Source organism: Leucopleurus acutus (assembly GCF_964270905.1).
Source record: "Leucopleurus acutus genome assembly, chromosome: 3".
Classification (NCBI taxonomy): domain Eukaryota; kingdom Metazoa; phylum Chordata; class Mammalia; order Artiodactyla; family Delphinidae; genus Leucopleurus; species Leucopleurus acutus.
This window is the reverse complement of record NC_139145.1, coordinates 128,743,835-128,888,013: the sequence shown is the minus strand read 5'-3', so window position 1 is coordinate 128,888,013 and position 144,179 is coordinate 128,743,835. Positions and strand designations below refer to the sequence as shown.

The 144,179-nt window shown below is 39.1% G+C and overlaps 2 protein-coding genes across 4 annotated transcripts; both read right to left on the bottom strand.

Moving 5' to 3' along the window:
• Positions 1 to 30,948: 30,948 nt before the first annotated feature.
• On the bottom strand, positions 30,949 to 125,855 carry DEPDC1B (DEP domain containing 1B; the record flags this gene model as incomplete). Of its 3 annotated transcripts, XM_082837502.1 has the most annotated exons (11): positions 30,949 to 31,110; positions 36,238 to 36,423; positions 46,652 to 46,828; positions 49,269 to 49,435; positions 65,648 to 65,788; positions 70,957 to 71,004; positions 73,758 to 73,888; positions 75,447 to 75,574; positions 79,231 to 79,366; positions 115,896 to 116,161; positions 125,808 to 125,855. In XM_082837502.1, 11 exons carry the CDS (start codon positions 125,853 to 125,855, stop codon positions 30,949 to 30,951), a joined length of 1,590 nt encoding a protein of 529 aa, XP_082693628.1. The 3 variants fall into 3 exon arrangements, with proteins under 3 accessions (XP_082693628.1, XP_082693629.1, XP_082693630.1); XM_082837503.1 differs by lacking the exon at positions 36,238 to 36,423; XM_082837504.1 differs by lacking the exons at positions 75,447 to 75,574; positions 79,231 to 79,366.
• A 13,066-nt stretch (positions 125,856 to 138,921) lies between these two features.
• Positions 138,922 to 140,417, bottom strand: LOC309960318 (tyrosine-protein kinase RYK-like). Its single transcript, XM_082837005.1, is given in 3 exon segments — positions 138,922 to 139,446; positions 139,449 to 140,099; positions 140,102 to 140,417. Coding segments are annotated over 3 exon segments (1,431 nt in total). The 5' UTR covers positions 140,382 to 140,417; the 3' UTR covers positions 138,922 to 138,946.
• Between the last annotated feature and the right edge of the window lie 3,762 nt (positions 140,418 to 144,179).

Sequence of the window (144,179 nt, the reverse complement as noted above, 5' to 3'; positions counted from 1 at the left end):
AAAAAGGAGGCCCCAAACACAGTAAGTTAAGCAAAACGAGAAGACAGAGAAACACACAGCAGATGAAGGAGCAAGGTAAAAACCCACCAGACCAAACAAATGAAGAGGAAATAGGCAGTCTACCTGAAAAAGAATTCAGACTAATGATCGTAAAGATGATCCAAAATCCTGGAAATAGAATGGAAAAAAATACAAGAAACATTTAACAAGGACCTAGAAGAACTAAAGAGCAAACAAACAATGATGAACAACACAATAATGAAATTAAAAATACTCTAGAAGGAATCAGTAGCAGAATACTGAAGCAGAAAGAATGGATGAGTGGGCTGGAGGATAAAATAGTGGAAATAACTGCCACAGAGCAGAATAAGGAAAAAAGAATGAAAAGAACTAAGGACAATCTCAGAGACCTTAATTGATATTTATAGGACATACCGTCCAAAAACAACAGAAAACACTTTCTGCTCAAGTGCTCATGGAACTTTCTCCAGGACAGATGATGTCTTGGGTCACAAATCAAGCTTTGGTAAATTTAAGAAAATTGAAATTGTATCAAGTATCTTTTCCAACCACAACGCTATGAGACTAGATATCAATTACAGGAAAAATTCTGTAAAAAGTACAAACACATGGAGGCTAAACAATACACTACTTAATAACCAAGAGATCACTGAAGAAATCAAAGAGGAAATCAAAAAATACCTAGAAACAAATGACAATAAAAACACGATGACCCACAACCTATGGGATGCAGCAAAAGCAGTTCTAAGAGGGAAGTTTATAGCAATACAATTCTACCTCAAGAAACAAGAAACATCTCAAATAAACAACGTAACTGGACACCTAAAGCAATTAGAGACATAAGAACAAAAAAAAACCCCTAAGTTAGTAGAACGAAAGAAGTCATAAAGATGAGATCAGAAATACATGAAAAAGAAATGAAGGAAACGATAGCAAAGATCAATAAAACTAAAAGCTGGTTCTTTGAGAAGATAAACAAAATTGATAAACCATTAGCCAGACTCATCAAGAAAAAAGGGAGAAGACTCAAATCAATGGAATAACAAATGAAAAAGGAGAAATAACAACTGACACTGCAGAAATATAAAGGATTATAAGAGACTACTGCAAACAACTATATGCCAATAAAATGGACAACCTGGAAGAAATGGACAAATTCTTAGAAAAGCATAACCTTCTGAGACTGAACCAGGAAGAAACAGAAAATATAAACTACCAATCACAAGCACTAAAATTGAGACTCTATTTAAAAATCTTCCAACAAACAAAAGCCCAGGACCAGATGGCTTCACAGGCAAATTCTACCAAACATTTAGAGAAGAGCTAACACCTATGCTTCTCAAACTCTTCCAAAAAATTGCAGAGGAAGGAACACTCCCAAACTCACTCTATGAGGCCACCATCACCCTGATACCAAAACCAGACAAAGACGTCACAAAGAAAGAAAATTATAGGCCAATATCACTGATGAACATAGATGCAAAAAACCTCAACAAAATACTAGCAAACAGAATTCAACAGCACATTAAAAGGATCATACACCATGATCAAGTGGGATTTATCCCAGGAATGCAAGGATTCTTCAATATACACAAAGCAATCAATGTGATACACCATATTAAAAAACTGAAGAATAAAAACCATATGATCATCTCAATAGATGCAGAAAAAGCTTTCAACAGGGCTTCCCTGCTGGCGCAGTGGTTGAGAGTCCGCCTGCCAATGCAGGGGACACGGGTTCATGCCCCGGTCTGGGAAGATCCCACATGCCGCGGAGCAGCTGGGTCCGTGAGCCATGGCCGCTAAGCCTGCGCGTCCAGAGCCTGTGCTCTGCAACGGAAGAGGCCACAACAGTGAGAGGCCCGCGTACCGCAAAAAAATAAAAAATAAAATAAAATAAAATAAAAAGCTTTCGACAAAATTCAACACCCATTTATGATAAAAACCCTCTAGAAAGTAGGCATAGAGGGAACTTACCTCAACATAATAAAGGCTATATATGACAAACCCACAGCCAACATCATTCTCAATGGTGAAAAACTGAAACCATTTCCACTAAGATCATGAACAACACAAGGTTGCCCACTCTCACCACTATTATTCAACATAGTTTTGGAAGTTTTAGCCACAGCAATCAGAGAAGAAAAAGAAATAAAAGGAATCCAAATCGGAAAAGAAGAAGTAAAGCAGTCACTGTCTGCTGATGACATGACACTATACAGAAAGAATCCTAAAGATGCTACCAGAAAACTGCTAGATGTAATCAATGAATTTGGTAAAGTAGCAGGATACAAAATTAATGCACAGAAATCTCTTGCATTCCTATATACTAATGATGAAAAATCTGAAAGAGAAATTAAGGAAAGAGTTCCATTTACAATTACAACAAAAAGAATAAAATACCTAGGAATAAACCTACCTATAAAATACCTAGGAATAAACACCTACCTAAGGAGACAAAGGACCTGTATGCAGAAAAGTATAAGACACTGATGAAAGAAATTAAAGATGATACAAACAGATGGAGAGATATACCATGTTCTCGGATTGGAAGAAACAACATTATGAAAATGACTATACTACCGAAAGCAATATACAGATTCATTGCAATCCCTTTCAAACTACCAATGGCATTTTTCACAGAACTAGAACAAAAAATCTCACATTTTGTATGGAAACACAAAAAAACCCTGAATAGCCAAAGCAATCTTGAGACAGAAAACCAGAGCTGGAGGAATCAGGCTCCCTGAATTCAGACTATACTACAAAGCTACAGTAATCAAGACAGTATGGTACTGGCACAAAAACAGAAATATAGATCAATGGAACAGGATAGAAAGCCCTGAGATAAAGCCATGCACATATGGTCACCTTATTTTTGATAAAGGAGGCAACAATATACAATGGAGAAAAGACAGCCTCTTCAATAAGTGATGCTGGGAAAACTGGACAGCTACATGTAAAAGAATGAAATTGGAACAGTCCCTAACACCATACACAAAAATAAACTCAAAATGGATTAAAGACCTAAATGTCACTATAAAACTCTTAGAGGAAAATATATGACATAATATATGACATATCATACAAAATATATGACATAATCTATGACCTAAATCACAGCAAGATCCTTTTTGACCCACCTCCTAGAGAAATGGAAATAAAAACAAAAATAAACAAGTGGGACCTAATGAAACTTCAAAGCTTTTGCACAGCAAAGAAAACCATAAACAAGATGAAAAGATAACCCTCAGAATGGGAGAAACTATTTGCAAATGAAGCAACTGACAAAGGATTAATCTCCAAAATTTACAAGCAGCTCATGCAGCTCAATATCAAAAAAACAAACAACCCAATCCAAAAATGGGCAGAAGACCTAAATAGACATTTCTACAAAGAAAATATACAGATTGCCAACACACACATGAAAGAATGCTCAACATCATTAATCATTAGAGAAATGCAAATCAAAAGTACAATGAGGTATCACCTCACACCAGTCAGAATGGCCATGATCAAAAAATCTACAAACAATAAATGCTGGAGGAGGTGTGGAGAAAAGGGAACCCTCTTGCACTGTTGGTGGGAATGTAAATTGATACAGCCACTATGGTGAACTGTATGGAGGTTCCTTAAAAAACTGAAAATAGAACTACCATACAACCCAGCAATCCCACTACTGAGCATATACTCAGAGAAAACCATAATTCAAAAAGACACATGCACCCCAATGTTCATTGCAGCACTATTTACAATAGCCAGGACATGGAAGCAACCTAAGTGTCCATCGACAGATGAATGGATAAAGAAGATGTGACATATATATACAATGAAATATTACTCAGCCATAAAAAGAAACGAAATTGAGTTATTTGTAGTGAGGTGGATGGACCTAGAGTCTGTCATACAGAGTGAAGTAAGTCAGAAAGAGAAAGACAAATACCGTATGCTAACACATATATATGGAATCTAAAAAAAACCCAAATGGTTCTGAAGAACCTAGAGGCAGGACAGGAATAAAGACGCAGATGTATTGAATGAAGTTGAGAACACCGGGAGGGGGAAGGGTAAGCTGGGATGAAGTGAGAGAGTGGCATGGACTTATATATACTACCAAATGTAAAATAGATAGCTAGTGGGAAAAGCCACATAGCCCAAGGAAGTCAGCTAAGTGCTTTTTGACCACCTAGAGGGGTGGGATAGGGAGGGTGGGAGGGACGGAGACGCAAGAGGGAGGAGATATGGGGATATATGTATATGTATAGCTGATTCACTCTGCTATAAAGCAGAAACTAACACATCATTGTAAAGCAATTATACTCCAATAAAGATGTTATAAAAAAAATTAACTCCTTTGAGCAAGGAAAATAAAAGGTATATCTTGATATTTGTTTCATTTTATTTGCTTTTAATAAAAATTATTTTGAGAAACATTTGAGAGAATAGTGGGTGACATTTTCTCGGCTGTTTTATAATAGGCTTTCCTTTTTTTTGAATTTTTTTTTAATAGGACAGTTCTTATTAGTTATCTATTTTATACATATTAGTGTATATATGTCAGTCCCAATCTCCCAATTCATCCCACCACCACCACCCCCCTAGGCTAACTGTTTCATCACAGGGTCTGAAGGGTATGTTTTTTGAGTGTGATTTCATGTGTAATGATTCTAAATCCATGTTACAGCCCAGCTCATAAAAGGTAATAAACAGGAAAGTGTGATGGGAAATGCCACAGGGTATCCTTCTGGTTCCACCTCTACAAATAGAGGCCAGGGTATCAGAAGGCACCTCCACCACCCTGGGCCTCCCTTCTCATCTGTAAAATGAGGGTGCTGAAAGAGATGGTCTGTGAGGGTCTTTGCGTCTCTGACATTCTGGGTGTCTGAGATTGCTAGGTAGTTGTAAATATTCTTATATCAAGGATAGGCGGCAAAGGCAAATGTGGGTGAAATCTAAGCAAATTTGGCAAGTGGAGGTAAATTTTTGATGTTGAACGCTGAAATGTAATGGCCTAAATGACCATCAAATATACCTGGGAGCACAGCTCCTCGAGGTCACCAATGTTACTACACTTTAGGGAATCAGTCAAACAGCAAATTAGAGGCTAGATGGGAATTAAAAAATAACCTGACTCTTCAGAATGAAAACCTTTGAAGGAGGTTACAAAATTATTTATTATAGTTCTGTGCTATATTTATTGCCATTTTCCCTGGGAAAAGTAGGTATTCCTTTTTTTTAATAAAGGCTTCTGTAGTTATTCTTGGTTGAAAAAAATGGGTAATTTTGAAATAATTAAATCCTCTATAAAATAATTTTTTTTTCATGTAACTCATCTCTCCTTTTGCTACCTGAGGATCTTGCAAAGCAATGCACCTCAGGAAAAATACAGAACATAATTCCTTTTTCTTTCTCATATTTCTTTTTGTGTGCAATAAAAGAGTACCCATAGGAGCTTTCCATCATAACTCCAAATGTATGAGCTAAATCTAATTGCTCCCTACATTAGCTAATCTCACTTTTAAATCATGTTGACGATATCTTATCAAGGCTTTGAAAATTGCTTAAGAAATATTTGTTTACTTGACTGAATTGTAAGCTAGATGTTGCTCAAGGATTTTTAAAATTCAAGTTTACTCCTTCAGATTTCACCTCATTTATTTTACTAGGTATGTACATTGGTCAGATGTTCAGTGAATGAAAATCTAGCCACAAAATAAAAGCGAAACTAGACACTTAGCCTTTATCTGAGTAACATAAAATATAAATGAATAAAATTATAAAATATAAATATGTATTTTTATAAATATAAAGTGAACATAAAGTATATATAGAATATTTGATACAGGGACAGAGTATTAGATGCTATTAGGTACAGATATAAAATATTAAATATGGGACTTCCCTGGTGGCATAGTGGTTAAGAATCCACCTGCCAATGCAGGGGACATGGGTTCGAGCCCTGGTCTGGGAAGATCCCACATGCTGCGGAGCAACTAAGCCTGTGTGTCACAACTACTGAGCCTGCACTCTAGAGCCCGTGAGCCACAACTGCGGAGCCCACATGCCACAACTACTGAGCCCACGTGCCACAACTACTGAAGCCTGCACGCCTAGCACCCGTGCTCCTCAACAAAGACAAGCCACCGCAATGAGAAGCCTGCACCCGCAACGAAAGCCCGCACACCGCAACAAAAGCCCGCGCACATTGCTGCGTGCGGGCTTTCTGCAACTAGAGAAAGCCCGCACGCAGCAACGAAGACCCAACGCAGCCAAAAATAAATAAATTTATTTTAAAAAATAAAATATTAAATACAAAGTAAATACTTATTTAAAATGAAAAAAGAAATTACAACAAACTTTTAAAGTGATAAAGATCACGTGTTACAAAATCCAGAAAAAAATATATGATATTTTTATTAATTAGCTGCCTGACACATTTCTAGAATACTTGTACTCCTATAGTTTTAGCTGAATATTCTTTGGTTGCCCTGTCTTATGCCAATGATTTCTTTTTCCAAAATATCTAATTAAGAAGCATCATGTCTTTTGTCCATTTATGTTCTGTTTGGTGTTTCATAAATATTGTGGGATTGTGATTCTGAAAAAAGCCATTAAACATTGTTGAATGAAGTAGTGCTCACCATAACAAGTCATAATGAATGATGAGAGTATATATCAAAATCAATGACCTGGTTATAGTGCAGCCAATGGCTGATCTTCACGCCTTCTGCTGATTGAACAAACAGAGTTTTTCTTTACTGTCATTTTCATCTTCCTGCTGCTTTTTCACTTCCTGCTTGAGAAGGTCCTGGTCCTCATAAACATCTTTACGTCTTCTGTCTCCATTTTTATTAACTATAATTCTTGTTTATCTTGACCCTTTTCCTTATCTTCATGATTTTGAGCGTTAGAGATTTTCATTTATATTGCAACACAAATAAAAGAGTTTTTGATATTTTGTGACACAAATAAAAGAAGCTTCTGCCAGCCTTCTTTTTTTCAATTTTTGTTTTTGGTTTCCCTAAGTATATGTCTTTCATATCTATATTTTGGTATAGTAATTCTTTAATAACTTATATAATTAAATATGTAATACATCATGTAACATACAATATGATTCATCTGAAATCAAGTCATACATGAGAGCAAGACTTGGGAAACTCTTTAGTAAAGGGTCAGATAGCAAACTTTTGGCATTGGGGGCCTTACAGTCTGTCTCAACTACCCAACTCTGCTTTTATAGCACTAAAATAGCCATGGAGAATATGTCAATAAATGGGCATGAATGTGTTCCAGGTAAAACTTATTGATAAATAAGGCAGCGAGCTGGATTTGGTCCCCAGGCCATAGTTAGCCAACCCCTCCCCAAGAGCAATTCAAACGCTTTTTTAAAGTGCTGCTACCTTGTACTGAGCTCCACATTTACTCATACTGCTTACTCATAATTTATACTGTACACATTGACTTATTAGTGAATGCTAGGAGTTTGGTCACTTGAATACTTCCCTCTTCTGGTTGTTTTAATGCAGCTGCCATTTGGGGTGTGCCATTTCATCTGGAACCATGGGATTTTAGCAGGACAAGGTGCATCTGAAATGCTAAAATAATCCAATACCTTGGGAAGCAAAAAACATGTCACTTCACACACATACAGTTTGTAGTATGGCAGCAGGTTTGGGTCTTAGGTGGAAATTCTGATAAATTCTATTTTGCACATTTCCCATCAAAAAAGAAAAAAAATGCATGGTGCATTTGTGATTGACATGAGGCATTACTGAATATACTACTGACAGGAGAAAATTTCCTCTTTGACTAAAAATCAATGAAAACAATTTTACAAACCTGGTAATTGGAAGAGTTTTCCCAGGATAACTTTTGGATCTCTACACTTTTGGATCTCTACACTTCAAACCTTGCTACTGGGCATACATGTTTCTCGTGTTAGACTCCATGTGACACAATCGTATCATGATAAAACTCTGGCTCTGTCATTTCCTGTTACTGTGCTGAGTGGATTGACACAGTCGGCAGCAGGAACACTATTGGAAGCCATTCCAACACCCGTGTAGCTAGCAGTAACGTAGCTCTCTCTCTGTATTAGTTTCCTATGGCTGCTGTAACAAACTGTGTGTGTGTGCTACACACATGGTGGCTTAAAACAACATATATATATATATATAGTTCCAGAGGTGAGAAATGTGAAATCAATTTCACTGGTGCCAAGATCAAGGTGTCACCAGGCCGTACTCCCTCCAGAGGCTATAGGGGAGAATCTGTTTCCTTGCCTTTTCCAGCATTCCTTGGCTTGGGGGACCTTTCCTCCATCTTCAAAGCCAGCAGTGTAGCATCTTGCTTCAGTGGTCACTTTGCCTTCTTTTTGCGTCAAATCTTCCTCTGCCCCCTACTCATAGGAACACTTTTGATTGCTTTTAGGGCCTCCCCAGATAATTTCCCCATCTCAAGACTCTTAACTTAATCATCTCTGCAGTCTCCTTTGTCATGTAAGGTAACACTCACAAGTTCCAGGGATTAGGACCTAGATATCTCTGGGGCCACTATGCAGCCTACCACACTAAGTTTTATATATGTAACATATATGTCTCACACATAACCCAAACTAAATGTATGTCCAATTCAACCTCCCATCAGCTTGATTCCAAAAGTGCCTGTGGCCCCTTTACCACCATAACTCGAAGGGAAATATGACCTAAAAGTCAGAGTAGAAAGAGTAGTCTCAACCAATTGAAGTTAGAATATATTATTTTTGTAATTTTTACAAAATCTAGGACTTTGTTATATCAGCTCAATTTGTTATATTAACTCAATCCTCACAACTCTCTTAGGTTTTACAGATGAAGTACCTTAGTTCCAAAGGCAGTGCAATGCCCCAAACAGGAACTTAAAATGGGACCATGCACACGAGGGACCCTCTGACTAAAGCTTCAGAAGTTTCAGGTAAATCCTTCTCAAACATACTATTTACCTCTCCCAGGGCTTTGTTTTTGTTTCTGTGTTCTTGGTAGTAAATAAGAGAGACTCTATTTGTAGTCAAAGGCACCTCTATGCAGATTTTCCAGTACCATCTTGTTTATTTTGCTTTGTTTGCTTTACTTTTTTAAATTAAGGTACAATTAATATAACCTAAAATTAACCATTTTAACATGCACAGTTTAGTCCCTTTCAGTACAGTCACAGAGTTATGTAAACATCACCTCTATCTAGCTCCAAAACATTTTCATCACCCTAAAAGAAAGTGACTTCGTTAAAAAGTCATTCTCCATACTCCCCTGGAAACCACTAATCTGTTTTCTACTTCTGTGGATTTACCTATTCTGGATATTTTATATAAATGGAATCATATACTAAGTGACCTTTTGTGTTTGGCTTCTTTCACTTAGCATAATGTTTTCAAGTTTCATCCACGTTGTATCATATATCACTTCATTCCTTTTTATGGCTGAATAATATTCCCTTGTAATGATATACTACATTTGTTTATCCATTCATCAGACATTTGAATTCTTTCCACCTTTTGGCTACTGTGAATAATGCTGTTATGAACATTTGTAAGGGTTCTGAACCCAATTCCATGTGCCTGTTTTTTTTTCCCCACACCATCAAGTAATTCTATACCAGTTGGTTATCCTATAATTCAATTCAATTATGACACTATCTACCTGGAGATACCATCAGATTCCACAGGTCAAGGGCTTGGTCCTACAAGATTGCCCCCCACCACTTCAGACACCAATCTCAAGCACAGGTTGTTACCTGTGCTTCTGACTACAGACTAAAGCTTCAAACAACACCCTCCTTTAGTTCAATTAATTTGCTAGAGTGGTTTTCAGAACTCAAGGAAGCATTTTCCGTACTAGATGACCAGATTATTATAAAAGAATATAGCTCAGGAACAGCCAGATGAAAGAGACATGTAGGACAAGCTATGGGGGAGGGGCAGAGGCTTCCATCCCCTCTCTGAGTATGCCACGCTCCCCAAACCTCCACATGCTCACCAACCTGGAAGCTCTCCAAACCATCTCATTTTGGGTTTCTATGGAGGCTTCATTACATAGGCATGATTATTTAAATCACAGGCATAGCTCATTGGAGCTACTAAAGCTGTGCTTAAAGGAAAATTTATAGCCTTTTATGCATAGAGTAGAAAAGACAAAAATCTGATAATCAATGATTTAAGCATTTAATCTCACAAAGTTGAAAGAACAGCAAATTAAAGTCAAAGAAACAGAGTGAAAGAAATAAAGACAGGAACACAAGGTAAAGAAATAGAAAACAAATACACAGTAGAGAGGTCAGCAAAGCCTAGGATTGCTTCTTCATGAGGGGATACATAATTTGCCTAAGTAAGAGCTAGATACCAGCCCAAAGCTCTTTGGCTCCCTAAGCGAAGCTCTGAGGCTGTGGTCTACAGACCAACCCATAACCACCATCTGGTCCTGAGTCCCTTGAAGCACATGATCTTAATAAAGGCAACTCTGACTGTTTCTAGAAGATGGAACCAGAAATGTAAGTGAAGTCAGCTTTTACAAATGCATTCAACCGTGAAATCATTCTTGTTGCAACATATCTGCAAATTTTTTTGAAGTCCACATCTTTTCTGTTAAAGTAACTCTCAAGTTATTATTTTCTAGGGAAGAAAACCTGAAAAAAATGGTAAATTGCTGCTTATGTGAAATAATATTTCATTTTACATTGAATAAGAAACCATTAGATTACTATTTTATACTGAAAGGAGAAGAATTTTGTTAAATAACATTCTCTATGAGATTAATAAAGTTACTTGGAAAACAGAAACATTGTCTTAGAGTTACTGTTAAGATCCTAGGCTGCAGGAATTGTATACACTTACCTGAAACATTCCCCAAACTGCTCGTGTAATACTCTGCACTCTGCGATATTCCACAAATATTAATTCAAAAATTCACTGCCCTGGTTCCTCCATTTTACCAAGGGTGTTTACATACCCATTTGAGACATAAATCTCCGTGGATCTTGGAGTGTGGTCTCAGGACCAGCAGCAGCATCACCTGAAATTGTTAGATATGCAAACTCTCAGGCTGCATCCCAGACCTGCTGAATCCACCTCTCCTAGCGGAACCCGCAATTGGGTTTAACAAGCCCACCAGGTGATCCTAATGCACGCTGACATTTGAGAACCACTGATCTAAGTTGAGAAAGGCTTCCAGAAGCATCTCAAAATGCCACCTGCAGTACTAACTTTAGGCTCATAGGACTCTGTACCTCCACAAGTGTTGGCAGTTTATGCAGCGTTCTTAATGGCTCTGATAAAGCAGGAGATGAATTATCAAAGAAGGAGCTTCCGCGATTTGCACCAGAAGACAGGTTCTACGCTGCAAAAAGGGGCTGTAAACAGCACTTCCCAGCATACTGCAAGAAATGACAAGAAATTTAATGAGCTTATAACACCAAGAAATACTTGCCTGAACATTTGATCATTCACCAGAGTAGAGTTGTCCCACCCCTAAAAAAAGGACATTAACAGGAAAACAGAAGTGAAGAAGCCAGCTGAAAAAAACCCACTATTTCAAGGACAGCCAATTAAAAAATGACTCGATAGAATGAAAATAAGATGCACCAGCACTTTATCACCAGCCATTGTCACCTTATCCTAAGGTGCCATTGCCACCTTATCCTAAGGTGACAATGGCTATATTTACTCATCTATACCTTCCCCTGCCTATTTCTGCCTCTGTTTTGAGAAGAAAATGAAGAAAAATGTTTCCCCTGAGTTTCCCTAAGTTCACATTTTTTCAACTAAAAAAAGTGGTCACAAGAGCCAGGAAAGTCTCCTCGGGAGTTTAGGAACATCAGTCTCTTAACAAAGTAGAGCAGAACCCTTGCCTTTCCAGCTATGTTGTCTTTTTATTGTTCTGTTTTGTTTTATTTTTATTTTTTTTAATGTACTTTCTCCTTTCCAAGTCAGACAAGAGATTGAACTGAAGTTCTGAGTGAAATTCCATTGATAATTGAAAGGGGGAAGGTTGATAAAGGAACACTACTTCTCTCTCCTTTTTACCTGATTTCTCACAGGTGATTGCGCCACTAAGTAGAATTTTCTACAGGTCAAGACTCTATCCTCCCTTCAGACAGTGAGCTGGGAGTGTAGCAGCCCTCTCTCATGTCTCCCCCAAATCAGGGCACAGGTGCTAACTCTGCCTAGACTTGAAAAACATCTCACTCTTTTTTATAATTATTTTGTATTCTACTTTTAAAATTACGAATGTAATACATGCTCACTTTAACTAATAAAAGAATCCAAAGTTGCATCTATTAGATCAGTAATGTAAACAAATTTGTAATGAACGTTTGTGGGGAAATCTTCCTTTGTGTGAATTTAGGTGGCAACAGATTCAAAGAGCAAGACAAAGGGTTCACACACGCCCCCACCGCCACCCCCCAGCCCCCCACATAAGCTCAGCTTGCACCAACACTCTTACTGGGACTATTACATCTAAAGGAAGTGATACAAGGCTCCATGGCCAGTTGGCACCAGTGGACGTGAAAGTCTAATGGTGCACTTGCTCGTAGGGAGACGTGAAACCACATTGCTTTGTGGTGTGACTTTGTTGTGACCTCGCTGCCAAGGTACCTGCCGAATTCCCAAGCCTAATTCTTCAGTCTCAATCTTCCAACCAGTTCTGTGAGCCCCATTCAGCCCATACTTTGGAATATTCTCAATAGTGGCAATTTTTTTCCCCCTTTAAGGGTAGATTAGACTTTTGAAACGACCGAAAGGCATTTGGAAACAAGTGATGATACTAACTCATACTATATATGGACAAACACACTCATACACACACAAATGAGATTTGATTATAAAGCTTTGACATTTCCTGCCTGAAAAAGACAAAGAAAACTGTGCCAAAAATATTTTCAACAATGGAATCATTGTTAAAATGAGTGCATTTTAACATTTCTTAATCTCACTCTTTAAAAGGATGGAACTATTTGAATGTTTATTCCTGTATTGTAATTTAAAATCAATCTCATTACTGCCTACTGAGTGTGCTGCTTATAGGAGCCCAGATATAACAGGACCTCACGGAGACCCTAGAAATACTTCATAATTGATAAGACAAAATTAGGCTTCCAGACCCATAATTTAATTATTTTAAACCTAGAAAATACAACTCTGTTCTGTTCTGCCTAGTATTATATTCTCTATACTATAATAATAACAAATTAGCTTTGTCCTGATGGTATACCTACATAAATAAAAACACTAGTTAGAATAGCATTTTTATGATCTTCAACTGAAGCAAATGTTTGAATTATCTTGTTTTAAGTTGCTGTGAACTTTTGATACTCTTATCTATCCATCTGAGAGTTTCTAGCACATAGTAGGAGGTGCTGAACAGTTTTTTTTTTTTTTAGTTCTATGCCATGAACTGGGAGCTAAGGTTTTTTTTCTCCTGCGATTTTTTTGTACTGGTTTTATTGAGATATGTTTCACATACAATACAGTTCATCCACTGAAGGGTAAAAGTCAGTGGTTTTTAGTATATTCACAGTTGTTCACCCAACACACCTGTGATTTGTTTTAAGAGGCATTAGCCAAAGGAAGAAGGGACAGAAGAGGAACTCATTCTCAAGTTACATACAAGTCCATATTGTGGTTATTTTGCCCAATACATTGTATGCAGCTTTGGGGTGGCAAATTCATCCACCCTACATGGAAATGGCAGGAGGTGGGAGGGAAGGGAATGCAAAGTGATTTATTTAAGGTAGCTGGTCCAATCTTCCTAACAAGGGTCTATCCTACTGGGCACTAAGAAAGTCAGGAGTTGTCAAGTAACAAAATTTAAATATATCAGATGCCTTCTTAACTGATAATATCAAGACTAATATTTGATTTGAAAGTCAAAGTGAGGAGTCATGAAATATATAACAAATAACTATCACGGTCATTTTCATTTAAACCATACATATATATACACTTAATAAAATGAGTCCTTTTAACCTGTCAAGATGATATGTGCTTTTTCATCACAAAGTCCTTCCACTTTTTCATTAAAATAATATTGATTCAGTCTGGAACTTAATAAACGGTAAAATGTGGGGCTTTACTAGCCACTGTTAGCTCTGGATTTGATTCTCTTTGCTTCTCCTCTTTTCCAAATTGAGGTCAATCAGTTCAATTCACAGTATATATGATTTCTTCATTATTCATGTTATGGCCTGAATGTTTGTGTCCCCCAACAAAACTCATATGCTGAAACCCTAATTTCAATCTGATTAGCTTAAGAGATGGGCCTTTGGAAGGTAATTAACTTGGGAAGGCTGCACCCTCATGAATGACATTAGTGCCCTTATAAGAAGAGGCAACTGGCTAGCTTCCTTTTTGCCATGTGAGGACACAACGAGAAACTGGCCATTTGCAAGCCTGGAAGTGGGCTCTCACCAGACACCAGATCTGCCAGCACCTTGATCTTGGACTTTCTAGCCTCCAGAACTATGAGAAATAAACGTTTGCTCTTTAAGCCAACTGAGTCTATGGTAATTTGTTATACAGCAGCCAAATCAGGACAATTCATAATTTTATTTTCCAATAAATCATCACATTACATAATCCATTCTTTTATATCTTCCTATAAAGTTATTAGTAACTTTGATTGTCTGAGATCAATCACTGAACTATATTTATGATTATAGCCTTAAAATTCAGAATTTCCTATAGTAGGAATTGGCAAAATTTTTCTGTGAAGGGACAGACTGTAAGTATGTTAGACTTTGTGAGCCATTTCATCACCGTGCAACTACTCAATTCTTCCTGTAAGCAGGCAGTTTCTATGCCGGAAAGTGTAATCCTGGCCTCTGCTCTTAAAGGCTCCTCACACTACAGTCTCTTCATTCTGAGCTGGCCCATTCTGGCCCACTGGCCCTTTTACAGCACCTCTGAGGCTGTGGAAAACTTTAGGCATGATCCCCTGTACACCAAGCACAGGCCCTGGGGACCCAGGAGCACAGCCTCAGTCTCACCTATCCAGCTTCCTCCAAGGTAACTCCATGATGTTGCTCCCACACTGCATTGGTCATGGCCCAGAGTGACAGGCTTACACTGACCAAGAACTAGAGTCCTTGATCTCCCTCATGCTTTGACAGGGAGCAGAGCACTAGATCAAACATTCTCAGACTCCTCCATGCCTTTCCTGACGTTTCTATACTCTCTCCATTTGACTCACAGTCCTAAGAAGGGGCAAATTAAGGACCTTAAGGAAAAAACAGGAACCATTACCTCATGGGACCAAAAGGGTAAAGCCTCTACTTGCTCTAATCCAAATCCGTCTTCCTAGAGGAACCAAACCTGCTGGACTCTGAAAGATAGTCTATGATCTAGCCCTACCAAATTTTTCTTTTAATATGTTGCAGAGCTTTAAAGAAATTTAGAAAATTCTTTTTCTCTTGACGAAATCAAGATTTTCATGCTGCCAGCACTGTTGAAAAACATCCTATTGTAATTAAAAGCTGAACACTGACCTTTTTCTTTACATTCTTATTATAAAAGTCCTAGTCTTACTCTTAGTTCTAGAATTTCTCATTTCCCCACCACAGACACAGAAAGGTGTCTTGGCCTGACCAGGAGTAAGGTCATATACATAGAAGTTCAAGAGAAGAAAGTACATAGCATATTTCAAAAAACTTTACCTTCTGTTAAATTCTTAACTTCATTAACTGAAGAGAATGAATGAATAAATGAACAAGTTGGAAGATAAACTTGTGAAGAAAGATTAGAACGGAAAAGAAGCAAGCTCAGAGAACATTCAGAAATGCTTACTCAATACATAACGTCACTGAGACCTTGAATATCTAGCCTTAGAAAATAAAAATATATCCAAAGGAATTGAAATCAGGATCTTGAAGAGATATCTGCACTCCCATGTTCACTGAAGCATTATTCACAATAGCCAAGATATGGAAGCAACGTACGTGTCCATCGATGGACAAATGGATGAAGAAACTGTGGTATATACATACAATGGAATAGTATTTAGCCTTAAGAAAAGAAGGAAATCTTGCCATTTGTGACAACATGGATAAACCTGCAGGACATGATATGAAATAAGCCAGACACAGAAGGACAAATACAAGATAACCACTTACATGGGAAATCTACAATAGTCAAACTCAAAGAAGCAGGGAGTAGAATGGTGGTTATCAGGAGCTTCGGGGAGGAGAAAACAGAGAGATATTAGTCAAAGGGTACAAAGTTTCAGTTATGCAAGATGGACAAGTCCTAGAGAGCTACTGTGTAGCACAGTGCCAATGGTAACTTAATTCTATACTTAAATATTTGCTAAGAGTGTAGATCTTATGTGAAGTGTTCTTATCACACACACAAAAATAATATTAAATAAAGAGGGCAGGAGGAAACTTTTGGAGGTGATAGATGTTTATGGCATAGATGTGGTGCTCGTTTCATGAATATACACTTATCTTCTAACCCGTAAAGTTGTATACATTAAAATCATACAGCTTTTTTTATGTCAATCATAGTAACTCAACAAAGTGGTTTAAAGGAGAGAGAAAAAAATAAAATGCCACATTTTATAAAATCTAGAATACCATTAATTTTTGTGCCACTAGAATTATTTTTTAATGCTACCAATTAAACTGTGACACAATCAATTGAAAGACGTATCCTGGGACTTCCCTGGTGGCACAGTAGTTAAGAATCCACCTGCCAATGCAGGAAACATGGGCTCGAGCCCTGGTCCGGGAAGATCCCACATGCTGTGGAGCAACTAGGCCTGTGCGCCACAACTACTGAGCCCGCGTGCCACAACTACTGAAGCCTGCGCATCTAGAGCCCATGCTCTGTGACAAGAGAAGCCACCGCAATGAGAAGCCCACACACTGCAGCAAAGAGTATCCCCGCTCACCGCAACTAGAGAGACCCTGTGCGCAGCAACAAAAACCCAACACAGCCATAAATAAATAAATAAATAAATAAATGTATTTATTTTTAAAAAGATGTATCCTAGTTTCAGAGAAACTGAATCATGGAAATTCTACTGATACCTGAAGAGGATGGTGAACAATTAAAATGTTCAGTTAACAGGAAAGCATAGGACTGTCTTACAGCAGAATGACTGGTTCGAGAGGTTCTCAGAAACACAGAGCTACTCTGAAGATATTTCCTGGGAAACGTGCACAAGCTATGGGAAGTTTGACCATCTTTGGTTTTGCCTAAAGAACAGCAATCTAAGTCCTGCCAATTATCCTTTCCTACCATCTGCAAACACATGACATGCATAAATGATAGAAAAAAATTACCTTTAATTAAAAGAATATAAATGAAGCATAAAAAGAATATGAGAATTTTAAAACTACATCATTCTAGACTCTGTCAAAATAAATTGAGCAATCAGAAAGCCATAGCATCTAAGTACGACCAATGTTAGCTGTTTATAACTCACACCCCCTATTTATATCTACTAGGGATTATAGAAGTTTATAAAATTGGCTTTTTGATTTTGAAAATACTCCACATTGATAATGGGTATATTCTGCATTTTTTGGTTCATACAGGGCTAATCAAGTCAAGAACATTTTAATGAAATGAGGAATAATTTAGAGATGCTTATTTAACACTCTCATTTTATATTGAGTCAATTAAGAAAAAAACACATAAACTTGGTTTTGACTTAATGATAAAATTTGAAAACAAGCATCATGTTATGAGTCATTTAATCCAATAGGACAACTTGAAGCTCTGGCCAGCTCTAACACCCAGCTTCCCAAGCTACTGAAAATTACCATGAACATTAATAATGATGTGAAAAGGGAGTCTGGTTTATATAAATGCAAGTCAATACAAATAGGGAAAGGGCAATTTATTGTGATGGATGCGTTCACTGAATGTAAAAAGCAAATTATTGAAGATAGAATGAAAGAGAAAAACCTATAAATATCCAGGCTCCCTGGAGTAGAAGGGGATTAACCACATGGAAATTAAAGAAAAGCTAAAGGAAAACACTGAGTTCACATGTGGAGAAAATATTAAAAGCATCTCACTGCAGGCAACAAGATTAAGGCAATGCATTTGCAGAGCCAGTTCTAACATTCATTAAATGTTATGAAATGGAACAGTATAGACCCAGAGGCATGGAATATCAGGCTGTTGATGGAAAAATAGAAATGGGCAAATAAAAAGGATCAGCTCTTGTAAATAAAGCACAAGGTAGGTTCATCAACACCAACAGTTTTTTGCAACCTTTGGAAATGCATTGGTACAAATGAACACTGGCATGTCCTGTGAACTGAGAAAGAGAAGCCATGGCATGGCAGCAACCTTAAAAGGATTCAAAAATTAATTCCAAAAAGCACTGGACTCCGCACCTGCTGGGCTGGAATAGGAAGAGGAAGCTACCTTGGAGATGTTATTTGAGAGATGCCATAAAACTTCTCACATAAAATAATTTCCCTGCCCACTCTGCCACACTCATGAAATCTCCTTATTGCTCGTGCCTTTAGATAAGGCCATTTAAGACACTCTGTTAAAATACTAATATTACCTGGACAATGTGGAATTACTTCTAGCTGCCACTAGAGCCTTCTGTCCCGCTGGTCCCGCTGAGGAAATGCCTTCTGCCCTGCCTTCCTTACTGGTGGGCACATTCTTCAGGACTCAGCTTAAACATCAGCTGCAGTGTGACACTTTCCATACCCCTGCAACTGCCCTGGAAAAATTGCCTTTCTCTCCTCTGTGCCCCTTGCACTCTACCGGGCTCTGTGGCACTGAGGTCATCATCTAGAGTTACATGTAGGCAAGTTCATCTTCCTCACTGGGCTAAGGTCCCTTCAGAGTTGGAGCCGTCTTTCTTCCTCCATTGTTGCCCAGCCTAAGGCCTGGCATATTAAGGCTCTAAAAAGAATGACTAAGTCAAAGAGCTCTAACTATTTGGATAGCTAACCAGTCTTCATAAAGAAATGTAGTGCAGCCTGGAAAGTTATGCTGAGGGCAAAGGTCAGCATCATAGTGGTGACCCTGAAGTGAGAGGGCAGTACCATGCAGGCACTAGGCTGTTTCACCAACTCCTAAAAGGTGTTTCATACAAAACTGATGCTCAATAAGCATATGAGCACAGCCGAGGAGGTGGGGGATGAAAACAAAAGGACCCCAATAAGAAAGAAGAGGCACAGATGGAGGATATGAGGAACCAAAAAGAGCCCCCTCTTTTATAGATTTGCTTGGATCCAGCCCACATACCTTGCCTGACAGTGATAGGATTTCACAGTGACAGTGTGGTAAAGTGGAAAAGTACCAGATCATCAAAGAAGACCAGAGTTAAGGTTTTGCATTTGTAACTGGGTACCACTCTGAACCTCAGTTTCCTCATCTGCATCTGTCTGCTCACTGGGATTTGAAAGGATTTAGTCAGAAAATACAAGTGAAATCACTGTACAAAGTGCTCATGGAATGAAAAGTATTATTTGTTTTGGTCTAACCAATAAGACAAGGTAGGTGAAAAGCCACCTGCTAGTGACAATAAACATATGTAAGGAGACTGAAGGTTGGCTCCAGCAATTTAGTTGGCACAATGCCTACCAAAATTTCTTGAGTATTTTACCAACAACCTTGATGAAATAGGTACAGACATATAACACACAAATATTGACACTAATGAAGGAAAACATTCGTGAGCTATTGTGGATTAAACCAACTGGCATAATAATATAAACATAGGCAGACGGCAGTTCAAGTTAAGTTAGGCACATTATGATAAGCCTAAGGATGAGGACAACATTTCTCAGAAAAAAGCATCTCATGATGCATTAGCATTGCCTTTAAATCCACCCTGATCAGCTTTATCTTATTTGATACAGAACTGAGCTTGCCGATACGAGAAGCTGTTCCACTCAGAAGAAGAAGAGAAGAGATGTAGATACGAAAATAAGCACAATGCAATAAGGGGCCAAGTGTGGAAAATGGTTTAAAAAAAAAATTACAGAACACTAGAAATGGAAGTGACCTTACAAATAGTTACTGAGTCCAAGCTCATACTGCTCACCACATTACAGGCCAATAAACCAAGGGACAAGTTGTTGGGGGCAAGGAATAATGACTTTATTTGGAAAGCCAGCAGACTGAGAAGATAGTGGACTCATGTCCCAAAGAACCATCTTGCCTGAGTTAGAATTCAGGCTTCTTTTATACTAAAAGGGGAGGGAGTCAAGTCAAACATTTCCTGGTTCAGGCCAGCCTCCGAAGGGGATGTGTTATTTTCTCTCTTCCCGCATTCATTTACAGGTGGGCCTGGTGTTTTCTGTGAGCTAAACAAAGGTATTTTAGCTTAATGCTTTATTACCTGGGAGGCAGTGTTCCCAGAGATGGGCAGCATGTATAATTTAAGCTTATAGGCAACATCCCTTTAGTGATTAACTTGTAACAGAATACAAAGTTTCTTCCCTATTACAAAACCACCTAATCCAAAGACCGTCATCTCTACCCATAGGACCAGTTTCACTAACATGGGTCATTCAACTTTTTTTTTTTTTTGGTTATCCAATACTTAGTTGTAGGACCTGCACACTCCACTGGCTCCTCCACTCTCAGCAACTGATATCTTCCTGTCCCTGGAAGACGCTGGAGTCTGTGACCTCCGAAATGTAATCCCTTCCCTTCACTGAGGAGCAAACCCAAGCCCAGAAAGGTTGTGACTTGCTCAAGGCCACTTGCCCAACTGTTTACTGGTAGTGCTAGAATTTAAAATCCAAATATTCTCATTTCTAACCAATACTGGTGCTACAAATTCTAGCAGGAAGGACCCTTGGGTAATAATTTAGTTGGAAAGAAGGGACTAAGCATCTTGCTTAATCACATTTGTTTCAGGTGAGGGAAATGAAAGCCTCCCCAAGCTATCCTGTGCCATCATTGCTGTTGCCAACACACTGATTAACTCAGTAACCTCTAAGATGTTTTCTGGGCTATGCTTGTTTGGCTGCCTATAGTATGTTGACATCAACAACTCCAAAGGCATTATTGAAAACACATGTTTTATCCGAGCTCTCCATCTCTGAATTTATTATGAAGAGCTTGGTTTAGAGATCAAAAGATTAGCTCAATCTCAGTAATGAGAGTAAAACAAGATTTATTTTAAGGAAAGAGGACAGGCACAGTTATCCCCACACTGAAGGCAGCTAAGGCAAGCGACGGACATGCACAAAATTATCCTACCTCTGGGGGTTTTCTCAATTTTGCCGGCAATTCTTTTTTCACTTTAAAGTCTAATAATCTGACATTTATCCCAAATTATCTGCTGCTGTATTTAGATAACTTCTCAGATTTACCATTTATAGCTCACTTTTGGAGAGTATTTAGCAAGCCTTCTGAACAGAAGCCTTCTGAAGCTTTGTGGGTAAATATGGTAATAGAGGAGCCAAAATATTACCCACAGAAACTTTTGTTGCAACAGAGATGACTGATTTTTAAGTTTCTTCTTCCCATGATTAATGGCTTACTAATTATACAAAATATACTTGACTTTTAAATAAAATCCTTAGTTTTTCCTTTTGGTACAATAATTACCAACACAAGACTGACCCCTACTGGGAATATCTGTCCTTGTTACATGGATCATGACTTGGGAAAAGTGAAACAGCCTAAACCGGACACTTCTAGGGCCTTAATAGATTATTGAATTCAATTCTTTGTGAAAAGGTAAGAGGGAGAACTTTTTGAAATCAAAACTTTTTGAAATTAAAATCATCTTTAAGCAGTTATTGTGTCTAATTATACTTGGTGTTTTTTTTTACATCTTTATTGGAGTATAATTGCTTTACAATGGTGTGTTAGTTTCTGCTTTATAACAAAGTGAATCAGTTATACATATACATATGTTCCCATATCTCTTCCCTCTTGCGTCTCCCTCTCTCCCACCCTCCCTATCCCACCCCTCTAGGCGGTCACAAAGCACTGAGCTGATCTCCCTGTGCTATGCGGCTGCTTCCCACTAGCTATCTATTTTACGTTTGGTAGTGTATATATGTCCATGCCACTCTCTCACTTTGTCACAGCTTACCCTTCCCCCTCCCCATTTCCTCAAGTCCATTCTCTAGTAGGTCTGTGTCTTTATTCCTGTCTCACCCTTAGGTTCTTCATGACATTTTTTTTCTTAAATTCCATATATGTATTTTAATAGTAGAAAGTCTTAAGAAATTTACAAATGATGTCAATATATGTTTTTTATTAGTAAATGTTAATTTGTCAGTAAATGTTACTTATTGCTTCAGATAATTATTAAGAGTTCAAACATTGAAGCAATATTACCCAATCAGACTTGACCACCCTGTACATTCTTTAGAAAAGTCTTAAAATCTTTTCTAAGTGGGCTTCCCTGGTGGAGCAGTGGTTGAGAGTCCGCCTGCTGATGCAGGGGACATGGGTTCGTGCCCCGGTCTGGGAAGATCCCACATGCCGCTGAGCGGCTGGGCCCATGAGCCATGGCTGCTGAGCCTGCGTGTCCGGAGCCTGTGCTCCGCAACGGGAGAGGCCACAACAATGAGAGGCCCGCGTACCGGAAAAAAAAAAAAAACTTTTCTAAGTAACAAAAAGCTTTTAAAAGATTGGAGTCTTTTAGGCCAAACTTGCATATGGACAAAAACCCAGGTTTAATAAATTATGCAGAATCAGTAAGCAAGAAGGCTGATTTCACTTTATATTTTCCTCTGTGCCTCATATTATGGTCTGTTTTCAGATCTCATGTGAAGTAGTTTTCAGTCACGTGATTCTAATCTTCAAAACAGCTTTCCATGGTTTGACTTGGTTGGTTTTTTTTCTTAATAACTGAGTCAAATACACCTGATTCTAAAACATACATCTATAAATAAAGATATCAGTTAACTAGAGATAAACTGGACTCATGGGCTCTCAGAAAGTCAGAGATTGCATTTCATCCCAGCCTAACTATTTTTAGCAATAAACTGCTCTGCTATCATGGTAAGTTATCACCGTTGCCAAGATCCTTCAAAAGGTCACAAGTTCTTAGTGGTAACAGTTAAGCAAAAGGCCTCCTTATTCCCATGTTGGATTAGCCTTACAACTGATCAAAATAAAACTACTTCAGTTTAAAAAATCAATTACAGTTTACTTATTTCTTATGAAAATAATCTTTAGTCCTCTTTTTTTTTTTTTTTTATTAATAAGTCTTTGTTTTACTAGACTACTCAAGAAGACCACCATGTTATTACCATCAGAGAGATGCTGGCAGTAATATGTAAAACTTGCGGGGGCTGGGAGAGCGAGGAATAACTTCTGTTACATTCTCTACAAGAGGCTCCGAATGCTATGAACGTTCTCAGTTCTGGCCAGGGGCCCCAAAAGAGGTATTATAAAGTGAGGAGACCTAGCCAAATACATATATTATTTTTTATTTCAAAATAGGCACAGTTTATGGAAAATATAATATATTCTAGATCCTTGAAGCAAACGATTCACATAACAGTTCTCCAAGATGGAATTTATAAAAACTGTAAATAGATTTTTAACTAAATCTTAAATTCACTAGAAATGATGGAACTTATGTAGCAACAGAAACATGCACTAAACTAAACAACTGAAAGTGACATTTTTTATTAGGCTAGTACCCTTTTATCCCATTATTCTTCCCATTTTATTTCCTCAAATTGAAAGTTTGAGCATTAAGGTTAAACAGACACTGAAACACAAAAAAGTCCATCAGAAGTTACTCATTACATCGTTAAATTAGTGAATATATCCTCCACTTATTCCTGGTGTGTATTTTTTCTACAAAATTCAATAATAAATGCATTCCCAAGTTGGTACAAATAAGCAAATTCTCTGTTTATGAATGTGGTACCAGATCCCAAATTTCAAATTACTTGAATACCCAGGAGCAAATAATTTCTCTAAGGCTTGATAATCATAGTTTATATTTTACAGTAATTTGTTCGTGTGGAAGACCCGATATGCAATGATGTCAAGGTATTATACTTTTTTGCAGGCATATAGTGTTAAGAAGAAAAGAAATGCAAGAATGTTTCCAAATGCCATAAAATTAGAATATCCTATGTCTCATTCTGAAGTGAATACTTCAAATTTAGGCAAATACTATGATAACGGCTAGACACACAGCTGAATTGGCTCTTAATACTGACTTTAGCAGGTAATAACACTCTTACTTTACTCCAGGATTTTAACGTTTGCAGGGTTTTGTTCTTGAGGATAAAAATAAACATACAAGTTGATACAGCCATGCCCATTTAGTAAAGAGCCATTTTAACTGATTCCTCTTTTAATCATGATAAAAGATTTTTGTGACATTCCAAACATGGGAATATTTAGTTTCCTCTTCTTGTACATAAACAGTTCACAAATACTGGCTCTTTTTAAGTTATATTTCCTACAAAAAGGTACAGAAACCCTCTTCTAGAGGTGGGAATCAGAATCAAGCTCCTGGACAACACAAATGTTAAGTCATGACCCATATGTCTATTACATTTGCTAGACCCCAGATATGACCTCCCCGAAGGCAGATGCAGAAACACAAAGATGTGGGAGAAATCAGAGTGATGAATGACTGAATTTCATCACCATGCTCATACATGTGGTATATTCAACCTTAAAAAATTGCTGTATTGCTCTCAGATTTTCTATACGGAACACTCACTTGATAAATTCCTTATCATAATCTCTCAGAGCAATGATAATCTATAGGATATTTTCTACTCATCATACCTAAAAATAAAAGCAATTACACATAAAAATTAAAAATACCTTAAAAATCATACCTACAGGGGCTTCCCTGGTGGCACAGTGGTTGAGAGTCCGCCTGCCGATGCAGGGGACGTGGGTTCCTGCCCCGGTCTGGGAGGATCCCACAAGCTGCAGAGCGGCTGGGCCCGTGAGCCATGGCCACTGAGCCTGCGTGTCCAGAGCCTGTGCTCCGCAAGGGGAGAGGCCACAGCAGTGAGAGGCCCGCATAACAAAAAAAAAAAAAAAAAAAAAATCATACCTACAAGTAAAGCAAATACATGATTGCATCCTCAGAGCTTCAAAGAAATACTTTGTTTTCATCACTGCTGCAAATTTTTTGTGGGAATTTGTCGGAAATGCAATGAAAAAAGCTTCAGCAGATATCTGTAGACAGTGACCAGAAGAAACTGGAAGTGAATTCGGCAAAATGCTAGGTCAAGACAACGAAAACACTGCAAATCAAAAAGAAATTTGAGATATTAAATTTTAGAAAGTATAGGCTGAAAAATAACATGTGAGCTTATAAGTAAGATCTAAAAAGTGCACATAAAAATATAAAACAGTGCTCATTAGGAGACAATAAGACATCTTAGCAAGGAGCCTGGGCTGTGCAGTCAGAAAGAGCCAGCTGTGGCTGCCTATTATGTTACTACTCACAAGATGGGTAGTCTTGGGGAAGTTATCCAGTCTTAACTGAGTCTCTGTTTCCTGAGCTGTAAATGGATATAAATTCCGTAATAGCGGATATAAGCATTTAATAGGAAACTAGACATACCTAAAGGGAAAAGTGCTGAAAAGGAAGAAAGACTGAAGAAATTATCCATAATGCAGCACAGAAAGACAAACTATGGAAGCTAGAGGTTAAAACAGAAGATGGAAAAGATCTAAAATAGTTTAATTAGAGATTCAAAAGCAGAGTTGAGATTGTGACAAAGGCAATATTTAAAGTGACAAAAGACTTCAATCCTCTTAAGAGGCCCCACAAATCCCAAGTAGAATAATTGTTTAAAAAGCACATCATGTAAATTAGATACAGCATCATGAACTGCAGACCACCCAAGACAATGAGAAAATCTGAAAAAGCAGCCTGCCAAAAAAAGATACATTATCTGCAGAGGAATGACAATTAGAGTGGCAGTTGACTTCTCACGTAACAACAGAAACCAGCTAACAAAGGAATGATAACTACAATGTACTGAAATAAAATAACTATCAACCTAGAATTCTACATGCAGCAGAAATACCTTTAAAGAACGAGGGCATTCCTTATACTGAATGTACACTTAAAAATGGTTAAAATGGGGCTTCCCCGGTGGCGCAGTGGTTGAGAGTCCACCTGCCGATGAAGGGGACACGGGTTCGTGCCCCAGTCCGGGAAGATCCCACATGCCGCAGAGCGGCTAGGCCCGTGAGCCATGGCCGCTGAGCCTGCGCGTCCAGAGCCTGTGCTCCGCAATGGGAGAGGCCACAGCAGTGAGAGGCCCACGTACCGCAAAAAAAAAAAAAAAAAAAGGTTAAAATGGCCAGTTTTACGTTATATATATTTTACCACAACTTAAAAAAATTTTAAATGTCACATACCAAAAGCCATTTAATTATGGTGCTAACCACACTTTAAAGGGGTTAATTGTATGGTGTGTGAATTCTATCACAATAAAGCTGTTTTAAAAAAGAATAATAGCAAAATAAAATGTTTTCAGACTAACAAAAACCAACAAACCCTTACTAAAGATAAATTCTAAAGAATGTACTTTCAGAAGGAAAAAAAGTGGTAAAGTATGTAGATAAGGCTATTAAACAAGGACTGTACGTAATAACACGTTATGAGGCTTTAAAACAACAAAATTAAAATATATTACAACAATAAGATCTAACTTGGGAGGGTGTTCTTCCTGCTTTCAACTCCCAGAAGAGTCTGAGGAGGGTTAAAAGGTAATGGCTAACTTTAAACTTTGATAAATTAGTATGCAAGATGCAATTTCTAGGGATCCAATAAGATTAGAAACAGAGTGTCTAAGTTTCAATTTAGTAGAAGAAAACATGAAATTATTTTTTAACTCCAAACAAAGGCAAGGAAGTGGAGACAAAGTGTTAGAAAATGCAACAAAGACTTATACCAAAATATAAAGTCATTATATTAAATACAATTTGTCTAAATGTTACAATGAAAAATAAAGATTATCAAGTTGGCTTCTTAAAAAAAATATTCCAATTGTATACTGTTTATAAGGTACAAAACTAAAATATAAGAATGCACAAAGATTGCAAACAAATGCATCACTAAAGATAAGGAGTGACCTTTCACAATGGTTTAAAGAAAAGCAAAAGAGGGAAGGATGCAGGGATGTAGGGAAGAAAGAAGTATAAACTGTACTGTATCTATTGCTTCATAACAAATCACCCTAGATTAAATGGCTTAAAGCAACAAACATTATCTCATATTTTCTGTGGGTCCAGAATCCAGAAACAGTTTAGCTGAATCTCTCACAGGCTGCAATCGAGGTGTCAGCTAAGGCTGCTTTTATCTCAAGGCTCAACTAAGGGAGAATCCACTTCCAACATCACTCACATCAGGACTTCCCTGGTAGTCCAGTGGTTAAGACTCCACACTTCCACTCCAGGGGGCGCGGGGTGGATCCCTGGTCAGGGGTGCAGCCCAAAAATATCAAAACCAAAGCAACATCACTCACATGGCTGTTGGCAGGCGTCAGTAGATCCACTTCCAAGATCACTCATACCGCTGTTGGCAGGCCTTCTGTCCTCACTGGCTATTCAGCAGAGATGTCAGTTCCTTGCCTGAGGGGCCTCTCCATAGGGCAGCTCACAAGAGGGAAGCTGGCTTCCCTCAGAGGAAGCCCGGGAGAGAACAAGAGAGAGGGCCAGCAAGATGGAAGCCAGAGTCTTTGTGATCTAATCTCAAAAGTGATATCCCATCCCTTTTGCCATATTCTACTTGTTAAAACTGTGTCATGAGATCCAAGGTCACACACTCAAGGAGAGGAGATTACACAAGGGCATAAACACCAAAAGGCAGGGATCACTGGGGACATTTTAGATGCTGTCAACCACAGAAATGAAAAACAAAAAGTGTCATTGTTTGCTTATGATGTGGTGAATGCAGAAAATCCAGAAGAATCACACTAGAGTGAATGGGGAAGTCTAGCAAGCTTGCTGGGTACAAAAATCTAGACACAAAAATCAGTTTATACTATATATAAGCAACAAACAGAAAATGGAAATTTAAAAATAACCCCATTGGATTTCCCTGGTGGCACAGTGGTTAAGAATCTGCCTGCCAGTGCAGGGGACAAGGGTTCGAGCCCTGGTCCAGGAAGATCCCACATGCCATGGAGCAACTAATCCCGTGTGCCACAACTACTGAGCCTGCGCTCTAGAGCCCGGGAGCCACAACTACTGAGCCCGCATGCCACAACTACTGAAGCCTGTGCGCCTAGAGCCCATGCTCTGCAACAAGAGAAGCCACCGCAATGAGAAGCCCGTGCGCCGCAATGAAGACCCAATGCAGCCAAAACTTACATAAATAAAAATTTAAAAAATATATATATATATAGAAAAAAATAAATAACCCCATTTACCATAGGAGCAAACAGTTAAATAATAACTGTTGAAGCTAGGGTTGGGTACTATTATCTTTACCTTTTCATATATTTGAAAATTTGGGGATTTTCCTGGTGGTCCAGTGGTTAAGACTCCGTGCCTCCACTGCAAGGGGCACAGGTTCAATCCCTGGTCAGGGAAGTTCCGCATGCCACGCAGCGCAGCCAAAAAAAAAAAAGAAAAATTTGATATTAACTTTTTTTTTAAGTATCAAATATCTGGAAACAAATCTAACAAAAGATTTGCAAACGTTTACAGAGAAATTTAAATTTTTTCTCATTTATTCTAAACAAATGGAGGGATAAAGCATGTTCACGGACTAGAAGACTCAATATCATAAAGATGGCAATTCTCTCCACATAGAGTTATAAGTTCAATACAATCAAAATCAAAATCTCAACTCTGTGTGTGTGTGTGTGTGTGTGTGTGTGGTCTAACAAGCTGATATTAAAATTTGAACAAAAGTGAAAAAAGTCCAAAAAAATGTGGGAAAAGTCTTCAGCCATATTAATAACACAAAGTAAAACCATAATGAGATGCCATTATACATCCACCACACTGACAATTCAAACTGCCAATAGCAAGTTTTGGTGAGGATGGTAAGTAACAGGAACTCTTATACACTGCTGATGGGCTGTTAATTGGCACACCCACTTTGAAAAACTGGTTTTATCTACTCCTCAAGTTCACATGTAGGTGGTGGTTATGTTTTATGATCTCTCCATAAGTATGTGATATTTAACAGTAAAAAAAGTAAACTTAAGGGTAAAAACAGAAAACAGTAACATAGATTCCCAAAGATGAGCAACAGAAGAGGAGACTCTGGAAAGTAAATTCTACCTCAGGGAACAAATAGAGCAGAAAGTAGATTTATTATTTGCTCTAAACAGAATTCCAAGGTCTAAGAATAAAATCCTGAAACACTAGAAATCTCCCATTACTTTCCACACTTGCATGATAAGGGGTACTCAAACCAATAGGAATACTTATTTCCATCTTTGAAGAGGAAGTCCACTGCAGGAGGCATTCTGCTACGAAAGAACAAAGTGGGGGTCTCAAGTGCAAGTAAAATTCAGTCCAAAGAGCAGAGCAAGCCAATTAATGAGTGCCGCTCTTAGCTTTTTGGGTAATCAGTCTCAAAAGAAGCATTCCAGCTGCTCCATCATTTAAGTGTGCCACTATTTGCAAGAGGGCAGAGCAAAGCAAAAGAAATGGACAAAGCACCTCCTAAAGTCTAGTACCAAAGCCCAAAACTCACTTATTTTATCATAGAAATAAATGATCGATGTGAGAACATTAGCTAAGGTGATGACGTTTAGCATCTGAAGATGCTCTCTGACTGACCTAAATATATATATTCTTTTTTTTTTAATTTTATCTATTTATTTTATTTATTTTTGGCCGCGTTGGGTCTGAGTTGCCACACGCAGGATCTTCGTTGAGGCATGTGAGATCTTTCATTGCGGTGTGTGGTCTCTTCATTGTGGTACACGGGCTTCTCTCTAGTTGTGGCTCACAGGCTCCAGAGCGCGTGGTCTCTGTAGTTGTGGCATGCGGGCTTCGTTTCCCCGCGGCATGTGGGATCTTAGTTCCCTGACCAGGGATTGAACCCACGTCCCCTGCATTGTAAGGCGGATTCTTTACCAATGGACCACCAGGGAACTCCCTGACCTCAATAAATGCCGAAAAAGAAACACCATGTACAGTATTAAAAAGAACAGTATTTATTTACATTCCATTTACTTTCAAAAGGATGAGGAAGCTGGGGAAAATATATTGATACTTATAAAGGAAGTAGTCTCATTTTACTTAACCCATTTGTGTTTTTCATGAAACAACAAAGATTTGACTTAGAATCACAGGGCTAATGAGACCAAAAGAATTTATCCAGTTCAATTTTCCATCTTTAGCCAAGACTGAAATTATACCACTGCAGGCAGATGAAAATCTACTTCATTTACAAGTAAACACCAACTAATACATACATCATAAAAGAACTAGCTTTCATAAAATCTGTCATAGCACCCAACAGATCTGCAATAAAAGACACAGCCATTGTAATAAAGAACATTAAGAATCTTTGTGCAACAGTGAAAAACAATTTATACAGCAGAAATCACAATTGGCTATTAGGTCAATAGCATCACAGTAACAGTACTCAGTGTCGTTCTTATTCAAACATATACACTATTTTTCAGTCTTGGTTATCACAAAGACATCAGTAACTAGGATGTACACACAAATATTTTATAAACACCATAGGAAACAACAAATAAAAAAATGAAAATACCCTTACATTTTGTAACAAATTAAAAACGTTAACTTTACCACTATATATTTGTCTCATTATTTTTAATTGGTTTGTACACTTTAAAAACAGCATTGAGTTTTATAAAAATACTGATAATGGCTCAACATTTTTTGAAGTCAGGAAACCTTTATAATTCAGTAGTCTGTGGTTTATGTGCTTCTTTCTTCCACCACCATAGTCCTCTAACCATCTATTTACTCAAAAGCAACAGCAACAACAGAGGTCTTTAACAGCTATCCAAGTATTACATCCGAAAACTTCTAGTTCTTTGAAATGGTTGGAAGGGGTTTTTTAGTGTCCACATCAGCAGCTGTGGTTTTGCTTTAGGTTTTTCAGGAAACAGAAGTGCTTCACTTTCTGGTGTAGGAAATCGTTCTTGGTAGACTTCAGGATAGGACTTTTGAAACTAAAAATAAAAAAAAAAAGGATCCAAGAAGTGTCAAAAAAACAAATGAAAGTCAATAAAATTGGGCACTGTAATTATTGTTTGTTTGTTTTTGTTTTTGTTTTTTTTTTGGCAGTACGCGGGCCTCTCCCGTTGCGGAGCACAGACTCCGGACATGCAGGCTCATCGGCCATGGCTCACAGGCCCAGCCACTCCGCAGCACATGGGATATTCCCCGACCGGGGCACGAACCCGTGTCCCCTGCATCAGCAGGCGGACTTTCAACCACTGCGCCACCAGGGAAGCCCTGGGCACTGTAATTTTAAAATAAGTTTCTGATGCAATACTTCCCTATTTTTGTTTTGTTTTAATGTTTACTGCTTTCCATCAGAAAAGAAAATAAGAAGAAAACAGATCACAAGTTTACTTCAACACAAATCCATTTCTTTTTGTTAAATCATTGGATTGCACTTTCAATAGATCGGATTCATCTTTAATTTGATCTAATCTTCCAAAAAACTCACTTTAGTCATACTTCTTTAAATTTCTCCCCTGCCAACTATAAACACATCTCCCTTCTAAAATATTCACAAGTAATTCTGACTTATGTTCTACACAGTCAAAGAAAATCTGGGCCCAACAACATTTCCCCATCTCCCTGCTTCTCCAGCTTAGCTCCACCTGCTTCTACCCAAATGGAAGAGAAAACATGCTGGTATACGTTACTTTACAAAAAGCTTACAGAGAAGCAATATGTTTTTCCTTTGATCGTCACCACTGAACTCTTCTCCAAAATTACTCTGAGAAGAACAGGATGGGAATCTAGAACCTTTGTGCTTTGTGTATAATCTTAGGTGGTGTGATCAGAAATCAAGCTATGCAGGATTCAGTCTTTAAAAATAAACACCATTCACTTGCTCTTGAATCAATACTTTAAAAATGATCAAGGTAGGACCTGTGTGGAAGGGGAGAGGCAGCACCTCTAAAGGTAGGCCTCTGGAGCGTGGAGTTCCAGAGTTCAGAGCCGCGTGGGTGACCGGGTCTTGGTGCTCTGGTCGGGTATCAGGCCTGAGCCTCTGAGGTAGAAGAGCCAAGTTCAGGACATTGGTCCACCAGAGACCTCCCAGCCCCACATAATATCAAATGGCCAAAGCTCTCCCAGAGATCTCCATCTCAATGTTAAGACCCAACTCCACTCAATGACCAGCAAGCTACAGTGCTGGACACCCTATTCCAAACAACTAGCAAGACAGGAACACAACCCCACTCATTAGCAGAGAGGCTGCCTAAAATCATAATAAGGTCACAGACACCGCAAAACAACAACCGGACACAGTCCTGTCCATCAGAAAAACAAGATTCAGCCTCATCCACCAGAACACAGGCACCAGTCCCCTCCACCAGGAAGCCTACACAACCCACTGAACCAACCTTACCCAATGAGAGCAGACACCAAAAACAATGGGAACTAAGAACGTGCAGCCTGCAAAAAGGAGACCCCAAACATAGTAAGTTAACAACATGAGAAGACAGAGAAACACACAGATGCTCCAGATGAAGGAGCAAGGTAAAAACCCAACAGACTAAACAAATGAAGAGGAAATAGGCAGTCTACCTGAAAAAGAATTCATAGTAATGATAGTAAAGATGATCCAAAATCTTGGAAATATAATGGAGAAAATACAAGAAACGTTTAACAAGGACCTAGAAGAACTAAAGAGCACACAAACAATGATGAACAACACAATAAATAAAATTTAAAATTCTCTAGAAGGAATCAATAGCAGAATAACTGAGGCAGAAGAACAGATAAGTGACCTGGAAGATAAAATAGTGGAAATAACTACTGCAGAGCAGAATAAAGACAAAAGAATGAGGGGCTTCCCTGGTGGCGCAGTGGTTGAGAATCCGCTTGCCAATGCAGGGACGTGGGTTCGAGCCCTGGTCTGGGAAGATCCCACATGCCACAGAGCATCTGGGCCCGTGAGCCACAATTACTGAGCCTGCGCATCTGGAGTCTGTGCTCCGCAACAACGGAGGCTGCGATAGTGAGAGGCCCACGCACCGCGATGAAGAGTGGCCCCCGCTTGCCGCAACTGGAGAAAGCCCTCGCACAGAAACGAAGACCCAACACAGCCATAAATAATAGATAAATAAATAAATAAATAAATAAATAAATAAATAAATAAGACGACGCCACCAACCAGCCTGATTAGGAAACTTTCCTCCTGTTGTCCCTGCTCAGCACTACTACCTATGCTAAATCCAATCTATTAAAAAAAAAAAAAAAGAAAAGAAAAAAGAATGAAAAGAATTGAGGACAGTCTCAGAGACCCCTGGGACAACATTAAACACAACAACATTTGAATTATAGGGGTCCCAGAAGAAGAAGAGAAAAAAAAAAAGGACTGAGAAAATATTTGAAGAGATAATAATAGTTGAAAACTATCCTAATACGGGAAAGGAAACAATCAAGTCCAGGAATCGCAGAGAGTACCATACAGGATAAATCCAAGGAGAAACATGCCAAGACACATATTAATCAAACTATCAAAAATTAAATACAAAGAAAAAATATCAAAAGCAGCAAGGGAAAAGCAACAATTAACATACAAGGGAATCCCAATAAGGTTAACAGCTGATCTTTCAGCAGAAACTCTGCAAGCCAGAAGGGAGTGGCAGGACATATTTAAAGTGATGAAAGGGAAAAACCTACAATCAAGATTACTCTACTCAGCAAGGATCTCATTCAGATTCGACGGAGAAATTAAAACCTTTACAGACTGGCCAAAGCTAAGAGAATTCAGCACCACCAAGCCAGCTTTACAACAAATGCTAAAGGAACTTCTCTAGGCAGGAAACACAAGAAAAGGAAAAGACCTACGATAACAAACCCAAAACAATTAAGAAAATGGTAATAGGAATATACATATCAATAATTACCTTAAATGTAAATGGATTAAATGCTTCAACCAAAAGACACAGATTGGCTGAATGGATACAAAAACAAGACCCATATATAGGCTGTCTACAAGAGATCCACTTCAGACCTAGGGACACATACAGACTGAAAGTGAGGGGATGGAAAAAGATATTCCATGCAATTGGAAATCAGAAGAAAGCTGGAGTAGTAATTCTCATATCAGACAAAACAGATTTTAAAATAAAGACTATTAGAAGAGACAAAGAAGGACACTACATAATGATCAAGGGATCAATCCAAGAAGAAGATATAACAATTGTAAATATTTATGCACCCAACATAGGAGCACCTCAATACATAAGGCAAATGCTAACAGCCATATAAGGGGAAATCGACAGTAACACATTCATAGTAGGGAACTTTAACACCCCACTTTCACCAATGGACAGATCATCCAAAATGAAAATAAATAAGGAAACACAAGCTTTAAATGATACATTAAACAAGATGGACTCAATTGATATTTATAGGACATTCCATCCAAAAACAACAGAATACACTTTCTTCTAAGATATACAGATTGCCAACAAACACATGAAAGGATGCTCAACGTCACTGATCATTAGAGAACCACAAATCAAATTACAATGAGTATCACCTCACACCAGTCAGAATGGCTATCATCAAAAAATCTACAAACAATAAATGCTGGAGAGGGTGTGGAGAAAATGCAACCCTCTTTCTTGCATTGTCGGTAGGAATGTAAATTGACACAGCCACTATGGAGAGCAGTATGGAGGTTCCTTAAAAAACTGAAAATAAAACTACCATATGACCCAGCAATCCCACTACTGGGCATATACCCTGAGAAAACCATAGTTCAAAAAGAGTCATGTACCACAATGTTCACTGCAGCTCTATTTACAATAGCCAGGACATGGACGCAACCTAAGTGTTCATCGACAGATGAATGGATAAGGAAGATGTGGCACATATATACAATGGAATATCACTCAGCCATAAAAAGAAAGGAAATTGAGTTATCTGTAGTGAAGTGGGTGGACCCAGACTCTGTCATACAGAGTGGTAACTCAGAAAGAGAAAAACAAATACCGTATGCCAATACATACACATGGAATCTAAAAAAAAAAAAAAAAAAAAAAAAATGGTTCTGAAGAACCTAGAGGCGACAGGAATAAAGGCGCAGATGTAGAGCATGGACTTGAGGACACGAGGAGGGGGAAGGGTAAGCTGGGACGAAGTGAGAGAGTAGCATGGACATATATACACTACCAAATGTAAAATCGATAGCTAGTGGGAAGCAGCCGCATAGCACAGGGAGATCAGCTCGGTGCTTTGTGACCACCTAGAGGGGTGGGATAGGGAGGGTGGGAGGGAGACGCAAGAGGGAGGGGATATGGGGATATATGTATATGTATACCTGATTCACTTTGTTATACAGCAGAAACCAACACACCATTGTAAAGCAATTACACTCCAATAAAAATGTTACAAAAAAAAAGATGTTAAAAACAATTTTAAAAAAAGAAAGAAAGTTGGGGAGTGTGTTGAATAAAAGAGACTTATGAGACAAAAACAAAAACAAAAGCAAACAAAAAAAAAGATCAAGGTATGTATACCTGCAACTAACACAACATTGTAAATCAATTACACTTCAAGTTTTAAAAAAGATCAAGTTAAACCTATGCTGAGTTGAAAACTCTTCTCTGAAACCCTAAGCTGTGTTGTTTAACAAGAACTAAAAACTTTTAGTGATGCCCGCAGCAAGAAACCAATTTGATAGGGGCTATGTAAAACCAAAGACTCTTAAATTCTGGACATTTTACACTTGTGAATTCAGTCTGATTTGCCTTTCAAAAAAATCCAAAGAAACTGTTCTCATTTGACAGCCTCTCTGAATTTAAAGTAATTGCTCCACTAACTCACATCATACCACATATCAAAACCAAGGACAAATATTAGAGAATAGCTTCATAAATGAAGAGCTCAATAATGGTGAAAGATTTACATTGGAGAATAAAGACCTGGAAAACTGACCATATTTGTGTAAATTAATATATGAAATAAAATATTTACTTTCAAAACTGCTCTGTCTCAGAAGATGAGATTCGTATGAAACCTATTAAAATAGAGAATAAAAAGGAAACAAAACAACATAAGAACGGTAGGGAGAAGAAATGACTTATGAAGAATATCCTTTTTACCTGCTTCAATTTTTTCTTCTTTTCTTTACTGGAGAGTTTGGCATCTGTGATGACTTCCTCCAACAATGCTGCCAGAGGTTCCTGAGAGCCGTATACTCTTTGGTATTCAAATTCCTCTGGGCTAATTTGACGGCAAAATGATGGAGCAGACAAAGTGATATCCATATCAGCTCCTGGGTATTTTATCTGGGGCAAAGGGATTATTAGTGAAAGCGCATTTTCAAATAAATTTCAAGAATTAATTCAGACCGTAGATCTCCTAGTAGGAATGATATGACATTCAATTTGACTGGGAAAAACTATAATGAAAAGTAAAAAGTGTTTCCATAACTTCAAAAAAAAAATCACGTAAAGCCACAGTGTAGCATATAAGTTTTTGCCTTTTTAAACCCCAAAGCCATTTTCATAAACAAAAAACCTTGTGCTCTCTTCTAATAAGATCTGAAATTTACACACAAACTGAACATATTGCCTAGAATGATTCCAAACACACATGATGAACTATGTAGGTTCTTCCCACATCTGGAGAGTCTGTTCCTCCCTCCCTTGGGCACTGACAAAAGTACAAGTTTAGCTCAACTGCTGTGTAGAGGGAAGTACTGCACCCATCTCCAAACATGTTCATAGCATGAAACTAGTGAAAACAAATGTGCAGACACTACAGGGCAAAAGGCAGAAGGTTGAAATAAGAGGGAAAAAGGTACCAAGATCTATAAATAAAAGCATCCATTAAAAGTACTTAATTTCATCCAAATCAAAACTACAATGAGATATCACCTCACACCAGTCAGAATGGCCATCATCAAAAAAATCCACAAACAATAAATGCTGGAGAGGGTGTGGAAAGAAGGGAACCCTCCTACACTCTTGGTGGGAATGTAAATTAGTACAGCCACCTTCACAGCATGAAGGTTCCTCAAAAAACTAAAAATAGAGCTACCACATGACCACGCAATCCCACTCCTGGGCATATATCCGGAGAAAAACATGGTCTGACAGGATACATGCACACCAATGTTCATTGCAGTACTGTTTACAATACGCAAGACATGGAAACAACCTAAATGTCCATCGACAGAGGAATGGATAAAGAAGATATGGTACATATATACAATGAAGTATTAATCAGCCATTAAAAAGAATGAAATAATGCCATCTGCAGCAACATGGTTGGACCTAGAGATTGTCATACTGAGTGAAGTAAGTCAGACAGAGAAAGAAATATCATATGATATGGCTTATATGTGCAATCTAAAAAGAAATGATACAAATGAACTTATTTACAAAACAGAAACAGACTCACAGACTCAAAGAATGAACTTATGGTTACCAAGGGGCAAGTGTGGGGGGAAGGGATAGTTAGGGAGTTTGGGATTCATGTATACACACAGCCATAGTTAAAATGGATAACCAACAAGGACCCCACTGTATAGTACAGGGAACTCTGCTCAATGTTATGTGCAGCCTGGATGGGAGGGAAGTTTGGGGGAGAATGGATACATGCATATGTATGGCTGAGTCGCTTTGCTGTGTACCTGAAAACTGTCACAACATTGTTAATTGCTATATTCCAATATAAATTAAAAAGTTAAAAAAATTTTTCAGAGTCCAAGAGGTTCATCTCCTCAAAAATATAGCACCTACTGTTCTTCTGCACTGGATAAATTTACTACCATTATATTCATGTCTTTGGTTTAAGACTTTTTTTTCCCAGAAGCCACAGTTAAAAATAAATGTGTTAAAAGAATACAGAAGCGGAACCAAGATGGCGGAGTAGAAGGACGTGCTCACACTCCCTCTTCTGAGGACATCAGAATCACAACTAGCTGCTGGACAATCAACGACAGGAAGACACTGGAACTCACCAAAAAAGATACTCCACATCCAAAGACAAAGGAGAAGCCACAATGAGACGGTAGTAGGGGTGCAATCACAGTAAAATCAAATCCCATAACTGCTGGGTGGGTGACTCGCAGACTGGAGAACACTTATACCACAGAAGTCCACCCACTGGAGTGAAGGTTCTGAGCCCCACGCCAGGCTTCCCAACCTGGGGATCCGGCAACAGGAGGAGGAATTCCTGGAGAATCAGACTTTGAAGCCTAGTGGGATTTGATTGCAGGCCTTCGACAGGACTGGGAGAAACAGAGACTCCACTCTCGGAGGCCGCACACAAAGTAGTGTGCGCATCGCAACCCAGGGGAAGGAGCAGTAACCCCAGGGAAGACTGAACCAGACCTACCTGCTAGTGTTGGAGGGTCTCCTGCAGAGGCGGGGGTGGCTGTGGCTCACCGTGGGGACGAGGAAACTGGCAGCAGAAGATCTGGGACATGCTCCTTGACGTGAGCCCTCCCAGAGTCTGCCATTAGCCCCACCAAAGAGCCCGGGAAGGCACCAGTGTTGGGTTGCCTCAGGCCAAACAACCAACAGGGAGGAAACCCAGCACCACCCATCAGCAGTCAAGCAGATTAAAGTGTTACTGAGCTCTGCTCACCAGAGCAACAGTCAGCTCTACCCACCACCAGTCCCTCTGATCAGGAAACTTGCACAAGCCTCTTAGACAGCCTCATCCACCAGAGGACAGACAGCAGAAGCAAGAAGAACTACAATCCTGCAGCCTGTAAACAAAAAATACGTTCACAGAGAGATAGACAAGATGAAAAGGCAGAGGGCTATGTACCAGGTGAAGGGACAAGATAAAACCCCAGAAAAACAACTAAATGAAGTGGAGATAGGCAACCTTCCAGAAAAAGAATTCAGAATAATGATAGTGAAGATGATCCAGGATCTCGGAAAAACAATGGAGGCAAAGAACAAGAAGATGCAAGAAATGTTTAAAAAAGACCTAGAAGAATTAAAGAACAAACAGAGATGAACAATACAGTAACTGAAATGAAAGCTACACTAGAAGGAATCAATAGCAGAATAACTGAGGCAGAAGAACGGATAAGTGACCTGGAAGACAGAATGGTGGAATTCACTGCCACGGAACAGAATTAAAAAAAAAAGAATGAAAATAAATGAAGAGAGCCTAAGAGACCTCTGGGACAACATTAAACGCAACAACGTTCACATTATAGGGGTCCCAGAAGGAGAAGAGAGAGAGAAGGGACCAGAGAAAATATTTGAAGAGATTATAGTCGAAAGCTTCCCTAACATGGGAAAGGAAAGAGCCACCCAAGTCCAGGAAGTGCAGAGAGTCCCATACAGTATAAACCCAAGGAGAAACACAGCGAGACACATAGTAATCAAACTGGCAAAACCTAACGACAAAGAAAAATTATTGAAAGCAGCAAGGGAAAAGTGACAAATAACATACAAGGGAACTCCCATAAGATTAACAGCTGATTTCTCAGCAGAAACTCTACAAGCCAGAAGGGAGTGGGATGATATCCTTAAAGTGATGAAAGGGAAGAACCTACAACCAAGATTACTCTACCCTGCAAGGATCTCATTCAGATTCAATGGAGAAATCAAAAGCTTTACAGACAAGCAAAAGCTAAGAGAATTCAGCACCAACAAACCAGCTCTACAACAAATCCAAAAGGAACTTCTCTAAGTCGGAAACACAAGAGAAGAAAAGAACCTACAAGAACAAACCCAAAACAATTAAGAAAATAGTAAGAGGAACATATGTATCGATAATTACCTTAAATGTGAACGGATTTGGTGCTCCAACCAAAAGACACAGGCTTGCTGAATAGATACAAAAACAAGACCCATATATATGCTGCCTACAAGAGACCCACTTCAGTCCTAGGGACACATACAGACTGAAAGTGAAGGGATGGAAAAAGATATTCCATGAAAATGGAAATCAAAAGAAACCTGGGGTAGCAATATTCATGTCAGATAAAATAGACTTTAAAATAAAGAATGTTACAAGAGACAAGGACGGACACTACATAATGATCAAGGGATCAATCCAAGAAGAAGACATAACAATTATAAATATATATGCACCCAACATAGGAGCACCTCAATACATAAGGCAACTGCTAACAGCTCTAACAGAGGAAATTGACAGTAACACAATAATAGTGGGGAACTTTAACACCTCACTTACACCAATGGACAGATCATCCAAAATGAAAATAAATAAGGAAACAGAAGCTTTAAATGATACAACAGACCAGATAGATTTAATTGATATTTATAGGACATTCCATCCAAAAACAGCAGATTACACTTTCTCCTCAAATGCGCACGGTACATTCTCCAGGATAGATCACATCTTGGGTCACAAACCAAGCCTCAGTAAATTTAAGAAAACTGAAGTCATATCAATCATCTTTTCTGAACACAACACTATGAGATTAGAAATGAATTACAGGGGAAAAAACGTATAAAACACAAACAGATGGAGGCTAAACAATACGTTACTAAATAACCAAAAGATCACTGAAGAAATCAAAGAGTAAATCAAAAACTACCTACAGACAAATGACAATGAAAACACGACAATTCAAAACCTATGGGATGCAGCAAAAGCAGTTCTAAGAGGGAAGTTTATAGCTATACAAGCCTACCTCAAGAAAAAAGAAAAATCTCAAATAAACAATCTAACCTTACACCTAAAGGAACTAGATAAAGAAGAACAAACAAAACCCAAAGTTAGCAGAAGGAAAGAAATCATAAAGATCAGAGCAGAAATAAATGAAATAGAAATAAAGAAAACAATAGTGAAGATCAATAAAATTAAAAGTTGGTTCTTTGAGGAGATAAACAAAATTGATAAACCATTAGCCAGACTCATCAAGAAAAACAGGGAGAAGACTCAAATCAATAAAATTAGAAATGAAAAAGGAGAAGTTACAACAGACAACGCAGAAATACAAAGCATTCTAAGAGACTGCGACAAGCAACTCTATGCCAATAAAATGGACAACCTGGAAGAAATGGACAATTTCTTAGAAACGTATAACCTTCCAAGACTGAACCAGGAAGAAAGAGAAAATATGAACAGACCAATCACAAGTAATGAAATTGAAACTGTGATTAAAAATCTTCCAACAAACAAAACTCCAAGACCACATGGCTTCACAGGTGAATTCTATCAAACATTTAGAGAAGAGACACCACCCATCCTTCTCAAACTCTTCCAAAAAATTGCAGAGGAAGGAACACTCCCAAACTCATTCTCAAGGCCACCATCACCCGGATACCAAAACCAGACAAAGACACTACAAAAAAAGAAAATTACAGATCAATATCACTCATGAGTATAGATGCAAAAATCCTCAACAAAATACTAGTAAACAGAATCCAACAACACATTAAAAGGATTATACACCATGATCAAGTGGGATTTATCCCAGGGATGCAAGTGTTCTTCAATATACGCAAATCAATCAGTGTGATACACCATATTAACAAATTGAAGTAAAAAACCATATGATCATCTCAATAGATGTAGAAAAAGCTTTTGACAAAATTCAACACCCATTTATGATAAAAACTCTCCATAAAGTGGGCATAGAGGGAACCTACCTCAACAAAATAAAGGCAATATACGACAAACCCACAGCAAACATCATTCTCAATGGTGAAAAACTGAAAGCATTTCCTCTAAGATCAGGAACAAGGCAAGGATGTTCACTCTCACCACTATTATTCAACATACTTTTGGAAGTCCTAGCCATGGCAATCAGAGAAGAAAAAGAAATAAAAGGAATACAGATTGGAAAAAAAGAAGAAAAACCATCACTGTTTGCAGATGACATGATACTCTACATAGAGAATCCTAAAGATTCCACCAGAAAAGTACTAGAGCTAATCAATGAATTGGGTAAAGTTGCAGGATACAAAATTAATGCATAGAAATCTCTTGCATTCCTATAGACTCATGATGAAAATTTGAAAGAGAAATTAAGGAAACACTCCCATTTCCCACTGCAAGAAAATGAATAAAATACCTAGGAATAAAACTACTTAGGGAGACAAAAGACCTGTATGCAGAAAACTATAAGACACTGATGAAAGAAATTAAAGATGATACCAACAGATGGAGAGATATACCATGTTCTCGGATTGGAAGAATCAATATTGTGAAAATGACTATACTACCCAAAGCAATCTACAGATTCAATGCAATCCCTATCAAATTACCAATGGCATTTTTTACAGAACTAGAACAAAAAAACTTAAAATTTGTAAGGAGACACAAAAGACCCCGAATAGCCAAAGCAGTCTTGAGGGAAAAAAACGGAGCTGGAGGAATCAGACTCCCTGACTTCAGACTATACTACAAAGCTACAGTAATCAAGACAATATGGTACTGGCACAAAAACAGAAACACAGATCAATGGAACAAGATAGAAAGCCCAGAGATAAACCCACGCACCTATGGTCACCTAATCTATGACAAAGGAGGCAAGGATATACAATGGACAAAAGACAGTCTCTTCAATAAGTGGTGCTGGGAAAACTGGACAGCTACATATAAAAGAATGAAATTAGAGCACTCCTTAACACCATACACAACAATAAAGTCAAAATGGATTCGAGACCTAAATTTAAGACCGGACACTATAAAACTCTTAGAGGAAAACATAGGAAGAACACTCTTTGACATAAATCACAGCAAGATCTTTTTTGATCCACCTCCTAGAGTAATGGAAATAAAAACAGAAATAAACAAATGGGACCTAATGAGACTTCAAAGCTTTTGCACAGCAAAGGAAACCATAAACAAGACACAATGACAACCCTCAGAATGGGAGAAAATATTTGCAAACAAATCAACGGACAAAGGATTAATATCCAAAATATATAAACAGTTCATGCAGCTCAATATTTTAAAAAATCCAAAAATGGGCAGAAGACCTAAATAGACATCTCTCCAAAGAAAACATACAGATGGCCAAGAAGCACATGAAAAGCTGCTCAACATCACTAATTATTAGAGAAATGCAAATCAAAACTACAATGAGGTATCACCTCACACCAGTTAGAATGGGCATCATCAGAAAATCTACATACAACAAATGCTGAAGAGGGTGTGGAGAAAAGGGAACCCTCTTGTACTGTTGGTGGGAATGTAAATTGATACAGCCACTATGGAGAACAGTATGGGGGTTCCTTAAAAAACTAAAAATAGAATTACCATATGATCCAGCAATCCCACGACTGGGCATATACCCTGAGAAAACCATAATTCAAAGAGACACATGCACCCCAATGTACACTGCAGCACTATTTACAATAGCCAGGTCATGGAGGCAACCTAAATGTCCATCGACAGACGAATGGATAAAGAAGTTGTGGTACATATATACAATGGAATATTACTCAGCCATAAAAAGGAACGAAATGGGGTCATTTGTTGAGTCGTGGATGGATCTAGAGACTGTGATACAGAGTGAAGTAAGTCAGAAAGAGAAAAACAAATATCGTATATTAACGCATGTATGTGGCACCTAGAAAAATGGTACAGATGAACCTGTTTGCAGGGCAGAAGTTGAGACACAGATGTAGAGAACAAATGTATGGACACCAAGGGGGTGAAGCAGCGGGGGGTGGGGGTGGGGTGTGATGAATTGGGCGATTGGGATTGACATGTGTATACTGATGTGTATAAAATGGATGACTAATAAGAACCTGCTGTATAAAAAAATAAATAAAATTCAAAAAAAAATTTTTTTAATAAATAAATAATTGTGTTGCCAGGGAGGGTTATTCCATGAAGAACATTCCATGTCTCAGCATCAGTTTACCAGGTCATTTAGGGACAACCCAAGAGAAACAGACCAGAACCATAAGGAAAGGAGGACACACACAACACTTAATTTGTATTTGAACCAAGAATTCTGGAAAAAGTAGAAAAGGGCCAGAATAAAAAGGTGAGGCCCAGGTAAAGTGTGACCGCCAAAGCCTAGGACATGAGAAAAACACAAGATATCTATGAGTAAAGGGTATAAGAGGAAGAAGAGGGTTACAGACAAGGTCAACAGAAGGTTGGTGTCAAAAACAATGCTGACCTCACTGTTTATCTATCCCAGGGTCAGCCCTGAAACTGCTCCAAAACAATTCACCAGAACAGTCCAAGTAACACTGCATTTTCAGAAAGGTACCACCCTAAATGTGTTATGACGGAGTGGCTGAGTACCCTGTGCAAGAGAAGAGAGATCTATAGGCTTTGAGCACTAAAACAAACAATTGTTTGGCAATTCTAATGAGCGTGTACTTCTAAGAGAGAAAATGTAACTGGACAATTGCGTAGTTACTGATTTTATTCAGGGCCATCACAGCCCCCCTTCACAGGTCATGCTACTCTGCGGTTAAGTTAATCATCACTCAGCCATCTGATCTTCAGCTGACAGTGAAAGGCTCACAGGGTTACGTTCCTGCAATACAAGCCTGTGCCATGTGAATACACAAGCCCAGCAAGGATGCAAAGCAACGGAGTCACTGCTATCACTTTTCCTTACAGAAATTCAGTGAAAGTATTTCTTTTCATTTTTATGGGTTTTTTTTTAAGTTTGGCTCATAAAATATCAAGGGGAGGTGGGAGATTAAAACAACAGTAATTTAGTTTTTTCACCCATTTAAATGGCAAAGGTATGTATGTTACCCAAAGTAGGCAAGGGTGTAAAGAAATGAACACTTTCTTATACCAACAATGGGAATGCAACTTGGAACAATCACTCTAAATGGAAATTTGACAATATGCAATCAATGTTTAACACACATTCATGGTCTTTGACCATGAAATGCCACTCCTAGGAATTTATTCTTAGAAAGTAATCACAGATCGACCAAAAAAAAAATCTAACTATAAAAATATTTACTGTTATAATGATTGTAAAATGGAAAAAAAATGGAAACAATGTAAATATCAACCAAAGAAAATCATTTAAATAAATTATGGTATATTCATATCATGGAATATTATGTTACCAATCATAATGATATTGTGGAATATATAACAATAATGTTGATAATAATAACAGCAGCAGTACCAAATGAGGTACTTACTATGTGATAAACATTATTCTAAGCACTTTATATGTCTTAAGCCTTTCAATCCCCAAAATAGCCTTAGGAGGTAGCTATTAACTATTGTTATCGCATTTTACTGATGAAAAAAAGAGATGCTGGGGCAGATGCTAAAGCAGAGAGTCGTTATACAACATGCCAAGGTCACATGGCTAATAAAGGGCACATCAGAAATTCAAACACCATTTAGTCTGTGCTCCCGGCCATTCTGGGTCAATCAAGAATATTTAATGATGTGGAAACTTCTTCTTGTTGTATTGTTAAGAGAAAGTAAGTTATAAAAGAGGAACAAAGGAGGGAAAGAAGGAAGGAAGGGAGGGAGAGGGGGAAATAGAAAAGACTCTTAACACTGAACATTTAGAGTTATTCTGATATTTTTTAGTGTGTTTTCTCTATTTTCCAAATTCCTTCAATAGGAAAATTTTTTATTTTAAATTTTAAACTGCACACTGAAAACAGATGGTTATTTACTTTAATGATACTTTGGGAGGTAGCAGCTCACTGGTCCTTATGTGGAGCCTCAAAACATGCTTAAGGGGAAAGAGGGCCAGTCATTCAGAAGGCGACAAGCAGCCCTGCCTGCCTTTACCCAACGTTTCTGCTCCTGCAGGCTGACATACAAACCCCTCTGGGGGGCCCACGTGATAGTAATACATTACATTTCTTTTGCATCATTTTAATATAATGACTGCAACGACAAAAACAATAAATACCTTTCAAAAAGTATCTGCCATATGACATTTGTGCCACACGTTTTACAATGTAGTGTCTACTCTTTACAACAACTTCATCGAGTAGGTATTGACCATTTCAACACTTGCAGAAACTAAAATCCAGAGGGCTTAAGGGACTTGCCCAAAGCCACATAACCAGGCAAGTGGGGAGCCAGGAGTTTGGCCCAGGTCCTTATGGCTCTGAAGCCGGGTTCTTCTACCATACCATGCTTTACAGTGAGGCAGTATGGCATAGTAGTTAAGAGCACTGATTCTGGAAAACAATTTTATCAGTTTGAATCCTAGCTCTGTGACCTTGGACAAATTACCTATGCTGTCTGTGCCTCAGCTTTCTCATTCAAAAAATAGTACCTAGGTGGCAGGGCTATTATGAATCAAGACTTTATTGCACATAAATCACTTCCATCAGGAAGTATATGTAGATTCTGAACAAACCCATTTTAGGAATTTGCAACCAAAAGTATGCAGCATTGATCAACACAACAAAACCTAGTGGGCATTCCACAAATTTTCAAAGATAATAACAAACATGTGCAGTGCCTACTATGTGCCACGCCCGGTTGTAAGCACTTTGTACAAATTAACTCACTCAATCTTCAAAACAAAAAATGCCAGGAAGCCTAGCAAACTTACATAACTTTCTGCTGGTAATTTTATAGTACTGGTAATATCCCTTCCTTTACCTGGACTCTTCGTAGATGGGCCACACGCTCCTCTATGGAGGTCTGCAAGGCCAAAGGGACTTTCAGAATCTCTTGGTAATTGTCCATCAGAAACGTCACCAACCTAGCAGCTAATAAGTCATCCAAGTCCACTTCATCTTTGGAACACAAGATGCAATGGGAAAACGTCTGAACCATCTAAAAAAAATAGAGGGGAGGGAGGGTGAATTTTTAAATAAACACAGATGAGGTTTTCTCACTACTCTGAACTGAGTGCCATCTAATTTGCAAAAACCAAATGTGCCTAGTCAGTGAGAAATGGCCCACAGCACAGGGTGCACATCTCACCTGGCACCTGGCCACACCTGGTCATCTCAGGTGGGCTGATCTTCTCATCAACCAGCATGAACAGAATGTGCGTCACATCTCACAGAGACTTAGCAGAGATGCTTGTCTGAGCAGTTTTTAAAGGCACCCCCTTTTATAGATGGTTTTAAATATATATATTTAAACAAATTCTGAAAATTATTATCACCATCACAACTTGGATCATGTAGCACTTTTAAGTTAAAAGTACTTTATAGCCATTTAGTCTAATAATATCCTAATTTCATTATTGTCTTATTTCGTTGTTTTAAAAAAAAATTGCTAGCACAATCTATGTGCCTCAACAATTAGTTTTTCCTAGTTAATTGTTATTTTCTTCAGGATTTTGTATGTACATTTGACAATCACCTTTGAACAAAACCATCAGAAGTGCATTAGGTGATGAAATACAAAAAATATTATAGCAGCTGTTTCCATAGAATTCATTTTAACTAATCCATTCTTAATGCAATCCTTTGGATGGACTATTTTTTCCTTTTCCTACTAATTTTATTGTTGACAATCTTATTTCAAAATCTATAAGCATGAAACAAGTCAGGCACAGAAAGACAAATACTATATGACATGGAAACTAAAAAATAAAAAATAAAAAATACAAGAAATTAGTGAATATAACAAAAAAGAAACAGATTCACAGATACAGTGAACAAACAAGTGGTTACCAGCGGGGAGAGTGAAGAGGGGAGGCGCAATATGTGGAATCTAAAAAAATGGTACAAATGAACCTATTTACAAAACAGAAATTGAGTCACAGATGTAGAAAACAAACTTATAGTTACCAAAAGGGAAAGGGGCAGAAGGATAAATTGGGAGATTTGGATTGACATATACACACTACTATAAATAAAATAGATAGCTAATAAGAACCTACTGTATAGCACCTACTGTATCTATTCAACACTCTGTAATGACCTATATGGAAATAGAACCTAAAAAAGAGTAGATATATGTACAGGCATAACTGACTCACTTTTCTGTACAGCAGAAACTAACACAACATTGTAAATCAACTATACTCCAATTAAAAAAAAAGAATTACAAATTATTATGTACAAAATAAGCTACAAGGATATCTTATACAGCACAAGAAATATAGCCAATATTTTATAAAAACTATAAATGGAACATTTAAAACTTGTAAATCACTATATTATACGCCTGCAACTTATATAATATTGTACATCAACTATAATTTTAAAAACCTATAAGCATGACGTCATGTAATTCTGTTTAATAAGACTTCATTTCATCAACATACTGCAGATGATACTTTATCTTCACTCACATATATGTACAGAGGGAGAGACACACACAGAGACTTTATCTGGAGACTAGGGACCCCAGGGATCTGTGAGTGCCTTGAAATTGTATAGAAAATTTTATACATGCATTCTTCTGGGGAATAGGTGCAAAGTTTTCTTCAGCTTTACAGAAAGGTCCATTAGCCCACCTACCCATCCACCCACCCCCCAAAAAAGGTCAAGAATCACTCTACTGGGTGCTGATTTGTCCTCTGATCTTATACCTCACCTCTAAAAGTTGAACAGTGGACCCTCAGGCATACACAATGGTTCACCAACATACAGAAAGGATGTACATCCCAATGAAACATCAATTTTGCTCTAAGATATTTTTTGAGGAAAATTAATAAATTTTGCTAGTAAATAATCCTAAACCTAGACCCTATTTTAAAACACATGCTGACATGACAAAGTAGAATTCAAAATTAGCCTGTTTTTAAGCAAAACAGAATATATTAAGAAATATCCTCACTCATGGACCCTTAGATCATACCCTGAAAGATACACATTCTTTCCTTCCAAGTTGTCTGGTCTAACTCTATAGTTTACTTCTTCCCTCTTTAATCCATGATATATGCTGCATCTTCTCCTACTGGTTATAGTAACAAAGGTTTTGCGACCCTTTTTGTCCTGGAGGAGAGAATGCTGTTTCTTGACACGCCAGTAATCCTTTCTGTCCACACTTCCTTCTCTTGTGTTCACAGCAGGCAGGATGCAGCAGCTATCTCTACACTCACTCTACACTCTACCCCTACTCACTCTTTACTTTTCATTATGTTCTTTAAGTCACTAAGACCAAAAGCACAATACCAGTCTGGGTGGATTCCAAGCCATGGCTCTTTAAGCGGGCCTGCCTTGTACCTTCCTCTGGTTGCCAAGCTAGTAAACTTTACTCAAGTGAATTTTAACCCCGAAACTCCAGTCCTCGTAGACGTTAGAAATCAACCTACCAGTGTTCGGGTGCCAAAGCCATCACACAGTGGTGGCATCTCCTTATTTAAGCAGATCCTTGCCATCATCCTCATCAACAGCTGTAACTTTCTTCTATTTTCAGGAGGCAGGAGGAGGCAGCAAACTTGAAATGCTTCAATGGCCATTTTCTCTTTCTGTAACAAACCTGATTTAGAAAAAAAAAAAAGGTTTTAATCCTTTAAAAACCTATAGCCTACCTGACTCTATTATGTTCACATTTTTACAAAACATGTATTACTAAAATTATATAAAGCATGTTTGCATGTGCAATTATACTGGGCTAACTGACGTAGATCCACTGTCACAAATCTGCATAGAAAACACGAACCACCAACCAGCGTTGGCAAATATATAAAACAAATACAGCCATTTCCCCCTCCCACACCCTTGACAGATAAAACTAAATTTTCATAGCATTCTTTCCCTCTGAGCCAAGAGCAGTCAGGTTAAGCCTAACTTAACTCTCAACACTCTGCAAGAGGTCCAAGACAGCATGAGCAAGAACATGAATGTGCCATCACTGCCCTGAAGTTTCCCCTTGTGTACTATTTCCTCACATGGTCACCATCCTGCATGACTCTCACAGACTAAATAATAGGATTAATGCTGTTAGAGTCACTCCGGTGCCTAATGGCTCTGCTTCTTTCTAAATAACACCTTCCTCCCACTTAAGCTATTTTTTCTAGCTAAGTGTGATGATTCAATCATGTTACATGTCATCCCTCCTCACCCAATATGATTTTGCTAAAAATTAGGGTATTCTAATATTGCGCTCTCTTCAACCATATTTGTCTCTGGACACACACACCTCCAAGCCTTCTGAAGAGATGAAACTGCTTTCACCCATTTATTGGTTCATATCCAACTTTTTCAAGTTCCAACTAGTCTCTGCTTGGAGACAAAACCATCTTTTATATTCAGTAAATATTTACTGGCCATGTACGATATGCCAGGAACAATGCTAGGTCTCAGAAATATAAAAATATGCCAGGTCCCTTCCTTTAAAGAGCTTATGCACTGTGAGAAGGAGAGGCCCATAAAAAAGTAAGTAGCAAAATGTGAGAGGTGCTGCAAGAGACATGTGCAACAGGCATATTAGGGAACCTGTAAGTCACTCAATAAGACTATAGCATAGGCTGTGAGTGCCCAATAGAAATGAAGTGAAAAAGGTTAGCAGAGATGAGATCTTAGAAGGCCTTGAATGCCAGACTAAGGACTTTGGGTTTGAAGGAAAAAAAGGAAAGGAGCTGGGGAATGATGAGAAAATACTCCTAGAGTTTTGGGGAAAGTTACTCGCTAAGGAGGACATTTGAGCAGAAATCTGAAGAAAATGAGAGTATGCCTGGCAGATATCACAGAGACAAATTTTCACGGTAAAGGAAATAGCAATGACAAAGACTGTGACAAGGGAGTATGTCTGGAATGTCTGAGGAACAGCAATGAGGGCAGTGTGAAGAGAGAGGGGTATGCAAGGAATATTCAAGTCAGAAATGAGGTTAGAGAGGAAGCCAAGAGCCAGATCATGTAGAACCTTGTAGACTATCATTAAGGACTCTGGGTTTCACTGTAAGTGACCCAAGAAGCCATTGAAGGATTCTGGGCAGGAGAGCCATTTGGTTTGAATTATTTTTACTCTGGCAGCTGTATAGAGAATAGACTGTAAAGGGGTAACAGGGAGGGAGGAAGGAAGATTCAAGGCATGATTACAGTCTGCATGAGGTTGGAACTGGTAGCAGCTGGATCTGGTAAAGACCAATTACATTCTAGATCTATTTCTCCATGAAGTCTTTTACTTTTGCCACAAAGACTTCTATCACATTAGGCCACAAATCCCTTCTTTTACCAAATTATAAACACCTGTGGAGAGTCAAATTTCACCTTAACTTTATATGTTTCATATATATATATACACACACACACACAGTTTTATAAATAAGACTTCAAGATAATTGAAATCATAATGCATTTCTTTTGGCAAGTCCTATTTCCTAGTGTATGGTACAAAGCATAAAAGTAAACATTCAAGGGTAGGGGGAGGGACAAAATGGTAGAGTAGAAAGACCCTGAACTCACCTTCTCCCATGGGCACTCCAAAGTTGCAACTACTTACAGAGCTATGAAAATGACCCGAAGACTAGCAGAAAAGATTTTTCACAACTAAAGATATAAAGAAAGAGTCACAATGAAACATGTAGGAGGAGTAGAGATTCAATATTAAAGGACCCACATAAATGAGTGGGCAACCCACAAATGGTAGGAATATCACAACTGCAGAGGTCCTCCCCAGAAAGTGAGGGGTCAGATCCTACATGGGGCTCCCCAGCTTGGGGTTCCTGCACCAGAAGGACAAGCACCCAGGACATTTGGCTTTGAAACCAAGTGGGGCTTACATTCAGGAGGGCTGGAGGGCTGGAGGAAACAGAGTCTCCACTCTTAAAGGGCATGTGCAAAATCTCATGTACTCTGAGTCCCAGCACAGAAGCAGTAGTTTGAAAGGAGCCTGGGTCAAACCAACTTGCTCATCTTGGAGAGTCTCCCAGAGAGGGAGGAGGAGACTGGGATTCTTCCTGGGGGTGGAGACACTGGCAGCAGCCATTTTGGGGAGCTCAGTCTACCGTGATGAACCAGTGCTGGCAAGCACCATTTTGGAATCCTCCCTCTAATCTACTAGTGCTAGGGGGCCTGCCCCCCCCCCACCAGCGGGTCCACAGCAGCCACATGGACCACCAGATCACAGAGCCAGCCATGTGTGAAGCCTACCCCACCCTCCAGCAAGCCCACATCCACCACACGACTCAGGGCCTTGCAGTCAATTGGGCTGGGGGTGAAGGGGAGCAGCCCCACCTCCCAGTGCACCCACAGTAGGTGGCCTCACCACAACAAAAGGGCAAACGCAGCCTACGTAGGGAGCACCCGCAGGGCATATAGCTCTGGTGACCAGAAGGGGGTGATGTGCCACTGGGTCCCACAATACATCTCCTATATAAAGCTACTTCTCCAAGATCAGGAAATGTAACCAACCTACTAAATACATAGACATAAAAACAGAGAATTATGCAAAATGAGGATAAGAAGCAATATATTCCAAAAGAAGGAACAATACAAAACCTCAGGGAAAAAACTTAAAGTGGAGATAAGCAATCTACCCAATAAAGAGTTCTGGGTAATGACAATAAAGATACTCACTGAACTCAGGAGAGGAATGGACGAACACAGTGAGAATTTCAACAAAGATTTAGAAAACATAAAGAACCAAACAAAGTGGAAGAATACAATAATTGAAATACACTAGAAGGAATCAATAGTAGACTAGATATAGTAGACCCAGAGGAACAAATCAGCAGTCTGGAAGACAGAGCAGTGGTAATTCACCCAGCTGAACAAAAAAAAAACAGAAAAAGAACTTTTTAAAATGAGGATAGTTTAAGAGACCTCTGAAACAGCATTAAGTATACTAACATTTGAATTATAGGGGTCCCAGAAGGAGAACAGAGAAAGAAGGGGGAAGAGAACTTATTTGAAGAAATCACAGCTGAAAATATCCCTAACCTGGCAAAGGAAAAAGACATCCAGGCCCAGGAAGTAAAGAGAGTCCCAAACAAGATTAACCCCAAAAGGTCCACAACAAGACACATTATAATTAAAATGGCAAAAATTAAATGTAAAGAGAGAATCCTAAAAGCAGCAAGAGAAAATCAACTAGTTAGGTACGAGGGAAGTCCCATAAAACCACAAGCTGATTTTTCAGCAGAAACTTTGTGGGCCGGAAGGGAGTAGAACAATACACCCAAAGAGATGAAAGGAAAAATACCTACAACCAAGAATACTCTACCCAACAAGGTTATCATTCAGAGTTGAAGGAGAGATAAAGAGTTTTACAGATAAGCAAAAGCTAGAAAGACTTCAGCACCACCAAACTGGCCTTACAAAAAATGTTAAGGGACTTCTCAAAGCAAAAAAGAAAAGGCCACAACTAGAAATGTAAAAATTATGAAAGGAAAAATCTCACTGGTAAAGGCAAACATACAGTAAAGGTAGTGGATCAACCAGTTATAAAGCTAATAGGAAGTTTAAAAGGCAAAAGTAGTAAAATTCACCTATGTCTACAATAAGTAGTCAAAGGATACACAAAACAAAAAGAGGAAGAAATCAAAAAATACCTGGAGGCAAATGAGAGTGGAAATACAATGATCCAAAATTGATAGGATGAAGTAAAAGCAGTTCTGAGAGGGAAGTGACACAAGGTTACTTCAGGAAACAAGAAAATCTCAAACAACCTATACTTACACCTAAAGGAACTAGAAAAAGAAGAACAAACAAAACCCAAAGTTAGTAGAGGGAAAGAAATAAATATCAGAGAAGAAACAAATGAAAAAAAGACTAAAAACAAACCGAAAAATAAAAACCACCAATTACACTGAAGGCTGGTTCTTTGAAAAGATAAATAAAATTGATAAATCATTAGATTCATCAAGAAAAAAGAGAGAGGGCCCAAATCAATAAAATCAGAAATGAAAGAGGAGTAGTTAAACAGATACCACAAAAATACAAGGATCATAAGAGATTACCACAAACAAAAATTATATGCCAATAAATTGGACAACCTAGAAGAAATGGATAACTTCCTAGAAATGTACAGTCTCCCAAGACTAAATCTGAAAGAAAAAGAAAACTTGAACAGACCAATTACCAATAATGAAATTGAATCAGTAATGAAAAAACTCCAAACAAACAAAAGTCCAGGACCAGAAAACTGTTAGAACTAATAAACAAATTCGGTAAAGTTGCAGGATACAAAATCAATATACAAAAATCTGTTGCATTACTATACACTAATAATGAACTATCAGAAAAAGAAATTAAGAAAATCCCATTTACAATTTCATCAGAAAGAATAAAATACCTAGGAATAAATCTAATGAAGGAGATAAAAAACTTGTACTCTGAAAACAATGAGACATTAATGAAAGAATTCAAAGATGACAAAAACAACTGGACAGATGTGCAGTGCTCATGCATTCGTGCTCATTGTTAAAATGGTCATACTACCCAAGGCAATCTACAAATTCAATGTAATCCCTAGCAAAACACCACTGGCATTTTCTACAGAACAAGAATAAATAATTCTAAATAATTTTTATGGAAACACAAAAGACCCTGAATAGCCAAAACAATCTTGAGGAAGAAAAACAATGCTGAAGGTAGCATACGCCCTGATTTAAAACTATACTACAAAGCTTCAATCATCAAAACAGTATGGTACTGGTACAAAAACAAACACACAGATCAATGGAACAGAATAGACAGCCCAGAAGTGAACCACACTAATATGAGCAATTAATCTTCAATAAAGGAGGAAAGAATATACAATAAGGATAAGACAGCCACTTCAATAATTGGTGCTGGGAAAACCGGAAAACTACATGCAAGAGAATCAAACTGGAGTACTCTCTCACACTATGCACAAAAATAAATTCAAAATGGATTAAAGACTTAAATGTAAGACCTGAAAACATAAAACTTCTAGAAGAAAACAGGCAGCATGCTCTTTGACACTGGTCTTATAATATTTTTTGGATATGTATCCAGAAAAACAAAAGCAAAAATAAACAAATGGGACAACAACAAACTAAAAAGCTTTTTGCATGGTGAAGGAAACTATGAACAAAAGGAAAAGGCCAATTACTGAATGGGAGAAGATTTACAAACAATGTGTCCAATAAGGGGTTAATACCCCCCCCAAAAAAAACAGAACTCATACAATTCAACATCAGAAAACCAAACCACCTGATTAAAAAGGGGACAGAGGATCTGAACAGACATTTTTCCAAAGAAAACATACAAATGGCCTACAGGCACATGGAAAAATGTTCAACATCACTCATCATCAGGGAAATGCAAATCAAAACCACAGTAAGATACCACCTCACACCTGTCAGAATGGCAGTTATCAAAAAGACAACAAGTAAGGGTTGGCGAAGATGTGGAGAAAAGGTGCACTGTTAATGGGAATGCAAGTTGGTGCAGCCATTATGGAAAACATTATAGAGATTCTTCAAAAATTAAAAAATATAACTACCATATGATCTAGCAATTCCACTCTTGGGTATATATCTGAAGAAAACAACAACAGTAATTATAAAAGATACATGCACCCCTATTTCATTCCAGCATTATTTACAATAGTCAAGATATGGAAGCAACCAAAATGACCACCAATAGATGAATGGATAAAGAAGGTGTGTGTGTTTGTGTGTATGTATATATATATATCACACACACACAATGGAATACTACTCAGCCATTAAAAAGAATGAAATCTTGCCACTGCCAACAACATGGATGGACCTAGAGGGTATTATGCTAAGTAAAATAAGTCAAAGAAAGACAAATACTGTATGATTTCACTTATACGTGCAATCTAAAAAACCAAAGGAGTGAACAAACATAACAAAACAAAAACAGAGCTATAGATACGTAGAATGAACAGGTGGTTGCCAGAGGGGAGATGTGTGGGGAGAGGAAAGAAAAAGTGAGGGAGACTAAGAGGTACAAACTTCCAGTTGCAAAATAAATGCATCACAGGTATGAAATTACATATATATACATTTAGTACATTAGGGGAATATAGTCAATAACTATGTAATATCTTGTATGGTGACATACTGTAAAAATACTCATCTTGGTGATCAGTTTAAAATGTACAGAAATATCAAATCACTATGTTGTATAACAGGAATTAACGTAGTATTGCAGGTCAATACATCGAAAACAAACAAATAGACAAACTCATAGAAAAAGAGACCAGATTTCTGGTTGCCAGAGGCAGGGGTGGGGGGATTGGATAAAGGCAATCAAAGGTACAAACATCCAGCTATAAGGTAAATAAGTACTAGGAATGTGATGTACAACAAAATAAATATAATCAACACTGCTGTATGTTATATATGAAAATTGTTAACAGAGTATATCCTAAGAGCTCTCATCACAAGGGGAAAAAAAAACATTTTTTTCTATTTCTTTAATTCTGCATCTATAATGACATGATGGATGTTCACTAAACTTATTCTGGTAATCATTTCAGGATGTATGCAAGTCAAATCATTATGCTGTTTATGTTAAACTTATAAGGTGTTGTATGTCAATAATATCTCAATAAAACTGGAAGAAAAAATATTAAAAAAGAAAGCAAACAGAAACAAAAGAAAGAAAGAAAATCATCTGTTTAAAGAAAAAATAACAACAATATATAGTAGGGTTATAACACATTATTAAAAATATATGTAGCACTAAAATGTATGATAACAATAGCACAAAGGGCAGTGGAAAAAAATGAAAGAATGTTGTTGTAAGGTAGTAACATTATAAATGAAATAGTACAATATTTAAAGGTAGGCAAAATTTTCTTGAGATACAAAAAGCATGAACCATAAAAGAAAATGATAAAATAGACTTCAAAACTGAAAACTTCTGCTTTTTGAAAGCCATTGTTAAGAAAAGGGGGGAAAAGAACCACACTCCAGGAGAAAATATTTGCAATAAATATATCTAACAAAGGATTTACATGCAGAACATACCAATAATTTTTTTTTTTTTTTTGGTACGCGGGCCTCTCCCGTTGCGGAGCAGACTCCGGACGCGCAGGCTCAGCGGCCATGGCTCACGGGCCCAGCTGCTCCGCGGCATGTGGGATCTTCCCAGACCGGGGCACAAACCCGTGTCCCCTGCATTGGCAGGCGGACTCGCAACCACTGCACCACCTAACCATTTTTATTGAAGAATTAATTTACAATGTTGTGTTAGTTTCAGGTGTACAGCAAAGTGATTCAGTTTTATATATATTTACTATATCATATAGATTTATTTATATGTGCATATATATATATACATATAATTCTTTTTCAGATTCTTTTCCATTATAGGTTATTATAAGATATTGAATATAGTTCCCTGTGCTATACAGAAGGTTTTTGTTGCTTATCTGTTTTATATATAGTAGTGTGTAATTTATGTGTTTAGTTACAGCCAGTGAATACCTAGGCATTTGCCTAAATTTCCATCTTTAAGAACTACCTAACTCACTTTATTCCAATAATCTTGACATAACAGTAGTCATTACATTTGGAGGTGATTCAGTATCTTTACCTTGGCCCATCTGCAATTTCAAAAGCTTGGGCCATAAGCCCTGGGCCCTGAGAGCAGAGAGCACCACCACAAGAACTTCAGACTAACATGGGCAAGAGCTCTCTGTCTGGTCAAGTGCACCAAGTAGGCACTCTCTGAAAAAAGGAATTGTTTTCCACTATGGGATAAGGACCCTGAGATAACCTGAAGCGCATGAGGGCAAAGAGGTTACAAAGCAAGATGGCACACAGCTCCAGAGGATCTCCTAGAAATCACTACACAAAAGAACCAAAGAATGGAAAAACTAACCTTATGGATATTTCTAGGTTAAAAAACAAAGGAGGAGATCTCAGCCTTTGAGTTACATGATCCAATGTATAACCGGTCTAGTGAATTTCAATGGCATTTTCTAAACTTTACATCTAGGAGAAAGCAAACAGCAAAGACCTACTGTGTCAGCCTTCCAGCCTATTAGCACATAAACCAGGAGCCAGCCACAAACTCACCTGCCTATAGGAGCAGAAGCCAAAAATATAAACTCTTATGTGAATTTCCTATTTCTTAAAGTTTGACAATTAATTAAACTTTCTTTATAAAACACACAAGTTAAACCAGATGTATTCATGAGCCAGATTTGGCCCATAGATCACCAGTCTAGGATCTCAGATATTAACATCATATAACACACAAGCCAGCCAATTTTCCAAAACACTCTTCCCTGCTCCCATGCCCCTTTGTGCTTCCTTTCTGCCTTCTCTTTTCCTCAGTATGCCAACTTATTGCAAGCTACACAGCTCAGTGGATTCTAGGGTGCATGTGAAGTGTGTGTAAAGGCTGCTATACTATCTCACTCACCCTATTCAAGAGTCAGCCGAACTCTGATCTTAATATAAGGAACTGCCATTTTGGAAATGAAGATTTATTACTAGTCACAGTTATGTTGTTAGGTCAGACTGCTGAGACGAAGTATAGTATAAGTAAAGGGTAAGTCTTAAACCTCCAAAAATGTCTCTTTTTTTTTCATTTTTTTCTTTAAGAACACTTCGATATCCTGTTTCACCTATCAATGACTGTTCTCAGGGTCACAGTTATGGCATAAAGCCAGAATTATTTCATGCAAGAAGCAAAGGAATAACCCTCAAAAGAAATTCATTAACTAAACTAAAAACCATTTCCATTGAAATGGCTGCAGAATTAGCTTCTACAACGAAGTAGACTGATTACCTACTTTAAAGCATTTTATCTAAGGGGATCCTATTCCAATCAAAGTAAGTCAAAAGGTTTAAGGAATGACTAATTCCTCCTGGGATTCAACCTATGTATCGAGTTTGCACAGACCTAGATATGATACACTTTCCCACAGATTCTAACAGGACTGCTATATTAGATAATCTTTGTTATTCATATAAACAAATTATGGTCGTCATAACCTAGAAGACTTTTTTCTTTCACTATGTAAAGTTCTAAAAACTATGGTTTTCAATGCAGGGTGTCTGAAATATATTCACTTGAGCAGGACTGATCAGGGAAGGTTAATATATGTCACCATCTATACACACTAGTCTATTATTGCTGACACCTAAGAATAATAAATTCTCCATTCTATCCATCCTTTTCCACCTCAAAGCCTCTACTGAAAATATTTTAGCTGATGGCTGACTCTGACATCAATTTGGAAACAACCAGCTTTAATTCCTAGATGAGATCAAAATGAACAATTGGGGGTAGAACAGACCAATGATATCACAAATGTAACTGATGCAAATTGGAACTCATACATTTTTAAACACCTTCCATTTGATTTCCTAGAGGCCAGTGCTCAAATGAGAATTTCTTCAGTCAGCTTCCACTGAGCTTCCAACTGACTCTACCCAGAAAGGCTCTCATTCAGATTCCACAGAGAAATCAAAAGCTTTACAAACAAGTAAAAGCTAAGAGGATTCAGCACCACCAGACCAGCTTTGCAACAAATGCTAAAGGAACTTCTCTAAGTGGAAAAGGAAAGGCCACAACTAGAAACAAGAAAATAGCAAACGGAAAAGCTCACTGGTAAAGGCAAACATACAGTAAAGGTTGAAAATCATCTGCACACAAATATGATATCAAAACCAGCAACTGCAAGAAGAAGAGAACACAAATGCAGGATATTGGAAATGCACTTGAAATTAAAAGAGCAGCAACTTAAAACAATCTTGTTTATATATATAGACTGCTATATCAAAACCTCAGGGTAACAACAAACTGAAAATCTACAATAGATACACATGAGAAAGAAAAAGGAATCCAAACACAACACTAAAGTTAGTTATCAAATCACAAGAGAATAAAAGAGGAAGGGAAGAAAAAACACCTACAAAAACAAATCCAAAACAGTTAACAAAATGGCAGTAAGAACATGCATATCAATAATTATCTTAAATGTAAATGGATTAAATGCTCCAACCAAAAGACATAGACTGGCTGAATGGATATAAAAACAAGACCCGTATATATCATATCTACAGGAGAACCACTTCAGATCTAGAGACATACACACTGAAAGTGAGAGGATGGAAAAAGGTATTCCATGCAAATGGAAATCAAAAGAAAGCTGGAGTAGCAATACTCACATCAGACTGTTGTAACAGACAAAGAAGGACACTACATAATGATCAAGGAATCAATCCAAGAAGAAGGTATAACAATTGTAAATATATATGCACCCAACATAGGAGCGCCTCAATATATAAGGCAAATACTAACAGCCGTAAAAGGAGAAATCAACAGTAACACAATAATAGTGGGGGACTTTAACACCAAACTTTCATCAATGGACCATCAAGTTGGTCCATCCATTTCTACCAGATCATTCAGATAGAAAATCAATAAGGAAACACAGGCCTTAAATGACACATTAGACCAGATGAACTTAATTGATATTTATAAAGCATTCCATCCAAAAGTAGCAGAATACACATTCTTCTCAAGTGCACATGGAACATTCTCCAGGATTGATCACATGCTGGGCCACAAAGCAAGCCTCAGTAAATTTAAGAAAACTGAAATCATATCAAGCAACTTTTCCAACCACAACACTACGAGATTAGAAATCAACCACAAAAAAAAAAAAAAAAAACGGTGAAAAACACAAACACATGGAGGCTAAACAATATGCTACTAAACACCCAACACATCACTGAAGAAATCAAAAGGGGAAATCAAAAAATACCTAGAGACATAAAAATGAAAACATGAAAATCCAAAACCTATGGGATGCAGCAAAAGCAGTTCTAAGGGGTAAGTTCATAGTAATACAATCTTACATCAGGAAACAAGAAAAATCACAAATAAACAACCTAAACTTGCACCTAAAGCAACTAGAGAAAGAACAAACAAAACCCACAGTTAGTAGAAGGAAAGAAATCATAAAGATCAGAGCAGAAATAAATGAAATACAAATGAAGAAAACAGAAAAGATCAATGAAACTAAAAGCTGGTTCTTATAAAGATAAACAAAATTAACAAACCTTTATCCAGACAGATTAAGAAAAAGAGGCAGAAGGCTCAAATCAATAAAATTAGAAATGAAAAAGGAGGAGTTACAATGGACACCACAGAAATACAAAGGATCATAAGAGACTACTACAAGCAACTATATGCCAATAAAAAGGACAACCAAGAAGAAATGGACAAATTCTTAGAAAGGTACAATATCCCAAGAGTGAGCCAGGAAGAAACAGAAAATATGAACAGACCTATCACAAGTACTGAAACTGAAACTGTGATAAAAAAAAAAACTCTCAACAGCAGGACAGGAATAAAGACACAGACATAGAGAATGGACTTGAGGACACGGGGAGGGGGAAGGGTAAGCTGGGACAAAGAGACAGAGTAGCATGGACATAATATACACTAGCAAATGTAAAACAGATAACTAGTGGGAAGCAGCCACATAGCACAGAGAGGTCAGCTCGGTGCTTTTGTGTCCACATAAAAGGGTGGGATAGGGAGGGTGGGAGGGAGACGCAAGAGGGAGGAGATATGGGGATGTATGTATATGTATAGCTGATTCACTTTGTTATACAGCAGAAACTAACACACCATTGTAAAGCAATTAAACTCCAATAAAGATGTTAAAAAAAAAAACTCCCAATGAACAAAAGTCCAGGACCAGTTGGCTTCACAGGAAAATTCCATCAAACATTTAGAGAAGAGTTAACACCTACCCTTCTGAACTATTCCAGAACATTGCTGAGGAAAGAAAACCCCCAAAATCATTCTATGAGGCCACCCTCACCCTGATACCAAAACCAGACAAAGATACCACACAAAAAGAAAATCACAGGCCAATATCACTGATGAACATAGATGCAAAAATCCTCAGCAAAATACTAGCAAACCAAATCCAACACTGAATTACAATGATCATACACTATGATCAAGTCAGATTTATCCCAGGGATGTAAAGATTTTTCAATATCTGCAAATCAATCAGTGTTATACACCACATCAACAAACTGAAGAATAAAAACCATATGATCATCTCAATAGATGCAGAAGAAGCTTTTGACAAAATTCAACGCCCATTTATGATAAAAAAAAAAAACAACTCTCCAGGAAGTGGGCATAGAGGGAACATACCTCAACATAATAAAGGCCATATATGACAAACTTACAGCTAACATCATACTCAACAGTGAAAAGCTGAAAGCACTTCCTCTAAGATCATGTACAAGACAAAGATGTCCACTCTTGCCACTTTTATTCAACATAGTTTTGAAAGTCCTAGTAAAAGCAATCAGAGAAGAAAAAGAAATAAAAGGGATCCAAATTAGAAAAGAAGAAGTAAAACTGTCACTGTTTGCAGATGACATAGTACTATACATAGAAAATCCTAAAGGTGCCACCAGAAAACTACTAGAGCTCATCAATGAATCTGGTAAAGTTACAGGATACAAAATTAATACACAGAAATCTGTTGCATTTCTATACACTAACTACCAATGATCAGAAAGAGAAATTAAAGAAACAATCCCATTTACCATCGCATCAAAAAGATTATAATACCTAGGAATAAACCTACCTAAGGAGACAAAAGACCTGTACTCTGGAAACTGTAAGACACTGATGAAAGAAATCGAAGATGACACAAACAGATGGAAAGATATACCATGTTCCTGGATTGGAAGAATCAATATTGTCAAAATGACTATACTATCCAAGGTAATCTACAGATTCAGTGCAATCCCTATCTAATTACAGGTGGCATTTTTCACAGAACTAGAACAAAAACTTTCACAGTTTGTATGGAAACACAAAGGACCCCCAATAGCCAAAGGAATCTTGAGAATGGAAAATGGAGCTGGAGGAATTAGGCTCCCTGACTTCAAAACTATACTACAAAGCTACAGTAACCAAGACAGTATGGTACTGGCAGAAAAACAGAAATATAGATCAATGAAACAGGATAGAAAGCCAAGAAATAAACCCACGTACCTATGGTTAATTAATCTATGACAAAGGAGGCAAGACTATACACTGGAGAAAAGACAGTCTCTTCAATAAATGGTACTGGGAAAACTGGACAGCAACATGTAAAAAAAATGAAATTAGAACATTCTTTAACACCAAACACAAAAATAAACTTAAAATGAATTAAAGACCTAAATGTAAGGCCAGATACTATTAAACTCTTAGAGGAAAACACTCTTTGACATAAATCACAGAAAGATCTTTTTTGATCCATCTCCTAGAGTAATGGAAATGAAAACAAAAACAAATGGGACCTAATTAAACTTAAAAGCTTTTGCACAGCAAAGGAAACCATAAAAACGATGAAAAGACAACCCACAGAATGAGAGAAAATATTTGCAAATGATACGACCAACAAGCAATTAATCTCCAAAATTTACAAACAGCTCATGTGGCTCAATATAAAACACACACACACACACACACACACACACACACACACACACAATCAAAAAATGGGCAGAAGACCTAAATGGACATTTCTCCAAAGAAGATACAGGTGGCCAAGAGGCATACGAACAGATAATCAACATCACTAATTATTAGAGAAATGCAAATCAAAACTACAATGAGATATCACCTCACACCAGTCAGAATGGCCATCATCAAAAAATCTACAAACAATAAATGCTGGAGAGGGTGTGGAGAAAAGGGAACCCTCCTACACTGTTGGTGGGAATGTAAATTGATACAGCCACTGTGGAGAACAGTATGGAGGTTCCTTAAGAAAGTAAAAATAGACCTACCTCACGGTTCAACAATTCCACTCCTGGGCATATATCCAGAACAAAACATGGATCAAAAGGATACATGTACCCCAATGTTCACTGCAGTGCTGTTTACAATAGCCAAGACATGGAAGCAACCTAAATGTCCACCAACCAACAGATGAATGGATAAAGAAGTGGTACATATGTACAAAAGAATATTACTCAGCCATCAAAGTAAATGAAATAATGTCATCTGCACCAACATGGATGGACCTGGAGATTATCATACTAAGTGAAGTCAGACAGAGAAAGACAAATAACATATGATATCGCTTATATGTGGAATCTAAAAAAATTGATACAAATGAACTTATTACAAAACAGAAACAGACTCACAGACTTAGGGAATGAACTTATGGTTACCAGAGGGGAAGGTTGGGAGGGAGGGATAGATACAGAGTTTGGGATTGACACGTACACACTGCTATATTTAAAATAGATAACCAACAAGGATCTACTGTACAGCACAGGGAACTCTGCTCAGTACTCTGTAATAACCTAAATGGGAAAAAGAATAGATACATGTATAACTGAATCACTTTGCTGTTCACCTGAAACTAACACAACATTGTTAATCAACTATACTCCAATAAAAAATTAAAATTTTTAAAAATTGGAATTCGTTTTTTTTTAAGTTCCAAGTTCTTTTGTTTCTAAATTCTACCATAAAACATTATGAAAATGGAAAATGAGAAGAAAATCTAAGAAGTGGCTTTTAATCCTGTCTTTAGAATTTGTCTTTTACCAGTCGCATAATGGCATTAAGTGGCTATAATGAGAATCTACTCAATTAGTCTTTATGCATCTTAAATAACAGCAAGTAGTCATCATTAGGCATGATATTCACAAGGACATAAGCCCCCCAATTTTCCTTGGTGGAAAACAAAATACCAAGAAGACCCAGTGGTCTCAAAGCACAGTACTAGGTCTAATCCCTTCATCTGTTCTCAATATTGGTCTCTCTGAGAACATACTCACTCTTATGTACATGATTTATAATTGCTCCATTTTGCTTCTTATTATGAGAAATCCTATGAAATCTTAAAATCGACGTATTGTGCTAAGAGATCAGGTACATTATTCACATATTGCTGATACGTTATTTTGTTAGGATACTATGGCTGCATCCCTACTTTCCAACAAGAAAATAAGACAGTAGAAAGGGAAGAGACGGGGAAGGAGGAGTGGGAAGGCGAAGACTGCTAAGCCCACAACACTCAAAACCAAGAGGATGCTAATTCCTACAAATTTACATAACAGAGTATGATATCCACACAGTGATTTGGTCACTAAAGCAAACTTTTGGACAAGAAAACAATAATACTTATTGAACAATCACAACATCAACAGAAAAATCTGATTTCCAAGAAGAAAGGAACAATATCAGAAAAGCCTATACCAACAATATTTATTTCTTTTTCCTTTTTACCATGTTTCTTTGACAGTTTAAATTCTGAAATATAAATCTGTGAGAAGTAGCAATAAGTTTTAGAGAACAGTAGTTACTATATTTTACATGTCACAGATAACAAATAGTCCTACAAAAACCTGTTCCTTCTATAAAAAGAAATAAGATTTCTATATGAAAATATCTCTCTCACACTTGACTATTCATGAAGTCATATCCAGAGTAGTAGATTTACTCATGAAGAGTAAATGTCAAATTTACATTCTTTACCAATAAAGTCATACTTTTTTGTACAGAAATGACATAGAACATATTATTCCTCCCTAAGAAATAAAAACTACTGGTCCTTGTTTAGGTTTCATAACAGAGCTTAACTATTTTCTTTTCCTCCTTTATAGAGCAGGACTCCAACTAGGCAAGCATCCCATCTGTTTTTATTTCAAAAAAGCTATGAAAATTGGGCTAATGGAAGTCTCAAGATAGTGAAAAATGAAATGATTCCATATCAGTAGTGGAGATATACGGTCATTATATTCCAGCTTACCTAATACACTGACAAAGGCATCAAAAAGGTGAAACGTAAGCAAAGGCTCTTTCAAGTGACCATAGTAATCAGCTATAGTTTTAAAGACATCTTTTTCAAATCCTAAATACATAGGCTGCTTCAAATCCGAACAATTAGGCCCTGTTAAAAAAGGGAAAGAGAAAGAAAGAGAAACATTAATGGGGCAATCATCTCTAAGTATTAGTCTCTGTGCATAGGTGTGGTGTGTACAGATAATTAAGATCAGAAAAGTTTTCAAGGAGAAGACTAATACTATACATTTTGCTTATATAAATATACTTTATGTCTAAATTGAAATCTATTATAAAACAATGAGGAAAATCACTGGCTTACTTCCATTTTCAAAGAAACCGACTCTTTCTTTTATGACCTTCTGAAAGGCATTTTTATTAAATGTAAACAGTGATAATTCTCTTCGAAATAGTCAATATTTCTCCTAGTCTTTTTTTGCCATGCGGAATATGGGATTTTAGTTCCCCAACGAGGGGTGGAACCCACGCTCCCTGCAGAGGAAGTGCACAGTCCTAACCACTGGACCGCCAGGGAAGTCCAGATATTTTCCTAGTCTTGACACAGTTAACCAACATAGTAATTACCTCATATATGTAATAGATAAGCTATAAAGCAATTTTTTAAAGCTTTTCATTATTTCATCATTGCTATATAATAAAATTCAAGAATCAGAGTTGAGTGAAATAATTTCTGCCTCTAAACTATTTTAGACTAATAAGAATGTATACTTTTTTTCCTAAAGATATTCTGAAAAGGAGATTTTACATTGTGTCTTAAATTCATTCTGATTATAAAACTCTCCATTTGATCACCAACCATCAAAAGATAGTTTATAAAAAATTTAAAAAAAAATTTTAAAGCTGCTCAAACAAAGACTATGGGAGACAGGATAAAATGACCTCTAAATTCCTATTGAATTCTTAGATCGATCTAAGAGTCTAGGTTTTATTTACCCAACAATGCTTTTGAGTGATTAGTGGCATTGAATGAATTTTTATTAAACAAAATTATAATAGAAAATAACACCAAAGCAGAAACAAACTGATGTTTCTGCTAAAAACAAGTTTAAAAATAAAAAAGATAGTTTATCAAGCAGGGTCATGTTGCAAAGTAACTCTAAGAAACCTGGAACAACCTAGGAACCAAGAAGTCTGGAACAAGTGAGGCAGAGATCCCCTTGTATCAGGGACCAAAGAGGAACAAGAAACTCTTAGCTCTCTACAGAGCTGGCAGCAAATGCCCCCAACAATCCATACACAGATGGCAAGATGTACATCGCCAAGTGGAGCGAAGAACTGGATCTGCCCATGCCTGAGGGAAATGGTAAGTGGTCCACGAGGAGCTGCTTGGCCAGCCTTGTCTATTTCCATCACAGTGTGGAAGAAAGGGATGCAAATGGATTGGCCAGTTCTGGGCCAGCAGAACACAAGACTAACAACTGTACCGGAACCGATCTCTACTCTCAGGACAGCAGGAGAAGCCAGTAAAAATTGATAGGAAATTCTTCCTACAGAATCACTGTAACTAAAGAGAAAGTATCAAACAAAAAAGAACAGTTAAGTATTGTGGGCCTTCACATTCAAGGCCATTGGGACATTGTGGAAACAGCTTTTTGTTGGTCTCCTTTAAAATTCTCTTACCTTTTGATGTTCTAAAATTGACTAAAATAATGAAAATTATTAAATATCTATATGTGTGGTACCTCATTAACCTAGCAGCAAACATAGCCATTTTTACTTGCTTCCTCCTGTATAATATCCCAAGCTTAGTCAGTTGAAATAGTGGGATATGTCTCAGCAAGCAATACACATTGCCTTGAATTACTCCCTCCCAGGATAAAATGCAGTTCATTCTAAGCAGTTGTACCCCTTTTTGAACACTTCATCATTCTTGATAAAAATATGCAAAAACAAGCCAAAAAAAGGTTTCCCTAAAAATGCCAATGCATGGCAAGCCCTATGAGAGGAGGTCATAGTTCTAAGATCTTTTGTTTCTCTATCATGTTGAATTTCAGAATATTTTTTAATCTAGTTTTTATAAATGTTATTCCTGAAAGACTTTGGAAAAGAACTGTTTACACCCACTTTTTTTTTTTACATCTTTATTGGAGTATAATTGCTTTACAATGGTGTGTTAGTTTCTGCTTTACAGCAAAGTGAATCAGCCATACATATACACATGTTCCCATATCTCTTCCCTCTTGCGTCTCCCTCCCTCCCACCCTCCCTATCCCACTCCTCCAGGCGGTGAGCTGATCTCCCTGTGCTATGCGGCTGCTTCCCACTAGCTATCTACCTTACGTTTGGTAGTGTATATATGTCCATGCCTCTCTCTCGCTTTGTCACAGCTTACCCTTCCCCCTCCCCATACCCTCAAGTCCATTCTCTAGTAGGTCTGTGTCTTTATTCCTGTCTTACCCCTAGGTTCTTCATGACATTTTTTTTTCTTAAATTCCATATATATGTGTTAGCATACGGTATTTGTCTTTCTCTTTCTGACTTACTTCACTCTGTATGACAGACTCTAGGTCTATCCACCTCATTACAAATAGCTCAATTTCATTCCTTTTTACGGCTGAGTAATATTCCATTGTATATATGTGCCACATCTTCTTTATCCATTCATTTGATGATGGACACTTAGGTTGTTTCCATCTCCGGACTATTGTAAATAGAGCTGCAATGAACATTTTGGTACATGACTCTTTTTGAATTACGGTTTTCTCAGGGTATATGCCCAGTAGTGGGATTGCTGGGTCATATGGTAGTTCTATTTGTAGTTTTTTAAGGAACCTCCATACTGTTCTCCATAGTGGCTGTACCAATTCACATTCCCACCAGCAGTGCAAAAGTGTTCCCTTTTCTCCACACCCTCTCCAGCATCTATTGTTTCTAGACTTTTTGATCATGGCCATTCTGATTGGTGTGAGGTAATATCTCATCGTAGTTTTGATTTGCATTTCTCTAATGATTAATGATGTTGAGCATTCTTTCATGTGTTTGTTAGCAGTCTGTATATCTTCTTTGGAGAAATGTCTATTTAGGTCTTCTGCCCAGTTTTGGATTGGGTTGTTTGTTTTATTGTTATTGAGCTGCATGAGCTGCTTATAAATTTTGGAGATTAATCCTTTGTCAGTTGCTTACATCCACTTTTTATTGGATTCTTGCAATCTACGTGCACAAGGAAGAAAAACAGTTAACCTGGTTTTGTATTTATTTAGCATCAGTCCCTCATTCTGTGGCCCACCATGAGGCTGGCCAACAACGAAAGCACCCAGGCCAATGGTCTGCAATAAATGCAGATGGGCCCAAAGGGAATAGATGAGCAGTAAAACTACAGAAAAAGAGGCACAGGGCCTTCAAAATCTCATATAATCAACCTATCCTTTCTGTTCCCTATTAGAGGACTATAATGGGAACCTAGACTCATTAAAGATAAGAAGGATAAGGAACAGACCATGACTTTGATGAGACTCAAAGTAAATTTGGGGAGGCCAATAAGAATTTGGAAAAATTAATAATTTTATAAAACTATTCAAAAGGCTGACCTCACCCTTTGGCCACCTTTTTTTCTTTGACATGTAAACAAGCACGTTTATGGATGTGCCAACCATCTGTAAAGCACTGCACTTGATACGTGTGAGAGGTGTCCCTGTTCCCGAGAATTTCTACCTAACATAACATTAATGTGGAGAACATTACTAAGTCGATCCTCACATCTTTCCTCTCCATTGGTAATTCCAGTTATTCTAACCTTTCTGCAGAAGTTTTGTGGCATTATGTATAAATCTTGCTTGAGGGAAAATTATACTCTTCATTACATTTTGATCACCATTGAGAATTCAACATCATAACCACACCTTAATATACACTTTACAACGTATTATAGCCTAGACTTGTTATACTGGCTTCCTCTGTTCATTCCCAGTTGATCAACTTCCAAAATCCTTGGTTTTCAAAAAATTCATAAATGTGTCATTTAACCCATTTATACCTTCTATTTTATCATTCTGGCCAAAGATATAATTTAGATTAATTTACTTCAAATGACTGAGCAAGAATAAAAAGCACTCCCCCAAACTAAAAACCAAAGGACTCTACATCTCAGAGGGGTTCCAAAACATGAACCAAAAACCTATGAAAATCTTAATAGTTAAACACAGAGAACTTTGGGCTTCTCACAAACTAACATTGCTATTTATATTTAGGATGTTAGTATATAATCATTTTCTACATATTACCACTGAGATCACCCGCAGTGAGCTGAACAGTTATTTTAGTTTCATTCTATAATCAAACAAAACTAACTTCAGTGAAATTAATAATTCAGAGCCTACTAACTCAAGAATTTATACACGTATCTCTGTACATGCTAGTCTTACCCAAAAGGGAAGAAAGAAACCACCTCTCTGAGGTGATCTTTGAGACTCAAAAGACCCTATAGAACAAATATCACCATTATCAGTCAGCTAAAATAACTGGAATTTTTCTCATTAAAATCACTTGTTTGGGTTAAGCCATTAACCATTAGAATCCCTTCTTTGGGTTAAGCCTTCTGAAAATCCCAGAAAAATAGTAGTGTTAATGAGATACCATGATAACTCATTTCTTCAGTGCCTATGATATCCAGTGAAGGAGATTTCATATGCCTATGAAAAACTTCAGAGGAGCTGCCCAGGTCCAGACCCCTCATTTTACAGCCAAATTGCTGAAACGGGCTTTTCTGTTTCTCTGCATGCATGTTCTTCTCCTTCCAAACCATGCTGAATACCAATTAGATTAGTTTTCTAAAACATTTCTCTCCAACTTAAACCAATGCCCTATAAAAAGTCAATGGGAAACAGGATCTGCTGAGTAAACTGATGAGGTAAATATAAAGCATACTTAGGAATACATGTTTTAGGAATAAAAATTTAGGTTTTAGGAATAAAAACCTATAAACTGTTAACAGACATTTATCTATTACAATATTGCATTCAATATTACTAATTATTCTTTCCTGTGATGAAGCATTCAGAAGAAGCAGTATGGACCTTATCTGTAGTGTGATTATATCCACAAGAAAATGGAAGCACAAAACCCCTTTAAAAATGCTCTGTAACTCAGCCCTTTCACTATGTCACAAATTTATCATTAAAAGCACAGTAATCCCCAAACAATTAACTGCCAGTCTCAAAGGTCTCAAATCAATGTTCAGGGCATTGAGCAAAAAAATTTTCTAATTTAGGGGACGAATTTCTGTTAATTTCATAAAAATGGCAGGTACTTAGTACTTACAATTTGCCAAACACTTCATAGCTGACAGTACCCAGTGAGGAAGTTCTTCTGCAGAAAAAGGAAAATAAAAAGATGTTTTATTCAATTACATATAATTCAAGGGATTATATACACACTTGGTATCATAAGAATGATACTTGCCCAAGTAATATGAAACATACCTGCTAATCACAAATCACCTGCTTATGTATCAGAACATTTAAAAGATAATTTTTCCTTAGCAGGGATGTTACAGCACGTGATTATATAAACCATAACTATAAATTTCTCTAAAGACAAGATGTACTTGAATAAGTTTTAGGGAAAAGAAGAAATCTGACAGTTTGTTCCAAATAAACACACTAACAAACAAATCAATTATCCTAAGAATTTTAGAAAGAGAAGAAAAAAACATAAAAAGCAAAAGTATGAGTCATCAAATGCATTTATAAAACCAGTTCATCAGATACCTTAAAAAAAAAAAAGTTAAACTCTGTATGTCCGATGTCTAATATAAGTATCATTTTACATGTTTCAATTTTCAAAATGTTTTAAGGCAAGAAAGTTCCACTGACATATCAATATAGGTTATTAGTATTAGGACAGCCTTAAAATAATAATCACTAGCACTGCTACAAAAAAACCCAGCTGAACCATTTGGTACAGGGTCTCTTCCCCTGGCCCTGCCACAGACATCTGATGAGCGGGGCCAGCACTCATGCTTCCACTTCTCACCTTCTCCACTGTCTGTGAAACTGCAGAGACACTGGTTGGTTGACTTGCATTAGAGCTAATGAACCTGAGGCTTGTAAAGTGCTCTCTTCTTTCTGAAGAATGTACTTAATAAAATAATAGACAACTGGGCTTCCCTGGTGGCGCAGTGGTTGAGAGTCCGCCTGCTGATGCAGGGGACACGGGTTCGTGCCCCGGTCTGGGAAGATCCCACATGCCGCGGAGCGGCTGGGCCCGTGAGCCATGGCCGCTGAGCCTGCGCGTCCGCAGCCTGTGCTCTGCAGCGGGAGAGAGAGCACAGCAGTGAGAGGCCCATGTACCGCAAAAAATAAGTAAATAAATAAATAAAATAAAATAAAAGACAACTGATCGGGGCTTCCCTGGTGGTGCAGTGGTTAAGAATCCACCTGCCAATGCAGGGGACACAGGTTCGAGCCCTGGTCCGGGAAGATCCCACATGTCACAGAGCAACTAAGCCCGTGCGTCACAACTACTGAACCTGCGCTCTAGAGCCCGCAAGCCACAACTACTGAGTCCACATGCCACAACTACTGAAGCCCATGCACCTGGAGCCCATGCTCTGCAACAAGAGAAGCCACCGCAATGAGAAGCCTGCACACTGCAACGAAGAGTAGCCCCTGCTCACCGAAACTAGAGAAAGCCGGCACGCAGCAACAAAGACCCAACACAGCCAAAAATTAAAAATTAATTAAATAAATTTAAAAAAAAAAGACAACTGATCATCCAACTGGTAGCTGAAAGTATTCCTGTTTGCTGTACTCAGAGAATGTGGAAGGATTTTAGATGTACTTCAAAGGCAACAATACCCCCCTCATTCTATTAATTTTATATGTTGATGTTAACCTGACAACTCATGAAGTCACAAATCTGTTTATTTCTGTTTCCTAATGTTCTTCATTCCTGATAGAGGGGCTTTAAAGGGGAAGTGTTTCAGGTTTCAAAGACACATTCTGCTCATGTCAGGAAACATGGCCTAGAAAAACCTCTTCCTGTCTCACTGCTCAGGCTCCTTGTAGGCCAGGTTTGTTTGCTGCCCAGGAGCCTCCAGTCCTACATTTAATAATAATTTACAAAAGCCCAAAAGTACTATACCATCTTCCCACATCCAAACGTCATTCTAGCTCCAGCTAATTCCTAGGATCAAGTGTTTGAAGTAAAAGAAGAGTCCATCCAATTCTGGTCTATCCCTTATCCAGAGGAAGAAAATTTTTAAATCAGTTTGGGGATTCTGGCTCACTACAGTTACCAGGACCTTATTTTTCCTAATCAAAAACCAGGATAGGTGGCTGCTAAATGTCTTTTTTCCCAATTTGTAAACTGGCTTGGGGGAAAAAGTATAAAAAAATTAAAGCACCTTCAACATCTGGAAAGATACCTTTATTTTATTTTATTTTATTTATTTTTTTTTTGCGGTACGCGGGCCTCTCACTGTTGTGGCCTCTCCCGTTGCGGAGCACAGGCTCCGGACGCGCAGGCTCAGCGGCCACGGCTCACGGGCCCAGCCGCTCCGCGGCATGTGGGATCCTCCCCGACCGGGGCACGAACCCGCGTCCCCTGCATCGGCAGGCGAACTCTCAACCACTGCGCCGCCAGGGAAGCCCGGAAAGCTACCTTTATTAAAAAGGAAAAAAAAATGACATAAACCAAGACTATCCCAGAAAATCTGACACAGAGACACCATAATGAAAAGGTCAATGAGAGCTCTAAAAAAATCAGTCAGACCCCAGGACCCATGTAAAAACTGACTCAAGCTTTCTGTTAGGCATTAAACTTACTCACTTCTCAGGGATTTTCTGGGGATGATAAAGAACCACTTAATGCCCTGTGTGGCTAACACTGAACTAGCATCTGGACGGATCTTGCTGAGGCTTTCACTTCTGGGTATTCATCTTTCTATGACATTTCCTGACTCCAAACAATTAGTTTAAAGGTCTCTGGAAGTGAGCTAAGGCTATATGTAATGAGGGGGTAAACATGTAAGGTTTAGGGAAGGGTCAAATAGAAGCTGATGGACCTGTACAGCCAATGTACTGGGTCAACCGGGAACAAAACGGCTTTTATGCACTTACTTGACTTGTCATCAAGGATAACAACTCCCTGGTTGCTCACACTATATACATTATGAATGATGAACTTGGAGTTGACAAGATTAACGTCTAAAACTTCTTCTAAGGAATCCAGGCCAAGGATTTTCTGTAAACTAAAAAAGATAAATAATGATTAAATTAATTAGTTACTTTTTAAAAATCATTATCTGCCCAAGAACTGGCACTGTAAAAGATCAATCTTTAGAATGTGCTGTTTTCCCACATTTCACCTTTGTGGGGCAAAAAGGTTAGACATTGCATATATAAAACAAACTTAGATCATTTTGTTATTAACATAGTACTTCACTAATTTAAAAACACAACACACTGAATGTCAAGAAAATGACTTTCTAAGTAAAATATTATAATAACAAAAACTAGCTTATCCAATGATGAGAAACCGCTGTGAGTACATCTTTATAAGAAGTAAAAAAAAAAAAACTTGCTATGACATTGTTAACTTTAATTACCTATTGTACATCAAATATCTAGGAGACCAAATTTTCCACTACATGTTTCATTAAGCTTAAGATTTCAGTGTAACTAGAAAGTTTAAAGACTTTTACATCACTAATTATTAGAGAAATACAAATCAAAACTATGAGTTACCACCTCACACTGGTCAGAATGGCTATCATCAGAAAGTCTGCAAATAATAAATGCTGGAGAGGGTGTGGAGAAAAGGGAACCCTCCTACACTGTTAGTGGGAATATAAATTGGTGCAGCCACTATGGAAAACAGTCTGGAAGTTCCTTAAAAAACTGAAAATAGAGCTACCATATATGATCAGCAATCCTACTCCTGGGCATATATCCGGAAAAGATGAAAACTCTAATTCAAAAAGATATATGCATCCCAAGGTTCACTGCAGCACTATTTACAATAGCCCAGACATGCAAGCAACCTAAGTGTCCATCGACAGATGAATGGATAAAGATATGGTACATATACACAATGGAATATTACTCAGCCATAAGAAAGAATGAAATATTGCCATCTGCAGCAACATGGATGATGGACCTACAGATTACCTACTAAGTGAAGTGAGTGAGACAGAAAAAGACAAATATTATATGATATCACTTATCTGTGGAATCTAAAAAAATAATACAAATCAACTTATTTACAGAACAGAAATAGACTCACAGATATAGAAACAAATTTATGGTTACCAAAGGGTAAAGGGGAGGAGGAGGGATAAATTAGGAGTATGGGATTAAGAGATACACACCACTATATATAAAACAGATAAACATCAAGGATTTACTGCATAGCACATGGAACTATATTCAATATCTTGTAATAACCTATAATGGAAAAGAATCTGAAGCTGTACACCTGAAACTAACACAATATTGTAAATCAACTATAGTTAAATTTAAAAAAACAAAAATAAAAATAATTAAACATTAGGTAATTTTGGACCAGTGGCAAAAAAAAAAAAAAGAACTTTTAATGTTCTATTCTTAACTAGCATATAAATGACAATAGAAAATTCTCAGAATTCAGTTAAATTATGTTTGCTAAGCAGCACAGCTGCAAATAATGCAATCAAATTTGAGAGTTTTATACAGTTTCAGAAAATTAAATATGCAGAGAGTAGTAGTGAAGCAAAACAGAAAAAAAAAAGAAAAATACTTAAAGTTCTCATTAATAGCAAATGCACATACTATGATAATGTCATAGTCTTCCATAACTCTTCTACATTGGCCTCTGTCAGCTGTCTGCGGTGGACAAGACGGCAAGCCGGCACCTCTCCAATAGCAATGCTGTGACGCTTGTACCACATCTCAGAATTCTAATTGGGGTGGGGGAGGAGAGTAAGAAAGAGAGAGAATAAGTATTTCAATAGACAGAGGTATGAGTTTATGAGAAATTTCTTTGATTTGGTTATTTTTAACTTGTTTTAAAATAATAATTTGAAACATTAACTTTCTTTGCATGGACTGCAGAGTAATAAAGTATGACTCAAAGATCAGGTCATATCATAAATGAATATTCAAGAATTGCAAAACAGCTATGGCAATAAGCATGACATTAGCTATTTTTCCCTGTGGGAGTTCTAACTAATCAGTGAAGTAGCAGTAAAATAAAATTTCATTAATTCAAATTAATTAACATTGAGGAGTATCTAACCAAATTCACACACTGTCCAAATTAAGTGATTGTTTAAAATAACATTAAAGTCTATTACTTTCAAGAATTCTCTGTTTTTTATAAGGAAAGATCAACTAAGTACAATGTTAGATAGCAGGCCCCAGATCTTAGGCATCTGAAGAAGGCAGGAAAAAAAAGAGTTCCACAAGGACAGCTGGAGATGGCCGGGAAGAAAAACTAAAGCCCAGAGAGGTTAAGTAATTTGCTCAAAGTCACATAGCTTTAGCGCTTCAACATTCTTAGCACCTCCCTTCTCACATTTAGGCTACTAGACAGAAATCTTAAAACTTCCTTTTGGTAATGACAGTGAGGAACTATGAACTTTTAAAGGCAAAACATATAAGAAATCACCTACAAAGGACTTTTATAATAGTTTTTTGCAGAAGTGTCATTATAGAAAAATCTTATTAATTGGAAAAAGTGAACTGGACAGTTGTTTTTTGATGTGGTTTTTAGTTTCGTTTTTGGAGAATTACTGAACTACAAAAGAAACTTGAAGGTCACATGGATTTGTGACTTTTTTTTTTTTAAAGTATCCAAATTAGGTGTTCTCTTTTAAAGGCAGGTATATCAGTTGTTGTATTTGCCTAGCAAATTCACTTCTAAAAGTTATCTTAAAGAAATACTCAACTATTTATCTGTAAAGATACTGTTCATTGCATTGTTACACACATACTGAAAAAGCTGAAAACATGGTACACATCTAACAGTAAAGAACTGGATAAGTAAACCATAATCCTTTATAGACATGATGCAGATATTAAAAATGATGTTGAATAACATGAAAAAATGGACACAATACACTGTTCTAAGTGAAGAATATAGGCTACCAAAACAGCACAGCACAATCTCATTTTGTTGTTAAAAACATGCGTGGAAAAAATAAAACACAACAAAAATGTTAATATTAATTCTCTCTGGATGATATTATGAGTAATTTTTTTTTCTTTTGTCTCTACCTATGAACAATTCTGTTAATAACAGCAATAGCAGTTAACAGTTTCTGAAAACCTGTGTGTCAGGCACCTTCTATACACTTTATAGATAGGAAGTCACTTGATTCTCATAATGACCTTACCCCAGGGGGGTGTTTTCATCCCACTTTCACCAAAAAGAAAACTGAGACACAGACACGGTGAATAAAACAGAGAAACAAGATCACACAGCTAGTAAATGAAGGAGCCAAGATTCAAATCCAGCAGTCTGTCTCCAGAGCTCACACTTGTCCTCTCCACATTACACTGCCCCTCAGCAAACACAACAAATCATTCTATTTGCCTCACTTCATTTTATTTTATAAAATGGCTAGACAAGAGAGAGGATAGGACAGAACAAAAACAAAAACGAACAAGCAAAGTGGAGGCAGAGATACAAAGAGGACAAGTAAGATAGAAGAAATGAATACGAGCTCAGGTCCTATAAGAAAGGTGGACTGTTGCTCTATTGACTACTAACCTCATCAACCTAAAACCTGCATAAGGCCCAACTGGGGAAACAGATCCTGCTCTGCCATTCTTCCTCTGGACAGTCCTCTTCCTCCGGACAGCCCAAGATTTAGAGGAACTGTAGCAAGTGAGGAGCTCAAACCTCCACCACTTGATTTAGAGGGAAGTACAAGAAAAGGCAAGAGCAACATTATCAGAAATATACATACAGACGACCAGCGACATGACAAGCTGTGGGGGAAATGTTTGATGAATCTGAGACACTGGTATACCACCACTTCAGGGCTGATGAAAAATTAGAAACTGAAAACAGAAGAGAGAAGAGAGATGACACTGTCTTCTTCATTGGTGCATGCAAGTGTGCTAATGACCAGCTGGTCTTCCTAAAGGTTCACAGAACCAAAAAGAACAAAAAAGGGAAGTTATTATATCGATGACATAAATACACAGTAGTTTAATATGGGATTTTTACCTCTTTTGTATAAACAATACTGGATGACATTATAATGAAAAAACGTCTGTTGAATAACCACTCTACTGATGGGGTCATATTAGGTGTTTAAACACAAATGTTAAAAAAAGTGAACCTGATTTCATGGAGCTGATATTTTAACTTTCTTAAGTACAGGAACTATCAGCTAGACCTTAATTAAGTTCTCCTCATTAGTAATGAATTAAATAGTCCTCAAATACCCTTTGTGCTCACTCTTTCAGAGTAGTTCCACTTTGTTTTCTAATAATCTATCATCGTATTGAATACTTCACTAGACTATGAGCCCTTTTGGAGGAAAAACCGTATTACATACAGCTGCATCTGTAGAACCTGGCAGGATGCACGGCACACAGTAGACAATCAACAAACCTTTGCTGAATGAATGTTAATGACTTTCAAATACGACCTCTCATCTAAGTTCCAGAGCTTTTATCTCCATCTGCCTGTTAGATACTTCCATTTAATACAACCCACCTTTCTCATCAAACATATTTAAAACTACATTCGTCACTGTCCCTGACTAATCTGCAAGTTCATACGGAGTCCCCACTTCTGTCACTGGTGCCACTCTTTTTCTTGAATTATTTTTGATAAAGCCTAAGCTGCTTAATTATTCTCTCCAAACTGAGATACAATACAACCTCTGTTAAAAAAAATTTTTTTCTTTCAATTACATTGCCTAAAAATGTTTACAACATATCTTTGCAAATGTATGAACTGGACATTCAGTCCTATAAGACTAGATTAACTTAAAACATTGGTGTTAGTACAATTCTTAAAAACTGCAGTATAAAATATTTGTCTGCATTTTATTTTTTAGCATTATGGCAATCTTAATAGTTTTCTACTGAGGTATTTCAAGGAAGAAGTACACCCCAAAAAAGGTAGTTTATTCTACAATGTGCTTAGGTTTCCCAAAACTAGCAGAACCTACCTTTGTTCATATTGTGTCAGGACTCACTCCACAATCTTCCATGTCCCAAACTTCACACTTTCAACTGGTAATGATCATAAAAAAGTTCAGGAAGAGAAGACAAAGAGGGAGAAGAGGAAAATTATAGAATAGAAAGGAAAAGGAAATTAGAAGGAAGTTTTAAGAGAAAACTGCTCAGCCTAAACATATGAAAACAGCTACCATATATTCAGTCACAGTGTCCATAGGCAAGAGTGAAAAATGCAAAAGCCAATCTTCCTGTGTTACTAGTCTCTCAGCTATCAACGGATATGATATTGTTTTAAAGTGCTTTCAGACCATTGTTTCCAAGGGATCGAAAGAAAAACTGGACTAAGCCTGATGGTTCACAGACTATTTCTTATCTTTCCCTCTGCTAGTCCTCCAGCTTCTATAATGGCACTTACCATCACAACTGGCCTCACTGGGATATTCTCTTGTGAAGTGCCTGGTAGGGGATCATCCCATTCTGGAAATTTAATAACATCCTTTTGATATGGAGGCCTCTTTGGATATGGTCTCAGGGGTGAGGAAGGAGGAAATCTAAAAACCAAGAAGAAAATATTATTGCAGTCAGTGGGAAACACAGATATTTTAACAATAGTCCCCACTTCTTTTATCCTTGAGAGTTTATATAATTCCAAACTTCAGGTAATGAATTCGTACTTAAATCATTACACACGGCTAATAGTACCCAACAATGTATGATTTTTTAAAAGCATTCATTCGGCCACAGCTGATGAGCCTCTTGCAGGGCACGCAGACCCCACACCTTTTCCTCGTCTTCTTGGCCAGGTTGGCAGCGCCAGCTCCCCCCAAGGCAGATGAGGAGGAGGAGGAATGATTCTGCAGGCAGTCTGCCAGATTGGCAATTTGAAGCGCACTGTCTGTACAGCTGCTGAGTCTGCTGTGGGGGAGTAAAGGGCTGTCATGACAATGACTCCTGGAGCCGTGTGGCTGACAGGGTCTTGGTGCTCTAGCCAGGTGTCAGGCCTGAGCCTGAGGTGGGAGAGCCAAGCTCAGTACATTGGTCCACCAGAGACCTCCTGGCCCCATGTAGTATCAAACAGCGAAAGCTCTCCCAGAGATCTCCATCACAACGCTAAGACCCAGCTCCACTCAACAACCAGCAAGCTACAGTGCAGGACACCCTCTGCCAAACAACTAGCAAGACAGGAACACAACCCCACCCATGAGCAGAGAGGCTGCCTAAAATCATAATAAATTCACAGGCACCCCAAAACACACACTGGACGTGGTCCTGCCCACCAGAAAGACAAGATCCAGCTGTGTCCACAAAAACACAGGCACCAGTCTCCTCCACCAGAAGCCTACACAACCCACTGAACCAACCTTACCCAATGGGAGCAGACACCAAAAACAACGGGAACTACGAACCTGCAGCCTGCAAAAAGGAGACCCCAAACACAGTAAGTTAAGCAAAATAAGAAGACAGAGAAATGCACAGATGCTCCAGATTAAGGAGCAAGGTAAAAACCCACCAGACTAAACAAATGAAGAGGAAATAGGCAGTCTACCTGAAAAAGAATTCAGAGTAATGAGAGTAAAGATGATCCAAAATCTTGGAAATATAATGGAGAAAATACAAGAAACGTTTAACAAGGACCTAGAAGAACTAAAGAGCAAACAAACAATGATGAACAACACAATAAATGAAATTAAAAATTCTCTAGAATAACTGAGGCAGAAGAACGGATAAGTGACCTGGAAGATAAAATAGTGGAAATAATTACCACAGAGCAGAATAAAGAAAAAAGAATGAAAAGAATTCAGGACCATCTCAGAGACCTCTGGGACAACATTAAATGCACCAACATTCGAATTTTAGGGGTCCCAGAAGAAGAAGAGGAAAAAAAGTGACTGAGGAAATATTTGAAGAGATTAAAATTGAAAACTTCCTTAACATGGGAAAGGAAATAGTCAATCAAGTCCAGGAAGCACAGACAGCCCCATACAGGATAAACCCAAGGAGAAATACGCCCAGACACATATTAATCAAGCTATCAAAAATTAAATACAAAAAAAATATATTAAAGCAGCAAGGGAGGGGGCTTCCCTGGTGGCGCAGTGGTTGAGAGTCCGCCTGCTGATGCGGGGGACACGGGTTCATGCCCTGGTCCAGGAGGATCCCACACGCCGTGAAGCGGCTGGGCCCGTGAGCCATGGCCACTGAGCCTGCGTGTCTGGAGCCTGTGCTCCGCAATGGGAGAGGCCACAACAGTGAGAGGCCCACGTATCGCAAGAAAAAAAAAAAAAAAGGCAGCAAGGGAAAAGTAACAAATAACATACAAGGGAATCCCCATAAGGCTAAGAGCTGATCCTTCAGCAGAAACTCTGCAAGCCAGCAGGGAGTAGCAGGACATAATTAAAGTGATGAAAGGGAAAAACCTACAACTAAGATTACTCTACTCAGCAAGGATCTCATTCAGGTACGATGGAGAAATTAAAACCTTTACAAACAATCAGAAGCTAAGAGAATTCAGCAACACCAAACCAGCTTTACAACAAATGCTAAAGGAACTTCTCTAGGCAGGAAACACAAGAGAAGGAAAAGACCTACAATAACAAACCCAAAACTATTAAGAAAATGGTGATAGGAACATACATATTGATAATTACCTTAAAAGTAAATGGATTAAATGCTCCAACCAAAAGACACAGACTGCCTGAATAGATACAAAAACAAGACTCATAAATATGTTGTCTACAAGAGACCCACTTCAGACCTAGGGACACATACAGACTGAAAGTGAGGGGATGGAAAGATATTCCATGCAAATGTAAATAAAAAGAAAGCTGGGTAGCAATTCTCATACCAGACAAAACAGACTTTAAAATAAAGACCAGTACAAGAGACAAAGAAGTACAAGAGACAAATGATCAAGGGATCAATCCAAGAAGAAGATATAACAATTGTAAATATTTATGCACCCAACATAGGAGCATCTCAATACATAAGGCAAATGCTAACAGCCATAAAAGGGGAAATCGACAATAACACAATAGGAAGAGGGGACTTTAACACCCCACTTTCACCAATGGACAGATCATCCAAAATGAAAAAAAATAAAAAACACAAGCTTTAAACCATACATTAAACAGATGGACTTAACCAATATTTATAGGACATTCCATCCAAAAACAGCAGATTACACTTTCTTATCAAGTGCTCATGGAACATTCTCCAGGAGAGATCATACCTTGGGTCACAAAAAAGCCTTGGTAAATTTAAGGAAATTGAAATCATATCAAGTATCTTTTCTGATGACAATGCTATGAGACTAGATATCAATTACAGGAAAAATTCTGTAAAAAACACAAACACATGGAGGCTAAACAATACACTACTTAATAACCAAGAGATCACTGAAGAAATCAAAGAGGAAATCAAAAAATACCTAGAAACAAATGACAATAAAAACACGACGACCCAAAACCTATGGGATGGAGAAAAAGCAGTTCTAAGAGGGAAGTTGATAGCAATACACTCTTACCTCAAGAAGCAAGAAACACTCAAATAAACAACCTAACCTTATGCCTAAAGCAATTAGAGAAAGAAGAACAAAAAAACTCCAAAGTTAGCAGAAGGAAAGAAAGCATAAAGGTCAGATCAGAAACAAATGAAAAAGAAATGAAGGAAACAATAGTAAAGATCAATAAAACTAAAAGCTGGTTCTTTGAGCACATTAAAAAAATTGATAAGCCATTAGCCATCATGAAAAAAGGGAGAAGACTCAAATCAATAGAATTAGAAATAAAAAAGGAGAAGTAACAACTGACACTGCAGAAATACAAAGGACCATGAGAGATTATTACAAGCCAATAAATTACTATATGCCAATAAAATGCACAACCTGGAAGAAATGGACAAGTTCTTAGACGAGCACAACCTTCTGAGACTGAACCAGGAAGAAACAGAAAATATATACAGACCAATCAGAACCACTAAAATTGAAACTGTGATTAAAAATCTTGCAACAAACAAAAGCCCAGGACCAGATGGCTTCACTGGAGAATAATATCAAACATTTAGAGAAGAGCTAACACCTATTCTTCTCAAACTCTTCCTAAATATGGCAGAGGGAGGAACATTCCCAAACTGATTCTTCGAGGCCACCATCACCCTGATACCAGAACCAAGCAAAGATGTCACAAAAAAAGAAAACTACAGGCCAATATCACTGATGAACATAGATACAAAAATCCTCAACAGAATACTAGCCAACAGAATCAAACAGCACATTAAAAGGATCATATACCATGATCAAGTGGGGTTTATCCCAGGAATGCAAGCATTCTCAATATACGCAAATCAATCAATGTGATAAACCATACTAACAAATTGAAGGAGAAAAACCATCTGATCATCTCAATAGATGCAGAAAAAGCTTTCGACAAAGCCAACACCCAGTTATGATAAAAACCCTCCAGAAAGTAGGCATAGAGGGAAGTTACTTCAATACAATAAAGGCCATATATGACAAACCCACAGCCAACATCGTTCTCAATGGTGAAAAACTGAAACCATTTCCACTAAGATCAAGAACAAGACAAGGTTGCCCACTCTCACCACTATTATTCAACATAGTTTTGGAAGTTTTAGCCACAGCAATCAAAGAGGAAAAAGAAAGAAAAGGAATCCAAATCAGAAAAGAAGAACTAAAACTGTCACTCTTTGCAGATGACATGATATTACACATAGAGAATCCTAAAGATGCTACCAGAAATCTACTAGAGCTAATCAATGAATTTGGTAGGGTAGCAGGATACAAAATTAATGCACAGAAATCTCTTGCATTCCTATACATTAATGATAAAACTTTTGAAAGAGAAATTTAGCAAACACTCCCATTTACCACTGCAACAAAAAGAATAAAATACCTAGGAATAAACCTACCTAAGGAGACAAAAGATCTGTCTGCAGAAAACTGTAAGACACTGATGAAAGAAATTAAAGATGATTACAAACAGATGGAGAGATGTACCATGTCCTTGGGTTGGAAGAATCAACATTGTGAAAATAACTATACTATCCAAAGCAATCTACAGATTCAATGCCATCCCTATCAAATTACCAATGGCATTTTTCACAGAACTAGAACAAAATATTTCACAGTTTGTATGGAAACACTAAAGACCCCGAAGAGCCAAAGCAATCTTGAGAAAGAAAAACGGAGCTGGAGGAATCAGGCTCCCTGACTTCAGACTATGCTACAAAGCTATAGTAATCAAGATATATGGTATTGGCAGAAAAACAGAAATATAGATCAATGGAACAGGATAGAAAGCCCAGAGATATACCCACACACATACGGTCACCTTATCTTTGATAAGGAGGCAAGAATATACAATGGAAAAGACAGCCTCTTCTATAAGAGGTGCTGGGAAAACTGCATAGCTACATGCAAAAGAATGAAACTAGAACACTCCCTAACACCATACACAAAAATAAACTCAAAATGGATTAAAGACCTAAATGTAAGGCCAGAAACTATCAAACTCTTAGAGGAAAACATAGGCAGAATACTTTATGACATAAATCACAGCAAGATCCTTTTTGACCCACTTCCTAGAGAAATGGAAATAAAAACAAAAATAAACAAATGGGATGTAATGAAACTTCAAAGCTTTTGCACAGCAAAGGAAACCATAAACAAGACCAAAAGACAAACCTCAGAATGGGAAAAAATATTTGCAAATGAAGCAACAAAGGATTAATCTCCAAAATATACAAGCAGCTCCTGCAGCTCAATATCAAAAAAACAAACAACCCAATCCAAAAATGGGCAGAAAACCTAAATAGAGATTTCTCCAAAGAAGATATACAGATTGCCAACAAACACATGAAAGGATGCTCAACATCACTAATCATTAGAGAAATGCAAATCAAAACTACAATGAGGTATCATCTCACACCGGTCAAAATGGCCATCATGTGACAGGGCGAGAGAGAGTCATGGGCATATACACACTAACAAACGTAGTAAGGTAGATAGCTAGTGGGAAGCAGCCGCATGGCACAGGGATATTGGCTTGGTGCTTTGTGACAGCCTGGAGGGGTGGGATAGGGAGGGTGGGAGGGAGGGAGACGCAACAGGGAAGACATATGGGAACATATGTTTATGTATGACTGATTCACTTTGTTATAAAGCAGAAACTAACACACCATTGTAAAGCAATTATACCCCAATAAAGATGTTAAAAAAAAAATGGCCATCATGAAAAAATCTACAAACAATAAATGCTGGAGAGGATGTGGAGAAAGGGGAACCCTCTTGCACTGTTGGTGGGAATGTAAATTGATACAGCCACTATGGAGAACAGTATGGAGGTTCCTTAAAAAACTACAAATAGAACTACCATACGACCCAGCAATGCCACTACTGGGCATATACCCTGAGAAAACCATAATTCACAAAGAGTCATGTACCACAATGTTCATTGCAGCTCTATTTACAATAGCCAGGACATGGAAGCAACCTAAGTGTCCATCGACAGATGAATGGATAAAGAAGATGTGGCATGTATATACAATGGAACATTACTCAGCCATAAAAAGAAACGAAATTGAGTTATTTGTAGTGAGGTGGATGGACCTAGAGACTGTCATGCAGAGTGAAGTAAGTCAGAAAGAGAAAAACAAGTACCATATGCTAACACATATATATGGAATCTAAAAAAAAAAAAAAAAAAACAGGGTTCTGAAGAACCTAAGGGCAGGACAGGAATAAAGACACAGACATAGAGAATGGACTTGACACAGTGGGGGGAAGGGTAAGCTGGGACGAAGTGAGAGAGTGACATGACATATATACACTACCAAATGTAAAATAGATAGCTAGTTGGAAGCAGCCACATAGCACAGGGAGATCAGCTCAGTGCTCTGTGTCCACCTAGAGGGGTGGGATAGGGAGGGTGGGAGGGAGATGAAAGAGGGAGGAAATATGGGGATATATGTATATATATATAGCTGATTCATGTTGTTATACAGCAGAAACTAACACACCATTTTAAAGCAATTATACTCTAATAAAGATGTTAAAGAAGGAAAAAAAAATTTTTTTAATTTTTTAAATAAAAACATCCATTCATTACGCCCATTAAATAACATTTATGAAGAAAAACAGGAGTCAAACATGTGACGCATTTTTAAATAAATAAACCTTGGTCTGTCACTTGATTTTCATGATTAAACATGCTCTTGATGGGATGTTAGGGTAAGCCATTTCTTTCACCCAGCTCAAAACACTTACTGCCTCATAACTCCTGCTGAAATTTTTAGGTGGTAAGTATGCAAATGGAAATTATTGACAGATAAATCTTCAGTAACACTTGTTGAGGAAAGTAACATTAGCACAAAAATCATTTGGCCTAAAATTCATTTTTATAACTATTTCTAATAAAGATTAATCCTCCTTTCCTTGAATATCCAACACCTCACAATGAGACTGAAGCTTCAGTCTAAAAATCCATCTTGGAGGAGATATAAAGCTTCCCAATATCCTTACTCTGCCCTTTTATACTCCTTTCTGTTTTTTATTCCCCCTGGGAATCAACATCATCACTCCTTGGATGAATACATGGAAGTCTAAAGAACAATAGAGGCAATTAAATACATATTTTTCTCAGAGCATCTTTTTCTGTTAGCTTGCTAGAGAAGGATATATTGCATTGCACTGAAAAAGCAATGCAAGAACTCTAGTTCTTTTTTTTTTTCTTTTTTTGTTTTTTGCAGTACACAGGGCTCTCACTATTGGGGCCTCTCCCGTCGCGGAGCACAGGCTCCGGACGCGCAGGCTCAGCGGCCATGGCTCAGCGGCCATGGCTCATGGGCCCAGCCGCTCCGCGGCATGTGGGACCTTCCCAGACGGGGGCACAAACCCATGTCCCCTGCATCGGCAGGCAGACTCTCAACCACTGCGCCACCAGGGAAGCCCAAGAACTCTAGTTCTTAAAGCTGACATAGGGACTTCCCTGGTGGTCCAGTGGTTAAGAAGCTGCCTTCCAATGCAGGGGATGTGAGTTCGATCCCTGGTCGGGGAACTAAGATTCCACATGCTGCGGGGCAACTAAGCCCGCACACCACAACTACTGAGGCACACAAGTCACAACTAGAGAGTCTGCATGCTGCAACTACAGAACCCTCACACCACAACTAGAGAGCCCTGCACTGCAACTACTGACGCCACACACCACAACTAGAGAGATGCCCGCACACCACAGCTGAGAGCCCACGCACCGCAATGAAAGATCTCACATGCCACAACAAAGATCCTGAGTGCAGCAACTAAGACCCAACGCAGCCAAAAATAAAATAAAATCAATTAAAAAGTAGACATAGAAGTTAGTAATGACTTTTTATCTTCATTTTTTATTTATTTAAGCTGAAATAAAGGCTTAAAATCTTGTCCATGATATCCACAAAAAAATAATCCAAATAAACTATAAAGATCTTATTCATAAGGCAACTGCAGAAATAAAGAATTTTAAAATGTCTACTGTTTACAAGTTTGTATTGAGCTGAATCAGAAGAATCATAAATAATAAGAGAACTATGGAGAAACCTTTCAAAAACAGTCACAATAGACTTCAAAAAGGATGACTAACAGAGAGAAGTTCAGCTTTATCTTCTCTGAAAAGAACATCCAATAACTGCACTTTACTTGAAAAGTCAGTTTTGAGTCAGTAAGGAAAAAAAAGAGGTCTTGAAACCATTAAATCAACTTAAGGATAAATAAACTGAAAGACAGCTTAAATTTCTGGTATTCAAGTTACCAACGCAGTTATTTCCAAATGATTCCAAACTATAAATTAAATGCATCTCTAAAGTCAGTGAAAGTTATTCTACTTTGTAAATAAAGGCTGGCTTACCAAAGTCCAATCCTATTTCTTAGAAGCCAACAATCACAGCAAAAGTCCTATTTCCAGCCAAAGTATAGCATGTGTATGCACACACATACACACTCACTCGCATACACACATACACTCTCACATTCACATATACAATATTGCATATAATTTCAGGAATTCACAGACAACCCACCTCTCAACCCTTTAAAAATTAAACATAATCTCTACCCCCACCCCATCGCTAATACCCACTGCTTACTTCTTTTCCCCATTCCTTCAACTATAGTGTGAAAAGTATGGACCTGAGTTCCAGCCTTGGCTCTCTCACAAGCTGTTTATCCTTTGGAAAGAGAAAGCATCTCTATGTAAATCATAGCTTTTTTACTTGTTAAATGAAGGGATTAAATTGGATGATCTATAAATTTCCTCCTAGGTTCAAAATATATTTCTTGTATTCCCATACCCAGAAACAAGTAATATCTTCCAAAGACCAAAGCAGAATTTCTTATGTAGAGAACTGTGATTGATGAGATACTAGGGAGTCACTTTCTTCCTCTGCCCTGATAAGATGAGGTCTGTGCTATAACATCTGCAGCTGTCAGTACTGAGGTGGTATCTTCACAGCCGACTGTCAACCCGACCTGAGATGAAATGCAGAAGAGCTCCCTCTAGAGGACCACCTGTATTTTGTACATTGACAGTTTTCAATTTCTAACATTTTAATCATGTCATCTCTATTCCAAATGTCACATTTTTCACTTAGGGGAATTAAGGCCCAAAAGAGGAACACAACTTATTAAAAGCCCAGCAGCTACCTGGCCAAGAGAGCAAATCTTGCACAAAAGATTTGCAAGCCCTTTAATAAGAAAATTATAAAGTTTTACTAAAAGGCATCAAAGAACTAAATTGATAGAGATATCATGTTAGTGAATAAGAAGATTCAATATCATAAAATGTCAATTTCCATCATGAAGATATATAGTTACAACGAAATTCCAGTCAAAATATGAAGTTTTCCATGACACATGATAAACTGATTCTAAAATTTATACGGAAATGCAAGGGACCAAATATAATCAAGACATTCTTAAAGAAGAAAAGCAAAGTGAGGTGACTTACTGTACCAGCTATTAAGCTAACTAAGATAATACGGTAGGATGATACTGGTGGCACGGACCATGATTTCTCAACTCATAATTTTTTTTTTCTTTTTTTTAAGGGAATTCCTTTATTTATTTTTATTTATTTATTTTTGGCTGTGTTGGGTCTTCGTTTCTGTGCAAGGGCTTTCTCTAGTTGCGGCAAGCGGGGGCCACTCTTCATCGCAGTGCACAGGCCTCTCACTATCGTGGCCTCTCTTGTTGCGGAGCACAGGATCCAGACGCGCAGGCTCAGTAGTTGTGGCTCACAGGCCTAGTTGCTTCACGGCATGTGGGATCTTCCCGGACCAGGGCTCGAACCCGTGTCCCCTGCATTGGCAGGCAGATTCTCAACCACTGCGCCACAGGGGAGCCCTCAACTCAGAATTACTGACATTTGGGCTGTATAATTCTTTGTCATGGGAGGCAGTTCTGCACATTGTGCAGATCCACTAGATGCTAGCAGCATGTTCTCCCAAGCGTAACAACCAAAAATGTCTCCAAATATTGTCCCCTGCAGAATGGCCCCCAGTTGTAAACCACGAGTAAAAACAGGCAATCTAAAACAAATACACACATGTTTACAAACCTGATTTATGACAGAACAGACATTACAGATCAATGAAAAAGTACAGACTGTTCAATAAAGAATTCTGATCCAGTTGGTTATCCATTTGGGAACAGTCTGCATCCCTGTGGCAGAGTGCACTTCCAAAGATGTTTTGCAACATTACCTCCCACCTACACGTGCTTCTGCAATGTGATCTTGCCACTACCCCAACAAGAGGTAGAGTGTATCCGAGTTAGGGTGAGCCCTCTCTAACTGATTTGATAAATAGAAGATGGCAGAAGTGACAGTGTGGCAGTTCTGGGCACCAGCCTTTAACTAGCCTGAAACTTTCTTCCTGCCTCTTGGAACTCTTGCCCTTGTATCATTCATTCTTGCAAAGCTCCCTCTTGGAAACCAGTCATCATGTAAGAAGTGCGACTACCCTGAGCCCAGCATGCTGTGAGATGCCTAAGCAACAGGAAGAGGCCCTAGAAGATGAGACCCTGCGTGGAAAGAAATTGAGGTCAAGGAGCACCAAAGTTCCAGACTTGTGGACGAAGAAGTTATCATGGAGGTGGACTCCTCAGCCTCAGCAGCCTCAGCTGATGTCCAGCTAAGTCCTTCCAAATTCCCAACCCACAAAATTACGTAAAAGTTACAATGATTGTTTTAAGCCACTAGGTTTGGGCATAGCTTTGTTACACAACAATAGATAACCAGAACAGAAGTGTGTGGCATCAGGGCCAGGCAGTGAGTGGAGGTCTGAAGGAGCTCAGAGAGACTTGTTAGTGGAGGCTGGAAGAACAGCAAGGAAGCTGTTATTGGAAGACAGAGAAAGACCCATGTTACGTAGTGGCATAAAGTTCGGTTAAAACTGGCACCTTCGGTAACAAGGAAGATACAAAAGGTGGATCTAAGGAGTTTCCCAGGATGAATGTTCAAAATGCCGACTTGTTTCTTTTATCCTTGATAAAAAGATATAGACAGAAAGAAACTGAAGAAGGAACTTTTTAGTTTTTAAGCAGAATTTAGAGGCAATATAAAGGAGTCGTGACTTGAATGATTAGAAAACAAAGCTATTTCTCATCCTTAATCTCTCCCAGCAAAAGGTTCTCAAAGTAAAAATGGTCTTACAACAAATATCAAAATCAAGATGTTTCTAGTAAACTACTGTCTCAGAGTAGTCACAAGTGTGTGGCTATAAAACTTTTGCTATAACTTCAGGAAGATTTAAGGTAGTACCTTATAAAAGCAGTACTTTAAGAATCTTAAGAGCGTTGTACCACAGCAGACTTATAACAGCCCAAGGCAGGGGAGAGTCTATCTCGAAGAGATTTATGAGTGTGACTTTTATCTAATGGATTAAAGCACAATTAAATTCATAGAAAAGCCACAGCATTTTAAAGATAATAGTACTAACAGAATCACCAGCCACTTGGACTAAAAAAGAAACAATTCAAAATTAAAAGAACAGTCAAGAATCTCAAGCTTCTATAAGCAGGAAGCATCTGAGAAAGCTTTCCACTGCAGTCATGGGCCAGAATGACTCAGAAATTAGAGCTAAGAGCACAAGGGTGTAGGCAGGAACCACACAGAATCACTCCCAGGAAGCAGAACTGTGACCTAATCAAGGAATGGCAGACGTATATTCAACTGCATTTTTTTAATTTACTTTTTTTTTTTTTAAGGTATCAAATGGCTTCCTCCTAATTTATTAAACTTATTTATTTATTCGTTTTTGGCTGCATTGGGTCTTCGTTGCTGCATGCGGGCTTTCTCTAGTTGCAGCAAGTGGGGGCTACTCTTCATTGCAGTGCGCAGGCTTCTCACTGTAGTGGCTTCTCTTTGTTGCGGAGCACAGGCTCTAGGTGCGTGGGCTTCAGTAGTTGTGGGGCGTGGGCTCAGTAGTTGTAGCTTGCGGGCTCTAGAGCGCAGGCTCAGTAGTTGTGGCACATGGGCTTAGTTGCTCCATGGCATGTGGGATCTTCCCGGACCAGGGCTCGAACCTGTGTCTCCTGCATTGGCAGGAGGATTCTTAACCACTGAACCACCAGGGAAGTCCCTCAACTGCATTTTAGAAGTGCAATGTATCGGCTACTGATTCCTGTATGTGATGCCATAACATGATGAATTCTGGGAGTCTTGAGGAAGGGGGTGAATATAGTTTGCAAACGAATGTTATTGTGGTCACATTGTATTTTTCAAGGATGGCCACGACAATATCTCCCATTCTTTATGCCTCTTCCACAATGTGACTTTAACACTCCCCATCAACAGGAGGAGATTATTTCTCTACTCCTTTGAACGTGAGTGAGCTCTGTGATTCTTCTGAATAAATAGAATAAGCAGAAGTGACACTTTGCCAACTCAGGCATAGATCTTAGCTGCCTGGCAGTTTCCTCTTCTTGCCTATTGTAAATACTTGCTCTTGGGATGTTCATTCTTGGAACATACCTCTTAGAAGCCAACAACCCCATAAGAATAGCAACTACCCTAAGCCCATCATGCTGCAAGGAGCACAAGCCATGGGAGATGCCCTAGAGGATAAAAGCTCATGTAGAAAGAGAAGGGAGCCAGGAAGCAAAAAGACACCACTATTGTGAGCAGAGAAAGAAGCCATCTTGGAAGTGAATTTTCTAGCCCAACTAATGCCTTGTGGGTAAGGGGCAAACTGCCAGCTGAGCTTTTTCTAAATTCTTGACACAAAAACCATGAGCTAAATAAAATGGCTGCTTTCAGCCACTAAAGTTTGGGGTAAATTGTTTTTCAGCAGTAAAAAACCAGAACAATCCCAAAATCACACTATGAATAAGAATCACGGGCGAAACCATAAAACTCAGGGCACAATATAAGAAAATATCTCTCTGACCTTGGGCAATAAAGGAATTTTTTTAAGCAAGACATAAAAACCACACAGTATAAAAAAAAAAGCCTGATACATTCACTTACATCACAATTAAAAACTTTTCTGTTCATCAAGACACCATAAGGTGAAAAAAAAGTGAGATTTTCTAATCTATATAATTGACAAAGGATTAATATCCAGAATATTTTTAAAAACTGCTAAGGATTTATAAGAAATAAAAATCCTATGGAGAAGACAAAGACATGAGGCAGGCACTTCCAGGTGTAGAATCAGGAATGATGAATAAACATATAACAAGATACTTAATCTCGGGGTGGGGGAGGATAAATTAGGAGTGTGGGATTAACAGATACACACGATCATGTACAAAATAAACAACAGGGATTTACTGTATAGGACAGGGAACTACATTCAATACCTTGAAATAACCTATAATGGAAAAGAATCAAAAAATAAAGAATATATGAAACCAAGTCATTTTGTTGTACACCTGATACTAACACAATATTGTAAATCAACTATACTTCAATTAAAAAAAAGATACTTAATCTCATTAGCAATCAAGGAAATTCAAAATAACATCACAATAAAAGATCATTTCACAGATCGGCAAAAGGTAGAGTCAGTCAGTATCAAATATTTTCTACTACTGAAATAAAAATTTGCATATTCACTACAGAAAACAGCTGGCATGACCTAGTGAAGTTGAACATGCATGTATGAACATACCCATATCCTGTATACTAATTCCATTCCTCGGTAACTCTGGGTAACCTAAAGAAACACACATGTGCAAAGGATACATGTTCATAAATGTTGATGGCAGCATTGTTTATAATAGCAAAAAACTCAAAGCAACCCAAATCTCTACTGTCAGGAGAAGAGACACATTACAGAGATTATATCAATATAATAGAACATAATATAGCTGAGGAAATTCCACAACTATAATGAAACACACCAACATGGACAAAATCTCAAAAATCATGAGCAACAAAAGAATAAGTCAGAGAACAGACACTCTTTGATATCTTTAATATAAATTTCAAAACAAAGAAAAATGTTTCAAATAAAAATAGTATATTGTTTAAGGATACAAATCTAAGTGTTAAAAACAATAAAGAAAAGCAAGGAAATGATTAACACATTAACAAATGAGGTCAGGACATTGATGATCTCTCTAGAGAAGAAATAAATTGTGGGTAGTTACGTGTTTGCTTTATTATTCCTATATAAATTGTTCAAATATAGTTTATACACTCTTGCATGAAAAATGTATTTGTCAAGATTGAGGACATTCAAATAGAGCAGAGCTCTCTCTACTGGGCAACATTTGTCTTTAAAAACTATAGGGAATTCCCCAGCGGTCCAGTGGTTGGAACTTCTTGCTTTCGTTGCCAAGGGCCCAGGTTCGCTCCCCTAAATGGGGAGCTGGGATCTTGCAGGCTGCAAGGCATGGCCAAAAAATAAATAAATAAACACCAACTATAAATTTAATCCCAACATGATCATGGATTCCAAAATTATAAAGTTCCCTTAGAATGATCTAGCACAAACTCCACATTTGCACACTGAAAAATCTGAGGGCAGAAAAGGAACTGGCCACAGCTAATCATTCAATAAAACAACCCAGGTCTCCTACTGCCACCTCTGTTGCCAAATACTGGTTGGAAAAAAGCAATTAAAAAATAATCCATACCCACTGCCCTGGTGGCGCAGTGGTTGGGAGTCCACCTGCCGATGCAGGAGACACAGATTCGTGCCCCGGTCCGGGAGGATCCCACATGCCGCGGGGCAGCTGGGCCCGTGGGACATGGCCGCTGGGCCTGGGCGTCCGGAGCCTGTGCTCCGCAACAGGAGAGGCCGCGGCGGTGAGAGGCCCGTGTACCACAAAAAAATTTAAAGAATAATAATAATCCATACCAAAGCTACTATCCTTTGATGAATGTACTTGAAACAAACCAGAATTCATTACCTAATCAATCAATAAAAATATTCTAGGGCATCTAAACCCCAAGGAAAACAAGTTTATAAATCTTAATAAATTTCACTCATTAATGACAGAGGACGGAATGACTTAAAGTCCTTTTCACAATATATACTAAAATTGTTCCTTTAGCATCTGTAGAAACTTGCAGCATCTACAGCTTTTACCACCCTGCCTCTTTGCCTTAGTAGCCTAACGCCTTTGTATTAAAAAAAGCAATTCAGTAGTGATTATTATAGGAGCCAATCTCTCTGAGACCCCTGTTTCCCAGAAACCCATGGGTTAGGCAAATTTATAGTATTTTTCTGGGTTTCACTATGCTCTGTAAACCCATTCAACATATTTTTCGAGCCCAATAGTGGTATATAGTACTGTATCACTTAAGTGCTGAAAAACTGCCAATGATTACATTTCACGATACTGCTTCAAGGTGTATCAGGAACTAAAAGTATTTGAGGGAAGGACAATGACAGATGAAGCTGGAAAAAGTTACCTGATAAACTAAGGAACTCTTTGAACTACAAGCTCAGAATCATTCCGTATTCTGTATGAATAAAGATTCCTTTATGAGTAAAGAATCAAATGAGTATTTTCAAAAAGGGGAGAGATAAGATCTGATCTGAAAGACATTCCTACTTTAGATCAGCAATAACTATTTAGAAAATAAATTCCATTTACAACAAAATAAAATATATTAAATACCTATGACAAAAAAATAAAAGAAATGCACAAGATCTATAGAGAAAACTACCACCATTTACAATAGCACCAAAAACATGAACCACTTAGATCTAAATCTCCAAAACTTGTGCAGAATCTTTATACTTAAAGCTACAAACACTGCTGAGAGATTTAAAACCTAAATTAACTGAGAGATACACCATGATGATTTGGAAGGCTCAATTTTGTTATCAAATCTCCTCAAGCTGATCTATGGATTCTACACAATTTCATTCCAAATCTCAAAAGAAATTTTTATAGAAATAAACAAGTTGATTCTAAAATTCATATGAAAAGGCAAAAGAACTAGAATAGCCAGAACAATTTTGGAAAAAAAAAAGAAGTTAGGGGTCATTATCTGAATTCAAGATTTATTATAAACCTACTGTAATCGAAATGGTACTGGAGACAAGGTGGACATACAGGACAATGGAATAGTGTATGAATTAAATCAGAGGGCTTTATACAGTGCTGGGTCCAATATACACATGAATACACGTCCTGGGACCAAGGGGTGGAAGTAGGAGTAGTCCTTCTTACCATCCCTCCCAGTGACCCACTGGGGGACTTTGTGCTTCCCATCCCTACAACCCTGGGCTCTGCAGTTAGAAGTCCTGTCCCCCAAAGAGAAGTAAGTACTCTTGCCAGGAGTCATAGCAGGGACCGACAGGCAAGAACAGGAACCCCTGTCATAGCAGAGGTAACTGATCCTGACCAGCAGGATGAGGCAGGGCTGCTCTCAGCCCCCGGGGGCAGGAAGGAATGAATACCCACACACCTCTTGTACTCCCTTGCCCCACTGTACTGTGAATGGGCATGTGCACAAACATCACACCTGAAAAGTGCACGGTTATCAAGGGCCCAGATTCTCAGAATGAACTTTTGGGTCACACTTCTAGGTAATACACCCAAAGTCTGCCAACGTGACAGCTGAGGGTGGGAGAATCTACAATGGAGAGTGGAGAAGGGAAAGAATCAGCATCAGCTGCATCCATGAGATCAGCTATAGCAACAGAGAACATATTCTTCCTAGAAATTTCCATCTCCTAGATTTTGCCCCAGGAAGAAAGGCCTATAAACACATGTGGAGAAGCAGATCTGTGCAGCACCAGAAATGGACAGTGCCAGCCATGGAGGTGCACAGCTCATATCTCCCTTCAAGAGCAGCAGCGTCCAGGACAGCCTCCAGCCTCTAGCTGCTGCACATTTCACACTTCCCCCAGGATGCTTCCAGCACATCAGTGAGCACAGTGGGGGTACGGAGCCAGGCCAATCCCACGAGAAGACAGAGGACTCCTCCAGCTGGCAACCTTTGCCCAAGGCCTCCCCATCACATCGGCCCGGCCGAGACGTTCTCAGAATTGCACCCTGTGGGCTTAGGCTCTTCCTTCCCGATTCCTCTTTCCTTCTCTGCTTTCCACAGAGGTCAGATCTGCATCACAGTCTGAAGGCTCACCTCAACTCCTCTTGCCTTCCCTTTATCCTTTCCAGGTGCCCCACCCCCCTCATCAACCCTGGCATTATAATGCTTGCACATCTAGTCCCTTCCTGGCATCTCCTTCTCTTCTCAGAGGACCTGAAGTAACAGAATCTTCTATTAATTTGTACTCCTTTCTGTGTGATGACTTCAAATCAATTCAAACAATGTAAGTGCATGCTATGTAACAGGCATCTTTCAACGACTTTTATAAGTCTAGTCTTATAAACTGCAACTCAAGGCAAGTTCCCACGCTTCTCAGAAAGTTACAGTTTTAGGATTAACTGAGAAGAACTGATTGATGCCCACATGATCTATATCACAGTTGACCCTTGAACAACATGGGTTTGAACTGCGTGGATCCACTTACACACGGATTTTTTTCAATAAACATAGTGGAAATTTTTTTGGAGATTTGTAACAATTTGAAAAAAAACTAGCAGACAAACGATGTAGCCTAGAACTATCAAAAAAAATTAAGAAAAAGGTATGTCCTGAATGCATAAACTATATGTAGAGACTAGTCTATTTTATCATTCACTACCATAAAATATATACAAATCTATTATAAAAAGTTAAAATTGGTCAAAACTTACACACAAACATGGCACCAGTTGCAGTTGAGAAAAAGGTAAACAAACATAAAAATGCAGTATTAAAACTGCATAGGGCTTCCCTGGTGGCACAGTGGTTGAGAGTCCGCCTGCCGATGCAGGGGACACGGGTTCGTGCCCCGGTCCGGGAAGATCCCACATGCCGCAGAGCGGCTGGGCCCGTGAGCCATGGCCACTGAGCCTGCGCGTCCGGAGCCTGTGCTCCGCAACGGGAGAGGCCACAACAATGAGCGGTCCGCGTACCGCCAAAAAAAAAAAAAAAAAAAAAAAAACTGCATAGAATTAACTGTGTACACCATGTACTACTGTAGTAATTTGGTAGCCACTTCCTGTTGCCATTACAGTGAGCTCAAGTGTTGCCAATACCTGCTTAAAATGCCCTGTGACGCTAATCATCTCCACGGGAGCAGTTCATATCTCCAGTAAATTGCGTTTTGAAGTAGAAAGTGATCTCTCACTGTTCTCATGTATTTTTCATCATGTTTAGGGCCGTAAACCTTGCATAACACCACGGGAGCCATACAAAGTGCCACTAGTGATGCTGGAAGTGCTCCCAAGAAGCAGAGAAAAGTCATGACATGACAAGAAAAAGTCGAATTCCTTGATATGTTCCATAGATTGAGGTCGGACGCTGTGGTTGTCCACCAGTTCAAGACAAATGAATTCAGTGTAAGGAACATTGTAAAAAAAAAAAAAAAAAAAAATTCGTGAAGCTGTTGCTGCCACTAATAATCCAGCAGGTGCAAAAACCTTGCACTTTTTGAGATACACCTTTTTATCTCACACTGAAAATGCAGTTTTTAGGTAGGTACAGGATTGCTATAAGAAAGGCATATACACTCTAATATGATTCGAGGAAAAGCAAAATCATTATATGAAAACTTAAAGCAAAAGGAAGGTGAAGGATCTAAAACTGGAGAATTTAATACCAGCAAGGGATGGTTTAGTAATTTCAGAAAAAGGTTTGGCTTAAAAAATGTCAAGATAACAGGACAAGCAGCTTCTGCTGACCAAGATGCAGCACATGAATTCCCCGACGCCATTAAGAAAATCAATGAGGAGAAAATCAGATATCTGCCTTAACAGGTTTTTAACACAGATGAAAGTACCCTATTCTGGAGGCAAAATGCCACAAAGAACATTTATTAGTAAGGAAGAAAAGTGAGCACCAGGATTTAAGGCAGGAAGGGACAGGCTAACTCTATTGTTGTGTGGAAACGCAGTCGGGTTTACCATCAGGACTGCCCTTATTTATAAAAAGCTGCTAACCCATGAATGAGCCTTGAAGGGAAAGCTAAACACCAGCTGCCAGTCTTCTGGTTGTACAAGAAGAAGGTCTGGACGAGAACCCCTTTTCTGGACCAGTTCCATCGATGCTTTGTCCCTGAAAATATCTTGCCAGTAAGGGACTGCCTTTTAAAGTTCTTTTGATATTGGACAACGCCCCTGGCCACCCAGAACTCCATGAGTTCAACACTGAAGGCATCAAAGTGGTTTACTTGCCCCCAAACACAACGTCTCTATTCAGCCTCTACATCAGGAGATCATAAGGACCTTTAAGGCTAATTACACACAGTACCTTATGGAAAGGACTGTCACATTATGCAAGAGAACCCTAATCGAGAGAATGTCATGAAAGTCTGGAAGGATTACACCATTGAATATGCCATCGTTGGTACAGAAAAAGCTGTGAAAGCTGTCAAGACTGAAACAATCAATTCCTGCCAGAAACAAATATGTCTAGATGTTGTACATGACTTCATAGGAATTACTGAAGAGCCAATCAAGGAAATCATGAAAGATACTGTGGAGATGACACAAAAGATGGAGGCTGAAGGGTTCAAGACATGGATCTAGGAGAACTTCAAAAGCTAACAGACACCACACCAGAAGAAATAACAGAAGACAACTTGATGGAGATGGGTATTCCTAACCAGTGTCAGACAAGAGGAAGAAGATACAGGAAGAAGTAGTGTCAGAAAACAAATTGACATTAGACAATCTGGCAGAGGGTTCCAGTTCTTCAAGACTGCTTTTGACTTCTTTTACGGCATGGACCCTTCTATGATACAGACACTGAAACTAAAGCAAATGGTGGAAGAATGATTGGTACCATGTATCATAGAAACATTTGTAGACAAATGAAAAAGCAAAAAAGTCAGAAATTATGATGTATTCTGTAAAGTTCACCAAGTGTGCCTGCCTCTCCTCCCTCCCCTTCCACCTCCTCCTCCCCTTCCACCTCTTGTCACTCCTGAGACAGCAAGACCAGCCCTTCCTCTCCCTCCTCCCCCTCAGCCTACTCAATGTGAATACAATGATGAAGCCTTTATGATGATCCACTTACACCTAATGAATAGTAAATAATCATCACCCAGTTAATAAGCTTATCTGTTGTGTATGTGTGTGTCTTCATGTGAAAATCTCATAACTGTACAGCAAGAACTGTATGAGACATTTTTGTGTCATCATCATCATCATCATCTAAGTATTCACTGTATAGAACATCCTGTGCAAGACTCCAAGTGAATAGCCTATCCTTACATAGGCATAAGATGAGTGATATTTAATATAAAACTACTACTGTGTTACTTTTTTTACTATTTCATAACTTTGCTTTCAAAGAATTATATTACCATACCATATGCCTCTCTCTCTTGTATTTGGAGAAACCATATATCAGCCTATCATCACAGGTAAGCGGCTTTTTTTTCTTACATGTAACAGTATTATATGACTGTAATACTGTATGTCATAAAAATTTTGTGAGAATTCATTCACTAGTGTATAGGGTAGGCTACTATGGAGCAATCATATTGTTGCTTCTTTGTTATCAATGCATGGATCGTTATACCTGTAAATAAATATGAATTTCTTTTTCACATTATCTTTTTTTTAAGATATTCTTTTAAATCCTAAATTTATGAAACACTTGAAGGGAGAGTTTAAGAGTTATCACATTATCTTTTCATTTGTGATGTCTAGTGTTAGTGATACATATAACATCTACAGTGTTTTGTACCATATAAGACAATACTGATGTTACAAACTGACAGACAATTCATCTTGTAAGCAGATGATGTAAACTTACAGTATCGATAAATACTATCTGTATGTCTTTTTTGGAAAAATGGCTATTCGGGTCTTCTGCCCATTTTTTAATCAGGTTGTTTGTTTTTTTGATATTGAGTTGTATGATCTGTTTATATATTTTGGGTATTAACCCTTTATCATACATATGCTTTCCAAATATTTTCTCCCATTCAGTAGGATGTCTTCATTTTGTCAGTGGTTTCCTGTGCTGGGCAAAAGCTCTTAAGTTTAATTAGGTCCCATTTGTTTATTTTTTATTTTCTTTCCCTTGCCTGAGAAGACAGATGCAAAAAAAAATACTGCTAAGACTTATGTCAGAGTGTACTGTCTATGTTTTCTTCTAGGAGTTTCATGGCCAATCGGCACATAAAAAGATGTTCAACATCGCTAATCATCAGGAAAATGCAAATCCAAACCACAATGAGAAGGACTTGCCTGGTGGCTCAGTGGTTAAGAATCCACCTGCCAATGCAGGGGACACGGCTTCAAGCCCTGGTCTGGGAAGATTCCACATGCTGTGGAGCAACTAAGCCCGAGAGCCACAACTACTGAGCCCACACACCACAAGTACTGAAGCCTGCGCACCTAGAGCCCACGCTCTGCAATGAGAAGCCACTGCAATGAGAAGCCCACACTGCAACAAGAGAGGCCACTGCAATGAGAAGCCAGCACACAGCAACGAAGACCCAATGCAGCCAAAAAAAAAATTAATTAAAATAAATAATTTTTTAAAAAAAACAATGAGATACCATTTCAAACCTGTCAAAACGGCTATTGTCAAAAAGGCAACAAATATAAGTGTTAGTGAGGATGTGGAGAAAAGGGAACCCTAGTACACTGTTGGTGGGAAGGTAAATTGGTGTAGCCACTATGGAAAACAGTATGGAGTTTCCTCAAAAATCTAAAAATAGAATGACCATATGACCCAGCAATTGCACTCCTGGGTATATCTCTAAAGAAAATGAAAACACCAATTCAAGATTTACATGCACCCCAATGTTCACAGCAGCATTATTTACAACAGCCAAGATATGGAAGCAACCTAAGTGTCCATCAACAGATGAGTGGATAAATAAGATGTGGTAGATATATACAATGGAATATTACCCAGCCATAAAATGAAATTTTGCCATCTGCAACAGCATAGATGGACCTGAAGGGTATTATGCTTAGCAAAATAAGTCAGACAGAGAAAGACAAATACTGTTTATTTTCACTTGCATGTGGAATCTTAAAAAAAAAGAATGCATGAATATAACAAATATAGTATAGTACTATAAATGTATTTTCTCTTCCTTATGATTTCCTTACCATTTTCTTTTCTCTAACTTATTTCATTGTAAGAATACAGTATATGATACATGTAACATACAAAGTATGTGTTAACTGACAGTTAATTATTATCGGTAAGGCTTCCAGTCAACAGTAGGCTCTTAGTAGTTAAATCTGGGGGGGGAATCAAAAGTTATACTAAGACTCCCTCTTGCTAGAGCACCTGAATCACAACTAACTGCTAAACAATCATCGACAGGAAGACACTGGAACTCACCAAAAAAGATACCCCATGTCCAAAGACAAAGGAGAAGCCACAATGAGACAGGATGAGGGGCACAATCACAACAAAATCAAATCCCATAAATGCTGGGTGGGTGACCCACAAACTGGAGAACACTTATACCACAGAAGTCCACCCTCTGGAGTGAAGGTACTGAGCCCCACGTCAGGCTTCCCAACCTGGAAGTCCAGCAATGGGAGGAAGAATTCCTAGAGAATCAGACTTTGAAGACTAGCGGGATTTGATTGCAGAACTTCGACAGGACTGGAGGAAACAGAGACTCCACTCTCGGAGGGCACACACACAAAGCAGTGTGTGCATTGGGACCCATGGGAAGGAGCAGTGACCCCATGGGAGACTGAACAAGACCTACCTGCTGGTGTTGGGAGGGTCTCCTGCAGAGGCGGGGGTGGTTGTGTCTCAACATGAGGACAAGGACAAAGGACACTGGCAGCAGAAGTTCTGGGAAGTACTCCTTGGCTTGAGCCCTCCCAGAGTCCGCCATTACCCCACCAAAGAGCCCAGGTAGGATTGTGTTGGGTCACCTCAGGCCAAACAACCAACAGGGAGGGAAAACAGCCCCACCCATAAGCAGACAAGCAGATTAAAGTTTTACTGAGCTCTCCCCACCAGAACAACAGCCAGCTCTACCCACCACCAGTCCCTCCCATCAGGAAACTTGCACAATCCTCTTAGATAGCCTCATCCACCAGGAGGCAGACAGCAGAAGCAAGAAGAGCTACAATCCTGCAGCCTGTGGAACAAAAATCACGTTAACAGAGAGACAGACAAGATGAAAAGGCAGAAGGCTATGTACCAGTTGAAGGAACAAGATAAAACCCCAGAAAAACAACTAAATGAAATGGAGATAAGCGAGATAGGCAACCTTCCAGAAAAAGAATTCAGAATAATGATAGTGAAGATGATCCAGGACCTCAGAAAAAGAATGGAGGCGAAGATCGAGAAGATGCAAGAAATGTTTTAAAAAGACCTAGAAGAATTAAAGAACAAACATAGATGAACAATACAATAACTGAAATGAAAAATACACTAGAAGGAATCAACAGCAGAATAACTGAGGCAGAAGAAAGGATAAGTGACCTGGAAGACAGAATGGTGGAATTCACTGCCACAGAACAGAATAAAGAAAAAAGAATGAAAAGAAATGAAGAAAGCCTAAGAGACCTCAGGGACAACATTAAATGCAACAACATTCGCATTATAGGGGTCCCAGAAGGAAAAGAGAGAGAGAAAGTACCCGAGAAAATATTTGAAGAGATTATAGTCGAAAACTTCCATAACATGGGAAAGGAAATAGCCACCCAAGTCCAGGAAGTGCAGCGAGTCCCATACAGGATAAACTCAAGGAGAAACACACCAAGACACATAGTAATCAAATTGGCAAAAACTAAAGACAAAGAAAAACTATTGAAAGCAGCAAGGAAAAAATGACAAATAACATACAAGGGAACTCCCACAACATACAAGGGAACTCCCACAGCTGATTTCTCAGCAGAAACTCTACAAGCCAGAAGGGAGTGGCATGATATACTTAAAGTGATGAAAGGGAAGAACCTACAACCAAGATTACTCTACCCAGCACAGATCTCATTCAGATTTGATGGAGAAATCAAAAGCTAGACAAGCAAAAGCTAAGAGAAATCAGCACCACCGAACCAGCTCTACAACAAATGCTAAAGGAATTTCTCTAAGTGGGAAACACAAGAGAAGAAAAGGGCCTACAAAAGCAAACCCATAACAATTAAGAAAAAGGTAATAGGAACATACATATTGATAATTACCTTAAACATGAATGGATTAAATGCCGCAACCAAAAGACACAGGCTCGCTGAATCTATACAAAAACAAGACCCATATATATGCTGTCTACAAGAGACCCACTTCAGACCTAGGGACACATTCAGACTGAAAGTGAAGGGATGGAAAAAGATATTTCATGCAAATAGAAATCAAAAGAAAGCTGTAGTAGCAGTACTCATATAAGAATAAATAGACTTTAAAATAAAGAATGTTACAAGAGACAAGGAAGGACACTACATAATGATCAACGGATGAATCCAAAAAGAAGATGTAACAATTATAAATATATATGCACCCAACATAGGAGCACATCAACACATAAGGCAACTCAACTATAAAAGAAGAAATCTTAGCTATAACTCTTAGCTATAAAAGAGGAAATCAACAGTAACACAATAATAGTGGGGGACTTTAACACCTCACTTACACCAATGCACAGATTATGCAAGCAGAAAATTAATAAAGAAACATAAGCATTAAATGACACAATAAAGCTACGTAGGGAAACAAAAGTTTCTGTATGCAGAAAACTATAAGACACTGATGAAAGAAATTAAAGATGATACAAACAGATGGAGAGATATACCATGTTTTTGGATTGGAAGAATCAATATTGTGAAAGTGACTATACTACCCAAAGCAATCTACAGATTCAATGCAATCCCTATCAAATTACCAATGGCATTTTTTACAGAACTAGAACAAAAAAATCTTAAAATTTGTATGGAGACACAAAAGATCCTGAATAGCCCAAGCAGTCTTGAGGAAAAAAAACAGAGCTGGAGGAATCAGACTCCCTGACTTCAGACTATACTACAAAGCTACAGTAATCAAGACAATGTGGTACTGGCACAAAAACAGAAATACAGATCAATGGAACAGGATAGAAAGCCCAGAGATAAACCCACGCATCTATGGTCAACTAATCTATGACAAAGGAGGCAAGGATATACAATGGAGAAAAGACAGCCTCTTCAATAAGTGGTGCTGGGAAAACTGGACAGCTACATGTAAAAGAATGAAATTAGAACACTCCCTAACTTCATACACAAAAATAATGTCAAAATGGATTCGAGACCTAAATTTAAGACCAGACACTATAAAACTCTTAGAGGAAAACATAGGAAGAACACTCTTTGACATAAATCACAGCAAGATCCTTTTTGATCCACCTCCTAGAGTAATGGAAACAAAAACAAAAATAAACAAATGGGACCTAATGAAACTTAAAAGCTTCTGCAAAGCAAAGGAAACTACAAACAAGATGAAAAGACAAACCTCAGAATGGGAGAAAATATTTGCAAACAAAACAACAGATAAAGGATTAATCTCCAAAATATACAAACAGCACATGCAGCTCGATATTAAAAAAAAAACAACCCAAACCAAAAATGGGCAGAAGACCTAAATAGAGATTTCTCCAAAGAAGACATACAGATGGCCAAGAAGCACATGAAAAGCTGCTCAATGTCACTAATTATTAGAGAAATGCAAATCAAAACTACAATGAGGTGTCACCTCACACCAGTTAGAATGGGCATCATCAGAAAATCTACAAACAACAAATGCTGGAGAGGGTGTGGAGAAAAGGGAACCCTCTTGCACTGTTGGTGGGAATGTAAAGTGATACAGTCACTATGGAGAACAGTACGGAGGTTCCTTAAAAAACCAAAAATAGAATTACCATATGACCCAGCAATCCCACTACCGGGCATATACCCAGAGAAAACCATAATTCAAAAAGACACATGCAACCCACACACCGCGATGAAGAGTGGTCCCCGCTCGCCACAACTAGAGAAAGCCCACGCACAGAAACGAAGACCCAACACAGCCAAAAATAAAATAAATAAACAATTAATTAATTTAAAAAAAAAAAAAGCATGGCTGCTTCCAGGACAGAGAAAGCAGGGCAGGGATCCAGCCCATGTTTAAAAAAAGACACATGCACCCCAATGTTCATTGAAGCACTATTTACAATAGCCAAGTCCTGGAAGCAACCTAAATGCCCATCGACATAAAAATGGATAAAGAAGATGTGGTACATATATACAATGGAATATTACTCAGCCATAAAAAGGAACGAAACTGGGTCATTTTTAGAGACATGGATGAATCTAGAGACTGTCATACAGAGTGAACTAAGTCAGAAAGAGAAAAACAAATATCGTATATTAATGCATATATGTGGAACCTAGAAAAATGGTACAGATGAACCGGTTTGCAGGGCAGAAATTGAGACACAGATGTAGAGAACAAACGTATGGACACCAAAGGGGGAAAGTGGCGGGGGGTGATGAATTGGGAGATTGGGATTGACATGTATACACTAATATGTATAAAATGGATAACTAATAAGAACCTGCTGTATAAAAAAATTCTAAACTTCAAAAAAATAAAATAAAATACACACTAAAGGGCTTCCCTGGTGGCGCAGTGGTTGAGAGTCCGCCTGCCGATGCAGGGGACACGGGTTCGTGCCCGGGTCCGGGAAGATCCCACATGCCATGGAGTGGCTAGGCCCTTGAGCCATGGCCGTTAAGCCTGCGCGTCCAGAGCCTGTTCTCCGCAACGGGAGAGGCCACAACAGTGAGAAGCCCGCATACCGCAAAAAAAAAAAAAAAAAATACACACTAAAACAAAAAAAAACAAAGCACAGCACAACACAATCTGCAGTTGGTTGAATATGCAAATGTGGAGATATGGAGAGCAAAAACAAAAATTTATACTCGGATTTTTGACTGTGCAGAGGGTTGGCACTCCTAACCCCTGCATTTTTCAAGGGTCAACTATATTTTGTTTCAAGGTCAACAGTATTTGAGAACTACCCCTGTTCAATCTAACTTCTCTGGCCTAAAGAGCTTTGTCTCCATCTGAAACTGGAGCATTCAGTAAGCCAAAGGCATTCAGTAAGCCTTTGATTTTTCTGAATTCCATTGTCCCATTCCCTACTAATGATGCATCATTCTCTATTAATGATAATAACCAGGTATCATAAATTCATAGAAAAGAAAGCTGGGTAAGGGTTAAAGAAAAAAAGAATTCCAAGAGCAAGTTGGTGAAGACCAAGTGGATAAAACAAACAAATATAAAGGGAAGGATAAAGTAACCTGATAGGCAACATGTAACTATGACCACAAATGAAAGACCAAGATAGATAAATCACAAGTTTGCAATTTTCACAAGTTAATCACCAAAAAGCCTAAGAAAGGATGTTACAAAACAAAAGTTGATCAGTTACCAGGAGTTGTCTTTTGTGAGTGAGGGCAATCTATTTCAACCTTCTATTTAATGCACCATACTGGCATCTTTTACATCCAAAGACGGCAGTTACAATGCAACCTCCATTAGAATCAGTTAGACTAAACAGCCCAGTACAGAACTTTCAGCCCCCCCCGGCCCCCCCACCCCCGCCATGTGTAGCCATTATTCTTAGTAGACTCCATTCCTGTGCTTCAGGGATCCTGAGCTCCATCTCCTTTTCTCTGATTGCTACAGGCCAATCTGACCTGGTGCTTAGCTCTCAGGCGGTCCCAATACACACAGAAATTGTGGCACTATTTCCTAGGCCCAAAGAGCTGCCCCAGTTTTGCTACCTCTATAGGCATTGCTTGTTATTTCACTCTGAGTTCTCGGTTGCAGAAACCAATTCTGGCTAATTTAAACAGAAAGGATTTTGAAGATATCCTAGTAGGTCACAAGATCAATAGGAGAGCTGGAAAACCAGGATCAGAAAGTTAAAAAAAAAAAAAAAAAAGTTGGGACAAAAGGAAGCCCCACAGCACACACAGCAGGAACCACAAGTGACAGGCTAGTGTGAAAGCCACTGATGGCACCAGGGCTGCTTGTCCTTGCTCCTGCAGGCCACCACTGCTATCGCAACAAACTCTAAGCTGTCCAAAGTCCTAGGTAGGAACATACCAACAGCCAAGTGTAGGATGTGTGCCTGCACCGTAACTGCTCAGGGGCAGGGAGAGAGCGTCTCACCTGCCTAGGCTTCCACTGGGGGCGGGGCTCTCCTTCCCACCAAGGCTCACACAAACAAGAGATCCCACAAACTAGAAAAGGAGTCTAGAAGGCGTGGCAGCAAAAAAAAGCCAAACATCTACTATATATTTTTCTTTTTTTCTTTTTTGTTTTTTGGCTGCGTTGGGTCTTCATTGCTGCGCATGACCTTTCTCTAGTTGTGGTGAGCGGGGGCTGCTCTTCATTGCAGTGCACGGGCTTCTCATTGCAATGGTTTCTCTTGTTGCGGAGCATGAGCTCTAGGCATGCGGGCTTCAGTAGTTGCAGCACGCGGGCTCAGTAGTTACGACACGCGGGCCCTAGAGCACACAGGCTTCAGTAGCTGCAGCACGTGGGCTCAGTAGTTGTGGCGCATGGGCTTAGTTGCTCCGCGGCATGTGGGATCTTCCCGGACCAGAGATCAAACCCGTGTCCCCTGCACTGGCAGGTGGATTCTTAACCACCACGCCACCAGGGAAGTCCCCTCTACTATATATTTTTCCATCATTATCCCACAGCTATGACACTGTGACCTGGACGTTCATTCTTGACCCTTGTGGGAGGTATGGGGACAGAGACTCTGAGACACTCACCCAGCTCCAGCTCCGGAGGCTCCAAACTCCTTGAGACATTAAATAGGAACAAAGCCATTCCGAAGATTTAAACACCCACTAAACACTGTAGATGTGTCTGAAGAACTGCAAGGTATTACGGATTGACAGTTGCCTTGAAAAGGACTTGAGTTACATTCCAGGCCTCAGTAAAAGAAAATGCCAAACGTCAACAAAGATTCTAAATGAAAATAGCAATTTCAGACTAATGAATAATACATTTAAAAAATGTCAGACTTCAGGCAAACCCGAAGGCCTATGGAGCAGTTAGGGTCTAGCCTGGAATTTGGCTATAAAATGTGGGCCCTTCCTTCTTTTTCAGCCCCATGGCTGGCATTCTCATCCAGGCAACATCACCCCCGCCAGTTACCTTGAAAACCTCACCAGTTTCACTGCCTTAAAAATCTATTCTATTACTACTATTCAATTAACTCTATTCTATTCCCTTTTTTTTGGCCACACGGCGTGGCATGTGGGATCCCTGACCAGAGATCGAACCCATGCCCCCCCACAGTGGAAGCACAGAGTCTTAACCACTGGACCACCAGGGAAGTCCAATTAACTCTATTCTAGAACACAGACTTCATTCCTACTCAAAACACGGACCTTGGCTGCCTTTTCCTTTTACATAAATGTCAACTCCATAGCCAGATATTTAAGAAACACCACCAAATTTAGCCCTATGACTTCCTGACCTAAAACTTCTCCAGCCAGGTTAGCCTCCTCCCTCTTCTCCCAGTGAAGCTGACTTAGGTATATCTGACTGAGAGCCGTGGTCCTGTCACCTGAAATATGCTCCTCCTTCCCATCCCATCTGATCATCCAGACCCTATCCCATTCTCAGGACCCAGATGGACGTCCTCCACCTCCCTCCTCCAGGAGATCTCACAAAACTCCAGTCCACACCGACTGGGTCACAAACACAATTCCTGCACTGACCAAGACAGACAACATTACCATGATACAGTCTGGTATGATGTAGTGAAGTGGTGGGAAGGGCAGCAACCGGGGGGAATTTGCTCCAATTAAATTTGCTCCCATTTGTTCACAATTTTTTAAGACGCTGTGTTATAAGCTAATGACATTAGGTGCCTGTGGGGAAGGGAACTGGGTGAAGAGTTTGTTTTTTCTCTACTCTAGTCAGTTCCAGATTTATTTATTCCAGGTCTATTATCACACTGTTTAGCCCTATGGCATTTTTAGTTTCTGATAAAGCAAAAGGTCTTGTTGCCCAAGATTTTTTTGGCTACTTTTGTGCCTTCTCTCTTCCGGATGAATTTTTACTACTGTCGACTGAAAAACATGGACGACCTAAAACTTCAGAATCATGTATTATTAGGCGAACTTTCTCAGGAGTTCAAGCCTGGAAGGCAGCCTCTCAGATAGCTCTGAGAAACTGCTCTGAAGAGGTAAGGGGACAGCCAAGATATATAGGAGTTTTGTAACAAAGTCCAGATAGTGGGAACATCAAAAGATTAATTAAAGAAAACCACATATCTCAAGTTAATTAACTTGGTGCTTTTCTATGTATAGGAAAATGCAAGAGTCTGGGCTCACTGAAATCATCCCTTTGACATGCACCTTAGCTATCTGGGGCCAGTATCCTGTGCTCTCCCATCCTGAGTCCCCTCAGGGCTCAACAAGGTGGCTGCAGTGGCTGATCACTCATGGCTGCAACATCCTTTGTTTACTGATAATGGCAGGCAGCATTCTTAGTCCACAGTATCCAGAAGCAAGTGGGGTACTGGTATGGAGCAGAGGTGCCCAGAAGAAGTCATCCTATCATTGTAAACTTCCAAACAATACAATTTATTGATTACTCTTTTACTGGAATGATTTTAAAAATTGAAAATAAAAGCAATATGTACTCAATGTGTAAAATTAAGAAGAGAGAAAATAATTTATGCTGTCTTTAAGCCCTCTATCCAAAAATAACTACTGTTAACATTGTGACTTTTCTATATTTTTTTGCGTAAGCCTTTACATGGGAAAAAGTAAGAATAAACTATTTTCTATCCTGCTCTTCCCCCTCTACCCCCCACTCTATTTCTATTGTGCATTTGAAAGTTATTCAGCTTCTTCTCATCCAGGACAAACTAGCATTTAAGGTATTAAAAAGAACAACACAACTTGAGAATAAATAATAAAAATAAGAAAGCTTCAATGCAAGTTCAAGGCCTGAACCCCACCTGGGGGAGCAAGGTAGAAGGGAAATTTTTATTGTATATACTCTTTTGTACTTTGTAAATTTTGAAACACACGAATGTATTACCTTCACAAAATACACAAAATTGAAAAACAAAAATGAGAAAAAAATTTCAATTATTAAAAACACAATGCCAGTTAAACAAAACAGCTGTGTCAACCCAAGGACTGCCAGTGTAGTACCTCTAAGCTTTTGTTACAGGTTCATTTTGGTTAATTAATTCAATGCTGCCTTGGTTCTGCTACATATCTTTTTTATATATGCATACTCTCTCTCAAAAGAGATTGCAAAATTAGGGAGGAAAAGAATGTTACATTTCTTTCGTATCTTCTTCATTGCCTAGGACTTGGAAAATACCTATGATATGTACTCAGTATTTAGAACCATAAAAGTTTAGAATGGAAAAAGACCTTAAAGATCTAGTCCAGCGCTGTCATCTTATAGATGAAAAAAAACTGATGCATAGGAAATGTACAAAATTTATCCAACTATCACAGGATAAAAACTCAGGACTTTAAATGAATAAAAACAAAAGAAAAACAAAACTCACAATGACAATTTCAAGCTTTACTATAAAAACAAAAGGTGTCCACTAGAGGGAGCCAATAGTCCATTAACTTGAAGAAGTTCCTATTGGTCCCTTCAAAAGACCTACAGGGTAATAATAAAGACTTTTTCCCAGAGCCACAGAAAATGACTGAAGGGCCATATACCTCAATCAATGTAAATTAGGATTTCTTTCACTAGAGGTAAAAATAGTGACTTTTCAAATCTCCAGCATTAAAAAAATGTTATTAGCATATAGTAAAATTTATTCTTTTTTTCGTGTGTGTGTATGTGTGTGTGTGTGTGTGTGTGTGTGTACTGCTCTATCAATTTTAACACACATATACACTTTGTAAAACCACCATCACAATCAGCAAACAGAACAATTCAATTATTCACAAAAAAACCTCCCTCCTGCTCTGACTTAGTCACACCTCCCACTGCACTGGATATGCACAGAAGCGTTCCATATAGATGTTCAGTGTTTATCCATTCACCCATAGGAACATTTGAATTAACAGAGATGCTATAAATATTTAGGTACGGAAGGGTAAGCTGGAATGAAGTGAGATGGTAGCATTGACATATATACACTAACAAATGTAAAATCGATAGCTAGTGGGAAGCAGCCGCATAGCACAGGGAGATCAGCTCAGTGCTTTGTGACCACCTAGAGGGGTGGGATTGGGAGGGTGGGAGGGAGGCTCAAGAGGGAGGGGATATGGGGATATATGTATACATATAGCTGATTCACTTTGTTACACAGCAGAAACTAACACAACATTGTAAAGCAATTATACTCCAATAAAGATGTTAAAAATATATATATTCACATACAAGTTTTTGTGTGAACATAAGTTTTCATTTCTCCAGGGTAAACGCCCAGGAGCAGGAATATGAAGTCATATATAAGCACATGTTTAACTTTAAAAGAGACTGCCAAACTGTTTTCCAAAGTGACTACCAATCTAGGCTTCCCACCATCAATGGAGGAGATTTCCAATTGCTCTGCATCCTCTCTTGATTTTGGCGTTATTAGTATTCTTATTTTAGCCATTCTACTAGATATGTAGTGGTATCTCACCATGGTTTTAATTTGCATTTCCCTAGTGCTAATGATGTTAAACATCTTTTCAAGTGCTTATTTGCTGTCTGTATATCTTTGAAGAAGCATCTTTATATCTTTGATGAAGTGTCTTTTCAAATCTATTATTTGTTGTTTGTTTTCTTACAGCTGAGTTTTGTGAATTCTTTATATATTCTTGATACCAGTTCACTGTCATATATGTGATTTACAAGTATTTTCTCCCCAACATTCGCTTGTCCTCTCATCCTCTTAACAGTGCCTTTCACATAGCAAAAGTTTTTAATTTTGATGAAGTCCAATTTATCATGTTTTTTCTTTTATAAATCATGCTTTTGGTGTCATGTCTAAAATCTCCTTGCCTAACCCCAGGGCATAAAGGTTTTTCTAAAATTTTTTTAGTTTTACATTGAATTCTATGAATGAATTTCTGTATTAAAAAAATTAGGTTTAGGTTGAGGTTCATTTTTTTGCATGTAGATGAATAGATGTCCAACTGTCCCAACATTGTGAGCACTGGTGGTATAGTGGTAAGCATAGCTGCCTTCTAATTGTTCTAACATCATTTGCCAAAAGGACTGATCTTTTCCCTGTAAGTTACCTTTACATCTTCGTCAAAAATCAACTGGCCATGTTTGTGTGTGTTTCTGGACTCTGGTCTGTTCCACTGACCCAAGTGTCCATCCAACCCTTCACCAACACCAGTCTTCATTACTGTGATTTTATAGAGTAAGTCTTAAAACTAGGTAGCATGACTCCTGCTTTTTAAATAAAGAACAGTGAAAGTCACGTTCAAGAAAGCTGACAAAATCTACATAACAAATTTTAGGTTCAAATTAAACATTTTGAAAATAAGCCAGAAAAAAAGCAAATATGAGGGAAAAGACAGAAAGAAAAGGAGAGAGAAATGAAGTAGAAGAAAAAGAAAAGGGGAAAGTGGGAACATGCCAGTCATACACATAAAGTGGTATAAACAGAGAAAGAAATAGAGAAGGAAAGAAAAAAAGGAACAGGAAGAAGAAGGAAAATAAAAAGAAAATGGTTCCCTACACATTAGATCACAAGCACTACACCTGAGCCAGTGAATTTCTATCCGTAAGCCATGAACACCTTGGTTACAACTGCATACCAGAGCTAGCATCAGTAGTAAGAACAGGGCAAGGGCCCGGTGGAGGCTCCAGACCAAGGACCCATCCTGCTAAAGATCTAAAACCGGCCAAACACTTTCCTCATTTAATAGTCCAAAACAAGCAATGGTCATAATACACACCTCTATTTCTATATAACCCACTTCATTAGGTTTAAATAATCCTATGTAACTGTCTGTTCCCATACATAAATGGGCCAATTCAATGATCACCATGGAATTTACTGATGTTTTGTTTAGAGGTTTCAAAGAGACAACTGTCTAGCTCTCTGAGGATGAACTATCCACCCTGTCTACCGTACGGGGTTGTCACGAAGATCAAATGAGATCATAAAGAATTGCTTCATAAACTGAAATTTCTTATAAAAATACAAGGTAGTATCACTGGTTCTCTTCATCCAAAGTCTGGGGCCACGAAGCTTTGTTAGACACAGATGACAGCATATGGCTCGACTATGAGGACCCTTTAGTGAAATCGAAAATTGTCTCCACTGGCAGCCAGTCCAGCTCTCTTTCTAGTCACCCATGTTACTAACAGCAAAGAGTGGTTCAGTAAATAGCTCTGGGCCCTTCTCTGCAAAATCTCCTCTGTTAGGGACATTCAGATATTAGGATCTCACTTTCCTTTCTTACACACAAAAATTCACTATTTCCCCTTACTTTCTATACTTAACTCTTGGATTCTTGAAAAATAAAATCATAGTTAACAAATGTAAATGCAGTCACACAGCAAATATGACATGTTTTTAAACTAAAAATAAGATTTGACACATTCCAAAATAAAAGCTTCACTCATCATTTCTGTTATAAAATTCTCCTGTGGTGTGTGTGTAATTTCTGTCTTTAAAAAATACTCTAAGAGTCTTTATATTTCATGTTGCTTTCTCTAACTATGCCTTTCTGTAATTCACAGACCCAGGAAACCACCTATCCCCTGCTATATTTATGTAAGTGTTTAAGCTGATTATGTTTACCTTACCTCCTTTATTTGAGAAGACAGCTGATCATTTAATATGTATTACATAGTACTTTATACATTACTGGAATTCTGTGAATGTATGAACATGTGTTGACTACACTAAATATTTCTGGTTTATGATTCTGTTTACTCATTCGGTCATTAGTTTATTTAATAAGCTAGTCAACCTCATGCCATGGCAATGGAGGCAGTCTGACACGCCACAAGAACACAGGCTTCAGAGATAGAGACCTCAGTTTAAATCCTGACTCTTACTACTACCTGAGTAACTTTGGACAAGTCAGTAACTTTGGCTTCATTAATTTCCTAATCTTTAAGATCAAGATAATACCACCAACATCTACAGGTGCTGAGTTCAATGACGACTATGCAATGAGTCTGGCACATCACGGGTGTTGTTGGTATCAGTTCCTTTCTTAGACCTTAGAACTAAGGTCTAAGAAAGTTCTAAGTAAGAACTTAGTAAGATGCTGTACATCTGAAACTAATATAATATTGTAAATTAACTTATACTTCAATTAAAAAAACACAGGCAATTAAAAAAAAAAAAAGAATCCCCAGTGAAGTACGGCATTTGGAACCAAGGATAGAGTTTCCACTGCCTGATACTAATAAGCACTGTGGTCTCAGAACGGGCTAAAGTCACCCAAGATTCTAATTAAAAGTTGGATCAGCAAGCTAGAGATAACTGCCAAATGGAGAGACAACTAATTGCCCAGCTGACAACCTTGACATCTAGAAGAGGGAGATTGCTGATGGAATTCCATGACAAAGTTAGATCCTAAACATACAAAGTTGTCTGGCCTTAGCCTTGGTGCTGGTGACCACCCTCCCCTTGCTCTGCAGCCTTTCTCAGCCTCTAGTCCCCAAAGGAACCAAAGAAATGACTCAGATAGGAAACAGTCACGTTTTCTCTGCTCAAACCCAGGTGCCCCAGTGGCCCCAAAATGCCTCGCTGAATGTGCTGTAAGAGAATTCCTTATTCTTCTGTTGGAGTAAAAGGCAGCAAATATTAAGGGCCCATCATCTTCGTTTCTTCATTTAATACCTCTCAGGTTCTTAGCACTTTGGTAGCCCTCTCTGTAGATAGCTCAACAATTCCTCTTTTCTGGACTCGTGTGACTTCATTCCTCTTTAGTATTCTCCCATTCCCTGAATCCTAGGCAGGTCTCCTCCACCTCCAGCAATGAAACAGTCTAGCATGCAGTGAGGACAGAAGTGTCAGCAGAGAGACATCCTTACCCTCAGATTATTGGGTAGTAAGTGAGCAATCATAAAACAGCACTAAAACATGAGCAAAAATGTTTAGGGAAAAGTAGACATGCACTGCAGGGTTAATCTGAGACATCGGGGAATTCTAGTACAACTCTTCATTATAGACCTGAGCTCCACTTAAAGATCAGACGCCTCTGCCACTAACCCCCTGAATACACACCTTCACACTGCTCAGAAAGGTGCAAGACAGAACTACTGTTTCACCCTTTCAGGTTCCCCAGGAGAGGTACTAAGCTACTATAGCCATCCTCCCAGTGTGCAAAAGGCACAAAAAGTCTTCCTTACTGAAAAGCCACTGCAACAAAAAACTACTTAAGGGGTGCTCTCTGAAGAAGAGAGCACCAAGAAAAACTGTAATCAATTTTGCTGTAGCAGCAGATTCAGTTCTCCACCCAACAAATCACAAGTTGAAGCATCACGCCCACGGACAAGTAAGCTCTTTCACATGAGGAAGTTTCAATAGACTGACCAGACCCACTGATCCTCCCCAAACTCCTCCCCTTCGGGGCTGACTTGTTGCCATTACCTGTACAAGTGACGGTTATCTTCAAAGTCTTCCTGGCCCCATTTTCCCTTGATGTCTTCAATAACGTGATTCTTCAGGAATTTTTTTAGCAGCTGGACCGTTTGTTTGCGGGTCACTTCGGGGCCAAAGTTTTGGCTGCGCCTCAACAGCTCATGTAGCCAATCCACAGCTTCGGCCGCTGTGAAGCAACGTTCATAACTTTTGAAACGACACCGATGTTTCCGTAACGGCATCTTGGTGCGAAAAAGCTCGACTGTTTCATTCCACTAGGGGCAAAAAGAGAGGAATGTATTTAGTGATCGATTGAGTTTTTTACAAGGTTATTACATCCCAAATATTTAAGACAATGAATGCAGTTTTTCCATTTAAAAGACTGCCTTAAGGGGACTTCCCTGGTAGCGCAAATGGTTAAGAATCCGCCTGCCAATGCAGGGGACACAGGTTCGAGCTCTGGTCTGGGAAGATCCCACATGCTGCGGAGCAACTAAGCCCGTGCACCACAACTACTCAGCCTGCACTCTAGAGCCCACGAGCCACAACTACTGAAGCCCGCGTGCCTAGAGCCCATGCTCCGCAACAAGAAGCCACCACAACGAGAAGCCACCGCAACGAGAAGCACGCGCATCGCAACAAAGAGTAGCCCCCCTCTCGCCGCAACTAGAGAAAGCCCACGTGCAGCAACGAAGACCCAACACAGCCAAAAATAAATAATTATTTTTTCAATAAAAATAAATAAACAAAAGACTGCCTTAATAGCAGACGGAGCCTTGAAATTTTTTTTATTTACTACCTTTACACACTAAAGAGAAAGTAACTTTTACAAATGCATTTATTCATGCAATAAATATTTACTGGAGATGTTGCCATCAAGTTGTCCAATGATGTGAACTTTACAGATTTTTACATTAATGAGAAACATATGAACAAAAATAATGTAAAACTGAGCTCAATATGCATAATTCACTTCTTAGAGCCCTGTGTTTAATACGAGTTTACCTCATTCAGCATGTATTTACTGTTCGTTACACGAAAGGCACTGTATGGGGAGAGGAAAAGGGAGATGCATAAAATACAGTGCCTGGTGTCAAAGCATGTTTAAAAATTCTGCATTATATCTTCCTATTTTAAAAAAATCTACCTGGTCCAGAAAGATCCCACATGCGGCAGAGCAACTAAGCCCATGTGCCACAACTCCTGAGCCTGTGCTCTAAAGCCCACGAGCCACAATTACTGAGCCCGCATGCTGCAACTACTGAAGCCCGCGTGCCTAGAGCCCATGCTCCACAACAAGAGAAGCCACCGCAATGAGAAGCCCACGCACCACAACAGAAGAGTAGCCCCCGCTTGCCGCAACCAGAGAAAGCCCGCGTGCAGCAACGAAGACCCAACACAGCCAAAGATAAGTAAATTAATTAATTAAAAAAATAAAATCTAGACATCCAAGCCATCATCAGCCATCCCTAAATTAAATGAAATGTTCACATATGGTGTTCTTCCTGCATAATTACTCCAACATTTTCTTAGGACCCTCGTCTTCCCACCATTCCTTCTAAAAGTCCCGAAAACTCAGTCTTACTCTCATAACCATTCTCTCTCCTCTTATGCTCCTCTTGCAAGTCTATCACTTTACAGACTCTGAGCCTTATTTTTCACCTACCTTCCTACTGAAATCAGCTCTTCTGATTTCACCTTTTTCTTTCAGTGATAGTTCTGACCTCAGCATATTCTTTTTATTTTGCCCAACACTGGTTCCCTGTCTTCTCTTCCAACCAGGCCTCTTCTTCCAGGTTTCTCTTCATATGCTCTACTGCCCAATCACCTCTGCACCTGTTGTCCCATTTCTCTTCTCCCTTTGATGGCTAACTTTCTCAGCCACAGTAATCATTCCTGAGTATAAAACACCAGGTGCTTCAAGGGCCCAGGTAGGGTCTGTGCAAGCAGGCACCCTGGATGTGCAGCACCAGACACAACAAACACACAGTTGGTACTCAACAAGCAAACGCCTAACTGGTCTTTCACTTTCCTTATTTTTTTTTTTTTAACTACCCCTTAACCTCATTCAACTTAATTCTACTTTGACTCCCAGTCATGTCTTTCTCCTGGCCAAACTCAAACATCTTTTTGTCCTATGCATATCAATCTTTCTACTTCATTTGACACTACTATAAGCCATGCTCCAAATTAAGTTGGTCCAGATTTAAACTTTTTCTTTTTAACTTTCTTAAAACCACACACAGGGCTTCCCTGGTGACGCAGTGGTTGAGAGTCCACCTGCCAATGCAGGGGACATGGGTTTGTGCCCCGGTCCGGGAAGATCCCACATGCCACGGAGAGGCTGGGCCCGTGAGCCATGGCCGCTGAGCCTGCGCGTCCGGAGCCTGTGCTCCGCAACGGGAGAGGCCACAACAGTGAGAGGCCCGCGTACAGCAAAAAAAAAAAAAAAACCACACACACACAAAAACAATACAAGCTGTAGAGTAAGATAACCTATAACCAGAATTTCTAAAACAAAACAAAAAATTCAAATCAAGAAAGGACAGACACTCCATACAAAAATGGGAAAACAAACAGGCACTTCACATAAAAGAACCTCCAAATTTACCATAACATATGCAGATATTCAATCTCATTAATTAGCAGTGAAATGCAAAATAAATCTATAATGCAATACCACTACATGCCTACAGAATGGCTAAAATGAAAAAGGCAATATACTAAGTGTTACCAAGGGAACGTGGAACAACTGGAAATTATATGCACACTGTATAACCCAGCAATTCCATTCTTAAGTATATATGCCACAGAAATATGTTCACCAAAAGCCACCCTGCTCATAATAGCACTATCTTAATAGACAAAAACAACCCAAATATCCACCAACATAAGAACAGATAAATTGATTCATGCAATGGAATGCTGCACAGCAATGAGAATGAACTATTGCTACATGCAATAACATAGATGAATAACATAGATAAAATATAATTGATATAAGAAGGCCAGATGTGAAAAGTACTATATGATTGTATTTACATAAAGTTTAAAAGCAGACAAAAGCTAATCCATGGTATTAGAAATCAAAGTAGTGGTTAATATGTATGGAGGTAGAGACTGGGAGGGGCGGAGGGACATCTGGGCTGCTGGTAATGTCATATTTCTTGATGTGGGCATTGGTTACATGGGGCGCTCACATTGTAAAAATGCACTGAGTTGTACGCCTATAATTTGTGTGCTTTTCTGTACATGTTATGCAGAATAAAGGGCTAAAAACAAAACACACATACACACACACACACACACACACTCATATATTAAAATTCTCCTTGAGAGCAATCCACAATTTTAAATTACCAACCTGAAAGTTGATAAATATGAACTAGCTGATTGTGCTGGTAAACTGAATGTGGAAGAGATTAAGGAGGGTAGCCGAAGAAGAAACAAAGTGAGTGGATGCAAGAGGGACTTGAATGTAAACAGAGGAGAAGCAGGGCAAACTGGCTAGAATGAAATAATGAACAGCAGAAAGAGAGCCCAGGAAGAGTCCATGAATGTTGATTTAAGTTCACTCTCTACCCACCTCCCTCACCAAGTTACTGTGACGTCTCTCATGAGATCATGCTTACGAAAGCCCTCTGTAAAAGATAAGGCATTCCTCAAGCATAAGGAGAATATATAAAATTCCCAGGATAATCTCTTGAAACAAATTACAGGTTCAATCCATTCTGGAGCTAGAAGGAAACTTTGGGGCAAAATTAAGATCCAAAGAGGACAGGCAAGTTGGCACATGTCACTCAGGTATTTAGTCTCATAATAAGATCTGGAAACCTGCTCTATGCTCTCCTTCTCGAGTGGTCATTTCATTATAACAAGAACCTACAAATTTCAACATAGCTTTAAACAATTTCCACATATTTTTAAACATTAGCTGTTTGGGTCTTTTTTTCAATTCTCTGCTGACACCAACCTTGCATTTCAGTCCTGATTAATATATGTTGGGAGATGGGGAGGAAAGAAGAGTTAATAAAAAAAAGAGTTTTATTTATTTTAGGTTGATTGATAAATTTAATGCATAGTACTTTATGCATTACTTAATAAAAGAATGAAGATATGGCTCTCTGGGGCCCAATATTTCAAAATATAAGTAAATATGCCTGATATTTGACTCAAGCTGGTTAGCAGTTCCTCTACTGTCACTTTAATTACAGAATAATGCACACTGTAACAAATTAAATGCAGAAATATATACAAAAGACTGCCCTGTCTCTCTCCAATCCCACATATCTATTAATCATACATACACATATATAGAATCCTTCCCTTTGTATGTATGTATTGTTTATTATCACTGTCGCTGTTTGCTTCCTTTTTGAAGAAATGAGATCAACCATATTGTACATATTATCCTACAACTTGCTTTTGCATTAAACATACCAGGATATTTTTGTGTCAGTACCTATAGATATAGCCCATTTTATGAATGAATGAGTTCCATAATTTATTCAACCATTTTCCAACTAATGGGCATGCAGCTGTTTCCAGTTTGTTGTTTCACAAGTATATCCTTGTTTACATAACCTAATGTATCAATCCTTTTATTTATTTATTTTTGAGAACAGATTTCTAAAGGGTATCAGCTTATTTAAACCAGTTGTAGCAATTCACACTCCCAGCAATGCTGTATTAGCCTGCTGCCTTACCTCTGGCCATTCCTAGATATTATCATTCTTTTGTCTGCCAATCTACACACAAGAAATGGTATCTTTATATTTTGTTTGTATTTTCCTGCCTTTATCTTCAGTCATTTTTATTTCTTCATTTGAGACTTGCCATTTTTCTTCTGGGTTGTCTTTCTCTATCTTTTACTTAATTTTAAGAACTGTTTAAATCTAGAATTTGAATCTAAGTGCATAGAAGTCAGGAAAGTTACTCTATTTTGCTCAGTTCAGTATCCCCACAACTGAGGGCAGTGCCTGACATACAGTACATGTGTTTAATAAATACGTATTGAATGAATATAAATAGGGAATATTAATCCTTTTTCAAATATATTAGAAATGTTTTCCCCTGACTTATCGATTTGTTTATTTGGTCTCTAGCTATATAAAGGTTTCACTGATGATTATATTGTTTTAAGAAAACAAATATATCTTCTTATCTTTATAGCTTCAGGGTTTACTCCCTCAATTGGGAAAGTTTCCCTATCCTGAGATATTAAAAATACTTATCAAATTTTTCTTTTAATATTTTACAGGGATTTTAATATTTGAATCTTCAACTGAAATTTTTTATGTTGTGGGGAGGAGATCTCCAACTCTATTTTCTCCCAAATGGAGAGTGAATTATGCTACCCTTCTCTCACTAAACTGAAATAGTAAGCTACCTTACATACTACCTTTCTTGATTCTGTTTCTTTCTTTTTTTTTTAATAGCTAGCTATGAACGAACTTTGAAACTGTTAATGTTTTACTTTATTATTTTTTTTAACTTTTTATTTTGGTTTTTTGTTTGTTTTTTAATTAATTTTATTTATTTATTTATTTTGGCTGCATTGGGCCTTCATTGTTGCACACAGGCTTTCTCTAGATGTGGCGAGCGGGGGCTACTCTGTTGCAGTGCGTGGGCTTCTCACTGCGGTGGCTTCTCTTGTTGAGGAGCACAGGCTCTAGGTGCGCGGGCTTCAGTAGTTGTGGTGCACGGGCTTAGCTGCTCCGTGGCATGTGGTATCTTCCTGGACCAGGGCTCGAACCCAGGCTCGCCTGCACTGGCAGGCAAATTCTTAACCACTGCACCACCAGGGAAGTCCTTGATTCTGTTTCTGAACTCTTTTTTTTTTAATCCCACTGAGCTGTTTGTCTATTCCTAAACAATACTACACTGGTGTGATTACAGTCTATTAATACTAAATTTAAATTTCTGGTAGGTCAAAGTCACCTATAGTCATCTTTTTTAAAACCTTTTAATTCCTCCACTTTTACTCTTCTGTATGAGCTTTCTACTCAATGCATCCCCACACAGGGAGGAAAAAATCTATTAGGATTCTGATTGGTTTTTTAGCTATTCTGGTGATAGCTAGTTTTCATTTTACACTAGAAATTTTCTAAGAAGACATCCTTATCAAAGCCTCATATCTCTTTTTTAGAAAAACTCATAAAAAGAATTTTGAATTTATTTATTTTGATTTTTAATAGCATTTAACATTAGGATATTTACTCAATCCATGAGACACTTTAGATTTTCAAAACCTAGCAAGGACTGTGATCTCTGCTCCCACGTATTTCCAAAAATAATTCAGTCATTATTTGGCTACTCTGCCAAGAAAGAAAAAGTTACCTTTAAAATAACTCACTATCCTCAGTAACATTTAGAAAGAAAATATCCTACGTCAACAAAGAACTAGATAGAGCTTGAGAATGTGATTGTTTCAACGACGTATTACGAGACAATCTTTATAGCAAAGGGGACAAAACAGATTTGTTTTGTGATTAAAAAACATTTTTTGTTTATTTCAAACCCCTAGTTTAAGGCATAAAGAATCATACAACTGGGGCTTCCCTGGTGGCGCAGTGGTTAAGAAGCCACCTGCCAATGCAGGGGACACGGTGTTCGAGCCCTGGTCCAGGAAGATCCCACATACCGCGGAGCAACTAAGCCCATGCTCCACAACTACTGAGCCTGCGCTCTAAAGCCCGCAAGCCACAACTGCCAAGCCCCCGTGCCACAACTACTGAAGGCCATGAGCCTAGAGCCAGTGCTCCGCAACAAGAGAATGAGAAGCCCACGCACCACAAGGAAGAGGAGACCCCACTCGCCGCAACTAGAGAAAGCCAGCATGCAGCAACAAAGACCCAACACAGCCAAAGATAAAAATAAAAATAAATAAATTTATATTAAAAAAATCATACAACTGTTTTTGCTTAACGTGACAAATACTGAGTGTTGAAATGTGCTTCCTATTCTTTTCTCTTGAATATTTATTCCATTTCTTTACTTCTTAATATCAAAAGTATTATGATATAGCACCTGGCCAGGGACTTCAGAGGCAAACGAACGCTAGATCTAGATGTACTTGCCACATACTGGCAGTGTGAACTTGGTCAAGTCAGTTCACCTTTACACCTCAATAAAATGAGGGAATTGGACTACATAATCTTTAGAGTCCATTCAAACTCTCAGATTCAATGATGGCTGTAAGTCTTTTAAAGTTTACTAGTTGCATCAGAAGATACAGACAACTCAGAACTAAGTTCAAAGAAAGGATCAGTAGATTTAAGCAGTTTCAGAAAAAGCAATTGTCTTTCTCATTATTTCTTTTTCTTTTTTTTTTTTTTAAATTTATTTTTGGCTGTGTTGGGTCTTCATCGCTGCGCACGGGCTTTCTCTAGTTGTGGTGAGTGGGGGCTACTCTTCGTTGCGGTGCAAGGGCTTCTCATTGTCGTGGTTTCTCTTGTTGCAGAGCACGGGCTCTAGGCGCACAGGCTTCAGTAGTTGTGTCATGTGGGCTCAGTAGTTGTGGCTCGTGGGCTCTACAGCGTAGGCTCAGTAGTTGTGGCGCACAGGCTTAGTTGCTCCGTGGCATGTTGGACCTTCCCGGACCAGGGCTTGAACCCGTGTCCCCTGCATTGGCAGGTGGATTCTTAACCACTCTGCCACCAGGGAAGCCCTCTCATTATTTCTTTTTAACTAATGAACTATTTCATATGTGGGTTAAAATGAAAGCTATTTCAGTGAAGATGAATAAGTTGCTAATTAGCTTCCATATTCACCATGAATTGACTTACAGTGTCTGTCATTTTATTTTGGGCATAGAAATTTACCTAGTTCATAAAATGCTATTTTCAGATAAGACTTTGGTGTCTTAGAAAATGGAGCTGTACACGGTTTGAGAAAGTATAGTGAGCCATGAAAGGAGGAAGTAAACGCCTGCTCTTTGTGTACCAATAGGTTTTTCCCAAGCTTTTCCTGAAGATTAGGTTGAGGATGATGTTGGGAGAAGATGGAAATGCTAAGCTGGGAGCCAGGGAGGAAAGGGGAGCTGGGGCAGATAAGTACAGAGGACTAATCACAAACTTTATGATTTAACTGATTAAAGCTGTAAAGCACAACTGAATTATGTTCAGGGAAACAGAGATTTTACAATGAGGGGAAAGTACCTGTAATGACTACAAAGATCACTGATAAATCAGTAATATTCACTTAAAAAAATGGCTATTGTTTTCTGTGTTTTCAAAAATCTTAGTTTACGATCAAGATTCTCAAATAGAATAAAGTTGAGAACTGAATTGACTACCTAGGAAATTCTGGTGATATTTAGGTATTTTCATTAATTATTCACATATTTAATTTCCTACTTAACTTGATCAGTCTTGGCTAAATCTGACTCGAATATCACTTCTTGGGGACTGAAGACTTCTGAAGAACAGGGTACTTTTCTTTGTAAATTCCTTTGATAATATTTTAATGTGACTCAGAATCAAGAATGCCTTTCACATAGGCACTCTGCACTTATAAAATGTGGTACTTCAAACAATTCTGTGAATGAGATTAAAAAACAGTTCCAATTATCATGTAATTTATTTTTTTAGTCTAAAGCTGGAAGAATGAGAACTGGTTACCCCAAGATCCAGAGTCTCTCTCTATTTCCCCTGCATTAGTGCTGTGAATAAATTGGCAGTAGGGGAGTGTTATTTTCCCTCCACAAAGAATAGTAAAGTTTTTGAAAGTCCCTGATAAGGCACAACCTGTATCTCATCCTTAAAGATGGACCTACCAACACACCATTGTAAAGCAATTATACTCCAATAAAGATGTTAAAAAAAAAAAAAAAAGATGGACCTATCAATAGCCTTGACCCCAGATGGTTTCAAGTGGTAGAGGCAACTGTGAAGTGGAAGCAGATATGAAAAGAGGTTTTATAAAATCCTATTTGTTCCCTGCTACCAGCATCCATACCTGTTAGAGGCAGGTCCAAAGGAAAACCTAAATTTATATGTGTTGAATTTTTTTTCAATGAATGAATCATTATGGGTGTCTGTAGTACATTGTTTGCAAAGATGACTACGATAACTCCTTCCATCCTGTTCTCACCTTTTTCTGGATATCCCTTAGGGTGCATAGAACAAGGAGCCTAATTCCCAAGTTAGCTGGGGCCAGAGAAGTGTTGACAGACCAAGGAGAGCAGTCCTTTCCTCCCAAATCACCTTTAAGCTTTCACAGAAGGTTGTCTAAAACTTACTCTAGACATTACCAAATTATCGCCACTTACTCCATCATGAAATCGCTAAAATCACTTGCTCCAGGTCACAAAGAAATCAAGTACGCCTCAGAACTCTCATTACCAAAGCTCTTCTCCCAGGAAAACAGTCAGCACCCTGAACCAGGGTCTGCAAAGGCTCTTTCAAACCATTAAGTCCGGGCCCACCCTCCTCATTTAGGTCGGTGCTCACAGAAAAAGAAACGTCAGGAGCCGGAAACGTGGCCAGGGCGATCCACCTCTGTTCTGGGCACCGTTAGAAAGAACCTCAAGTGTCACCACAAGTGACACTCGGGACGGAGACACCCTCCAGGCGGCGGGTGGCCCTAAAGTTACGGACTGGGGCGTTGGATTCCGGAGGACAGGAGAGGGGAGAGGGGTGTCACCCTGGTCTTCCGGACGCTTTAAACAGGGAGGCGCCGTTGATTGGCGAGAACCCAGCCAACGTCTCGGGGTCGAAGCTGCGCCCACCCTGGACGGGCTGGACCCCAGGCCCGGTTAGCCTTTCTTTGAGCGTCGTCCAGAATACCGCCGCCCGACCCGAAACATGTCCCGCCTCCAGACCCGGGCCCGGCCTGCCCTGGAGAAGCGAGGACTGACGAGTACGCATCGGCACTCAGGCCGGGGCCTCGCTTCGCCCAGATCCCGGTATGCACACTCACCAGCCTGGTGGCCCGGTATGGCCCGGGCCCCACGATGCAGTGCTCCATGGCCCGCACGCAGCGGCGGCCGCGGCCACACCAACGCAGATCCCGGAGAGTCCTAGGCGCCGCAGTTTGAATCCCGAGCCCACGCGCTGCAGGCGCTGATTGGGCGGTGCGGCGGCACGTGACGGGAACTGCGGGGCGGGGCCGCCGGGGCCCCACGGAGGGGGCGGTGGGCGTCTCCTCCGAGACCTCCTGCTGCGGAGCGGCAGTAGGTTTACAACCGCCAGGGGTGGAGTCCGCGGCCCACCCTCGCCCACCCCGCGCACACGCAAGCAGTCTCCGCAGAAGGGTCGATGAACGTGCGTAATTCAGTGACCGAAAGCCGGTTGGGCTGGAGAGGCAAATCCCTGTCCGTCCTTCCAAGTGCACCGTGAACCTGGTGGTGCGGCGAAGATTGGGAGAAGTGGGTAGTGAAAGGAAGCGAGGGGACAGCCTCTTCAAGTGGAGGGACATGTAAAAACTAGATAAGAGCTCTTGGCCACAGGGAGTGTCGACAGCGTGTAAGAACAACAAAGAGCTGGAAAAGAGCCCCATTCAGCTTCCTGTGTTGTTCTGGTAGAGTGGTCTTTCCCTGGAATTTGAGTTCTTCGTTTTTTGGATCTGACTGAAATTTTCAGTCCTATGCCACAGGGCTCTGAGTTCATGTTGCTGCTCAGAATTTTCCCCCTAGGAATTGACGGTGTGATTTGCAATTATTCAAAGGGATAAATGAGGTCACCACTCTATGCCTACAAGTTCAAAGTTCATATGTCATCACCTCAGCAACCATTCAGGATGAGATATCATAAGTAAGAGATAAGGAAAGGATCAGATTCCCACCCTTTGTTAATACTCTTGCTGCATTTGCTGCCTTAGATATGTATTTAGCTGCATTTTAGAAAGCCCCAAAAATTCCTGAGATGATACATATGTATTACTTTTGTCATCAGAAAAAAGCAATGAAGATATTTTTTTACTTCCAATCCTTATCAGAACTTTTTCTTTTTTTTGGACCTCTAAACTCCATGGAAGAAATATATATATATGCTTGTCCTTGGCAGGGGACACCCATGGGGCACAAGTGACAGAAGGAGAAATTTCAGAGCCTTGCCCATCTGGGGATTGTCAGCGCCTGCCACAGTGGTGGAACTGTGATCTGATAGAAGACATCATGCCCTGCTTCCTGAGCATTTTCCCAAGAGTTGGTCATGAGCCAAAAACAAGATAGTTCCTTTTTCTGGAAAGGCGTATCTCCCAATGATCTACATATCAGAGGCCACAAAGACAGTCTTTGTAAATGTAGTTTAAATTAGACAGCTGATCATCTACCAGTCTTTCAGCATCACATAAATCAACTGGGAAATTGCTCACCTTCTCTCTGCCCTAAAATGCCAGTGCTTTCTACCTTTCTGACCTATGTTTCAGCCACAGTGGTCCTCTTTCCATTCAAACCTCACAGTCCGCTTGGTTCCCCTGCTGGGAATGTTCTTTCCTCAGCTCTTTGCAAGGCCGTCTCCATCTCACCATTCAGGTCTCAGTTCATAATGCTGCCAACCTTAGAAAAGCCTTCCTTGACCTTCCTGTATAGAGAAGCCTGACACGCCCACCCTACTCTTGTACTGTTTTATTTCCTTCTGAGCACTTTCCTGTAACTAGAATGACTTATTTTCTTCTTTTCTACTTCTACAATGATGGTTGTCAAATGAAGGGGTTCCAGCTTCTGGGAACATTTGGGGCATTTAGACATTGAGGTTGTTTTCTGATCTTCTAAAAGGTAGGAAGGCCAGTACTGGTATTTTGTGGGCAGGGGCCAGGGGAGCTAGATGTCTTCTGGTGCTTAAGTCAGGCCACACAATCTACAATTGGCCCATGTTCTACATGCCTTTTTATTGTCCACTGGACATTCAGGTACGTGAATAACCTGTTTGTTATTATCTGAGCCTAGAACCTAACTCTGTTTTACATGTAAAATAAAAAGTAGTTTTGGCCGGCTAGAGTACACACTGAAGCTTCCAGGAATATCATGCCCTGTCCCATTTGGGATTGTACCAAAACTTGCTCACCATGTCACAAGAGCATCAGTAATGGCAACGCAGCTAATGGTATTTGAGACATGTATCTGTGTCATCCTGTATCTGCAACTCTTGAATTCATGGGAATTATGCATAAAGGTGCTGTATACTTATTTAGTCCTTATTTCAAATGTCAAATATAAAGGAAGAATGACAAGAATATTCAGTTGACTTTACCTTTACTTCTCTTCAATCCAAATTAATTTTTATTTATTTATTTTTGGCTGCATTGGGGCTTCGCTGCTGCATGCAGGCTTTCTCTAGTTGTGGCAAGCGGGGGCTACTCTTCGTTGCATTGTGCGGGCTTCTCATTGCGGTGGTTTTTGTTGCGGAGCACAGGCTCTAGGCACACAGGCTTCAGGCGCGCAGGCTTCAGTAGTTGTGGCACGCAGGCTCTAGAGCACAGGCTCAGTAGTTGTGGCGCACGGGCTTAGTTGCTCCGCGCCATGTGGGATCTTCCTGGACCAGGGCTCGAACCCATGTCCCCTGCATTGGCAGGCAGATTCTTAACCACTGTGCCACCAGGGAAGTCCCCCAAATTAATTTTTATAAGTAGATGCAAGTACTTGCCTATCTCATTATATCTTTCTGATATAATCATGCTTAGGTATTTATTTAAATTTTGAAATGAATATTGCTTTAATATAAATTACTTCCTTTTTATTTCATCATTATATAAAAAAATGTTAATTTTAATTATGTGTAGGTTGGTTACCTGTGCATTTCATTTCAGCAGAATAAAGAGTATTGACCCTGATCCAGTTGTGAACGATTGCTCTGTCTAGACTATAAACTCCATGAGATCAAGGACCTCTTGTTTCCCACTGTACTCCAGTTCCAAAAACAGTATCTGATACATAGTAAACACTCAATTAAAAAAATTAATATATAACTTTGTTTTAATGTAAAAATGTTTTAACTTACTCAAATAAAATTGAAGCAGGAGGGAGATTCTAAGTTGGATTCTACAGTTCCAATTCTACATGGATTCTACAGCTCCATGCCTGAGCATACCACAATCTTCCTTCCAAATCCATAGGCACCCCAGTTGAATAAGCACAAAAAAATGCTAGTTTATTTTTCTGTTTGATAGATTAACAACTATAAAGAATATAATGGTGCATTATTTCATTTTTCTACATTTATTTTCTATGTATTCTATGGTATTATATAAATACATCGTAAGTTGACTCAGTTCCTTTTTGGAAAGAGTTACCCACTACTTCTAACAAATAAATTACAGTCCTTACAGTTGTAAAGCTGCTTGCAAAGCTTTGTCACATTATCTCATTTGATCCTCAGAACCATATGGATATGCAGATATGGATAATCCCATCCTACTGCTGAGGAAGCTAAACTTCAGAGACTAAGTGACTTGCTTAACTAGAGAGGTTTAGTGTCCCACAGCCAGTAATTGACGGAACTTGGAACTGAACCTATACCTTCTTCTGCCAAAGCCTGTGGAGTTTGGTTTGCTTTGGTTTGATTGCTTAGTTGGTCGGTTTTTACTAATGCCTTCACAAATCAAAAAGGATACTTTCCAAATGTAAAGCAGAGTTTCACATTTATATTTATGCAAAGACACATTTAAGGAGTGGGGAGAAGGATAGAAACCTTTCATAAGTTTATCCAAATGATCATTCCTAGGAATGAGTTTCATAAAAACCTGAGGAAAGGGCTTCCCTGGTGGCACAGTGGTTGAGAGTCCGCCTGCCGATGCAGGGGACACGGGTTCATGCCCCGGTCCGGGAAGATCCCACATGCCGCGGAGTGGCTAGGCCCGTGAGCCATGGCCGCTGAGCCTGCGCGTCCCGGAGCCTGTGCTCCGCAACCAGAGAGGCCACAACAGTGAGAGGCCCACATACCACAAAAAAAAGAAAAAAAAAATTATTTCCACATTCACAGTGGAAGCAATTTTAATAAATTGCTGTTCATACTCTTCTTGGCATATGTAAGTGTAAGGCCATCAAGATCCTGTAGAAGCTTTGCCTCAGCCTCAGAACATCTTTATAAAGTGAGTATTAGCACATTGAGAATGGGCAGTTTCACCATCACCACCTGACTTGTCACTGATATTAGGAAGTTCCAAGCTATGGTGCAAGAAAGCAACATAGGCCTCAAGTATATTGTGGGGTTGGAAGCTGTGTTTCTCAATCATGCCCAGTAGGGAAGAGTTGGGAGTGGTGCCCTCGCTCCCCAGGGGATTCCTGACTGCTACATGCAGTTCTGCTGCTGCCTGAAAGGTCTCCCAGCCAGTTGGATGGGTCATTTTGAAAGAACTCCTCTGCTGAAACCCAAGTCACTCAGTTCCTACATTCAACTTGAGTCTTTCAGATTGTACTACAAGTACATTCAGTTGTGTTTGTTGGCATTTAAGCCATCAAGACTGTCTATTTGCCAAGGTTCTTAAAAGTTGTAATATCTGTGACTTGATTTCCATGGCTCTTGGTCTGTACTGTCACTGTTCTATTAGGAAATGTTCCCCCAGAGGTTGTATTAACCCTATTCACTAATAGGGACATCATATTCTTTGGGGTATGGGTGAAGAAGAAATGATAAAAATATATGGAAAACATAAAACCATACTATTTCATTGAAACTGTTGAATAATATTTTTATTTCAGTATTTAAAAAATAAATGTCCCAAAGAAATAGAGAATTTATATTCATTCATCAATTTATTCAACAAGTATGTATGAGTACCAACTATGTGGCAGGCACTGTTCCAATCACTGAAATACTGAAGTAAATAAAACAAAGTTCTCATTTCCAGAAGCTGACATCCTAGTGGGGAAAGGGATGACAAGCTAACTAAAATACATAAAAATATATATAATATATCAGGTGGTAATTGGGTGCTGGGAAGAAAAGTAGAAGAAGAAAGAGAGGAGGGTGGAGGGAGTGGATGCTGTTTTGGCTCAGGTGGTCGGGAAAGTTCTGTCTGATGAAGTGACATTGGGTAGACAATCTGAGTGGAATAGAGGGATAGCTGTCTAAGGGAGGACCTTCCAAGCCAGTGGAGCAACAGCCCATGTGAAAGCCTGAGGTGGACACATACTTGCCACGTCCAGGGAATACGGGAAGGGGGCCAGTGTTACTGGAATGGGGTGCGTGAAAGGGAGAGAAGAGGAGATGGGGTTGAATACAGAGCGGAAAGGGGCTTCTGAGGCCACATTATGAGGCACAGGATTTGGATTTTACTCTGAATTTGTTGCAAATGTATTAAAAAGTTTTGAGTGTGTCAAGGTCTTAAATAGGTTTTTTTAAGCAGCACTCTTGCCATTGTGTGGATAATGGATTGGAATGGGTGTCGGTATGGAGTGGAAGCAGGAAAACCAGTTAGGGATACTGTTGCAATACACTTGCAGGAAAAATAAATAAATTTGGTTGGTACAGTGCTTGGCACATAGTGACATTCCACAAATATTTGTTGAATGAATAAATGAATGAGCAAGTGAAACTAAGCGGTGCAGTGGATAAGACTCCATGCTCCCACAGCAGGGGGTCTGGGTTCAATCCCTGGTCCGGGAACTAGCTCCCACATGCATGCTTCAACTAAGAGTTCACATGTCACAACTGGGGAGCCCTCATGCTACAACTAAGGAGCCCACCTGCCGCAACTAAGACCCAGATCAACCAAAAAAAAAAAAAAAAAGTTATTCATCTCCTAAAGATGGATTCAATTCATTTTATCTATGTGTATTTCTTATAGGTATGTACTCTTCGATATAATAGCTAACTTTTATATTTTCAATTTAACCTATACAATTTGCTGCTGAACCTACTATTCTGGTAGGTCTTATTGTTAAAGGATTATCCATTCTTGCTTCTCCCTTTTGAGTCTGGGAAGATATTGGGTTGGCCAAAAAGTTCGTTCGGGTTTTTCCATAAGATGTTACAGAAAAACCCGAACGAACTTTTTGGCCAACCCAATACAATCCATACCCCATGCCTTGTGTTATAATCGTGCACCTGCATACACACACACGTGCACACACACACACATGCACACAGACTTCCTGCCACGTCACAATCACACCATTATAGTTTGAAGTTAGATTAAGAAAATCTTTAGCAAGGACCTAACTGAATGGTTTCTCATATTTGTACACAAGTTCAGTTTCTGGCATATCACAGCCATGCCTCTGTGTTGCTATGGCTAAGTATAATTCTCTACATCTAAGAACGTGATATGATAGAAAAACAATATTTTTTAAACGAACATTTGTCTGGCCAAGGAACATAGGATTTGAAGAGGAAGATCCTAGAGACAAGAATCACCAAGGTAGCTTGTTTAAAATCCTAGGTACCTAGATTCCACGGGTGATTTATGGTTTTGACTCCTTACCAGCAACTCCAAAGATCCATGTACATATTTCTAATTTTGATGAGGCAAAACTTTAAAACTCCCACCTTGGAGGCTGGTATGCAAGAGAATGTCATCCAGCTTGTACATGAGCCTAGCCAACCCCTAGGATCTCATGTCCAATGTGACTTTGATATTCTCTACTGTTTGTGTTTATGTATCTTATGGGGACAATATTATGCTATAGTTGTATTTCAGAATTATCCAAGTCAATGGACTTATTCCTCATAAATGCTAAAAGCCAAAAGAAGTTGGAATTTGGATATGCAGCCTTTGACTGACAGTGAAACATCCAAATAGAGGTGACTCATGGTTGAAAATATTAGATGAAAAGGGCAGGGTAGAGTTGGGGAAGTTGAAGATCTACAGATAAATGAGGACTTTGAGGAAGGAAGAATATAGAGAGAAGAACAGAGGCCTTCACTGTCCCATTTCAGCCCTTTAGCTTACTACTCTGACTGACAAGTTTCTCTGGCCCTCAAACCTGCTGCTTCAATAGAAAACTTCTGTTGGTTCTTATAAGGTAAATTTAAATTTGTCTTGCCCCATGACAGCCTAAAAAATTATATGTCTCATTTATCTTCATAAAGACCAAACACTTTAACAGAGAAGCCATTTGTTGTATAACAAATTAACTTATTTTTGAACTATCCTCCTGTTGTCACCAAACATCTTTAAAGTCACCTTAAAATTAACATTAACTTTTTGATAAACTTCCACAATATCCACTTTGTTGCAGGGTTTAGAATATTTCTTAGATGTGTAGTTCTTGTTTCCATACAAAGAAATGTGTGTAAAGTTAAATAGAATAAGATAGTAGTGAGAATTAACTGTTTGTTCTAGCTCTTAAAAAAAAAAAAAAAACCTGCTGCTTCACCTCTGAGTCTAGGCTTGTCTGCCCGCTCCGGGCACTTCATCTTTGTGATTCCTCAGCCTGTCCTGGGCCAGGGATAGCTCAGTTAGGGGATTATCCCACTCTCTTGGTTCCCTCCCTAGAGGCTTCAACTCTGGACATTCATCAAAGACTTTCTCCTCTATTTCACTGCCAAAGGCTCAAGATTCAGGTTTTCATCTCAGCAGAATTACAAATCATTACATGTTATTGAACTTTCGGGTAGCAAACCAATAGTTAAATGATATATTCTGGTATCAGTACATCAGCTGTCTGACCCATAGCCCCTAAGCTCAGTTTTAAGAAAAATCTAAAGGTAAGATAAAATTATCTGCACTTTTAAAAGATTCATCACAAATGGTCCCTGAAATAGCAAATATACTTAGGATAGCCCCCAAAGAATTCAATTTACAAAAAAAAAAAAAAAAAAAAAGTGGAGGAGGAGAAGAATGTGCAGAACTTTTAGAAAACACTGCTGCCTGGTCTCACAGCCAGGTGCTTGTAAGTAGTAAGGTGCCCAGGGCAGAGGTAAGATACTTAACAGGGAATCTCCTACTCCTGGCAGCAGCAGCAGAGGACCCTGGGAGCCAAGGCCCACGGACCACAAACAAACACAAGAGCCCAGAGAGTCAGAAGTAGGACAGTGGGTGGCAGCACCAAGCCAGAGCAGGATGAAAATGCGATTGTGAGGTAAAAGCAGTTGGGGAACAAGGAAGGTCTGTGAGCTGGGGCAGGGTGTCTGTTATGTGTTGGGCTATCTTGAAGGGCTAACAAAGGCAACAGTGGTTATTGTGTTCGCCTACGACACTGCCACTCTTATTTTCTTTCAGAGGCAAGTAATTGAAACTGGCTTGGATATAAAAAACAAAGTTATTTTAAGCATTTTGTCCTTACTGATGATTACTTTATATTTTTCTTTGTTTATTTCTGACACAGATATTTTTCTTTTCTTTCTTTCAACTTTTTATTGGGTTATAACATACGGAGAAAAGCACTCATTATCTGTATAGGGTTTGAGAAATTTTCACTAACTGAACACATCCTTGTAACCAGCACCCCAATCAAGAAACAAAACATGACCAGGACCTGAGCAGACCTCCAGTCTCTACCTGCCTAAAGATAACTGGTATGGATCTTCTACTATGTAAGAAAAAAAGAAACAAGAAAGAGTTTACCCCAGACTAAAGAGGGAACAAGAGCCACCTCACAAATTACCAGGAATTTAGTCCATCTACGTTGTAACCCAAAAGCCAACTATAAAAAGTGGACGGGGGCTTCCCTGGTGGTGCAGTGGTTAAGAATCCACCTGCCAATGCAGGGGACACGGATTTGAGCCCTGGTCCAGGAAGATGCCACATGCCGCAGAGCAACTAAGCCTGAGCGCCACAACTACTGAGCCCGCGCTCTAGAGCCCGTGCTCCGCAACAAGAGAAGCCACCGCAATGAGAAGCCTGCTCACTGCAATGAAGAGTAGCCCCCGCTCTCAACTACAGAAAGCCCGTGCACAGCAACAAAGAAGACCCAGTGCCACCAAAAATAAATAAATAAAATAAGTTTTTTTTAAAAAAGAAAAGCATTGAAAAAAATGCATCTTACTGTGTGTAATATGGCAAAATAAAAAAAAAATTTTTAATTAAAGAGAGACTTTCTAGACATTCAAACCCGCTTGACTACATTTCCTTATTCAACTGTCTCTGAAAAGTCAATGATAGGGGACTTCCCTGGTGGCGCAGTGGTTAAGAATCCGCCTGCCATTGCAGGGGACACGGTTCGAGCCCTGGTCCGAGAAGATCCCACGTGCCGCGGAGCAACTAAGCCCGTGCACCACAACTACTGAGCCTGCGCTCTAGAGCCCACGAGCCACAACTACTGAAGCCTGTGCGCCTAGAGGCCACGCTCCGCAACAAGAGAAGCCACCGCAATGAGAAGCCTGCGCACCGCAACGAATAGTAGCCTCTGCTCACCGCAACTAGAGAAAGCCTGCGCGCAGCAACGAAGACCCAACGCAGCCAAAAAATAAATAAATTTTAAAAAGTCAATGATTGGGTTGCTCCTGGAATTAACAGGGCAGAGCTTTGATCCCAGCTCCAGTGAGGGATTAGGAGGGAGAGTAGCTCCTCAGAGCTATGAAGTAACCTCCAGCCTGTCTACATACCAGAACCCTGGAGACTCTTATTTAAAACACAGATGCCAGGCCTGACTCCAGGTCTCCTGAAAGTAGCTCCCTCAGGGCATAGGAGCACCAGAGGCGTGACCACAGATATGCCATTATTATCTGATCCTCTCCCTCAGAGTAGCTGAGGGCTGGAGGTGGGGTTCTGCAGGCCCTGCCAGGAGTGTCCTGAGGACCTGGGCAGCATTCTAGGAGAAAGTGCCTCTTACCTGTTCCTCTTTGCATGATGATGAAGTTCCAGAAGTAACATCCTAAAGGAATGTTAGATAAAGACCTTGAGGAGAGTCAAGTCAGGCCTCCCAGCGAGGCCAGGAATAATACAGAGCCCAAGGAGATGCGAACAGGAGGTTTGAGGCAGAACCTAGAATAACTACAGAGCTGCAGTGCAAATAGCTAGAATCAACTTTTAGCCAGGAGCTTTTAAAGAGACAAGGATCACAGCTTCATCTACTAAGGATTCTTGCCCAAAAAACTGAAACTAAACCTGACCATACCTCATTTTTATGAGGCAACTACCGACTTACAGGAAATGCAGAGGATGGAAAAATATGGGGAATTGCAATTGGCAACGTCTGGAATGTGGGGAAGTCTATAAGTGACCAGGTATTTGCAACTACAAGGAAGTGGGGTGCGGGGGGTGGAGGGAGAGCCCATAGAGGTTTGAGACAAATCAACCATTCACAGCATGTGGAATTATTTAGATCATAATTCAACCTACTGTAAAAATGATAAAAACTAAAAATTTTAAAAAGCAATTGGGAGACAATTGGAAGATGGAATACTGAATAGGTATTTGAAGATAATCAAGAATTATAGTTTAAAATTGTATTGCAGTTATCTTTTAAAAGACTCAGTCTTTAAGGGCTGTGGTTTTAGAACTTTAACATGCATCAGAATCACCTGGAGAACTTGTTAAAATGCAGATTACTGTGTCTCATCCCCAAGATTTTCTAATTCTGTAGAACTTTGTTGGAGCCCGAAAATTCCCATTTTTAACAAGCTGTATGATGGGTACATGCGGGTTATTTATTCCTATTCTGTCTACTCTTGTTATGTTTGAAATTTCTATTTTAAACGTTTTTTTAAGATAAGGGAAGAGAAAAAAATAGAAAAAGCATTTGACAATATCCAATTTCTGATTTTTAAAAAAAATCTCTCAACAAACTAGAGAATACAAGGGAGCTTCCTCAACCTAATAAGAATCTATGAAGGGCTTGCCTGGTGGTGCAGTGGTTAAGAATCCGCCTGCCAATGCAGGGGACACAGATTCAAGCCCTGGTCTGGGAAGATCCCACATGCCACGGAGCAACTAAGCCCGTGTGCCACAACTACTGAGCCTGAGCTCTAGAGCCCGTGAGCCACAACTACTGAGCCCACATGCCACAACTACTGAAGTCCGTGCGCCTAGGACCCATGCTCTGCAACAAGAGCAGCCACCGCAATGAGAAGCCTGCGCACCACAACGAAGAGTAGCCCCCTCTCGCCACAACTAGAGAAAGCCCATGCACAGCAACAAAGACCCAACGCAGCCAAAAATATTAATTAATTTTTTTAAAAAAAGAATCTATGAAAGTCCTCAGGTAACATCATATCTGATAAAAGACTGAATACTTTATCCCTAAGATCAGCAATGAGACAAGGATATCTGCTCTCATCATTTCTATTCAATATTGTACTGGCTAGCTAGTACAATAAGGCAAGAAAAAGAAAGAAAAAGCATCCAAATCGGAAAGAATAAGTAAAACCGTCTTTATCTGCAGACAGCATGATAGCCTATGTAGAAAATCCTTTGAGGTCTACAAAACAGCTGCTAGAACTAAGAAGAAGGTTTTGCAATACTGTGGCTGGGTAGGAGCTGGAAGGCTGTGGGGAAGGGTTTTCTATCTTTATTTTTCTAAAGCCCCTAGGAGCTTTTTTACCTCCTGAGCTTGCATCCTATCACAACCTGGGGGCCTTCCCTGACTGATATTGAGAGTGAAGACTTATTCCTTACTTAATCGCATTTCTCCAAGGAGAAATTCCTGAGAGCCATGGCTCTCAAACTTGTCTGCACACTGGAATCACTTGGGGAACCTCGAAAACTCCTGCTGCCCGGGTTCCATCTCCACGGATTGTGATTTAATTATACTGAGGTATGGCCTGGATGTAGGATCCCCAATTCTGATGTACAATGTACCTTGAGAACCACTGCCCTACAGGGATATTTCTGGCCTGGTAACCTCTGTGAACAGTGAGTTTAGGAGGTGAAACTGGGCAAGCATGGCTCAGGCTCTACTGGATTTTATGTGGGATCTGCCTGCCTTTAAAGTTTAGTGATTCTGTTCTGCTACTCTGAGCCGTAAATTGTACGGCAAGGGGCAGAGGGAACAGGAGGTGGGAGAAGACTATGGCTGTCCAGGAGTGACTGACTCTGACAAGGTAAATCTAGCTAGTTCAGATATAAGGAAGTCCACTTAGTCATCAGACTTAAAGCCATTTATTCCTAAAGTCTTACCTCCCCAACATTTATTTGGAAAAAGTTCAAAGCATATATACTCACCACATACATTCAGTACATTCATCAGTTGTTAATACTGTGTTCCATTTGTCATCTTTCTCTCTCTTATTTTTTTCCTTTTTGGCTGAATGTATGTAGTTCAATAGGTATCTCTTAAGAACAAAGGCATTTTACTACTCAATCATGATACAATTTTTACCCTCAGGAAGTTTAACATTGATACATTATTATCTATTATACATTCCATATTTATATTACCCTACTTTACCTCAAAAGTTCCTTTATACCTGTTTTAAAGACCGAACACTGCATTTACTGGTCTTGTCTCTTTACTATCCATAATCTATAGAATAATCTCCCTCCTTTTCAGAAGACACTGACAAGTTTGAAAAGGCCAGACTGTGTCATAAAATACACCATAATGATGCTTCCTTATGATTAATTCATGTTAAATATTTAGCATGAATACCAGGTTTGTGATGTCGTATGCTTCCAATTGCATCACATCAGTAAGAACACAATGGCAGTTTGTTCCAGTATCTCCGATGCTGGATTTAATCACTTTGGTTAACGTGGTGCCCACCAGATCTCTTCATTTTAAAGGTATCTTTTCCCTTTATACTTAATAAGTAACCTGTTGGGTGATACTGTGAGCCCATACGAATATCCTGTTCCCCAACAAACTTATACCCATGGTTTTAGCATCCATGGATAATCAGTTATTACTGATTGCAAATAGTGATTTGCAGTAGTGGTATTTGCAAATAGTGCTTTTTTATTCTATCATTCCTTCTACTTTTTTTAAAAAAAAAACTGTTTATTTATTTTGTAAGAATGTACCCCTAGTCCAAAGTTAACTACGTTTAAAACAATTTTTGGCCAAAAAATTTACAAAAACATTTTCAGTTCAACCTAATGAAAGTGATGTCTAGAAAATATTTGACATCATTAAGTCTGCCTTAGATAGTGCCGATTCTAAAGCATTCCTAAGGCACGGTGTTCTGGAAGACAAATGTGCTTCTGTGGTGCTGCGTGGCGTATGCAGCAGCCGTGACTGGCTACAAGTGAGCCCTGGCAGGCTCCTTCCTCCTGACGCTGGGGGACTGTGAGAGGAGTCAGACGTAGGCCTCCAGGGCTGCATGGAACTCTGTGAGACACTGGACCAGCTGCTGGAACTTGGGCCTCTCCTCCGGACCTAAGGCCCAGCAACAAGCCGTCACAGCAAATAGTTCAGCAGGGCAGTTGATCGGCTGGGCTATTCGGTAACCATCTTTCAGGTACGCGGCCATCTCCAACGGGTCGATGTCCACGTAGGGCGTTTGGCCCAGAGTCATGAGCTCCCACAGCGTCACTCCAAAGGCCCACACATCACTAGCACTGGAGAACTCATTATTAACCAGACTTTCAAGAGCCATCCACCGAACTGGCCTGTTTTCGTTGTCCCCCAGACAATGAGAGTCCATAGGGAACAAGTCTCTGGAGAAGGTATTGTCTGCGATCTTAACTTGAAGTCTGTCATCCATGACACAGTTCCTAGCAGCCAGGTCTTGGTGGATGACTTCCCTTCTGGCCAGATAGCTCATTCCACAAGCAATCTTAATAGCCATGCGGACAGGTCTTGTTGAGAAATTGCTTGTGGATTTTCGGCCTCTACTAATCTGCACTGCCGTAAAAACAAGTTAAGATTCCCCCAATTCATGTAAGGCAATATCACCATGGGCTTTTCTCCTTCTTCTACACAGACATGAGTAATAGGAAGAAGATTCCTGTGATGAAGACCTCGTAGCTTACAACTTTCAGTAAGCATCATTGTCACCTGAATTTCAGAAGCTTGATCTTTAACTGTTTTTACAAATGCTTGTTTTTCCTTATTTGGATCTTTTTCATCTACTAAAATCCCATGGAAAACACGCCCAAAAGTACCTTCTTGGAGTACATCTTTTAGAGTTATCCTCTCCCTGGATATTGCGATATCCTTCACCTTAGCTTTGGCTTTCAAAAGAGTGACACTTCTCAGGTCATTCTTCTCTATCCGCAAGGTGGGATAACCTGAGGAGCTGGTGATAGGAGTTGCATTGTTGGGTGTGTCGGTTCTCAGATACTGAGTCGTCTGGTTAGATGGCTGAGACAGCCCTTGGGAACTACTGCTGGCACTGATGCTGTCATCCAGTTCAATCCTTTTCATACTAAGAAGGTGCAAAACAGCTAATATTATTGCTACAAGAAATATTACTGCACAGCAAACCCCTACGCTGATATAAAACACAGCGTAGAAGTGGTTGGAGCCGCATGTACAGGATCATAAATAGTTCTGCTAGTGTTTTTGTCCAAGGATGACGTTTTTACTTCTTCAAGTTTTTTGTAGCACATTTTCCTTCGTTTAAAATTTAAGACTGTAAAGTTTTTTGAAGAATTTACTGTCAAGTTGAGCTGCATTAGTATCATAACCTGAGAATCTACTTTGCCAGTACAGGAAAGCTCGACCCGAAGCACTGGTAAAGTGCGTGGAGCTTCCCCCTGAGCAGAAATGTTGACCTGGGGCACGTCCATAGCCAGGAAATTGTCTACTTGGAATCCCAGCTTATATTCAACCTTGGACTTTGCATGCCAAGTGAAGTGCAGGAAATTTGTCTCGCTGGGTACTAACAGGTTAAAGGATAGGGCGTAGTGACTAATAAGATCATTTCTCACATAATAAAAGTTCTGCAACAAGACCGATGAGCCGGCGCACCTCGTCCTCTCTCAGGTAGAGGCTCACGCCAGGCCCCGCGTACGCGGGAGGCAGCGCCGGCGGCCTCGGGGCAGGGGCGGCGGCAGGGCCCTCAGGCCGTGGGTCCACGGGAGGCGGCCCCGGCCCAGCGGCCCCGGCCGCGCCGTCCTGCGCGTGGCCTCCGCCGCCGCCGCCGAGGAGAAGCGTGGGCCGCCCGCCGCGCCGCCGCCCACCCCCGGCCCCGAGCCCCTCACAGTCCCGAGCCGGAGGCGGCCGTCCAGCTCATCGCGCCGCCGGCCCCTGGCAGCCTGCCGCCGCTTCAGACCGCGGGAGCGCGCCGCCGCCGCCGCCGCCACCTCCTCCTCAGCCGCATCTTCCGCTGCGGGAGGCGGGCCTCCTTCCACATTTTTAACTGGAGTTCTTTTATAAAAAAGAGCTTTCCTCCCTTCCCCTCACTGCCTGCTTTTTTGAGTATGACTATGGACTCAGGGATTCCTTGTTTATTTATCAAATTATGATCCATTTCTGTCATTTGTCTTTTTGAAACCAGCTCTTGTGTTGTTTCCATACATCCCCGTTAGTTTTTAAATAGTGTCTTTATTTCTGCTACAAGATATTTTAAGCTCATATAATATATTTCCTTCTCCAGACCTGGAAGCAGCCGTTTCTCCAAGAAGTTCCCATTCCTTTTGACTGGAAATGGTATTTATGATGCCATTTCTCTTTGATACAAAGTTTTGTTTTGTTTTGTTTTGTTTTTATCTTTATCTGCCTGACTCCTACATCTATCTCCAAGTTTGTTCCAAACTCGGGCAGGTGAAAAATAAGGTGTTATGTATTAAACCCTTTACCCTTCAATACCTGACCCAATGTAATATAGAATAGGGTCACAACTTATCTTTACAGTACTATATTGATTCAACAAATATTTTTTGAAGGCTTACACTGTGCTAAGCACCCGGGATAAAATTTGAAACAAGACACACACAGTCATGGCCCTCCTGTGCTTACAGTCTAGTGGAGAAGGCAAATATGAATCAAATGATCATATAAATATTTAACTACAAACACTGTAAATCTCTAAAACTAGGCACACTGAGTTCTAGGCATACATCAAGGAGTCTGGCATATTCTGGGTTGGGAAGGGTTCCCTTAAAATAGGAACTTAGAAGGACTTCCCTGGCGGTCCAGTGGTTAAGACTCTGCACTTCCACTGCAGAGGACACAGGTTCGATCCCTGGTCTGGGAACTAAGATCCCGCATGCTGCGTGGCATGGCCGATAAATAAATAAATAAATAGGAACTGAGATCTAGGATCTGAAAAGTGGATAGGAGTTACTCAGTTCAAGGGAAAAAGGCGTGTATGTGTGTGTGTGTTGGGGGTAGTGGTGCTGGTGGCAGAGGGTATGGGAGTAGTGAGTCTAGCAGGTTCTGAGGTAAAGAGAGGAAATTGGAATATCTGAGAAACAAGAAAAATGCTGAAGTCTTTACTGTCATAAGCTAGGGTAAGGGACTATGGGGTAGCTGGCAGGCTGGGCAGATGCTCACTCCATAGGACCCTGAGGGCACAGAAGTGAGATTGGAGTTGATAATGCTGAGAGTTTAGGAACACATAGGTACACAAAGCCAATAAACAAACATGCTCCAAGAGCCTTCAAAGGCAGGGTGGAGGTCTCTGGAGGAAGAGAAAGAGATGGATAAGAGCTGGAACTTTGTGTGGATCTTCTGCAGGGAGGAGGAAGGGATAGGTGAGAGGTTACAGGAGGGAACAGTCTGAGCACAGGGCTGACCTTCACCCTTCCCTTACTCTGAAGGATCTGCCCTTGTGCTCTCCTAAGATGTGGCACCACTGAAAACCTGGTCCCGGGCTTCCCTGGTGGCGCAGTGGTTGAGAGTACGCCTTCCAATTCAGGGGACACGGGTTCGTGCCCCGGTCCGGGAGGATCCCACATGCCGCGGAGCGGCTGGGCCCGTGAGCCATGGCTACTGGGCCTGCGCGTCCGGAGCCTGTGCCCCGCGATGGGAGAGGCCACGACAGTGAGAGGCCCGCGTACCACACACACACAAAAAAAAACCTGGTCTGTCTCAGCCCTGGAGAGGTGGAAAATTTTAGCAGTGATAGCTGGGAGGAAGGGAGTCCAGAGAATAATCTGAATGATTCCTTAAAGCTACATACAATCTGTGAGGCATGTGGGAGTGCTCTAAAAAAAAATTTATTTTTAAGTTTTCCAACTCCTTTTACAATGCTAGCAGAACTGACACCAAATCTGATTGACATAGTAAATGCAAAGAGAAAGGAGTAACATAAAAGTTACCATCTTAACCATTTTCAAGTGTACAGTTCAAGTAGTGTTAAGTACATTCACGTTGTTGTGGGCCCAATCTCCAGAACTATTTTCTTTTCTTTTTTTTCTTTTTTTTTTTTTTGCGGTAAGCGGGCCTCTCACCATTGCGGCCTCTCCGTTGCGGAGCACAGGCTCCGGACACGCAGGCTCAGCGGCCATGGCTCACGGGCCCAGCCGCTCCGCGGCACGCGGGATCCTCCCGGACCGGGGCACGAACCCGCGTCCCCTGCATCGGCAGGCGGACTCTCAACCACTGCGCCACCAGGGAAGCCCTCCAGAACTATTTTCATCTTGTGAAACTGAAACTCTGTACCCATTTATCCATTGATGGACACTTGAGTGGCTCCCACCTTTTGGCTAATGTAAAGAATGCTATGAGCATGGGTGTACAAATACCTCTTTGAGTCCCTGCTTTCAGTTCTTTTGTATATATACCCAAAGGTGGAATTGCTGGATTACATGGTAATTCTATTTTTAATTTTTTGAGGAACTATTATACCAAACGTTTCTCCATTGCAACTGCAAAAGGATTTCAATTTCTCCAATTTACCAATCTTTATTGGTTCCTGTTTGGGTTTTTTTTTTACATACTGGCCATCCTAATGAGTGTGCATTTATTTTTAAAGTATACATGTTTATTGTGGAAATTAGAGATACAGAAAAATATAAATGAAAGAAAAAAGTAAAAACAAAACTGTTTTTAAATGTTCCATTTTAAAACGAGAAAGCATAGGGTTGCTATGTAAACATAAAAAGAACCTTTGTTTAAAGAAATGCAAAGAGATTAATTAATAGAAGAGTGAGCAAAGGACAGGCACGGGAAGGTTGCCAGGGATGAAACAGAAGTAGGCAATATTATGTAAAAGGGTTGGTATCTGGTACTGGGGAGACGAGGGTAGGAGCCTGCCTAGTTCACTGGCTACTTCCACCTGGTGAGGACACTGTTGAAGGGGCCTCCTGCAGCTACTACAGCTGGAGGGGTGTCAAAAACACTCTGCTCTGCCCTGCACAGACTATAACCCCAACCGGCTTATCCACTGAATACAAAAAAACGGAGGCTAGACAGCCAGAGGAAACATTTCCTTCCCTAACACCAAAACAAATGATATATTTGGAATGCTTCGCAGAAAATACAGAAGAGAATCGAGCCCTTGAAAAGCTCTAAAAACACAAATGAGGTGGTCAAACTACACATTTTGTTTTAGAGATAAGAATGCTGGGAAAGAATTTTGGAAAAGCAAGAATATTAAAGCACTTTGTCCAGACTGCAATGCCAGACAATAGTTTACCCTG